Source organism: Alligator mississippiensis, chromosome 4, assembly GCF_030867095.1.
Source record: "Alligator mississippiensis isolate rAllMis1 chromosome 4, rAllMis1, whole genome shotgun sequence".
Lineage (NCBI taxonomy): Eukaryota > Metazoa > Chordata > Crocodylia > Alligatoridae > Alligator > Alligator mississippiensis.
This window is the reverse complement of record NC_081827.1, coordinates 36454894-36599072: the sequence shown is the minus strand read 5'-3', so window position 1 is coordinate 36599072 and position 144179 is coordinate 36454894.

Sequence of the window (144179 nt, the reverse complement as noted above, 5' to 3'; positions counted from 1 at the left end):
ACTTACAGTCTGTGCTCTGGAGAGTTGTTGCAAGCTGAGAAGAAGAAATGCTTTTCTTCAGGTTGTGGTCAACTAGCAGAGCCTATATAATAGCCTTAGGGCAGTGGTTGATGGCCCTCTACAACTCTGAAGGAAGAGGGCTAACCATTGGACCCATATAATCACAGATCCTCGGGCCCTTTGTTGTTCTTCATAAAAGGTTGCAAGAAGCTTGGGAGGAGCTGTCCTCTACAGCTCATGAGAGAGGCAGATTGTAGGATTCTTTACCCTTCTACTCTGATGTGCAGTAGAACCAATCCAGATATGCACAGGTCAAAGAAGTGCATGGGGAGGTGGAGCAAGGATTTTCCCTTTGATTAAATTGACCCTAGCCAGCTTGCATGTTTGTATTAGAAGAAAAATATTGTAACATGGAAGAGGAGGATTCATTTTTTTTCTCATGTTCAAAAGCAGGGGTGGAGCCAGACAGTATATGCTACTGCTGCCTCAGGGAGGCAAAATATTGTATTTGTTTTTCTTAAAGTACATTTACACGTATTTGTAAAAATGTCCTTATTATATGTTACCTCTTGATACACAGTGCCCCTACATTCCCAAGGATACCCTAACAATGGCCTGTCTACTGCAGTACATCAGAAATGAAACATGATCTTATTTCTATGTTCATACCTTGTGGATTGTGTTTGGCGTGTTTATTTTTGTATTTTGCTTTGATGTATTTAGCCAATGGAAGTGGGATAAATAAGGATTGTTAATGTTTTCCCCTCCCAGCAGAACTGCTGTTAGTAGATTTGGGATGTACTACATCTGAAAACACCTTAATTTCCCACTGATAAATTATCCTTGCACTTGAACACCAAGGTTTAATTTGCCAAATACAATGAAAGTGTTTCTAGGTATGGTCCTGATAATTAGAGCTTTCTATTTTCTTTTGCATAAAACAGTAGTATTTGTACCTTTCAGCAAGCCATTCTCAAGAAGCAATAGAACCATATGTCTCCACTAATAGAACTAATTGTTATCTTTTCTTTACTTTAAAGTAGTGTTGCTTGATGGTAGAATGGTTTAAAGTCAATTTCTCCATGTGTAGCTTTGGGCAGTAATAGAGTTGACATTGAGACTAATATGTTATCTTCAGAGAGTCCCCTGCTGTTATATTCTGGATATGGGTATTGTCCTGTGCACTGATTGGTAATGATAATGCAATTCCAAATTTTCAATCAAGTTTAAGCACTGTATTGTTTATTTTGGCATAAGTTAAACTTCTTTCTTTTAAAAAATATTTTATGATTTGTAACTTAAAGGTTTTCTAATGTCCAGACACCAGACCAAATCACCATAGGTTTAATTTCATTTGCTCCTGGTGAATTATGTTGGGCATGTCTATATGTGCTATTAATTCAAAGTAGGTTTACTGCATCGTAAAAATACTGTGCAGTAAGCCTACCAGGGAACAAATCTACATGTACTCCCTCTTGGGAGCAGATTTGGTTGATTGAAGCATGGGGCTGGGAAAGAGTTGCAGGGAAGGGACAGGTCCCAGCCCCCTCCCCCAATCCATCAGTGGGGCAGCTAGCACTGAACCTTCAGCTGAGCAGGGAATCCCCACCCAGCCAGGGGCTCACTGCTAATTACACCATTGGTAGCTCCCCAGTCCTGGTGCTGCACAGCTCCCCACTCATGTGGGGAATCAGGAGTCCCACAGTGCTGGGATGGGTGTCGTAGGGAGAAAGGGATCCAGTCCCCATGCTGATTGACTCCCAGCTCCCCCAGGAGCAGGGACTGATCAGCACCAGGACCAGGGTCCCTGCTAGCTAGGCTGACTGGGAGCAAATTTGTTCCCAGTCAGTGTTTACATGAGCCCTACTGCACAGTATCTATTGTGCAGTTAGTTCAGTACCTCTAGTTACAGGTAGTAGCTAATTGCACAGTAGACTAATTTACTGTGCAGTATTTTATTAGCATGGTTACTTGGTGCCACTTTGCTGTGCAGTAGATTAGTCTACTGCACAGTAAAATATCTTGTGTGGACACACCCATTGATGATTAAATTAGCTCCATAATAAAAATGGCATATGACTTGTGGAGGGCTAGACTATCTGAAGGATACATTTATAGGAATGTATTCTACACCATGGGCACAATATCATGATATAAAACAATGTGCTGCTGCTTAATGATATGCCATTTTGGTCCTAATAGAACAGATGATAGTAGAAAGGGAAGAAACATTGGAAGAACTTGCCTGTATCCTAACTTGGCATCCATTATGGGCACATTATCAATGCAGACATGCTGGATGCCCCACTCTTCCTGAATCACAAAGCTTGCCACATTGAAGAGGAAAGACTTATCTCATTTTCACTAGACCTTGTGAATATCCTCCTCCCATTGGGCAAAGAATGTAACCCATTAAATCATGAACTGCAGACTTGACTGTTGAAATATATTTTTATCAAGAAATGAAAGCAGCAGCTATGAAAAAGCTCCAGATGGTTCAATATAATTGCTGATTTAAATAGCAACTCAGGTCCTTAGTTTAAATCATTGGCCAGCTATTCAAGATAAACCTTATTCGCAGCCCTAATGTTAAAGAGTCATCTATGAATTGGTTCATATCAGAGCTACTTTTACTCTGTGACCGTGATCTCCCACTGTTGCTATGTGGTCCAGGAACCATATAACTCTCACAAATATGAGAAGAATGAGCATAAATTAGAAGTTAAAAGTCCTATTGCTTGCCCATGACTGAAACTTTATTGTATAAGACTGTAGCATGACCATGAACCTATCATCTTTAGTAGTCTCTTATTAATTTCTTTGCAGTAAAAAACAGATAAAAAAGTATAACACACTTTCAAAAAACAGATCTGCTTAAAATGTACAAATAATGTATGCAGTATGCATATTAAAGTTTAGATATTGCTTTTAATACAAGTTAAGAACTATAAAGTACTAAGAATATGCTGAATGTATTATTAGATGGATAGCTAAATAGATATCTCAATTCTAGGAAACTGACATTAATGAAATTACATTTTTACAGTTATACGTCTCAAATATATTTTCTCTCCCACCCCCATATTTCTTTTATGGTACAGCGTAAGAGGTTTGCAACTACTTTGTTATTAATGAGCACTAGGTATTTCAGTTTTAACAATGCATGGATAAAAATTTGGCTGGAGAATGACTGAGACTTAAAAATCCAGCAGTAGAATTTTTGCAAAGTACACACAGGAGATTGTGCCAAAAAGGAATGGAGAATATTTTGCCTGAAGAAAGGAATGATGTGCAGCTGACAGCTTTGAGCAAAGTGAAAGATATGAGAAAGGTATAATCAGAGAAAACTACTATAATTTTCCAGAACAAGATGAGAAGATTGAAAAAAGAATATTTAACAAGATAAAGAAGCACACAGTTCTTGAGGGTTTTCATATCAGCCCATCCTTACTATGGGGAGAAATCTAGTGCCCCAGTATGAAGCTGGAGAGAATCCTTTCTTTGTCCTGCCTGCAAAGTGGCCAAAGTGACTAGGAAAGTTAGTTTGGCTCAGTGACTGATTTTTTTCATAGGTCTTCTTTGGCCTTTGCAAGAAGAATAAACAAGAAGGTGAACCTACATGCAGGAGAAACTTCCAGATGCTCCTCTATTTCTTTTGCTTCCTTACCACATTTGCCTCACAGGTAGCCTGGGAGCTGGACTGTGCCATACAACTGGGGACAGCTTCCCTCTCTCACTGGATCCACCTATTTTGTTTCTAGTGGCATCTCTCTGCCTATGGAGATCTGTCCTAGATAACTGCATCATACAGAAATTAAAAGGCATTCTTTAGCCTTGATTAATTTTATGTAAGTATTATTCATGTTAATTTCCACCTCTGAGATTCATATATAGTGCCTCTTCTCAGTACTATTAAAAGTATAAAGTGCAAGCATCTGAAAATACTATTTCTGATCTTCGTTCTTTCTGGTGCTTTTACTTTTTTTTCCCCTTGGCAGGACTGACAATAGGACTGGGATCTCTTGTATATTTTATTAGTAGACCATAAAAGCAGTAGAATATGTATGTAATTAAAGACCTGTTAAAATAGGCTGGAACACAGATCAAATAAAGTTTCTGACACTAATATTGTCTATGATAATGACTGTGACAGTATGGGAGGATTGATGTTTCTGAAAAAAAATTGCAAAACCAGAACTCTTTAGCCATTAAAGCATGGCTCCTCGTTTAAAAAACAAAAAAGAAAGTGGGGGTGAAGGATGAGACAAAAAGTGCAACATCAAAGGTGTTAAGTCTAAGTGAAATGCTTTTAATTGAGTAAAATTCATACACGTTTCTCATTAAATAAATTAATGCCCAGTTAGCAAAACATGGCCTAATTTTCAAGCATAGTATCTGTTTCAGGGCACTGAAATTTCCCATCTTAAAGCTCAAGTCAGTACAAAGTCCTAGACACTGATAATTCATGAGGATTTTCTGAGTAACCAAATGGAGATTTGTCCATGTTCAAAATATGGATTCTTAAAGACAATTTCTGGATCAGCTATCTCTACCATCTATTCTGCATTAGCAGTATCTATCAGTGCCTATACACGAGCAGAGAGGCTGGAATTCCAGCACATTGGATGACAATTACCGTGCTCCAGCAGCCTCCTGCGTCTCATGTATCAGTGTCTCTGTGCTTCAAAATGCTGGTGGCGGCACTTTTAAAGCTTGTTTGACAGGCTTTAAAGTGCCCCTGCCACCATTTTGAAGCTTGGGGATGCTGATAAATGTGACGCTCTGGGGGCTTTAATTAGAGAGCCTCTCAGAGCCACTGTAATTAAAGTGCTCTCCCCCCCTCACCTTCCTGGATCACATATATAAATGCCTCCTATATCTTTGACTTACCACAGATCTGTTATTGCCATGTTGGCTGTCTCAAGTGCATTTTAACAAACTAATTCCTGTCCTTACAGTGGCAGAAATTGACAGTGCCCTTATTCCTCTCTTTTACCTGTAGCAAATTAGGGTGTTCTTGATGTTTTCAGGCAATGTGTAGGGTAGTTGTGGATGAGAGTTGCAGCTTTAAAAATAGGTTAAACAAACATTTCTATAGGGATGATCCTGCCTTGAGCAAGAGGTTGCACTGTGACCTCCCGAGCTCCCTTTCAACCCTACTTTTCTGTGACTATGGTTTTTTCTAATTGTTAGTTAAAGAGGTTTTCCAGTTACCAATGACCCCTTCATTCTTAGTCTGGTTTTGTGCTAGCAGCTCTAGGCTTTTCACTTCCTCTCTTTCCCTTTCCATATCTGGTAGAAAACAAAGAGACTTCCTATTGCTTTTAGTCCAAGGTCCTAAAGAATACACATTCTTGCATTTTCCCATTATAATCGTACCATTTTTTTTCATCTCACCCAGCATAGCAAGCAACATCTCACAAACAGTAGACAAACCTTAGTTCTCATGTATATGGATGTAAATCCAGAGTAACTGTTAAAATGTGCCCATACTTACAATGGTATAATAACAAACAGAACTTACCCACTAAGTGCTGGTTTCTGATCTCTGCTCCCAACACTTTTTTTTTTAATTACTTTTTTTAATGCAAAATTTATATGTAGTCCCTGGGACAGGAACCAGAAACCAGGTCACCTTCTTCCTCACTATTAGAGGAATGCTCCCATCACTGGATGGAGTACAGAGTCAGTATTGTCCATGCTCTCCCTTTTGGTTCCATAGATCTTCTCCTCTTTACTGTACAGAGGAACAGTTTCAGCTGGAGGAGTAGATCGGACCTGTTTCCCAACTGAGTCTATATCCTGCTGGTTTGAACACTCTCCTGGGAAGTGGAAGATGTGTCTTTGAAGAGTGAGTCTAAGGTTGAGGTCTTTCAATTCCAAGCCACTAAGCTACTCTATAAAAGGCTGCCACCACCACTTCCAGCTATATATTAAAAGAGGGAGCTTAACATTCATATCCAACAGAACTGACTTCAGTGCCTAAGTCTAGAAAATGGTTTGGGCTGTGTATCTCAGTGTCTCAGAGGCATCTAACAAAAGTCTGCAGGTCAGTGCCTAAATCTGGAAGAGAAGGCAGTTTCATCCTCCCTGAAGCAGTTTCTATTGGGTAATGTTGGTGTCCCCCCCAACACACACGCAGCCAACTGTTTTGAATTCCATTTTGAGTCACCTACATTTCCCCATTCATTGCATGTGGAACTAAGGTACCTCATTAAGGTCTGTGAATTCCACATCTAGAGCTGGCAGAAACATAATGAACTCATTGAGCACCAGTGGTTTGGGGAGCACAGGGCTTTACTAAATACTGTAGAGGGGAAGGGAAGGCTTACCTTCCAAGGCTACTGCTACGACTGCCCTGGTAACCCTTTTCCTCCCCTTCCCCCTTATCCCTGATGCATATGCAATAGGCTCAGGGTTGTGTCTGGTCTGGAAAAGGCTCCCATGTATGTAGGAGAGCACCATTCTGCTTATTCAACTTGCCCTTTGCTCCCCAGATGCTCTGGTTAGTGAAGCACTGCCTCTGCTGTGGCAAAGACTCCTAGCAGGTGATTCCGATGCCCTCTCCTAGCTCACACCTGGGGCTGGTGCCCTGCTCACTCCGCCCTAGTTATGATACTAGGAGCTGGGCATTTAAAAGCTAGTTGTGGCGATGCTCAGTACTACCACAGCTAAGTCCCTTGATGTATCTGGGCCCAACTGACTGCATTCCCTTTAAACTCAAACCTGATAACCTAACCTATTTTTCCCTTGACTTAAGGATTCACAAGCCCCCTCATTTCTCTCCAATTCAAGCTCCCATACTTATTGCAGAAAAAAATAAACCATTCCTCTTCCTATTACTCTTTACATAGATCAGAAAGCTCTAGCATCCTATGGCATGTGTAGATGAAATGAGGGGCATGTGTGCATGACACTTTAAAGTGGGTTAAATGTTTTTGCACCACTTTAAAGGTGTTGATGTTTGCATGCATTGGCAGTGTATTGTGCATTAATTCCAGCCATTGTAACACATCTGGTGGCATAATGAGCCTTAAATGACTTTGGGGCACAGCAAACTAAAACACCTCTGAGGAGTTTTAGTTTGCTTCCGTACAGCTGCAGAGCAAAGCATTGGGCTCTGTGCAGCTCAGGGGCTGTGCAGGCAGCCTGGCAGCAGCCCAGGAAAGCAGACTCCACTAAAGAAAAACAAAAAAAAGTGGCATTATCCCTGCCCCAGAGCCTGTCTGCCTGCATGAACTGTGCAGGGACCCAATTCTTCTCTCTGTGGCTGTGGTACTCCCTGGGACTGCCTGAGGGTGGGTGCTGCCTGGGGGGGGGAGGGGGGGCACTGCTGCCGTGGAGGGAAGCACCAGCCCCCTCCCCCTGCAGCCCAGGGACTGCTCCACCCACCAGCAGATTGCCCTCCCCTCCCTGCTGCCAGAGAGGCATTTAAGACACAGGTGTACACAACACAGGGGTTTACTTCACCCTAAACTGAAGCAGTGAAAAAATCCACGACTTCAATTTAGGGCCTGCCCCATTTTGTCTACATGTGCCCCTAAGCTTTATAACATCTTCAAACCCTCAGAAAGTGTCCATGTTCAGATTCAGAAACCTTCAACCTTCTACTGGAGCTCCCCAACAACTCTATTCTTCTATTTATAATCTCTAATGGGTTTAGCAATCCCTTACTTATTGCAGAAAGAGAAAAAGAACAAAGCAGGAGCATCATGGAAAGGTTGCAGTTGCAGGGAGTCCAATAATTTGCTTCTTTAATGAAAACAGCTACCCAAAAGCCTCTTTTTTTTTCTGTGGCATATAGTTTATGCCCTTCTAGGCCAGGGGATCCAAGTGATGGCTAGATGTGTTTCCATCTGTAAAGGCTGTCACACTGAGAATCACCTGGTGGCACCAAGTAGAATTATTCCATGTCTACAATGCAGCTGACATAAGTGTTGTTTTATTAGTAGGATATAACTTCATTTGCTTCTATTGACTTTATCACTAACTGCTTAGTCTGTATATTTCATTGCTGGTGTTTGTATCAATAACAATTAACCACTGGATATAATATGGGAAATGAGATCAATCAGTTGTTGAAGTTTTCCCACAAACTTCATTTGTATTTGCATGGTTTTTTGCATTTTACCATATGGTATTATGCTATAAACGGGTCTGCCTTAACCTCCACAAATAAATCAAAGATATAAGAATAAAAAAATGTAAACATAAACACATGGCTGAACAAATTATGATGCTAGTATTTTCTTCACCCCCTATAGAAAGTCACAGAAATGTTTTTTATTCAGCATTGCTGTAATGTGAATGTAATCAGTATAAAAGCACATGGAACCAGAGAGCAGTCGGAAGAGCTGTGACATCTGTTAATTTGAACTACAACTTCCAGAAACCCTTAGGGACTGGGGGCAAGGGGAATAGGAAGAGGAAGCTGGAGGCTGGAGTAAAAGGAAGGGCTAGCAGTGTGCCATGAGAATCTAGTCAGCCCAACACGGAGCAGTGCACAGTGGAGCTGCAGATCTCATTGGCTTGGTCAGCCAGGACTGTGGAGATGGACTGAGACCTGGGGGCAGCTGCAGGCTGCTGTTTGAGTGCTTTAGGGACTACAGTCTTGTTTGATCACCCCTCCAGATGTGTGGTGGGGAAGTCAAGGCGCTGAGTCTGCTACCACAGTTTTAATATTTTTTTACCTTTTACCTATTCCCTCCATTCAGCCTGTTGGCTTGTGATCCTAACTCCTATGATTTTATATAAAATTGGAAACTCCCCCTTGCTTCTTGTGCCAGTTTCTGAGGTACACTGTACTTTAAGGAACTTGTGTTGAAGTGACATGAACATATTATTACAGCATAAGAGTGAGAGAAGAAGGTCATGGAGAGGAAGTGTTTAGTCATATACTAACAATACTTCCAGGGAGATTAAATTTCTTTCAGATCCTAACATTCTCAGAGGGATTATCATGCTGGTAAACTACCACTCTTTTGCTTGCTACTCACATTTCTTTAGCATTTGCTTTGACATATCTCTATTGCACAGTACATTTTCCAGTGTCAAGTTAAGGATTTTCTATATGCAACCAGAAGTTCCTGACTTACACCCTAGTATCCTGCTTCCTTATCTTACTGCTTGTTATGAACACTAAATGCCAGATTATGGAATCCTCTTCCAATTGATGAACACTTACTCATGCAAGTTGTCCCATTGATAGCAGTGGAAGGGCAGCCTAATACAGCAAAAAAAGTATTATGTTGCATATATTTTGTGGCAAATTTTCAGAAGGAAGCCTCCATTTTAATAGCTACATTTTACACCTGATAACTTTGAATTTTGGCTAGTATATCTTATTTGCAAAGGCAGATGTTACTGTGCCTGTAAACCAAGTATTCAGTGATATGAGTATTTAAACTGGAGGCTGCTGTTCATATTTTGGTTGCAAAAGTATGTATGCAGATTTGTGCCTACAATTTGTGCCTACAAAAGTTAGAAATTTCCCTAGGTGAAATACGTTCATTACTGTGCATTTGGAGACAAAGTGAGATATGTTGTATGAGAATTTTTTTTTCTTTCATGTACTTATCAAACATACAACAGAAGTGATATTTATTGACTTATCCTTTTAATTCCCCAATATTTTAATCATAATATTAAATATAGCTGGTCAACATTTTAAAATGAAAGTGCTTTTCATCAGAAAAAAAATTGAAATGTTTCCCAGGAAAATGTCAATTTCAGAAAAAAATGGCAAAATATTAAAACAAATTGAGTTGACTTTCTAGCTTAATTTAATAATGTCAAAAATTACTTGCAACTTGTTTTACAGTATAACCTCATAAGTCTGAATAGGAAAAATCACTTTTTAAAAATACATTGGGGAGTAGCAGTGGCTGGTACTGGAGCAGCAGAGGGGGATGCTTGCAGTGGCTGCTACCGCCATCCACCACCCCGCGCTGCCGCTCTGCATACGGCCACTGCTCTGGTTTTAAAAATCCAACATTTTCAATGTTCTGGCAGTTGCTCAGTCCCAAGCATGCCAGATTTATGAGGTTATACTGTATTTTATTCCAGTGACTTTTAGATTATACTAATAATACACCTTCAAGAGCAAACTGGATGTTTATCTTGTTGGGATCCTATGACCCCAGCTGACTTCCTGCCCTTTGGGCAGGGGCTGGACTCGATGATCTTCCGAGGTGCCTTCCAGCCCTAATATCTATGAAATCTATGAAATCTATAATGTTCATTTTTATAAATATATGGCCTACATATCTGACATTTAATATTTAATATTTTCATAATACTTTGTCATTATTAATTTGGAATGGTTTGATAAAGAAATCAGTCTTCTATGGCATGTAAATTTTATTTTCTGTTCAGCTTTAATACATGTAACTGCACAAAGTTCAGGTAAGTGCCAAAGTTCAAAGCTTGGTCTAGATATAAATTGAAATGCTATTTATTCAATTTTATTATTAATTTTTCACAGCATTTCCTGTAGGGTCTGCACTAGAGCCTCCATTTGGGGCCAAATTTAGTTAGACCCTGTATACAAATATAACAACTACTTCAGCTTCTTGAGGATTGGTAGCTGACACTTTTCTCTCTCTGTCACTTTAGGAAATGGCCAGGGACCTTCATATTCTTCTCAATAAGCCGTTCAGAATTTGTCCATCAGATAACCCATATCTAGGCCACTTTGGGGTGCTAGAAATGAACAAACAGATTTGGCCATGCTATTTTATTATTTCTTGTTCAGAGCTCAACCAGGAATCAGAGATGGAATAAAACCTTTTGTTCCTGTACTTGTCATAAAATAGGTGAGATCTGAAAAACAGGGGTGTCTTAGTTTTTTTTCTAAATTAATCCATCCATTTTAGCTTATGAATGTCCCTCATCAACAGGAGCTTTGCTATGCTAGTCTTGATTTCACTTTCATTGAAGACACATGTTATCAGCTAAAATAAAGTTTACTAGTGTCTTGACTTTGAGATTAGTTCTAAAGCGCAATTCATTGAACACATTTAATCTTCTAAATTCCCTGCTATTGATTTGCAGAAGAGAAGCTTATGTCTACTGACAGAAATTTATTACTATAGTTCAAATTGATGATAACCCTTGTTCTAGCATATTGTGGACCAGAGCCTTTTCTATTTTACTTACATGCACTTTAAAAGTTTGCATCAGTGTAGAGTCAAAATAAGCCCTCCCGGGTGAAGTGTAGTAGAATGCATGAAGCTTTGAGTTCTAGAAGAAATATATAGTTTAAGTGTTGCTGTTTGCAGAGCCATGATTTAATGGTGTTTTCAAAAGATGCCAGCAGGTGTTTTGATAAATATTTGCCTCTACATGTGCCATAATGAGACTAGTAATATTTGCTTCTGCTCTCAAAACACAAGGGGGCACTTTAGGATAAGAAACATGCAGACGATCCTGTGTAGGGTTTCAAGGAGTTCAGCTGTAGAAATCAGCTTTTCTAAATCTTCAGATTTGGGTTCCATAGACATAGAGGTTATCATAAGCACCGGGAAACCTGTGGTCCAGGGTTATAGGCACAGAAACATAATAATATAATAATACAACAAGCATTTTAATACAGAGTACACGAACAGAAAAGAAACAAATGATACCAACTGAGAGCTCTGGGGTATTGTTCTCTAAAATGTTTTTGTTTAATTTAGAAACACATATGCATCAATTAACATTGATCAGACAATATTTCAGTTCACACTTTTAATGCTCTGTGAATTAGTGCAGCCTTCTGTACCATGGCAATAGAATAGATTTAACCTGTATCTTGTTTGATAATTTATTTCATTTCCAGCAGAGAATCTAAAAGGCAGCCTTAGCAATATGGAATAAACAACTATATTGAACAAGGAGCAAGCATCGTGGATATAGTCCATGCAGGAATGACTGTAGGTGGCAGTTAAAATTTTTATCTTACCATGAATACAGTGCAAGCAGCCTCTTCTTTTTTAAGGGAGGCTTTTAACATTTTTATTGTTATTCTACTACTTTACTACAATACAACATCAATTTCCGTAAGAGTGCTCAGGTATAGGCATCCTGTAATCATTCAAAAGTCAGCAAAAGCTGCTAGATTCCTTGCATTGTGCCTTTAGTTTGTGTTAATTTCAAGCATACAGGAAAGTTAAACCCAGAGGAAGACTGATCCACATCAATGGCTTTGTTCATGATAGGATGGCTCTTGGGAAAGTTATATAGGAAGTGGAAAATGTTAACCTATCAAAGCATTTCAGCATGTGTGCCTGATGCCCTCCAGTGTGTTGGAAGGAGTGCAGAAGGAAGACTTCCCAGGAGGAATCTTGACTGACTTAATCATTATTCGTCTTGGCGTGGCACTTAGTAAAGAGGCAGCTACAGCATCACAGGAGAGCATGCTGTGAGTTCCTACCTCCAGGCCTCAGCAGTTCTAGTATCATAGCCTTAACTTTGTAACATCACAACTCTTTTCAGGCAATAGGAGATGTATGGGCGGAGGAAGAAATCGGAGCCTGTGCTCCTGGTCCCGTTGCTGCTGGTCCCTGTACAGTGATGCACAAAGGAGCGGGAAGAGTTGCTCACAGATGTGTTTCAGTCTATGGCAGAATCACTGTTGTCATATCTGGAAACTAGTTAAAGATGTAAAACGCTGATTTTCCACTTCTGTCTACAAGTATCAGCAATGGCTGCCACGATATGATTCCAGAATAACAGGTCAGAGCTGCCTTTTGGAGGGCTGCATGGATACAGAAATGTTTTGTGTATGAAAATGAAACTAAATCTATGCAATGACAGCAGCAGGGAGAGAGAATCCCTGCCTACATGGACTGCAGTGTGGTGGTGTATCTGTTTATGCTGTTCGTATCGGCAGTTGTTTATGTCTAGAATAGTATAACCATGGGATTTTTATTGGCTGCATGTTGTCAACTGAGTCTTCCATGCTGCAGCGTGCTGCGAATTATGTCCCTGATCCAGCAAAACTTTCAAGGGCATGTTTAACAACAGGACAACTCACATGCTTCAGGTTAGCATGTTTGAGCGCTTTGCTGATCAGAGGCGGAGGGCACAGTGTCCTGCTGAATCAGGCTAGAAGTGCTTTGCAGACAGCTACAGTTCTTTCCTCCAGGTTTTACAGTCCAGATGATTGCCAGATAACTTAGGCAAGGAGCAATTCAATAGAAATCCACGGAGCCATCTCCCCTCTGCTAGACAAATGCTCTTGCAACTGAATGTCTGTTGAGAAGCAGCAATACATATTTTCCACATGGTTTATGAGGATTTAACTGTGGCAAAATTCCTATGAGCCATACTTAAATGACCTTCCTGTGGTCACAGATCTCTCACTCCCTGGTATTTATTTCCTTTGGATATCTGTGAGAAAGCAATCTAATCTGCTTTTCCTTTTGAAAGGTGGAATTGTCTATGCACAGTATCTCTCAGTACAGGATAAGTATCTGTCAAATGAGTAAGTAAAACAAAAATAAAAAGAACACAGCAGCCAAGAGCTACTGGTAATTGTTGTCAATGACAGGACACTTTCTCTGCACTCAGATTATTTTATTTCATCCCTAAGAATAGGAGGAATATTAAAAAGGTTCAATTTGGCAGTTTTCACATTTCTGCCAAAGCATAATGTCCTCTTCAGATTTTCTACCGCCTACTCATGGCTTATTCCCCATCTGACACTTGAGTAATTGTTATAAACCATTTCCATCTGTGATTTACTTTGTGTTTCCTATTGCAGGTGACAGTTAATGTATCTTGTCTGCTGCTATGAAATAAACAAAAATGGTTTGGAAAAGCTAAGAACAAATGTTTGCCATGACTGGGGAAGCATAGGTGGCTTTACTTCCTCAAATATTTGCTTTGAAAATATCTCATACTATGATGAAATCCATGATGGGATAATTTAAAGATCCTTTTTGATGAAAACTTGAGAGGTACTTCTAAATGCATATTTGTATATTGCAATCTTTCACTTACAGAAGTTATATACTACAAAAGACAAATAACAATTCAGTGTTATTCACAAGTCAATTTGAAGATCATTTTGCATTTTGGTCCAAATTCATTCCTGGAGAAGACCAACAAGAATTGCAAAAGGAATTAGTTTTTTGGCATAATGGGAGTGTGTGTGTGTGCACGCGCATGCACATGCATGTGCATGCATGCATGTACATGAGAGAGAGAGATGAAGGACTTGAAAGGCAGGCCACATAAGGAGAGGTGGAAGAAAATAAGCATGTTTAGCTTATGGAAAAGGCACTTAAGAGGGGACATGATGGCAGTTGTCATATAGCTGAAAGGATGTCATAAAGATGAGGGAAAATTCCTTTTCTCTTGATGCAGAGAGTAGAACGTGGACCAATAACTTGAAGCTGCAACAAAGTACACTTTGCTTGAATCTCAAGAAAAAACTTCTTCACTGTTAGAACACAGGCCATGGACTGCCTAGGGAAGCTGTGGGAGCTCTTTATTTGGAGGTGTTCAAGAAGAGGTAAGATAGGCATTAGTCAGGGATGATCTAGGAGTAACTTTGCCTGTGCTCTACTATGGGTATTTCTTATGCTTCTGGGCTTTGCTAGTTGCTGCATGGGGCTGGGAAGAAGTTTTTGTCCTCTCCTATTGATATTCATGTCAGGTATTGTTTCCACCGTCTTCAGAAGCATTGAGTGGTGGCTGAAGCCAAGGCTGGGGATTTTTACTGGGGTGTTCCAGTGCTTGTCCTGGCATTTAAACCCAGAGATTCCTGGGTAGAGGGTCTTGCTTCTCCACTCAGGGTCAGACTTATTGCCATATTTGTGTTCATGAAGGAATTTTACCCCATGGTCAGATTGGTAAGCACTGTGGAGTTTTTGCTTTTCTCTGTAGCAGGGGACATGGCCCTCTTCTTGGGATCTCAAGAGCATATTTTAATGACCTTTGCAGCACCAGGACATTGACCATGATTGTCCCGCTATTTTACCTGTGGCAGGTTAGGGTGCTGTGTTTTGTGGCTGTGTGGTAGGGTCGCCTGTATGGTTTGCTAATAGACCGTGGATATGTATAGGAAGGTTTGGATATGGATGACCATGCATTAGGCAGGGGGGTTGGACTAAATGGCCGCTAAAAGTCCCTTATGCCCAAATTTTCTATGATTCTATGTATGGTAAATAGATAACGATACAGATATAGATGTGTGTATGTGAAATAAGAGAATTTGAAACTAATAATTTCTACTGTGAGGAGGAGAAGATATATAAGCTGGTTTCATTGCACATTGCATCAATATGGGCATCTTTTTTGCTATGATTTTGGGACTTAAGAGGTAGTAGAGCATTGCCAGGTGACCTTCTTCTAACTGAGAGAACAGTGGCCATTCCTCATTGTGCTCTAACATTTTGAAGAGCTTTCTGTATTGTATGAATGATGGGTTTGGTTCTATCATTTGCTGTCTCTTCGGCCCCTAAACCCCAGCCTTTCAGTGTTCCTCTAACTGAAGCCTGAATCATATTCTAATAGTCCCTCCATTTGATGAATATCTCAATTTCTGCCAACTGGGGCATAGAGCAACAGATAAATCTGCCCAAATTCCTTGACAATAATTCATTTCTGGAATTCAGTGCACTCTGCTGATGTTGGTCAGATGTCCTCTAAACTAGATAAAATTGCCCAGGGCATATCAGCCCACTGTGCCCTTGAATAAACTATTCCTTCCTGAGGCACAGGATTTCTCCATGGTTCTTAATACCTGTTGCCTACATCCAGGCACAAGATTGCTGAAGATGAAAAAGAATAACCAGCATCTGAATTTAAAGGCTGTGGTAAATAAAACACTTTTCAGAACCAGTATATCTAAAAGTAGTTTTAATTTCAGCCTTAATTTTTGATTGATTAACTTCAGAATGACTCCAGCATTAACATAAATTAGGAAAATGCACAGTTATCCTTTTCCCCTTTAGTTTCTTTGCCCCTCTATATATTCAGTATACTTAATTTTTGCTGTAATTCTTGGAAGTATTTTAATAAGTATTTTAATTAAAACCTGTCTTAGAAGTTTTCAATGGATTTAGTGAAAAACTGTTGGCATCTTCAGGCTTTTTTTTCCTCTTGCTTTCCCTGAATATGTTTCAAGCCATTATTTAAAATGGATAGTAGAGAATAATGCACCTCTGAGATATCCTCAGCAAGTAGCTGCTCAATCAACAGAATGACAAAATGATGGTGCTCTACTTGAGAGGCTCTCCAGCCTGCAGTAAAAGAGCCATAAAACACTGTAAAAAACGTTTTAAGCACTACAATTGTATGCAGTACTACCAAAAAGAAGAGAGCAGATTGGGCTAGTTGAAAGACAACTGAAACATAGCCCAGTCCTTGTCCATTGCTGCATCTTTCCCCCATTAAAAATCAGCACTTCTTTCATTTATTCCACATTATGCAAAAAATAGCTAATTTAATTCCACAGTGCACACAGAGGTGTTATTCTTACCATTTCTACAAAAAAGGAAACAGAGGAATCAGTGCCCTAAGGATCAAAATTTGTTAGTCTCTGTCATTAAGTAGTTGTGCTCAGGCCACTAGAAAATGATTCATTCTTTGTCAAAGCCTTAAACTGGCATACACTGGGGCCACACAAAGGAAGAACTTTTTTTGTCCCTGGCAGGATAAAGAATGGGTAACACACAACTCCTTTTCCCTGTTCCCCACACTTAATTGAAAAGTTCAGGAAACCAGTGCTAGCTATGATGGTTAATAGGTGAGTGAGTGCTACTATAATTACTAGTGAATTCTTAGGATCTCAGAGCAGAGAGAAAACAGAGGAAGAATAATGACTTAGAGAGCAGAATTCTGTTGCCCTTTGTGAGCCCAAATGGCACTTACCCAGCTGTGTAAGTGATGGCTTTTGAACTTCTACACAATCTGCAATTCTATTACCCTTGATGATGATCATGATGAGCATGAGTTCTTTGGTATATGCATGGTAGATGACACACTGGCTTAGCAGGTATGTGGCTGTGAACTTGCATGGCTGGGAATAAATTATAGAAAAAAAAAAAAAAAAGGAGGAGGGCTTTCTTGTATTTTAGCTTAAAGAGATCAGTGGTTAGGGTAGTTACACGGGAAGTAGGAGACCTGGGTTTTAGGTCCCTTTCTCCAAGAGAGATTGAACCTGCATCTTCCTGACACCCAGGAAAGTGTTCTAAATACCATGCCACAGGCATTTCCCCATGTTTTTAAGGGTGAGCCACTGCACCTTGCATTTAATAGTCACTGAATAAACTGGTTAGAGTACAGTGGGGAAGCTTCTGCCCCCTAGGTGTGGAGAGAGCAGTGGATTCAGTCTAGGACCTAGGGTTTGCTCTCTACCAGAGTAGCTGCACCCATCTTAGTAAGCCTAGTTTACTCTTTACCTACTAAGCCTACATACCTCCCTCTCTTGGATGCCCACAGGGCCATCTTCAAAAAGAGTATGGGGTAAATGTTTGTATAATGTCAAGCCTATGTCTTGGTGGGTAGAACACTATTCTAAGAAATCAAAGAGATGCAGATTCAAATTCTGTCTGGGTGAGAGGGTCTTAGAACCTGGGTCTCCTGGGGGAGTACTTTAATCACAGAACTGTTGGGTGTGTCTACATGAGATGTTTACTACAGTTGCCTAATTAGCTCCATAGTAAATGTCCCAGTGTCTACATGGGCAGTACTATTAGTATGGACTAAACTAGTTAACTCTTCCACAGATTAGTACTTGTAAATATAAGTATTATCCTGTGGCAGAGTTTTTTGCTCCACAGCAATGCATGTTTAGATGCTGACGGGGCTGGCCAGGCACAAGAATACTTCAGTGAGGGGGCTACCTGCCAGCTAGCCCCACACTGAAGCACCCTTGTGCCCCAGGAAGCCTCTCCACAGCATGTTGAGCTAGGTCAGAGCATCCCTGGGCTGGTAGGTTGACCCCAGGGCCCCTACCAGCTAGGGATGCCCTGACCTGGCTCAACGTGCTGTGGTCCCAGGTGCACATTCAAATGCAGCACCAGGAGCTATAAACTCTGGTGTGATATATGTCAGAGCTTATTGCTGTGCATTAATAGCATGTGTAGTTGCACCCAGTTGGTATACAACACAGACAGGTACTTTCTCAGCTATCTAACACCTGCTGATCACGTTTATTCATCTGATTGTGTTTTTGTGACTTGAACATCAACATTGGGTCTGCGTATGTTTCCAAGCCAGTGAGGAGCCTACTGAGCATGCTCAGTATACATGCATACACATACATATACACATTACCAAGGCAATAAAGAATAATAGTCAGGAACTGTAAGTGTTTAAAAGGCCATTTATATATAAAGGAAAATAGGTTATATATATCACACAGCTGCTCCTATAGTGACAAGAGATATGCTGTAGTCATCATTCAGGAGTGTGGGCAAATGAACTATTCTATAGGTGAAGTATGTATAGTGAAATCCTAACCTTATTGAAGTCATTACAAAAAACCCATTTATTTCAATAGGTTCAGGACTTCAGCCCCAGAATATAGAATGCAAACTAGGATTCAAAGCAGCTGTTCCATATGCTTGCATGTAACTATTTCAGTGTGACTTTTTTTTTAAGGGCTGATGGGGGGGATTAGCCTAAAATCCAATAAGTAATCAGAATGGCTTAGGGTATTATTTGTGTCACTTCATTGCTATCAAAAAATTGCACCTTTATTTATTTATTTATTTTTACACTTAAGACTATCTCTTTTGAGATATACTCCTTTGAGTGTTGTCCCCATCCTTTGCAGTCCTTCATGACAGCAATAATTTTAAAAAAGATGCAGGAAAGCAAATAGGTGGTCTCTATTTCTTTTTAAGAACTCCTGTGGATAATCTACAAATACTTTTGATTCTCTGAGTAAAGTTACTTTCATCACAGGCAAAACCTTCACACCTGGCGGGACTCCATCAAATGCAGAAAACATTCTGCTCCATTATTTCTAGTTATATATTATTAACACTTGTCTTTTAAAATATGCTGTTGTTACAATAATGATGGTCTGATGATTACTAAATATTTTAATTGTGTTGTTTATATTGTAATACCACCATTACTATGTAGCACTTCACTTGCCTGTACATTTCCATCTACTAGCTGCTTTGTAATTATGTCTTTTCTTTGGCTTTACTATTGTAGCACAATGTCGGTGATGATGTAAAACATTGGAAACCTTAATGAACTCCTTTTTTCTGTGCTCTGTGCTCCTAATATTTGTACTTACTTAGATATTATATATATATATATTGTTGTGGTGCGAGTGCCCTGCACAATCCCTGCCCCCTTAATGCCCCTTAGATCTGGTCTCTAAAGAGGCTGCCCTAAACTTACCAAGAAGAGAGCCTGGGCTGGAACTGTGCGCTGCACAGCTGCACCGATTTATAAACTCTCTCGTAGTTTGGGTACACGGCACATGACTGATGATATCAGCCAGGCACGCTGCTGTGAGAGATTTAAAAGGCACCAAGGGTGCCAGGGAAGAGGAGCAGGAGAGAACCTGCTCCGGTCGGCTATAGCCTGGTGGCAGGGTGTAACAGATTGCCCTCCCCGGCGCCATCTTTCTGGTTATCCGTGCCTTATGTGGGGCACCCTTGGGGCCTGCTTTGTAATTCTTCAGTCTTACCTGCCACATCTTGATGGAGTATTATTTTTTCTGAGCGGGAGACTGTCTATTATTTTGGGTATGTTGGGGTCTCTCCTATTATGGCTTGACCCCTGTTTTCTCTGGCTAGGCCTCCCCGTCCGAAACCACTAAACAGGGCTTAACTCCAAGGCTTTAGCTTTTTTTTCCTTCCAGTGCCTGGAGGCTCGTGGCCCCCTTTCCTTCTTCCTTATGGAGTCTAGCACTCCCTGGCCCAGAGGTATAGGAGCTGGACCCACAACCAGAAAGCTGTGGGTTCAAAACTCAAGTGCAACCCTGAATCTGCCTCTGTCAGCCTAAACAGGGAAAAAAAAAACAAAACAAAAAACCCCGAAAGACAAAGTATAACTGCACTCTGGTGCACCAGATCTCCCTGACCTTTTCAAGATAGTCCTTCAAGTACTGGGGTTTGTGTCCCCCAAAAGCTATGCCCTCACTGGTGCTGGGGTAGAGCTCCACTCTGTAGAGCGTCCCCCAAATGAGGCCTCCTCTGTCCCCTAATAGCCTCTCCCAAACCTCTGGTTCTCAATACCCAAAAGAAATATGGACAGTCCTGTCTGGGTGCAATAACTGCCCTCAATGAAATAATAATAAAAAAAAATGTGATCATGTCATCTTATGTTTATGCTGGGTTCGTGTTTTGGATCCCATCCATTGGCTTCCAGGGTGTCTGCTGTCTCTAAGGGTTTCTATGGTCCCCTCTTCCAACTTTTGGACTGCTTGCCAAGTCTCTCCCTGGAGCTTTGGAATGCACTCCCTCCCCTTCAGCTGCCTGCTTCCCTACTGCTGTTCTGCCCTGGGTTCTTATAGTCCTGCCCCTTCCAGTCAGCTGACTAGTTGGCCAGGCCTAGCTATTAACCTCTTCCGCACCAGTTCTCTGGGCCCAGAAGGTTTGGGCCTTAAAGGGACGGGCCTGCTTTCTAGTAACAGGGCTAGGGTTCCCTGTTACACAGGGACAGTGCACCAATAAGGAAAGCCAGAGAAAGGAGGACTCCATCTGGGGTTGAGATTAAATTAGAAAGAGAGAGCCGTGGAGTTTGGCTCTCTGGGGAGTGTGAGATCTGGCACTAAAAGAGAGGAGGTCACCCCTGCAAAGTTTTTTACCCATTTTTTTTTTTAATAAAAAAAATGGGAAGAGTGAAAGAGGCCAAGAGAGCCACTTAGCTCTGCTTTGGGGAAAAAAAAGTAGACCAAGGCACAGAGATCGCTTCCAAGAGCATTGATGGGACTTGGATAGAGAGCTATAGTTTGCATCAGCAGCCAAGAGTCCTAATCCAACATCTTCAGTGGTTGGAAAGATGATAGGGTGTAGGGGAGGCAGAGCTCTATGTCAGCCTCAGCAGTACTGTGACTAGAACCCAGACGGGAGCCTATATGAGATCTCACTGAACTCCTCCTTTAAATTAACATCAAGGCAAGGCAGAAGAGTTGGAGAAAGGGCGTCACCTGGTAGGTTTTTCCCTTCTCAACAATTCATGGAGCTAGCTGGGAATGCAACAGCGGTGCATTGGCCAGGAATAGTAGAATGGATTAGAGATCCAGAACCGGATGGAAATTCTCATGCAGCCAACTGTAATGGTGCATGCTGACAAAATAGGTCTGGCCCTTTAGGCGATAGGCTAAGTCCTTGAATTGTAACAGTAGCAAAGAGCCCAACAACAAGAATGGCTCCAATAGAATTTAACATTTTTTAAAATGCCATGCATGACAAAGGATGATGATTCAGTGGCCTACACAGAGGCCTTAGAGTAAACAGCTAATCAAATGGGACTAGACTGCTCACAATGGGCTCACCTGTTGGGGGCCCTTGTAACTGATAAAGCACAGACAGCCTATCAAGTTCTCCGTAGGGATGATGCCTGTAACTATGAAGTCATAAAGGTAGCAATCCTATATCGCCTAGAAATTACCCTTGAGAATTATAGGTTAGCATTCAGAGCCTGTAAGTCATGCAATGAATGGCTTTCTCATGTGCTTTTACAGTGTCTGAGAGATCTATTAAATAAATGGTTACTCCCTACAAGGTATGATCAAGTGAGAGTGATAGATAAGATTCTTCTATTCCTCTGGGATCTAGAGGATGACACGCAGAGATGGGTACGACATCATCAGTCACACAACTGTCAGGAAGCCTTATGTTTATCAGAAGCCTTCACGGTTTCCAAAGGGGAAGAAGGTTATGGCCAAGGACCTAAGAGGAAAAAAAAAGGCCCCACAAAAAACAGTCCCGCAGGGTGTGGTTTGTTACTGATGTGGAAAGCCAGGACATATTTCAAAAGAGTGTCGTTACAGCCAAGGGTACATAGGTTGGATATTGTGGCCTACACAGTCTGCCAGGGATCAAAATAGAGAGGCTGACTGGGTGGAACCAATGGATTGCAGTTTTGGTACAGCAAATAAGGAAGGTGGCTGGGAATGTCCTATAGTTACAGCCTGGGTAGGGGAGTGAGCAGTGAGAGCAACCGTTGACACTGGATGTTCTCAGTCACTTATTCTAGCTGACCTTGCACCTAAGAGTGGGATTCGCTGGGCTGAGCCACTTGTAATAAATTGTATTTTTGGTGAAGAAAGACATTTTAATAATTGCTATGTATCTATAAAAGTAATGGGATATATTGGAGAATTAAGGGTAGGGCTAGCCCAGAAGCTAGTGTGTGAGATGGTGATTGGTAGGGAGTGGGAGCCCATATACCATGTATTGGATAGAGTACAGGCAGCCAAAGAAGCACAAAGATGTGTAAAGAGGGGCAAAATTTGGGTGGGGGAGCTGGTCACTCCAGATACCACCAGTAATGATGAGGGCATCAATCTGGAACAACAGATTGTTGGGGAACAAGTGACAAGATTGTAGGGAACAAGTGACAAGTGCTTTCCAGTTTTGGCAGGCCCAGAGAGACAATCCTCAACTCCAGAGACTGGCAGAGGAAGATCCTCGGGAAGGCTCTTCCTCTAGAGATATCCAATATGAGGAAAGAGGCGGCCTTCTATATTGGGTTAGGAGGGAATGTGGAGCTGGAAAAGAGCTACTTCAATTGATAGTCCCGAGTATCTTCCATAGAGTAGTGTGGCAGTTAGCTCATGGCACCCTGGTAGCAGGACATCTTGGGTGGAATAAGACTAAGGCTACGATTATACAGAGCTTCTTTTGACTGGATCTTCAAGAGGATGTAGAACGATGGGGAGCAGCTTGTCCAGAGTACCAGAGAAGAGTACCAGAGAGCTCAGGATCAAAGCCCCTTGAAGGCCCTGTAACAACTCATGCCCATGGTAGAAACACCATTTGCCCAGGTGGCTCTGGACATTATAGGCCCTCTCCCAAAGAGTAGTACAGGGAACCAATACATGTTGGTGATCGTAGACTATGCTACCCATTTTTTCTGAAGTGGTGTCAGTGAGATCTATTACAGCACTGGGTGATGGAAGAATTACTGAAGTGGGTTGCCAGGGTAGGCATCCCCTGGGAGATCCTGTCTGACTAAGGCACTAATTTTATGTCAGGGGTAATGAGAGCCTTGTGTAACACATTGGGCATTACACATCCTCATATGTCTGTATACCACCTGCAGACCAGTGGATTGGTTGAGTGTCTGAATGGTACAATCAAATGCATGATCTGTCAGTGCACCCAATGTGACCTACACAAATGGGATATGTTACTAACACCACTGTTGTTCCTGATATGGGATCCCCCAGAGGAATTGGCCCAGTTTTCACTGATCCAAATGGCCATGTGCCTAGAGGCTTAATGCAGGTGCTCCGGGAGGAGTAGGAGAGAGCCAAAGAACCCTGGGTCAGGGCAGAGAACTATTGCCATGATCTCTGTGACAGGCTACAGAAGACACAGCATCTCACAAATCAAAATTTGAGGGAAGCCCAACAATGACAGAAGGTACGTTAAGATCATACAGCAGAAGTCTTTCCAGGTGTGAGAGACAGTACTAGTTAGGATTCTGACATCCCTCAGTAAACAACTGGCCCCTTGGAAGTACTTTGACAAGTAGGTCCAGTAGATTACGAAGTCCTTAAACCCAGATATTGGCATGAAAACTAGATATATCATGTAAAAGTGCTACAGTAGGGGTAAGAACTACAACTTTGGATGATTGAACAGGCTGAAGAGGTAGACAAGTTGGGACCTCCATATTTGGAAACAATTACTAACGAGACCCCTGAAACAGAGGTCCACTTTGGGAAAGAGCTTTCTCTCTCCCAACAACCAGAAGTAATGGGATTGGTTCAATCCTTCCAAGATGTGTTCCAAGAAGAACCAGGGTGGACCCCAGGAATTATACATAAGATCAAGACCCCTGTTGAGGCCTTGGTCAGGGAACAATGGCATCCCATTCCAAAACAACTACAGTCAGCCGTGCATGCAGAATTAGTGAAAATGTTGGCACAAGGCATTATATGGCCCTCTTGAAGCCCATGGACCAGTCCAGTGGTACCTGTAGCAAAACCTGACACCTCACTAAGGATTTGTATTGATTATCTCAAATTAAATACACTGCCGACCTTTGACGCCTTCCCCATGCCTCAGATCCCACACCTAGTGGAGAGGATTGGGGAAGCAAAATTCATAACTATAACTGATCTGTCTAAGGGATACTGACAGATCCCCATGGCACCTAGAGATTGTGCTAAAAAGGTATTTGGTATACTGTGGGGACTTTATGAGTTCCTCCGGATGCCGTTTGGGTTGAACGGGGCAGCAGCCACATTTCAAAGACTTATGGACACCCTATTGTCTCCACACATCTCTCACGTGGCTGCTTACATAGAGGACATGATTGTTTTTACTAAGACTTGGAACCAACGCGTATAAGCTGTAAAGGCTGTCCTAGAGGAGCTCAAGGCAACAGACAAGACAGCTAATCCAAAGAAATATATGCTGGTTGACAAAAGAATTAAATACTTGGGATTTTTAGTCAGTCAAGGGATTATCAGACCACTCAAAGATACAGTGATTTCAGGCCCTGAACACCCAATGCCAGATGCATTCTTTTCTGGGTCTGATAAATTATTATAGGCAGTTTATTCCCCGCTTTGCAGAACTAGCGGCACTGTTAAAAGATGTCTAATGGGGAAGAGTAATAGGAACAATCAGATGGTCACCGACAATGATTGAGAGTTTTGAAAAGTTAAAGAACACATTGTGTCAGAAAGTGTTGGTGCATACTCCTGGTTTTACAGCCCCATTTGTTTTACAAACAGATACATCAGACCAGGCATTAGGAGCCATTTTGATTCAACAACAAAAGACTGAGGAATGCCCGATCGCCTTCGCTAGCCGAAGACTCAATGCAGCTGAAGGCAGGTATGCCATGATAGAAAAAGAATGCCTTGTGATTTGCTGGGCAATGGACTACTTTGGATATTATTTATTAAGAAAGGAGTTTTTGGTGATTACAAACCTTGCTCCCTTATGATGGCTAGCATGAGTGGATAGCACTGGATAGCACTCGTATTATGAGGTGGGCACTTGGTTTACAACCTTTTAAATTCTCCATAGTACACCGGGCTGGAGAAGACAACATTGTTACCAAGTTTCTCTTCAGGTGTGTCAGGGAGAGATCCATGGGTAAACAACAACCTCACCACATGATATCGAGAGCAAAGGGAGAAGGAGAGCTTCAATCAAAGTCACCACCAGGCAGCTTAAGGGGGGAGGTGTGTGGTGGTGTGAGTACTCCACACAATCCCTGCCCCCTTAATGCCCTTTTGACTCAGTTCAGAAGGGACCAGGGTCCAAAAAGGCTGCCCTAAAATGACCAAGAAGAGAGCTTGGGCTGGAACTGTGCATGGCACAGCCACTGTAACAGCCAGAACCAGAGGGATTAATAAGCAATAGTATGTGCTTCTTGGAAGCATTTGGTATTTTGCCTAAACAGGTAATATTAGTTAATATAAGCTTGTAAGTTTGTAAATTGCAACTGTAACTTGTGTGTCATAAGTTTAACCAAAATGATAAATTAGCTGTTCATAGAACTGACTGGGCCCCATAGGCAAAGCTGTAGCTGTGAGATTAGCTGGCCTAACGTTTTTTTGCTCAGGGTTCAGCCTTAGCGATAAAAACTGGATCTAACTACTTGGCACACCCAACACATTCCAGGAAAGCATGTCCCAAGAAAGCATATTCAAATGAAGCCTAAAAGGGGTTGGGATTTAGGCGGAGTGATGTAAATTTCAAACCTAAAGGTGCTGCATCATAATTTGCTTATTGGATAAACCCGAGTCTGGGTAGTCACCTTTTATAATAATTTTAACACCTTTCAATCCCATAAGGTAAGAGCTATAGGGCAATGTTGTGAGTGGTCCTGAGGCCAACAGACTAACATAAGACTAGGTATAAAAAACACATGCATCAGGTAACCAGCAGGAAGGAGGGAACAGAATAGTCATTTCTGTTCCACGCCTGGACCCCAGACTCCCAGTGTGACTGAGGATCGGATCCTGATCAAGGGACCTTCCCCGGCAATCCCTCTGACAGTGTCAATCATCGGGGATGCCTGACTTTGCTGGAGTCACTTGGCGTGCACGTGGCATTGAGGGACTATCGATAAGTTGCCAACCCATGCCTGTCTATCTGTTGTTTTGAACAGCCCAGTGGCTAATATCTTCGCAGTGCCCAGTTGGCCTGTGACAGATTGATCTATCTATCTATCTGTTATTATTATCTGTTGTTATTATTTACTATTAGCTCTTTATACTGCATTATCTGCTTATCGCATTTATCTTTCTGTTAACTGTTGTGTGTGTGTAAGCTATAATAAATTTGCCTTCATTTCACTCCCAACTTTGCCTCCTCGATCCGAAACTGAATCAAACAGCCCAGTGGGCCTGTGATAAAATTGATACACTCACAGTGCCCAGCTGGCCTGTGGCAAGCCGCACCAATTTTTAAGCTCTCTCGTAGTCCAGGTAAGCAGCATACGGCTGATGATGTCAGCCCAGTGTGCCACTAAGGGAGTTTTAAAAGGCAGAGAAGAGGAGGAGGGACAGCACACCAGGAAGGAACGCTGGAGAAAGGAGGTCCCTGGCTAGGGTCAAGATTAAATTAGACAGAGAGAGCCATGGAGCTTTGCTCTCTGGGGAGTGTGAGATTAGGCAAGGCAATGGTGCCTTCGAAGATATATCAGCATTCCCGTGGTGCTTATGTGTTTTGTTCCCTTGCCCTGGCTGGTTTTGGGTCAGCAGTGCAGGCAGATAGCATATGTGGGATCATCTGCCAGCACAAAATGATCCCAGATCATACTACCTGCTCGCTTCTGGGGTGTGGGTGCATGTGCAGATGCTGCCTTTTCCCCCTCCTCAGCAGGCAGAGGCACAGCAACAGGAGGAGTGGACTCAAGTGAGCCACTTGCCTCCACAACCTCTACCTCAGCCTCCTCTGAAGTACCTTCTGGGGAAGGAGACCTGGCTCTAGGGGAAACTTGAGGGGTGTGGAGCACAAACTCAGATGATTCCCCCTCCTTCCCCAGAATTTCCCTAGCTATGGCACTCAGCTCCTTCTCCATCTCCAGCTCTTCTTCTGGCACTGGAAGGCTCAGCATGGGAAGTGAAATGGGGGTGGAAGAGACTGTAATGCTGGTGCTTCTTGTTATCATGGTGGTGGTGGTGGCGGCATTATGGAGGGGATGCAGACTCAGGCACAGGTAGTGGCACTGCTCCCTTGCGGCCTATAGAACTGTAAGCCTCATGCCTGCTATTTGTAGGAAAGAGGCAGTTTGGAGGGTGGGGAACTTACAGCTCTCCGTCTACCCCCTCTTCTGCCCCTCCCTGAAGGCTTGCCAGCTGCCTTTCCAGCATGGTTCATGGTGTACTTCATAGTGTGTTTGCCTTGGTGTGCTGGAAAATCTGCGTGTTCTTCTGTAAAGTAATCTGATTTATGTAATATATGTATATGTATATAATTGTATATGTATTTGTATTTATGTAATTTATGTATGTATTTATGTAATAAATAAAATATATAAATGTATGTAGTATGTGTTCCTCAATAAATTCTATATTATAATATGCAATATATACTGTGCTTCCCTGAACAGTGAATGAGATGCACACTGTGAGAAAAAGCACAGCTTTCTTTTCTGGGAGAAAAGGATCGAAATAGACTAACAAAAACAAAAAGAGGATTTGAGAGAGGAATAAATTGAAAGGAATGAATGAATATAATAATAAAATAAAAGGGTATAGAAAGCAAAAGGTACTGATGAATCCCACTTGCTAGGAACAAGTTAGCAATTAGGAAATTATAGCTTTTCTCTGACGCTGCTGAGATGAGATGCTGGAAGACACAGCTTAGTAACTGACCCCAAGGCAGTAAGCTCATTTCAAACAATGCTGCTTTTTATGCTGTTTTTCTGTCCCTCCCCCAGAGCACTGGGATTGGAAGGGACCTCAGGGAAGGATCACAGTCACTGGCCAGCTATACATGTCAATATCAGAGCAGTCCTTCCCCCCTCTTCCCCTCCCTTTCCTTACTTTGTTTTCCTGCAAGCAAGCCTAGCTTTGAAACTCATAACGTTTTGAAATTTTCAAAATGTTTCAATTGCCCTTGTTTCATTTTGAGGTTGTTTCAAAGCCTTTCATTTCATTTAGATTTCGCAGTTTTGAGCTTGAAACAAGTCAAAACAAAACACCCAGTGAAATTTTGCACAGCCCTAACAATCACCTCCCTAAAGCTGGAATTTTGTAAAAAAATGGGGATATAAAACCAGGCAGAATATTCTAAACAATTTTTCTAGGTTATTTTTAGGTGTAAATGGACACTGTATTGCAATTAGCATTATGTTCAATTCATTCAAATATTATATCAACCAGTATGCTAAATCCTACATTTCTAAAATCTAGGGCTAAAATTAAAGTTTGATATCTGAAGAACAGTTTTCCAAGACAGATGACATGTGAGGATCATGTAAATGTGAGGTTCATAACATCATGGTTCTATTGCATATATTTTTAAACCAGGAGGATATATCCATGCATTCATGCTCTATATTCCTGTCTGTTTTGGTTTCAGATCAATGTGGAATGGAAAGAAATTTATTTCAATAGCTTCTAAATACCTTTATAAACTGGGCCAAACTTTTTTTTATGTAGGAATCAATCTGTGGTAGAAGTAGAAAAAGTTGATCATTCCACATTCACTATATTAGTCAGGATTGAAAAACTACCATTGTAAACCTTTATGCTAAAGTACATAAAGCAGCTTCAGATTTCTTCAACTTCCATATTATTTCTTCATTGTCTCATATGGAACACCCTACTTATTCTAAAACTTCAGGCAACTCACATTCACATTCACATGCCCCTTTTCCAGGTAACATTTTGAAAAATAAGTCTGAAAACATTTAAAACTGCCACTTCATTTGACAATATGCAAATTTATGCCAGTAGATCAACTGCATATACAGTTCTTCAATGTCAGTTTAGATGACTGAAGTTAGGTGCACAAATACCATTTGTCCTTGCCAAGCAGGAAGAATACATGTGGAATGTGGTTTAGTTAGGCCACCCTTTTGTTGATGTATCTGGGAACATCTAGTGATCAATAGCTCAAGTTCTAGTAGCAGCTAGTATCAAGTGGAGTGCCCCAGGGGTTGGTCCTGGGGCTGGTTTTGTTCAATAGTTTCATTAGTTATCTGGAAGATGGGATGGATTGAACCCTAAGCAGGTTTGTGGATGACACATAGCTGTGGGGTGCAGTAGGATAGTTGGAAGGTAGGGCTCAGATTTAGAGTGACCTAGACATATTGGAGGGTTGAGTCAAAAGAAATCTCATGAGGTTCAAGAAGGACAAATGCAAAGTCCTGCACTTAGGGCAGAAGAATCCCATGCACTGGTATAGGCTTGGGACCAACTGGCTAATCAGCAGCTCTGCAGAAAAGGACCTGGGGTTAACAGGGCATGCCTATGTGTTCATTACAGTGCATTAAGTTCTGTGCCTGTAATAACAGGTACTAACTTAATGTACCATAATGCGCGCTACTGTGCATTAGCTCAGATGAACGCTTTGTGTGTGATACCTAATGCACACTGGACTAAATCTACCACACACTGGCACATTAGAATGGGTTTTGTCAACCACGCTAATGTGCAGTAGAATTAGTCTACCAGGCATTAAGCATCTTGTGTAGATATGCTCACAGTGGACAATAAGCTGGATATGAGTGAACAGTGTGCCCTTGTTGCCAAGAACACTAACAGCTTATAGATTCATAGATGTTAGGGTCGGAAGGGACCTCAATAGATCATCGAGTCCGACCCCCTGCATAAGCAGGAAAGAGTGCTGGGTCTAGATGACCCCAGCTAGATGCTCATCTAAACTCCTCTTGAAGACCCCCAGGGTAGGGGAGAGCACCACCTCCCTTGGGAGCCTGTTCCAGACCCTGGCCACTCGAACTGTGAAGAAGTTCTTCCTAATGTCCAATCTAAATCTGCTCTCTGCTAGCTTGTGGCCATTATTTCTTGTAACCCCTGGGGGCACCTTGGTGAATAAATACTCACCAATAACCTTCTCTCATCGTAGGGCTTGGTCTGCAGGCCCTTAACCATATGAGTGGCCGTTCTCTGGACCCTCTCCAGGTTATCCGTGTCCCTCTTGAATTGCGGCGCCCAGAATTGCACGCAGTACTCCAACTGCGGTCTGACCAGCGCCCGATAGAGGGGAAGTATCACCTCCTTGGACCTATTCGTCATGCATCTGCTGATGCACTTAAAGTGCCATTGGCTGTTTTGATGGCTTTGTCACACTGCCGACTCATGTTCATCTTGGAATCCACTAGGACTCCAAGATCCCTTTCTACCTCTGTGCCACCCAGCAGGTCATTCCCTAGGCTGTAGGTGTGCTGGACATTTTTCCTCCCTAGGTGCAGCACTTTGCATTTCTCCTTGTTGAACTGCATTCTGTTGTTTTCTGCCCACTTGTCCAACCTGTCCAGATCTGCTTGCAGCTGTTTCCTGCCCTCCGGCATGTCCACATCTCCCCATAGCTTTGTGTCATCTGCAAACTTGGACAGAGTACATTTGACTCCCTCGTCCAAATCACTGATGAAGACATTAAAGAGTATCGGTCCAAGGACCGAACCCTGCGGGACCCCACTGCCCACACCCTTCCAGGTCGAAACCAACCCATCCACCACGACTCTCTGGGTGCGACCCTCCAGCCAATTCACCACCCACCGGACTGTGTAGTCATCCAAGTCACAGCCTCTTAACTTGTTCACCATTATGCGGTGGGATACCGTATCAAAGGCCTTCCTGAAGTCTAAGTATACGACATCCACCCCTCCTCCTGTGTCCAGGCGTTTTGTAACCTGGTCATAAAAAGAAACTAGATTGGTCAGGCACGATCTGCCTGCCACGAACCTGTGCTGATTTCCCCTCAGCATAATTTGTCCTGCCGGGCTGTCACAAATGTGAGCCTTGATAATTTTTTCAAAGACTTTGCCAAGGATGGAGGTGAGACTGACTGGCCTATAGTTGCCCGGCTCCTCCTTCCTCCCCTTTTTGAAAATGGGGACCACTTATGGGGCTGTATTAGTAGGAATGTTGCCAGCAGATCAAGGGAAGTAATTCTTCCCCTCTATTCTGCACTGGTGAGGCCAGATCTGAAGTACTGTGTCCAGTTTTTTGGCCTCCACTCAAGAAAGGATGTGAACAAGTTGGAGAGAGTCTAGTGGAGGGCAATGAAAGGGGGCTGTGGCACATGATGTATAAGGAGAGGCTGAGGAAACTGGGCTTATTTAGTCCAGAGGAGAGAAGACTGAGGGGAGATTTGATAGCAGTCTTTAGCTACCTGAGGGGTGGTTCCAAAGAGGATGGAGCTAGACTGTTCTCCGTGGTGAAAGATTCCAGAACAAAGAACAGTGACCTCAAGTTGCAGCAAGGGAGATTTAGGTTGGATATTAGGAAAAAATTCTCACTAGGAGGGTGGTGAAGCACTGGAACAGGTTACCTAGAGAGGTGGTAGAATCTCCATCCTTGGAAGTTTTTAAGGTCCGGCTAGACAGAACCCTGACTGGAATGATCTAGTTGGGGATGGTCCTGCTTTGAGCAGCGGGTTGGACTAGATGACCTCCTCAAGTCCCTTCCAAGCCTAATTTTCTATGATTATAACATTACAAGCCGAAAAATAATATGGGGTGGGTAATCATTACTTTTTTGAAGTTTCTAATATATTTTTGGGAATGGCTAATGTTAGCTTTCTCCCTTTCCAGCCTAGTTCAAGTTTATTAAGATGACCCCAGCGGCCTCCCATTTCTACAGAGGTTATGGAGCTATTGGTCAAAAGGAATTTTCTTTCTGAGATACCAACCATTGGACACCTGAAGAACTTGGGGTTTCTAAAATCAATTAACCCTCCAATGCTTACTGGCTTCTCTTTTCTCCACAGGTTCCACTGGGCTTTTAGAGCCTTTATAGGGTGCCAGTAGGGATACCTGTTCTCCCTCACGAACTTTTCCTTTAGCTGTTGATACTCTGTTGATTCAGGTCCCAAAAGAACCTTAAGATACCTCTTATCCTCACAGGACAATCGAGCCTTCCTCAGGATCTCATTCACTAACTGGTCCCATGCCTCACTAATGTCCTGGCCTCTGAACAGGCACCAGTCCAAATCAATAATTTGCACCCCCATCACGTAGCTGAATGAACAACAACAATGAACAACCACCCCTCCTAGGCAGCAAAACACAATATCGTCAGCCCCTCTTTGGGCCCTGCCAATGGCACAATACAGTATGTGTCAATGTCTCCTTGGGTCGTTGTCCCTTGGACAACCACATAATCAAAAACAAAACAAATGGCCAGGTGCCAACTGTTGAACACTAATTTGTCAGTTAATTATGTTAACAAACAACACTAAACACGATTATAATTTGGTGTGAATACTACTGTTGGATGTGGTCCATAACACGAAATCCCTCCTGAGCATGTGCACACTGATTAGAGGTGGGGAGGTTCTAGAATAGCTGAACTTTCTACCTCGATGATGTCTGTGACCCACTTACATGTGGGAAGCTTGCATAGTCAGTTGTGTGGTCCAGTAGAGTGCCGTGTGCTACACTGGAGTGCTGAGAGCACAGTAGTAGGGTGTCGTGTGCACAGGAATATGATTGGTGAGAAGAATGACTGACACATGATGTGATTTTGGTGAGTATTTAGGGAATCCTGAGGCATGATTTGGCATGCAAACGGAATACGCATACTTGAGGGTACTTGAGGTTTGAATGGTGTGCCAGCTTACTTGGTTGGTGATCATACCTGCGTGTCTGAGGCATATTAGCAGTGACTGTAGTAGTGAGAGAGAGAGGGGTGACCTATCGGATTGGATTATAATTGGATACTTACCTGTAAAAGCGCTATTGGATCGGGACCGTGATCATCCATTGGTTTGGTAATTATCACCCTTCCCTCACTCTTGGTCTAAGACCCTCTGAGGGAAAAGGCTGAGGGCCTGTCACTGCAGCTCGGTCAGCCTGTGAAGGCCCCGACACTGCCCTTCGCTGCTCCCTGGCAGGTCAGGTTATGGGACATTGCAGTTAACCAGTGCATATAGTTAATGCTTGATGTTATGTTCATTTCCTACTGTGAATCTTGTTTTTGTTGTGATCGTGGGTTTATAATATACTTTTGAACTTTATTGGAGCCTCTGTGTATTTATAAGGTATATGAAGGCAAGCTATAACTCTGTGTATATCCCTGACCCCAAAATCCCCAAAATCCACCCCTAACAGAGATAACACGCAAAAGGCCCTGGCAGCCTGAGGAGACCTAACAACCCTCCTCCCCTTACGTTCCCCATAGGTGGTCAGTGTCCAGGACACCTGGCAGTGTCCACCTTTCACTACAACAACAAAAACAGTGCGTGCTGATACCTTGGTGCAAGCTGAGGTTCCGACTGTGTTAGTCAATGAATTTTGTTAGTCAGTCAATAACAACAATCTTACGTTAGTCTGTTAGTTTAATTAAGCATGGTGACTAACCAGTTAAAACTAAGCTCAAACTTGTAGCAAACTCTCTTTGGGTCTGTGTCCCTTGGACAACCACAAGCAGATGAAGCAAAATCACACCATGACCCCTTCTTGGGTCTGGGCAACTAAACAAAGTAATTACCAGTAATCAAATTAACTCTTTAGGGGCCCACCCAGGGAAGCCAAATGAAGAACTGGGGTTTCTAAAATCAATTAGGGTGCAGGGTTGTTAGCCTTCTTAAAGAAATCCAGGGTCCTGAAAGGAAATGATGGGTTTAGAGGGTTAAATATGGTGGGTTTAGAGGGCATTGGCATATGGCCTGGCTTTACCTAAGGTCTGATAATTAGATAGTAATAAAACATACTAGACACAAAGAAAGGGATAAACAATAATATATTGGATAAACAACACAATAAGCAGTAAATGCCAACCAAAATCCAATAACAGCAAAGCAACAACCCCAATACAATACAATACAATACAAACCAACAGCAATATTAAGCCCCAGTCAGGTGGCATTAGAGGGCAATCAGGCTCTCTCATCCATACCACACACTGACAGGCAACTCACTTACAACATATCATACTCACAGAGTGGATTGACTGCCCCAGTCCGCACCCACTCTGGCACACAACACTCAAGACACTACGGGATATTGTCCTCCCAGGACCTCCCCCACACACAACACAACACAACACAAGAGAGAGATACTCAAGCTACACAGGCCACACTGAACCTCCTTGGTCACTCAGCCTGAATGTACTGTAACACACTGACCATCCTCGGTCACTTGACTTCCAGCCTGTATGGCTGCTGCAGTACACACTCCACGGTCCACACACCAAGACTTCATACTCCTCCTCTTCACCTCTCAACATCAATCTCACATCTTACACACACAAACTCATTTCTGGCATGCACTCCCCTTTTGTATCTCAAGATCACTGCACTCCTATCAGTCATATAAACATCCAATCACAAATCAACTAAGCCATCAATCATATGGGAGTCATGAACTGATCATACAGGAGCCTCAGGTAAGCTACGATTCCTGCCAAGGATGTGTTATATAACACAGGGCAACTGCCTATCATCTTCTTATGAAAGTGAGTCATGACATCGCTGAGGTCATTTGGTCAAGGATTCTATAACCCTTACACCTCTAGTCATGATGTGCATGTGCACCAGCTACATCATAACATCACTATGGGAGGCAAGGCCAAGGAATCAGGTGACAACACACCCATTCCCCTCACTACCAGTTAATTTTCTGATGTTCATTGTAGTTGTAGTGTGTTTTGAACTGCTGTTTTCTTAGGCAACCTCACTCCTCCCCCTTCCCCCCCATCCCCGAGTTTTGTTTCATTGTAGGTGCTTATCATCTGCTCTCCAGATAAAAGGTAAGGTCTGGACTGGCAGGGCATAGGTGTAAATACCTTTTCCCCTGCCAAGTCTTCCACTGGCAAGTTTCTCCCTTCTCCCTGCAATGGCTCAGCTCTATGTTGCACTCTATATTGGTCAGCTTCATTCTTGAGACATACTTTCTCCCCTGACCACCTGATTCTAAAGGTGAGCCAACTTCTTCCTCTTCCTGGTCATGAGACAAAATCCCCATGCATAGAGCCTGTTCTAAGGTCTTTATATTCGCTTTGGAGCTTGAAAATGAGTTTTGCATCCATTACTGCTGTAGTTTGCAGTGATTCAGAAACGTTCAGTTTGCACAAAATGGTAGGTGGATTATCACTATGTACACATAAACGGAAGTCAAAGTTCAAATTTTTAAATAATTTTCAAATTAGTTTCCTTCACCTAAAATACCTATGTGCATTTATTTTTCCCTATAAATTTTAAAATCTAAATGACTCATTTTAAATATATTATTTATTAATTACCTTACAAAGTTGCATAATCATATATCAGACAATATGACTTAGATCAAGTATAAAATCATAACTTTACTATGTCTTGATGCCAGGATTAGAACAATTTTATGAAATTAATTTAATTTTATGAAAACTAATCATGAATTGAATTAAATACTAATGGACAGAGTGAAGAGTAGGATGATAACACTCTGTTTTACAGAGTAATTTTCTACCACAATGCCATCCTTTTCACTAAACATGTAGTATGCTTGTAATATGGTAACTACCCTATTCTACAGACACATTACAGTTTTGGGGGTTGGTTAGGAAGTATACACTTCGAAAGTGGCTATAGGTTAAGGCACCACTCACAGGCTCTCTGTCTAGGTCCTGCCTCTTGTTGTGTGCTCGGTGCCATTTTGAGGTAGCTACACTTATTTCTAGGAGTTAACATGCTGAATGGGAATGAGAGAGGCATCATTCTGGGTGGCAGTTCCACAGGTGGAAAAGAAATGGTGTAGACATGCCCTAAGAGTGGAATATTCACTGTTGACTTATTTCTAGTCCCACTGAAATCAGTGATTAAATCCCTCGCATCTCAACAGAAACAGAATTAGGTCAATGCTAAACAGTTCTGTAAAACATGATCTAAGCTTTTATGTGACTTTTCTGCATCCAAGTGCATGTCTTTATGATTGTGGAAGGGTGGGTGCTCAGTCTGCTGAGGGAATAAACTCTGCCAGGCTGCTCCTACTTTGCATATTTTCAGCACCAGAAATTAGGTGGCAAGGATGTTTATGCTAAGAAGCAAACTGAAATGGTCACATAGATAGTCACAAAGTCACATAGCCACATCTGCTCTGTTGTGATGCAGTTTCCTCTGGAAGGTGCATAATGTCTTCTCTTCCTTCAGCGGAGGAAAACAGCTAATGAGTGTTTGAAGCATATGAAAATCCATCTACCTTTTTCCCAATAGCCTAGTGGCTAGGGTATTTGCCCAGGAAATGAGAGACTGGATTCTTCAGCCTGATAGGGCTTGAGCTCACATCTCCTACCACCTGCACAAATGCCCTACACACTAGGCTATTAGGCAAAACATGAATGCATCTTTTACTTTTTCTTTATACTGTACTTTACAATGACGCCAATGTTGCTGTCTCTTGTATAGGTTCAGATAGACACTTCCCTGCTGGATGCTGACATGACTGAAGATTCAGGTAGATGTCCCCACTGTACTCAGGTGAGCTGTATCCCAGCATGATGGAAATGCCATTTTGCAGATTCAGGAGTTCAGATGTATCTCTACATGTAGCATTTCCAGTAGGTTATTCTCTTCTCAATGCTTATGTGCTCTGGAGGTGCACAAGGCTCCCTATCCCCAAAATGGGAGAAGCTATGGACCTCTACAAAGCAGGGTGGGGTTGGAATATGGTGATGTACTAGGCTGTTGAGAGACTGGAAAAGGCAGATGTCTCCACAGAAAAGGTCAAGCCCAGAGGATCATCAGAATGGACTTTAATGAAATGGTACAATAGAATGATTCTCCTGAGATGTGATGTTTGGATGAGTGGCCATAGTAACTACAGAATCCCCTAAAGGGTCATCTCGTTCAACCCTTCGTATGAATGCAGAAATGCTGCTCCTAAATCATCCCTGGCCAACGCTTATTCAACCTCTCTTTGAAAACCTCCAGTGAAGGAGATTCCACAACTTCCCAGGACCATCTATTCCACTGGCTTTTTGTTTTAACAGTAGGAATGTTTTTCCTGATATACAATCTAAACCTACTTTGCTGCAATTTCAAGCCATTGCTTTTTGTCCTACCTTCTCAGTCTTCATTATGGCAAGCTTTCAGATATTTGAAGATTACTATCAGGTCCTCCCCTTAATCACTTCTTTGTAAGTTGAAATGGAATCTGGGCAACTTAGCACATGAAATAAGAAATAGTTTATGAAACTATTTATGGTCCTATAATTAGAGACTACTGAGAAACTGTTTCCTATGAACATTGTTGACAAAAATATATTTTATTTTTCATCAACATTTTTTTCAGAGTTTTTTTGGGGGGTTTTATTAATAAATGCAATTAGAATTTTTTAGTTATTTGGTAACCAAAATCTCCTTTTCTTTCCTTTCCTTTCCTTTCTTTTCCTTGATGAAGTACCCAAATATTAATGACAGGACTTTGTATGACAAGTCATTTTTCATTGAATAATAGACTTTTTGGGTAACAATGAGGCCAACACACACACACACACACACACACACACACACACACACACACACACACACACTTAAAATGCCAGCAAATGAAACAAAATACAGTTCAACCAGAAATTAGATGCACTTTATATTTTTAATTAGTTATCTGCCACAATTAAAGTGATTTACCTTGTCCAAATCAGGTTGTAAAGAAAATTTTAAATTCTTCAGAACAAGAAAAAAATCCCAGCTGCGTTTCAGAACAGGGGCAATTTTTGGCTTTTATTCATGTAATTCAAATTCAGAGTTTTAATTTGTGTGGTCACTTGGCATAAGACCTGTGGTGAGCTCCACTGGTATTTTCTCAGCCAGCATATTGGTGGAAGCAACTAAAATTCAAAACAAGGCTCGTATCAACTTTGCCTCAAATAATTTGCTCACCTTTAGCGTAACATATTAGTTTCCCAGAGGCCATAGCGTTTAGTATACCATGCTACAAACATATGGTCTAATCTTATACAAGTGGTACTTTTATTCTCTATAGTGGTGACAAGAGTTAATTACTGTTTACTTTGAAGTTCCTGGGACAGGTCATAGTATCACAAGACATTATTTTAATCCATAATAATGCCTTGTGTTGACACACATATTGTATTATCTTTTGACAGTATGGTGTCAACATTTTATGTCCAGGAGTGCTTGAAAGATTCTATATAAAATAAGTTTTAAGACTATTGTCTCATTTCACGGACTAGGATATTACACTCATAAATCTCTACACATTATGAAAACCAGAAATTTAGCCCCTAGTATTTTAGTATAGACAATGATTTGAAGCCTACTTGAATTTACAGGTGAGATGATAATGGTCTCATCTCAACTTCTCATGACCTACATTTAACACTCCCTAATCACTTGTATATTGTATTGTTATTGAATATCACTGAGATGGCTATTTTAAAAGTCACAATCTTGTGATTGGCTTCCCTATATCCCCTTGTTAGAAACTATTAGTGAACCACATTTCTGCTTTTTCAGGTCATAGTTTATTTATGGGAACAATTGATTTAGCAATACATAGCGGCATCAAACTTTAAACAGATTACACAGTCCATGCTCCATAAACCTTGTTGGTCACACATTCTTAACTTTTCCAGAAAGGCTAAATGTTATTTTTTTTTTTCCCACTAGCCACAATAGATGCCCTTCTAGTAGTTACATTTAAAATGACTTAATTTTTAGATGATCTGTAGTTGTTTTAATGTAAATTAAAATTTAAAAGAACTTTCCCCAAATATGAATTGAATGCATTCAATACATATGCATTGAAGGAGGTATGGCAGTTACATTACATACTGTGCAATAATACTATTTAGGAAAAATACAGCTTTAACAACAATACTATATTCTCCAAACCAAAGTCTTTGTATCATCTCTACATGCTGCCTGCTGAAGAGAATCTACTGAAGGTAATACATTATATATTTTTTATACTTAATTTTAGGTGCCGAGAACTGTATATATCTTTTCTCCTAGTTCTTCACCAGTAACCTTAAAGCTGACCTGAATGAATATAATTTCTCGTATTCATAAGAAATGACTCAGACTCCATGAGAAACATGTGCTAAGAAAACAACATCAACTTTGTGTTGCATGATAAAGGTCTGCATTGCTTAGTGGAAGCTGATGGTGCAAGGAAGAATTCACACATCTTCAGATGTCTGTTCATTTGCAAATTTATGCCCACTGTAAATTCTTAAAGACCATGGAAGCCATGTGGTTTTAAAGATAGTTTCTGCCTAGGGTTACGTTATGACCTATAGGTTTCTGTCTAGGGTTTCTGTCTAGGGTTATGTTAACACCTATGTGTTTACTGTAGGTGGAAGCCTGTGGCTATTGTTAGCAAGGAAAGTTTAGGTTGGATATTAGGAAAAACTTTCTCACTAGGAGGGTGGTGAAGTACTCAAACAGATTACCTAGAGGGGTGGTGGAGTCTCCATCCTTCAAGGTTTTTAAGGCTGGACTCGACCAAGCCTTGGCTGAAATGGTCTAGTTGGGGATGGTCCTGCTTTGAGCAGGGAGTTGGATTAGATGTGACCTCCTGAGGTCCTTTCCAACTCCAATTTTCTATGATTCTATGATTCTTTATATGTGATTTTGAACAGGTACTGTTTCATAACAGCATATTTGGAAGTATAACAGATCTGAAGAGTACTAATACTATATGTATAATTCAGGTTTACAGCTGGTCATTGCATAGGATTTCCATGCTATGTGAAATCCTACAATTTTAAAGAAGTTTCCAGTCCCAATTGAATCAAGACAAGGCAAAGTGGCACCTTAGAAACTAGCTTATTCAGAAAGGCATAAGTTTTTGTAGGTGACAGTCTATTTTGTCAGATTCTATGAATGAAGGTGGCTGTTGCTTATAAAAGCTTATGCCTCTCTGAACAAATTGGTCTCTAAGGCCACATCCACATGAGCGTGAGCATTTGTTTCCCCGGGGACTGGCTGTGCCATGTGCTCTCTGACACATCTGTGGCACCACATACTGTCTGGCTGCACTCATCTGGACATGGCCTAAGGTGCCATTCTTCCCTGCTTTCTGCCTGACTTCAGAATAACATGCCTTATTAGAATGAAAATGAGAAAATCCACAATTTCTCTGAGAAAGCAAATTCTGAAATTTTCCATTTGGCAAAAATTGAACCATTTTGGCTTGATGTTTCCAAAACTAAATGGTGTCCTGAGGACTTCCTCTTGGTACCATGATTTCCAAAAATGGCCCAGGTTTCTCTAGGAGCCTGATTGGAATTTTCCTGGAGAAGTGAGGGAAGTTTGAGATGTTTCCTGGACCTGCTATGGAGCAGGAAGTTGAAAACCCTGGCTCTAGCTGGAGTTAGCAGAAAAACAGGGAGCTGGCAAGCCCTGGGAGCCCCACTCACTTTTCTTCCCTGTTACTTTAAAAAAAAATCTTCAGTTTTGGAAATGTCATCTCAGCTTGATCCAGGGAACATTGAACTAGATGTCAGCAGACATTTCCATTATCCTTGGGCCTGCCATTAAATAATTTCATAGATTTCATAGATTTCATAGACATTAGGACTGGAAGGGACCTCGGAAGATCATCAAGTCCAGCCCCCTGCCCAAAGGACAGGAAGTCAGCTGGGGTCATAGGATCCCAGCAAGATAAGCATCCAGTTTCGTCTTGAAGGTGTTCAATGAAGGCGCTTAAACCACCTCCGGTGGCAGGCTGTTCCAGACTTTGGGGGCTCGGACAGTAAAGAAAATCTTCCTTATGTCCAGCCTGAAACGATCTTGTAGTAGTTTGTGACCATTCGACCTAGTCGTCATCCCTTGGGGCGCTCTAGTGAACAAACGTTCCCCCAGATACTGGTGGTCACCCCTGATAAACTTGTAGGTGGCCATCAGATCACCCCTGAGCCTGCGCTTTTCCAGGCTAAAGAGCCCCAGGGCTCTCAGCCTGTCATCGTAGGGTCTGCTTCCCTGACCTCTGATCATGCGCGTGGCTCTTCTCTGGACTCTCTCAAGCTTCTCCACATCCTTTTTGAATTGTGGAGCCCAAAACTGGACGCAGTACTCCAGCTGCAGCCTCACTAAGGCCGAATACAAGGGGAGAATGACGTCCCGGGATTTGCTTGAGAAGCATCTATGGATGCAAGCCAGCGTTTTGGTTGCTTTATTAGCTGCAGCATTGCATTGCAGGCTCATGTTCATCTTGTGGTCAATGATGACCCCCAAGTCTCTTTCTTGCATAGTGCTAGCCAACACAGCACTGCCGAGCCTATAAGGATGCTGCAGGTTTTTCTTCCCAAGGTGGAGAACCTTGCATTTATTGGCATTGAACACCATCAGATTCTCATCCACCCACTTGCTGAGCCTGTCCAGGTCAGCCTGGATCACCCGCCTGTCTTCTGGTGTGGATGCTTTGCCCCAAAGTTTGGTGTCATCGGAGAACTTGGCCAGTCCGCTTCTGACTCCAGTGTCCACATTATTAATGAAGATGTTGAACAGTATGGGTCCAAGGACAGAGCCTTGAGGGACCCCACTGGTCACAGGACACCACGATGAGTGACTTCCATCAATTACTACCCTCTGGGTCCGACCCCGGAGCCAATTTTCCAGCCAGTGGATCGTGGAGGACCCAAGGCGACAATTGGCCAGTTTCTCCAAGAGGCGATCATGGGAAACCAGATCGAAGGCTTTTTTGAAGTCAAGGTATATGACATCAATCTCTTCTCCCTTGTCCAGGAGATAGGTCACCTGGTCGTAGAAGGAAATGAGATTGGTCAAGCAAGACCTACCCGCGACAAACCCATGCTGGCTATCCCTTAAGATGTTGGTGTCGGCCAGTCCATTAAGGATGGCCTCTTTAATAAACTTTTCTAAGATCTTCCCCGGGATAGAAGTCAGGCTGATGGGCCTATAGTTAGCCGGATCCACTTTCCTCCCTTTCTTGAAGATAGGCACCACATTGGCCTTCTTCCAGTCTTCGGGCACTACACCAGAGCACCAAGTGTTTTCAAAGATCCATGCTAGAGGCTGGGCTATGATGCTCGCCAGTTCCTTGAGTACCCTGGGGTGAAGATTGTCAGGGCTGGCTGACTTGAAGGTATCCAGCTTCTCAAGATGTTCCTTCACAAAGTCAGCATTAATGAAGGGCAGGGGATCACCCTCACCCGGACTTCCCGGCCCTGTAGCGGGCATGGGCGTCCCATGGGGCTGATGAAAGACTGACGCAAAGTACCTATTTAATAGGTTGGCTTTTTCCTGGGCGTCAGTTGCCAGTTGCCCCATCTGGTTCAGCAGGGGTCCAACGTTGCCCCTGCTTTTCCTCCGGCTCCCCACATATCTGAAAAAGGACTTTTTATTGTCCTTGATGAAAGCTAGCTGGAGTTCAGTTGCAGCCTTGGCTTTCCTGGTCTGCTCCCTACAGGACCGGACCAGTGCAGACCAGTGCAGACCAGTAATGACTATGGGCAAGTAATTTAATCTCTCTATGCCTTAGTTTCCCCATTTATACAATACTAACTACATTTCACAAAGCTTAATTTAGTAACAATTGTCAAGTGCCTAGATAGTATGGTGGTCAGCACCACACAGATGTCAAGTAATTAATTGAAATCAGGAGGTAGTACTAAACACGGAGGCTTTGAAATGCTACGAAAGAAAAAAAATATATAAAAAAAAATGCATAAAAATAGCAAAGTACAAAATGAGATTCAAGTTGTGGACCAATGAAGCTTAATATACCTGCAGAAAATAATGTAACATCAAAATACTGACTTAGGTAATAACTAAAAGAAAATCAAGCATGAGTTTGCTCCATAATGCATATGTCATCCTACCATACTTACTCCCATTGCAAAGAGTTGATACCAGAAGTAATCCACCCTGCTATTAGTAGTTCTGTGCCCATAGCAGATGTGGTGTGGTGGCAGATTGGTTAAGGCATCTTGTTATGGTTCCAGAGGTGTTCTTTCAGTTCCTAATTCAAACTTGTATCAAAGGGTAACACCAGTCAACCCAGCTGCAAAAAAGGTACCTGGTTAGCTGGGGTGAGTGTACAGCCTGTTTTTTGTCAGGACATTTACAAGTGTCCCATTGGCTTGGTCAAATGATTGCATTAGCTCTCTTTTCAGAAGTGGGCCCAAAGCAGCATTTTCAAGCCAGAAGAGACCTGGGTAAACATGATTGGGAAGGGGTTGCCAATGTATGGCTGATGAAGCTGCAAGGCGTTGCCTGTGCCTGTGCTGGTGATGAGCAGTGAAGAGCTGTGCCAGGGCCAGGGAGCTGGAAGCTGTGTCCACGGTGAAGCTGTTTCTCTCTGCCTTCCCTGTCCTTCTTTCCCAAGGTAGCAGGGTGAGTGGAGATGCACGGGGGCCAGAGATCTGGAAGCTGTGCCCGTGCTGCTTCATCTCACCTCCCTCTCTCCTTTCCCTTCTCCTGTGGTAGAGTGTAGCTTCCACCCAGAAAGGATCTGTGCCAGGGCTGGGGAGCTGGAAGCTGCTGTCATGCTGCAGCTCCCCACCCCTACTCAGCCCAACCTCAGTGCAGCTTCCTCCTAGCTGAAAACTGCAATCACTACAGCCATGGTGTGGGGGGCTAGAAGAAGCATTGGGGGTGTGGGTGCAGCTCCCAGCTGTGTGGCTCTGATGGGGGCACATAGAAAGAGCCTCTCCACCTCACTGCTGATGCGCTGCCATGTCAGACCAGAGCTGGGTTGTTCCAGGCCATGGATTGTAAAAGGTTGCTGGCTCTGCACTAGAGTTTGCTGTTCCTCCAGCATTCCTTGGCACTCCCTGCCTCCTCCCCTCACCTGAGACTAGAGCTCAGAGAGAACAGGGTATGTTAGAGACAGAGGGAGAATGACAGGGAAGGGAGAGTGGCGGTGGGGGCAGGAGAGGACAAAGGGAGGAGTGTGTCCCATTTTGAGACATGGAAAGTATAGTCAGTCTGTGGTTATTTTGGTGAAGACCTAAAGAGCAGATGGATGTAATACTAGTTACCCACCTCCTTGTGAGCTTTGGCAACAGAAGGTAACATGCTTTAATCATGTGAGCTCTGATAGACTTGGTTGAACTGTTGCCCTGAACTTGGATGACCCAGTGTGGGGTGGATTCAGTCAGTGGAGAGACTCTGTTCTCCAGGTGTGATAAATAAAGATGGCAAAATTGGGCACTTTAACAGCAAAAAAACCAAAACAATCATGGGCAGTACAACATGCCAGTGTGGCTCTAGTTTACTTGCCCCTAGGGAAATGTGTTAATTTCTAGGCATATTATTTCCAGAGATACTGGCAAATGCAAAAGAGTTTAGTGGTATCAACTGAAATATTCAGGCAACAGAAGGGTTCTGATTCATGAGGAAGGAAATAAATGTGTCAAACAATGGAAATGGAGAATGAAAATATAAGACAGGGAGAGGCATCAAGGATTGGTTTATGGCTGCTTGGTGTTATTTGACATTACAGCTACCTGATATCCAGAATCTGCCAGTTCCTTCACAAGGAATACAAAAATCAAGAGAAACATCCACATAAAAGTAACTGATATAATCTCTAAATTTTCAGGAGACATTGCCTAACCAACTCTTGTTAGATTAAAATGGAGTCAACCTATTATCTTCCACAGAGCCACCTCTAGGGGTGTGAGGGGCCCGGGGCATATCAGCCTGTGTGGGGCCTGTGTGGAGGGGAGGGCAGCAAGGGGAGGGCAGGCAGCCAGAGTGTGAGGCTGGTGGTGCACACCGGCTGCGTGGTGTGGTGACACCCTTGGTATGTGCCAATGGCACTGTCCACGAGGCCTGTATGGCACTGTCCGTGGGGCCCCCCAAAGTGCAGGGCCCAGGGCTGTCACCCCGATCTGCACCCCCTCCCCCCCAAAGGAAGGCTTTGCTCTTCCAAGCCCTGAAAATTGTAAGACATTGGCAAATAATAAATTGTCCAGCAGTGAATCTGTCTCTAGCATTCAACCTGTCAATGCCTAAGGATTCATTCATTAGCATTTATATAAGTACATAGCCATATTTACTTTGTACAATAAATATCTGTCTTCCAGGTGCACTATTGTACCTGTTTTGAATATTATTACCTACATTTGTTTGTCTACAATCTATATAAACCCCCCCCACAGTCAGCTGTAGTAATTGTAATTGATTTGGTACAGGGCTGATTGTATTCATACCAGTTCTAAGTGCGTACAGTTCAATTTCATACATCATTGTTTTCTTAAATATTACCACATTTTCTCACATATAACATGTACTTTCCTCCCAAATAACAGCCACTATAAATTTTAGTGTGCCATATATGCAAGAAATATGGCAAGTACAGTTTCTGCCAGTTACAGGCAAAGGTGACAGTACACCAGGATTCAAAGGGACCAGAACAATAAGTATGCTCTGCTCCCCAGCAGCTTGTTGCTGTTATTCACTAAAAGGAAAGGTCTTTTTTCTTCATTCTGTCTTTCAAAAACAAGGTGTGTATTATATTCTGGGGCATATATAAGAAATATAATATGGGTGACACCTGGCTGGATGGCGGCTCTCTGGAAAAGGACTTGGGAGTCTTAGTAGACCACAGACTTAATATGAATCTGCAGTGTGGTGCAGCTGCACAAAAGGTGAATGCAGTTTTGGGCTGCATCAATAGAAGCTTTAGGTGCAAGATGCAGGATGTGATAGTGCCTCTCTAGTTGGCACTGGGTAGGCCACATCTAGAGTACTGTGTTCTGTTCTGGGCTTTGCATTTTAAAAAGGATGTGGAGAAGTTTGAGAGGGTCCAGAGGTGGGCAACAAAGATGCTTAAGGGCTTGGAAGGCAATCCATATGAGGAGAGGCTGAAGGAGCTAGGCATGTTCAGGTTGCAGAAAAGGTGCTTAAGAGGCGACATGATAGCAGTCTTCAAATACTTGAAGGGCTGCCATAAAGAAGAGGGAAAGCACCTTTTCTCTTTTGCTGCCAAGAGAATGATGTGGACCAATGGCTTGAAGCTATAACAAAGAAAGTTTAAATTGGATATCTGGAAAAACTTCTGCACTGCTAGAATAGTGAGTCAGTAGAATAGGCTTCTCCATCACTGGAGGTGTTCAGTGTTCAAGAAAAGGCTGTCCATAGCCATTGGGAAGTGTTGATCTAGGTGCAGCTATGCCTATTTTCTACTATTGATATTTCCCATGCTTCTGGGCTTTGCTGGTTGCTCCCCACCTTTTTTTTCTGCTATGTGTGTCAGGCTGTTTTTAAACCTCCCTAGAGGCACTGGGTGTTGGCTACAGCTAAGGCTGGGGAATTCAACTGGCATAAGCTGATTCTCCTGCTAAGAGCAAAGCTGGAGGTTTCTGGCTATAGGATCTTGTCTGCTCAGGATCAGGCCAATTGACATATTTGGAGTCAGAAAGGAATTTTACCCCGTGGTTAGATTGGTGTGGACTGTGGGGATTTTTGACTTTGTCTGTAACAGGGGGCATGGTCCTGTACCTGATACCTCTTGAGTGTATATTGACAACATTTTATAGATGCAGGACATTGGTTATCATGGTTTCCTTGCTTTATGTGTGGCAAGTTAAGGTGTTAGGTTTAGGCTGTGTCAAAGTTGAGGGTAGTCATATGCAGAGTTTAGAATATGGTTGTATTGATTGGTTTGCGTAGGGATAATCCTGCCTCAGGCAGGGGGTTGGACTAGATGACTTCTGGAAGTCCCTTCCAGCCCTACTTCTCTATGACTGTGACTCTAAAATATGGTAGGTAGATAACTAGCAGCAATATAAACACAAGCACCAACACTGAATTTTGAGTCTAATATGAGAAAAATAGAACTTTTGCTTTGATGACAAGTTTGATGTTTCAGTATATTTGAAAGCTATCCATTCTGTTTCTCTAAGGTCCTAATGTATAGTGCATTCAACTCAATGAGATTCTTGACATCAATGGACTTCAGACTATAAGGGTTCAGTGTTCCAAATGTATCCTTTTAAGATGTTGCATGCCCTTAATTCTAGCTGAACTCAGTGGGAATTAACGCTGCTAGCAGGACCTGCAGGACCTGGCTCCTCATGAGGAACTCTTTCCATGCATGAACGATAATATTTTTTACCATTACAATTTGGGGAAATGTTAAGGCCTTTGTAAACCACCCCTCTCCCCAAAAGAAAGTTGAAGGTGTTCAATAGAAAGTTGAATCCTATCATTCTAATTTTGTGATTTAAGGGCTTTGTCCATGGCTAACTCTGTGTATTCTCTCTTGTATTCCTTTAGGCAAAGCTTACATATTTAAATAAATATTTATGAAGGGAAAACCCCACAAAATCAGGGACATGAGAAACTAAGGAAACATGATGGGATTGATTTCGTTCACTATTTTTAGGAGAAGGAAGAATCCCTAAAATTCAGACAATTTTTCACCTTGATTACATTTGTTGTCCTGATTAATTCGATTATGCACCTGAGATTGAATTTTACAAGTTCTGTACAAACAGACTTCTCTTCTACCCAGTGGGAGTTCTTCATGTGAAGTGCTGACTGGATCTAGCTTTTGAATACTGTTGTTTTCAGTTTATGCATCAGAGCGCTTGTCAGGCTAATAATACAAACTATGTACAATGGTTTTAAGCAAATGGAAAATTGCTGTTAGCTTTGGCTTTAATCATCTTGGCTATGTTTAGTTTCTGAAACACCTTGATTTGGACTTAGTTGCTTAAGGATGCTGAGACACCAGGCAGATGGCTTTTCATCTATTGTTCAACTTAAAGGGCTTACTCCTACTAATTATTATGAAATTGAATGCTACAATATTATGCCCTATTTCAATGAATAATGTAGGACTGACAATTTCTTGGCAGATATTACACCAGAATGCCATGGATCTAGAAATAACATAAAAGCAGGGCTTATACACTTTTTTAAAGTATAAATTGAAAAACATATTAGTGAAAGACTGAGATTCAATTAGTTCTTGTATTGAGAACTGAGGCATCTAAATCTCAAAAATCTATTCGGATTGCCCATGCATTGGTAGCTGAAAAATACAAGGTCCCTAGACTTGAGCTAGTGTGCAAGTTTATATGTGACCTATACTGTCCACAGGGTACTTTTAGCAACTATTTCACTCCAGCAGCATGCGTGCAGTTAATTGAACAATACAGCTGGTGTTGTGGTCCCTGCTCCTAGGATTATATTAAGTTTTTAACAAATGATTATAAAAGGTAAAATATATAAACTATCCAGTAAGGTGGGCCCAAAACTCAGATCCCCACTGCTCCTCACCTCCTTGCTTCCTTATTCACTGGACTTCTTCATGAGTGATTTCTTCAAGAGATTAGAGGATCATGTTCCTTCTTTCTTGCTTTCAATAGATTTTATATTAGATGGTAATTAGTGAACAAACAGAATTAATATTGGTAACATTCCCCAGGGGAGTGTGCTCAACACTGGACTACAGGTCCATTTCCTTTTCCCTGCTTTCCCTCTAGCCCATGAACCTTGTCAGTTAGGTGTTGTGGTTCAGGTAAATGATTCTCCTCTAGGTTCTCTAAGCATGCACTGTAGCTAAAGCCTAGGAAACTCAGGGTTTTTCTCATAGTGAGAATGTTATTCTTGATATCAAGAGCTGCAGACCAAGATGCTGTTTGATCTACAAACACCTACATGTGATTCACAAGATAAACCCAGAGATTTCAAATAGGAATCCGTATTGACAAACATGCCCTGCCTTTTGCTACTGGAAGTCCTGCCTGTTTCCCTTGGAAGTACTCCTTTAGAGGGGTTGCCATCTTGGAATAAGAAAAAACCCAAATCATATACTAAAAGTCAAACATCTTCTATAAAATATTTTAATTTTATTTCAAAAAATATTTTGTCCTGATTCATGTGTTTGCATAGTATATATAAAGGTGATTGCATAATAGCTGAAAATAAAGTCTTACTCTTGTATGTTGTGTGTGGGGGAGTGTGTGTGTTTGTGTGTATGGTGGGGTGTGGAGGGTGCGTGTGTGTGGGTTGTTGCGAGAGGCTATGGCTGTGTGTGTGGGATGGTATAGGGTATAGTGGGGGTCGGGGGTGTATATGTGGCAGGGTTGTGAGGGAAAGGGTGTGGGTATGTGGGGTTTGTGTGGTGTGAGTGAGGGTAGGGGGTATGGGGGACTCCCCACATGCCTCCTCATGGCTCACATCCTCTGCTGGTGGTGGTAGCAGCAGCAGGACATGGTGGGCCCTTGGGGTGCTTATGGCCTGCAGAGGTGCAGCTGCCCGATGGTGAGTGGCTCCAGCCAATTCTTGGAGCTGCACATGGCAGCAAGGAGTGGAGCCAGCCCAGCCCACCTCTATCACGTGGGGCTCACGTGCAGCTCCCAGGACTCACATGGAACTGAAGGGAAGCCCTGTGAAATGAAACCAGATGCCTTCACGTTGGGCTTTCCCTCAGTGGTGTGTGAGTCCCGAGAGCTGCACTGGTGCCCTGTGTGATAGTAGCAGGCTGGCCTGGCTACACTCCTTGCTGCTATGTGCAGCTTCTGGACCTGGCTGGAACTATGCACCGCCGGGTGGCTGTGCTTGCATGGGCTGTGAGCACTCCAAGACCTGCCACCTGCTGTTGCTGCTGACACTCATTGGGACTATGCACTATGGGTAGGAGCCATGTGGAGGGATCCCAACACCCCCTCACCTTCCCTCACACCCCCCACACACCCACAGCCTGCCCACCCAAGTGCTGCACTCCCTTTGTCCCACTGGGTGTTGGCCCTGGGCTCCACGCTCCCACCAGCCCCAGCCCCATGCTCCATTACCTACCCCTAAGGCTGGCCCTACTTTCTAATTATTCTGTCTGTCTTGAAGTGTGAGGCTAAAAAAGGGACATAGTGCTCACTGCTCTTGAATAGATGTCCAGTGATAACCTGTTTGTGTGCCATAGCAAAGGACAACAGATGGATATGAACACATAGATAGGGGGAGCAGAAAGATACAATGAGACAATAATCATCAGCAGTGATTTCTAAACATGAACAGCCTAAATATTTTAGTGGCCTCATGGCAAAGGAGGGTTTTAATAGAGACATGAAGGAAGATAATGAGGTAGCTATGCAGGTATTTACAGGGAGCAGGTCCTAAGCACAAGGAGCAACTTGAAAATTTAACAAGTGGGCAATAAAGAAATCATTTCTTAATTATTAAAAGAGAGATTAAAATATAATAAGCATCTTTCCTAAACTATTTTCTTAAGAAAAAGCAAAATGAGAAAAGGTTATGTAACACTGGAGTGATGTTATAGTTTGATGGTTTAAGAATTATGTGAGCAGCAAGGATTTTTGTGGGTGATATCTTTTACTGGACCAACTGCATGACTGGGATGGTGCCTAACTTTATCTCAGCCATGCAGTTGGTCTAATAAAAAATATTGCCCAAAAATATCTTAGCCATTCAGACAACTGTAATAAAAATAAACGTATGCAATGGCTTTAATAGAAGTACCATACTGTTCTGCTTCTATGTCAACCTTGGATAGAAGTTATCCCCACATTTTTACGTCCAGTTTCAGGGAAAACAGTTTTCTCCTGAATATAAGTTGATACTTACAAATAAATAATTCTAACAACTATTGCCCTTTCAAAAATCCCACAGGAGAATTAAATAATCAAGGAAAATATCCAAGTTTAAATGTACTAAATATTCTAAAGTAAAATCTGCATTTGCTATTCTAACTTGATATTTGTATAAGAGGCACAAAAATACTGCAAGAACAAAAGTCAAGATGGTAGAGGGCCTTATTATAGTGTGACCCTGCCTATAAAGCCAAGGACAACTTTTATGGGAAAAGATAGATTTATAATCCTATGAAAAAAACCCACATTTATGTCATAGAAACATTTTTTTGCATAAATTTTCTTGATTCAGTCACGTTGATCATGGCTCTCTTACATTTACAACACATATCTTTCTGTGTTAAATATGATTACCTTGAAAAATAAACTCACACAGACATTTTGGGGTTTTTTTTAATATCAGAATTAAAGCAATACAATAATTATTACTTTTCTGTTTTAGCATCTTTTTCAGGATAAATGTCTCTGGAATAGGTTTAGTTGTTAGTTGTCATAGTGATATTTTTTAGGAGCAGCATCCATAGAAATATTAACATGATCCTCTGGAAAAAAGAAAAGAAGACTAGAAAAGAACAACTATTCACAGAGTATACCTAAATACTGAATGTTGGCAATATTTGCTTGAACTTTATGAGAGAAAAAAAATGTTTTACATAAATATGAGGTTCAAACTTGTTCAATACAATGTCTTTTGCTAAAATACTTTAACTTGAAGATTGTTTTAAAATTGCTTGTAGCAAAGTTAATTTTGAGTATGCAGCATTCCTAGTTTCAAATGAGACCTGTTTCATGTGATAACTTGATATATTTCTGCTAATGGATGAACAAAATCATGTTTCCATTAAAAGCAAGTGTGATAATGAATTTGTAATTATCTTTCTGAAAAACATTCCTCAAACTCTGCTGTTTCAGAGAATTCTTGCCAATAAATCTGCTCAAAGTATCAGTGTAAATGTTTTAGGAAATTCTATAAAGCTACATATAGTCATGGGAGGAAAAGATCTGTTCTCAATGTAAAGATGTTAAAGAATGTGTAAAAATATGTGGGCAAGATCAGTTGGCAGATGATACTTTCTCCAGATGGATGTAAGATATGGGCATGTGGAAGGCAAAGGCATCTTAGCAGTTTTGTTGTGGATGTAGGTCAGACTCAGGAATAGGTTAGGTAGAAGATTCAGAGATGTCTTTGAACAAAAACCCAAACATCTTACAGTGCACTCAAATGATTCAAACACTGCTTTATTTGGTGGTTCACTGATTTCAGCTTTTCATGCTCAATTAGTTGAGCACTGTTTTCATGAGAAATGTTCAGCACTTGGATTTACCAGGTCTATTTGGATACTACATAAACATGATGAACGGTAGCAGCTCAGTTGGCTCGACAGCCTATACAGCAAAGCACCTGCAGGTCGTACCTGATGTTAAGTACTGCAACAATTCCTTTGGGACCACTGCTGGCTGTCCAGTAAATAATGCACATTTTTAAAATAGTGCAATTAAGCATTTAAAAGCCAGTCCTGAACTACAAGTTGCTGTTAAGGTGTCATAGGCTCTTTTATATGATAGGAAATTACACATGAAAGCCTACAAACTTCTTTTAAAATTCTCAGCAAAAGTGAGCTAAGGTAAGTCCAGCTGAAAGCCAATCCCTTCCCTTAGTTACACTTGTGCAGTCTCACTGAGATAATACATTTTAGAAAATAAAATAATAACAAATGAACCCAGAATCCCTTTTCCAAAGGGATGAGAAGATAATGTTAAAAAGGGGAATGTTTTTAATAACTATTTCATATTTTAAACATATCTGAGACAAAAGGCCCTGCTTCTTATTGAAACAAAGGCATATTTACATCCCTGTGGCAGTGTGGAGAGTCTTTAGAGTAAATAAGAATTAGACTTAAAAAGTCTTAAATGTTGTACCTTCCTTACTGCTGGCTTCATATGGCCTTTCTCTTTTCTTCCTACATTACCACAGTAATGATGTCTGGAGACCCCAACCAAGACTGCAAGGCCTCATCAGCAAGGCAGTCAATATAATTACAATAAAACAATGCTTATACTAATGAGTTTACAGTAAAATTGGACAAGGCTGACAAAGTGACACAAGCGACACAGCTCTAAGAGAGCTGCCTTAATTAAAGCACCCACAGTGCCTTGTGTATTCAGCTTCCCTCACTTCAAAATGGCAGGAATCCTTTCACTAAAGCTTGTTTGACAAGCTTTACTTAAAGCTCCTCTGCCACCATTTTGAAGTGCAGGGACACTGAATGTATGAGACACCGAGGCTGCTGGATAGTGCTAATTAATCAAGTCTGCTGCGATGTGCTGTAATTACAGCGCATTGGAGCAGGTGTCCTGCTCATCTACAGACAAGGTTCTTTGGGTGAATCTGATATTTTTTATTAGACCAACTTAAATAGTTGGAAAACAATTTATAAACAAGCTTTCAAGTTCAAAAACCCTTCTTCAGGCTAAGGAAGTTTCAGCAACCTACACCCCTGCTCATCTACAGGCACCTACTGTATCAAATATACTTAAAAGGGTCCCTCCAGCCTAAGTCATTTTCTGCCCTTACTAAGGAAAATGAACATACAACAAATAAGCTTATAAAACTGAAATACTTAACTGGACCGAACTATCCCTGGAGTAACTTAGTTGACAAATACCAGGGTGGATTTGGTCCACCTGTATTGAAAGAATACAATATGAATGATAGGACAGAGGTCCATAGCCTTCATTTGAGGTAATTGTTACCATAGAAAGAGTAAAAGCTCCATCCAGAAAGTTGGTCAGCCTTTTCTGCTATCTGCTTATTCCATTTTAAATAAGTGGAATATATTTTGAATACCAGTTGCTGGTATGTACACATGCCTTTGCTTACTGCAGTAGTTTTCCTCTCTAAAATTCCTTGAACAACAAGACAAAACTCTCAGAAGTGTATCCAGCTAACATTAGTCCACTGCTAAATACCATTTGAAGAAAGATATGGAAAATTTTCCACATAATAGCACAAGCCCTCTGACCTCTTTATGAAATGAAACATTAATTAACTTGGCAGAGCTTTATCAAAGTGAGGTAGCAGCAGTGAAAATAAGGAATTATAAAAGTATTTTAGTTCTACTAAGTATTAAGCCACCCATGCATGACTGATGTCAATTTACATAACTAAGATAACTGAATGTTTAGTTAATATGATCTTAATTATCTGAACTACATAGTCATCATACCAGCAAATGGCAGATGGCCAGAAAAATACTGGAGAAAGTTGCTTTTGTCTATCCATAATTCAATTCAGTTCTCTGTATTTGCCTGTAAATAATTCCATTCAGCGTCAAAGGACCTGTACCTGCAGACTGGCTTATTTGTCTGGGGCATTTATATTCAGGACAATTACTTGGTCCTGATTTATTTGAACTCTGCTTTGGTAAGATAGGTATATTATTGGAAAACACTAATGTGATCAATGGGAGCTGAGTTTTCCTGGAGTCTAGCAAGCCTGAGCTGTTTTGGGTAATTGCTGAAAATATTTCAAAGTCAGTTTGGAGACTGACAGGCATGAAAGTTCATGAATGATTAGATTCTGGAGACTCCTTTTCTTCTAGCTGATGAAGAAAAAGTGCTTTGCAGGGTTGCTACATTCGTTTCAGGTGAGGAATGAGCAGTAATTTGCCCTACAGCACCCCCGTTCTTAGAAAAAGAAGTGGTACAAATGACTGAGTATTTACTGGGGACCTGATCAGAAGCCTGCACAGAGCCGGTAGCCTCTGTCTTAATGCCAATCCCTATTCCAGAACACTAGATACACTCTATTGCCTGTATAGTAAAAATAGCAGATAATTGCAAAACATAGATTTCAGAAGAACTTTATAATTGTTGCAGGGAGTGAGGTCCGTGTACACTCTGTTTTGGTGCACATAGATATCTAGGCTTAGGGCTTCACACCTTGAAAATTAGTAGAGTTTACAGCAAAGGATGCTTGACTGTGTTATTCAGGACTGGTCTTTAGCCAGGCTTCACCTGGTCTTCCCAGAAATGAACATTTCCTCAGGTAGTCTGGTCTGATCCAGCTTCAGGTGAGTTACTCCTAGTAGACTGTCTGCTAGTTCAGCTTCTTTGTTGGAGCACCATTCTAGCATAGTAGCTAATGCCATTTGAGACCCGTTCTTCCCTTTCTCTTAAATTCTTTCAAATTTTTACTTGGTTTAGGGGGGTGTATGATGTACTCAGTAAATTCCATTGTTGAATAAAAAATGATATAACGATCTGTTTTCGTTTCTTTTTTACATCCATAAAAGTGCATTTTGTAAATGGACATACATAGGCTTAGACCAGTCACCTACATATTTCATTTATATTAGCTCAAGGGGCTTCACATGGGGCAAGTATAAATAAAGCTTGAGACAGAGGCTTATTTGCAGTTTAATCACTATGGCTGCCAAGAGGCTATTCATGTTTTATTTCTAGCTTCTTTTCTTGGAACACATTTGTATTTTTATTGAATTTTCCTTTTCTCTATTTTTCTTTAAAGCTATCAAAGATATTGTTACTTGAGACCCAACATTTAAGTTTTGTCCCCACAAATTTCACACAAATGAGTATCACTAGAAAGGTCATCAGGAGCTTCATTATAAGAAACTCATTATAGAAAAAAGGTAATGATAAAAACGAAGCTACTGTTATACCAAAATATCTTTGAAACGATGCTGATAACAATATTCTTAAAGGGAATAAATTATTTATTTTCATTTGCGATTGATCAACTCATTGTCATCCCTTAAATCTTTCTTGGGGAGGCAGAACTAATCTTAAACATGCAAATGTAACTCTTCCTCTTTAAGCATGATGAGTTCCATTACTCTGTGTGTCTAAATGGCAGTTTTCCAACTGTTTAAGTGGTGGTTTTACTACTTCTACACAGTTTGTGATCCCATTGTCCTTGAAGTGTGCATGGGTAAGTGTGCACATGTAGACTGAGCATGTGCAGTAGGTTATACACTGTACTGGCAGTTACATGGCTACTTGCTCATTGTGGGCTCACGAGTCATGCGCTGGGAACCCATGGAGGAGCTTCCCTCCTCCATCCCACATTTTAGACCCAATAGCTAAGTAGTTTGGGCAGCTTCCCAGGAAGTGCAGTCTAAGTTCACATATGCACAAACATGGTTTAAACCTACATTTCTCTGACTGTCCTGCACAGTGCTCTAACTAATGGGCCACAAATTAGACATTTTGCAGTCCCTTTCCCAGTGTTCCTTTTGAAACTGGTTCCCTAGGCAACAAAAAGAGGGAAATATATGGAGCCAGAGTGACAGTAGGTGTCTCGGTGAGATGAATACTTCTTTAGAAGGGAGCAGGCACTGGGTTCTAGTGTGAGCCTTTGCTCTTAATTAAGCAGAAATTTCTCTGCTGCTCTTTATCCATTTTATTCACTGAATAGTGAATTCAAGGCTCAGATTCAAGAGGGGTCCTAAATATCTATATGGCTTGTGTTAGAGTATGGGTCTGTGAAGCAGACGGTTTTAATGCACTTTGGGTGTGGGGGTGGTCTACTTCTAGGATGAGTGCCCTAATCACTAGCCTAAAACATTGGGGTGGCAGGGAGGGTTGTCATCACGGTCTTCCTCCTCCAGCATTTAATATATCCTAGTCATGGGGTATTTACCCTGCTATATTTCAGGACTTACTAGAGCTCATGTGCATACCTAGGCATGCACAGCATTGTGTATCTGCCCAGCCAGAATTCATCCCTACTGACCATCCTCAGTGGGTGGCAGATGCTTCCACATCCATATTGCACCCAGAATACTTTTTAAAACTGTGCATGAGTGCCAAAAATAGCACTTAGGCAGCTGGGTAATTGCTATTTAGGCATTTAAAGTGGAATAGGTTTCTGCCTTAAGTGTTTGATCCACTACTCATAAAAGATAGTAGGGACATCTCCCTTGACTTCAGTGAAAGCTGGATCAGCTCCTAGTATTCCAAGAGGTGAGAAAATGAATATCTTAATTTGAGTACTTACAGTTAGGCCCCTGAGTCCGCGTTATGGACTCTAAGGGAAATATTTTCCAAACGCAGCCAATGTTTTTATTCCTGGACCTGGAGGACAGTAATAATTGCAAGTGCAAAATTATTCAGTTAAAATTAATACTGCCTGTATCTCTGAGTTCCTGATAATCTAACTATCTGAAGATGCATATGGCCACTAGAACCATATAGTTTATTTCCACTATAAGCTAAGTAATGCATCTAATATTATTGACTGAATAAAAAAAGACATTTGAATGGTGAGCTGGCAAATAAGGCAAAGGTCTGCCAGTAATACAACAATCTTTAATTATGGTGTTCACCCTTCACCTTGGCTTGAACTGAACTTACAATAATGCCATCACTCTAATTTTTATATGATGATTCAAGACTGCATATGTATTAGTGTATCTGGATTCTGTTTTTCTACTGTAGTTGATAGTAATATTCCCATTGCCTCAGTGCTGCAGCATTAGGCCCTAGATGAAGATGGGTTTGGTAGGTACGGATGTAATGCACATTGAAATAAATAGTTCTGCATTAATACTTTGCTTAGTTTTTTTTTCCCCCCTGAAAATACTCCTGTAGTCTTTTTAATTTGCTACTTGACTGTTTCAAAGAACAGAGGGAGAATAAATGCCATTCAGCATATCTGGATGTTACATTCTGTTTATGAAGACTATGATACATGATTTTCAATGTGGTGCTTGGAAGACAAAAAAACTAAAAGGTGGAAGTATGCTCTTGTACTGGGGCTGAATTTGTTGATTTCCCAGGAGCTACACAATGTGCCAGTATTCCTACTGGAGACAACTACGCTGGATTCAAAAAACGTTAATGCTAAACTTTACGCTTGAGAATGTTCAGATGCAGAGCTCTCATCTCTGCCCCACTTGTTTTTACCGTTACTGTACTTCCTTCAGGAAAACCAAATCCTATATATAATTTATTAATTGGTCTACTGAAATTCATACTATGAAATATAAAGAATGAAATACTGTTCTATCAATAATGGTGCAAACTCCCAACATCAGTTGGGAGTCATTAGTGTAACAGAGTAGAATTTAGCCTATATTCAATGATTTTACACATGTGGAAGCTTTATAGTATGCTTAAACTTTAACCTTAATAGGCTGCATTAAAGAATAAAAAATTATAAACTCGACTAAAGACTCAGACGTGAAACTACAGTATAAATGATGCAATACTTTTTAATCCCAACCTATTTTCATTGTAATTTATTAACCAAGCGTTTTTCCCCAATAAAAGACATCAGATTATTATTTATCTTATATTTTTTGTATACAAACATCAATATGCACATATACTATCCACTTGTGCACTGCTTTAGACTGCACATAGAATGAACTGCCCATAAGATGCTAATTCCAGTGAGTATTTGTGGAAGGTGAAAACTCACCACTTTGCTGGAATGGGACAGAAGTCCATTGTAAATGGATATAGTCAGATTGTGCAAGCTACTGACTTTTTTTTAATTATTGTGCACTACACAGTGTAGCAATTCAATAAGAGGACTCTTTACATAGACCTCTTAAAAGTGTTACATGGGTGGAAGAGGTAGAAGAGTGTGACTAATCACTTATGCAAATGAAATCAACAACAACATCATGACATAGAACATGAAGAATTCCTTTAGCGCAAAGATTTTTCCCTTGGGTGAGTACAATCAAAATTGTTTTGTAAAACAGATTTTATGTCATTTTGTTCATCACCTTTATTTTAGCTTCATATGAATTGCACTGAGCTAGCCTTTCCTAAAATTGTAGCTTTTTTAGATGTATGACACCTTTGTGTTGACTTTTGCTCAGAATAATAGAGGCGAGTCAGCCAATTAGCTAGAAGATTCTCAGGAAAATCTGCATGCCTTTGTTCTGTGTGTAAAAACAAGGGCTGAAGTTAGAGGGAAGGTGAAGAAGGTATAAATGAGTGTCACAACTTTTTCCAATCTCAGCATGAATTTAATTTTTCCTTTGATTCACACATATTTAACAGTCCTCAAACCTTACCTCTGTATGATGTCCATAAAAGACACTGGGTGCATGGGGAGTGTCAAGGACTTTATCTTATGTTTTTTGATGTCAGGAGGCCAGAAGAGGAGACCCAACAGGACAAGAGGAGTGTAGAGTGACTAATAAAGTTGTATAAGATTCCAGTTAAAATAGATCACCCCTTGCTCTAGTGATAACCTCCTACTTCTTCCATCTCTTTGACATCATACCAACTTCACTCTTTTGCCTGTATATTCAGGTCCTCTTCCATCTATCAAGACAGAAAAATATTGATAAATAACTTAAAGGGTCTTACATAATCTTCAAATTTCACAGCATTTGGGCCTATTATTGATGGCATTTCTGTAAGATAAAGTTTATGGAACTGTTATAATGCTGTATTTTTATCTCCTGGGATATAAAAACTCTACTGTCATGTGTATGAAACGTGAAATTATCCTTCCACTGTACTCGGCAGTGGTAATGCCTCAGCTGGATACTATGTCTAAGTTTGGGGAGCACACTTCAAGAAAAATGTTGACCAACTGAAGAGAATCCAGAGGAGATCAACAAAAATCATCTTTGGTCTAGAAAACATGAACTATAAATAGAAATGAAAGAGCTGGGTTTTTTTAATTTAGAGAAAGATGACCGAGGGGAGACGTAATTATTTAAAAAGATGAAAGCAAAGAAGTGAGGGTGATATACTGTTCTCCATGTCCTCTGGGGATAAGGCAGAAGTAATAGCCTTAAATTGGAACAAGGGACATTTAGGTTTGATAGTACAAACAACTTTCTAACTCTGAATATACTGCCAGGAGGTTTGTGGCTTGAAGAAGTTAGACAAAAATCCATCAAAAAAGTATATATATATTTGATCCTGCCTTGGCAGAAAAATAGATTAAATGACCTTTAAAGTCTATTTTCTATTAATCTATTGACTGTTCCGACTCTGGCTTTTGGGCAAGCAATGGGATGATGGCAAATTGGTAAGAAGTGTCATTTGAATATGCCCAGCTCTCATAGTGGTTGGTGCATAAAATTGATCAATAAAAACTTATTTTAAAGGTAAGTAAGGGTCTTACTACACATTAATTTTAGGCAGATCATGGAGCTCTTCAACTCTGGATTGTGCACACATTAACGCCTATTTTAAAGCATGCTTTAGGCAACTTAAAGTAATGCCACTCCAGGGTAGGTTTAACTCTGATCCGTGTTAGCCAGTTCATGTTCCATTAATTTATGGCCATAGATGAGTCTTCCAAATTGCAGGTTTCCAGCATCCCAGGATACAGCATCCCATCCCTCACCCTCCTGTTCTGTGTGGACAAACGTTCGATGCCCTGAACTCTACTGCCCAGAAGGGGGTTCTGACACCAAGCCGACTCCCCTTCCCGCCCAATGGGGTGTGACCTCTCCACTCCAAGGGGTGCAACCCCATGCAAACAGCCTACAGAGCAAATGCCAGCAAGCTAGGTTGGAGGGTACAGATGGGTCTGGGAGTGGAATCTAGGGGAGTTGGTGGATAGGAAACAAGGTAGGAGCCCAGGTCAGGTCCCTATGAGCTGGGGCTTCTTTACTGGAGCACAGACATGATCTCTTCTGAAAGCACATTTCCCAGCTACTTCAGGAAGCATGACCAGCACCCATCATACCTCAATCCCAATCCCAATTTATTTAAACATAAGACCTTCCTTAATTTACTTCCTCTTTATTTCTTTTTAATTTTTTACTTCTTTTTATTTTATCCTTCAGTAGCTGACTTGGTTCATTTTATCACTATCCCTCATCCACATTTCCTTTCCACCCATCCCTATCCCATTAATCATCTACCTGCCAGGTTCATGTTGCTGCCCCACAATCCATCCCCCTCTCTCCCCCGCCTCCCACCCCCCAAGCAGGGATAGAAGCCTATCTTGGTTCACTAGCTCTCTGGTGGCAACTCATAGCTGTGCAGCCGGAGTCAGAGAACATTTTTAGCCTTAAAGTGTTCCTGCTCCAGACTTGAGCTAGTACTAACACTGCATCTCAAAGTGCATTATGTAACAAGGCCTGAACATATACTGCTCCAGTGCTAACAGTTGTGCCAAAGGATACGAATTATTTGGTGGGAGGCTTTATATTTGTTTAGGTTCACACACACTTCCATTTTAAGGTCATCAATAAACACAAGTTAGGGGATAAAAGTGAAAAGTGAATATGTTCAGAAACTGAAGGATCAGCAAGGAAAGGTTTTCATTTTTTGCAGCCATAGGTCATGTTTTCTTGTCTTCTTGTACTTGGATGTATATTGTCAGACCACAGTGAATAAATTCAGCGCTGGATGTCCCTGTGTCAGCATATGAAAAGTTCCTTGAACATGGGGAAAGACAAGTAAAAAATAATGAAGCCTTTCCCGACTCCCAGCACACTGTTCTGTTAAGTGTGTTTTAGTGTTATCCAGATGCTGTTTTCACTGCACTTCTTGATTTGACACACAAGCAGATGTTATTGGCAGAAAGTAAATATTTCCTGCTGTCTGCAAAGTCAGTGTGTCTGCTCATCAATTATGGCCTTTTCTCCTCTGTAACCATAGACATTTGTATGCCAGTAACGTGCTTGAAAATGATGCCATTGCCAAAGGTCTTAGAAATAAAAGCATAATAAGATTTTTTTCCAGTTTGAATTAACTTTGTGTGTTTTCAAGATTTATAGCAAATTAATATATTTTATTTTATATAGTTTATAGATGGTTTATACCTGATTAGTATATAATCATACTTTAATAATAATTAACCATAGCTTGTGTATAGTCACAGTCTATTACCATTTATACAATTTATATGCTTCTTCCTATTAATATCTATTACACTAGGCCTCCCCGATATTACTACTAATGTTGGAAAGTTCCTTCTGCATTAAAAAAATAATAATTCAACACCACTTATAAATAGTCTCAATATAAATATGACCACATATTCTGCATTTTATCCATGAGCTTGAGGAATAATGCTCAGATGAGGCAGTAGATCATCTGAGTCACCGAATCTTCAAAGCTTTTCAGCACTCTGCCGCACTGAGTCTAGTTGTATACAGAAGAGTAAGTCAAAACTGAATTGGTCCAATAACATTATTTATTAGACTTCCTTCACCAGACTCAGAAAATTATCTTCTGACTGCTATTTTTCACTTCCTGTTACCTTTTCTCGCATAACCTTTATATACACTGTGGTGTTTCCACAACTCCTGAAAGATCAGTTGGCCTAAAGGCCACTGTTATAACCACTGCAGGCAAAACAGTTTGCACTAGGAAATTCCAGTGACAAGAAGTGATGTATTCCAGGTCTTGTTATGTCATCACAAGACATTTAGGGCGTTCAGAATTTTGTTTCACAACCCAAGCTTGTTGACGGAGCTCTGGTGTTCACTGTTCTAGCTGCAAATTATAGCTTAAAATGTCAGATAACTAGTTCTTTGAAAAATAGTACTGTATTTTTAACAACCTGAAATAAAATATGTCTTTTCCAAGAACCTCATAATCTAGTTCAGAGACAAAGCTATTCAGACATATAATTCACCAGATGATGGGACAGCCTGGAGGTATTAAAAAAGTTCTGGCATCCTGAACAGGGCACTATTGATCAATAACAAAGAGGAACCATGCAGCCTCCCATTACACTGTAAATGGCAAAAAATGACACTCAGGTACAGGAAAGCAAACTGCAAACATGGCATTGTAGCTCTCTTATGAGTGACATACATATGGTACTTACAACAGATCTGATTATAGATCTTTTTCTTGCACTTTGGTAACATTTGTATAGCTTGTCATGTCAGTAGAATTATTTGATTGAAACAAATGGAAGCAAGTTTATGGTGGAAATCAGAGGTCTTCTGGCCCTAGAGAAAAGGGGAACAGTTCCTAGTTTAAGGGAAAAGAAGAAAAAGGGCAAATAGATAGGAATAGGAGTGGCTTGCATTGGTAGAAAAGCATTATGGTCAACATGAAACTTAAAAAAAAAAAATTAGACATCTTCCTCTATCCCCCCACCCTCTCCAAATTGTGGGAGTGGCTTATATGGTTATCTTTATGGGTTTTGAGCCTTTCAACATCATTTGATCACATGTTTACACCTCTATCTACAAAGACAAGAGCTACAAACTAACCTAAATCCTATTAAGTCCCTAAGATGCCTAAATCCTCCTTACACATTTTTTAGGCATGTAGTTCAGAAGACAATGTTCTAAACTTCTTTCAGTGCTCGTAGTGGCATTCAGATGCCTACATTTCCTAGGTTTCATTTAGGCATCTTTGCCTGAAAAGCAGTCTGCAGAACTCCTGTTCCTAAAGTTGTACTTCTGAGAATGCTCAGAAGAGATTCAAGGCCTCTCATGCTGCTTTCACTCTTTTCTGATCCTATTGGTCCTAGGAAAGTTATTACATTTTGCACAGGTCTTAGAGCATGTGAAGAGAAAGGACCATGTGAAGCAACTGTTTAAACCAAATATGTTTATACACATGCTCCAGAAGTGTGTGGGGGAGGGGTGCCCAGTGTCTCATGTATGAGCGTCCCCACACTTCCAAATGGTGACGGGGCGCTTTAACTAAAGCTCATCAAATGAGCCCCCATTGCCATTTGAATGCAGGAGCGCTGATACACGAGACATTGGAGGCTGCCGGAGCGCGTTAATTACAGTGAGTTGGAGCAGCCTCGCTACTTGTGTCTAGGCACCCCAAGATGAGACTACATGGCATAAGTGTCACTTACTTTTTGCCCAGTAGCCTGTGTCGTAGCCAGCAAGATCTCTTGTCCATAAGTTTGAACACACAAAAGGCAAGTTACGAGCTCCTTACCAGAATATCTTTTAATGGTTGTCAGACTTCTAGTGGCAGTACCAGTGGGGATTAATGCAGAGATATATTAAAGCTTTAAGTACTTTATGAATATCAAATAGTTATTCATTTTATTTTCTTATTATTCATAACATGATTCAATCACCTAAAGTCATACGTAGGTGCATTCTTAGGATTAACTAATCAAATATTGATTATGTATATGGTACATTCCTTGTAAGAGCTTTGCTGGGTAACTCCCACTCCCAGGTAATTGATCAACTTGTTTATTAACTCTCTGTGATTAAATCAAATGAAACATACCATGTCTTTTGAAGGGGTATTAGACAGTGTCAGGTTGAACAACTTTAGCTGTTTTTAAGTTTCTAGGAAGTTTCAGCAGTTAATACTTACTCTTACAATTATCCTAAAAATACCTGAGCCTCTGGCTCATGCAACAGCCTGGCCTGCTCTCTGGGCTGTATGTTGTACTTCTGCCTTTCTCTGCATGGTAGGCCAGCTTCAATGGATAAGTAGAAAGGTACTCTTGGCTTTACCTGGCCCTCAGAAGTTGGAATCACATGTTAAAACCCACTCAGAGAAATGGGGTCTAGAACTTTCCATAACCTCTTTTGGATCCTCCTCTCTTGGATCCTCCTCTCTTGGATCCTCTGGGATGCGCCAGGCTATGTTCAATTGGCAGGTGCAAAGATTACCAATAGAACAACTTCCTGTATATTGAGTTTGAGCACATAGACTCTGTTAAAGGTCCCTATGCACATGAGACTCTCAGCTCCCAGTGTACACAACCGGGTATATCTTCTGCAGGCAGTGTAGGATTGCCTTCTGGAGCCACCTTTAAAATGGTTGCCTTGGGCCAGGGGTGAACAAAATACAGCCCACAGGTCAGATCTGGACTGCAGAGAGATTTTTCCTACCCCACAGTAGATCTCTCAGCCTTGCCAGGCACTGCTGGGCACCCCTGTTCCATGTCAGCAGCAGCTCACCCCAGGATGCCTGCCAGTGGCAGCAGCCCCCAGCCTTGCCAGCTCAGTGTGTGGTGGAGCAGTGGGGGGCAGTGGCAGCAGTGGGAGCCCCAGTGAGGGCACTGCATCCAGGGCCAGTCTTCATGGAGACCACACACGGCCAGCCAGGGAGCTGCATCTGGGGCCTGGCCCCAGATTCAGTGTCCTCACTAGGGGTCCCACTGCTGCCACTGCCCCTGTGCCTGTCCACTCCACGCTGCTCTGAGCTGATGGGGCTGGAGGCTGCCACTGCCATGCGGGTGTCCCAGAGTGAGCTGTGAGCTGGCACAGACAGGGGTGCCCCAGTGCTGGCTGCTTCCCTTGGCTCCAGCCCTGTTCTGGCCACTGTTAGTACATGGTGGAGTGTGGAGTCACTGCTGACCCACCCCCTCCCTCTCCACCTGTGGGCTGCATGCCCCAAGTCGTGGGAGGGGATGGGTAAGAGTGGGGGAGAAGAAAGCTAAGTCCCTCCTGAGCCTCCTCCACAGGGCTCACAGCCCCCCTTCTCCTCCTTCTGAATGCTGCAGCCCCCCAGCAAGTCCCAGCTGCAGCTTCCAGCTCTTCCCTGGCCCTGTGCTGTCACTGCCCCAAGATCCCAGCACTGGACGCAGGTCTGGGGAGCTGTGCAGGCAGGGTGCTTTGGTATGTGGGGAGCTCCATCTGGAGCTGGGATCATGGTGCAGTAACAGCATGGGGGCAGGGTGGGGCAGAACTGAAATCTGTTGCTGGCACGCCCCTGCCCGTGGAACCTGCACTCATCACAGGAGCATGTAGGCAGTGGATCATGGCTCTGATTTAGCACTGGCCCCATGCTGTCACTACCCCATAACCCCACTCTGTGGTCCTGGCCTCGGCAACCTGTCCTGCCCCTGAACACCAAAGCCAGAGGCCCCATTCTACATAGGGAGTTTTACCTAGAGAAATGTTGATCTGAAATACCTGTATTAGAAACAGTAAGAGAATAATGAAATATCAAAAAATGAAGTACTATTAGCAGTCAGATATCATATATTCTCACATACCCCACCCCTCCCAGATAAAACAGACACCTAGTTTTGGGAAGGCAGAATGAAATAAAAAAAAAAGATTTTTTCCAGAGTCATCTGTGTGGAATGGGAATGGAGCCTACTCTTCAGTTCAGCCACTCTTACTTTCCTTCTCAGCGAAAGCTACAGTTTTAACCTTCTCACAGGCACTGCTGAATTGGCAGAGGCTTTTGACTGCTCAGCCAAAGGCCATTGCCAATTCAACAATTCTGGTGAAAGGGCTAAAACTGTAGCTATTGAAGACTGGATTCCCTTCTTCCCTCTCTGTGGCCAGCTGGAGGGACAGAAGAGAGAAAATCAGCATTTTACAGTGTCCCCATGTTTCTATTTCATGCAGAAATATCAGCTTACTCATTAAAACATGCATCTTAATTTTGGAGGGCTGTTTTGGGAGAAAGGCAGTTTAGAGTGCAAGTAAATATGGTATCATGAGAAATGTACTCAGCAAACAAATATAACTCAAGTCAGCAAGTGTCCAAAGAAATATAGATTAATCTGATATTGGGGTCAGGGAATTCCATCCATCCTGACTGGTTTGTGCTTGGAAGTTGGACAGCCCTGATTTAAAAAATGTTATTTCAACAAGAGTTGTAATGAATAATATTTGAATAAGAATTCTTCACAAGCAGGTGGAGCATGAGGGGGGAGCATGAGGTGGGGGGGAGGGCACATGCTCCCCCAGATTTCTGCACTGATAGCAGGGTATGGGGCTGCAGCCTGGCTGAAGCCAGGGTCCAGCAGCAGCAGGGGCAGCAACAGTGGTTTCTGCCTGGCAACAGCAGGGGCTGGTGTGGAATTGCACCCTCCTACTGTCAACACTTATCAGTTCTTGAAACTGATATAAAATCACTTCTTCATATATTATACTCTTTTATAGTTATAATGTCTCCAGCCCTGTATGGAGTTGTGAGATGACAATAAATGGAAACATCACTCCAAGAACTTGAAAATTCTAGGATGAAGGTAAGCACAGCCAAAGAGGTATCTTCCTTACCTACTGATATTTCTAGATATACAGTGACTCCATTTTTATAAAGGTTTAAGATCATCTTTATGTTAGTCAAAAGTTTTACTTCCACTTATGGACATACTTTAAAGTAAAGACTATTGCCTCCCCTGCCCGGTCCCACCCCTGATGGCCCCCACACCTGACCCCAGCAGTTCGAGAATAAGAAATAACTGCACTCACCAGCAGTAGCAGGGCCTGTGGGGGCTCTGGGGCCATGTGGTCGAGTCCCTAGCCCAGGCCCACACCCGATGAATGCCCTGCCTGGCCCCAGCAACCTGTAAATTAAAAAAAAAAACAACAAAGAACCCTCCCCCCCCACTCACCTGCTCTGGCAGCAGTGATTGGAGCCTCTGGGTGCTTGTGGCAGAGCCCCCACTGTGCAGCACAGGGCAGTGGGGAGCAGCAGGGATTTCTCCCCATGCCTGGCACTTGTGCTGCAGCTGTCACATCTCGTGGGTGCAGTGTGGCTTGGGAGGGCACCACGCACTGTCTGGGAGTTGGAGGCACTGGGGCTGAGTGTTGTCAGGCTCTGGGTAACATGTGGAGTTGCCCTAGCTCCCAGGCAGTGTGCAGCACTCTACTGAGCTGCACTGCACCTGTGCCATGGGGCAGCTGCCATGTGCATGACAGGTGGGGGGGCTATACCTGCTGCCCTGCGCTGCATGGGGGGGATCTGCCATGAGCCGTCATGGCTCCTAATTGCTGCTGCCAGATTCGGTAAGTATGGGGCTTTTTTTTTTTTCAGTGCTGGAGGCTGGGGCCAGGTGGGGGATGGGCGGGGCAGGGCAGCCATGTGGACTTCTCCTGTGGCACATCCAGCTGTGCCTGCCTCTGCCCCAGTGGGGGTAGCTGTGCGGGCTATGCCCTGCTCCACTTGACTAGCTGGTGCAGTGGGTGGGGCAAGATGCAGGCATGTCTTGCTCTGAGTAGCAGTAAGGCATAGCCCCTACTCCCAGCACTACCACACCTGTGACAGCACTGGGAGTGTGGGCTCTGTGCTGCTGCCACTTGTCAGCCAATGTGGAGGGGGCATGATGTGGGCACAGCAGCGCTGGGAGGGGGGGCTATGTCCTGCTGTCACTTGCCCCCTTCCACTTGGAGTGAACTGTGCCCACATCCTGTCCCCCCTGTCCCTCAGTTGGGCAAGTGGCAGCAGGACAGAACCCCTGCTCTCAGTGCTGCTGCACCCACAAACTGAGCCCCCTGCCTCCCTCCCCGAGTAACCTGGCCCCCCACTCCGGCTGGGCTGCTTGTCCCAGCCCCAGCCCCAATCCTTCCCTCCCCCACGCCCCTTCCCTCCTCCTTCCCCAAACCCAACAGACTTACCAGCTGGAGGCATCGGTCAGCTGCCTGTTTAGTCTATGGCTGAATGTGCAAATCGGCCAAATCTTTTTTGAAACTTTTCTGAATCTATTCAGATGCTTTGAATTGACTTGGGGCTTTACTTGGTCTCCTGATTTGATTTGGAATTGGAGATTCAGACCTCAAATTGGGCCAAATCTTCTGTGAATTGAATCAGCTACCAAAGCTTCACATAGCCCTATAGGCCAGCATGCTGGATTGCACTCACGGACTGATCCCATGTGCCGGGTCTGGCCTGTGAATTTGCTCTGTGCTATTCATCCAACTTACAGGGCCTCAGGGCCAGAGGGTTGAGCACCACTGCTTTAGGTCAATGGAAGTAGATCTGATTTCCACCAGACAGCATGACTTCAGCTTTCTCATTCAGCTTGTTTAGTGCACTCTCTATTTTAAAACTGTATAATGTATGTATAAAGTGTATGGTATTTCCATAAGAGATGCATACCTATAAGATTTCAAAGGCTCTTTGAGATGAAATGTAGAGATATTTATCTATGGCGCAGCATGTGCTCTCTCAATCTACTCAGGATAAGAAAGTGAATTTTGTGCCATTTTGTGTTGTGATACTCTCATAATTCATTAAAGGAGTAGAATCTAGAATTGGGCTGCATCTGTTCCTACATGGCAGTTGTGGTGTTTCATGTATCAGTAGTTGCCATTCTTTCCTCTGAGTCAGTAGGTAACTATCACAGAATCATAAGGCTGGAAGGAACCCCAAAAGATCATTGAGTCCAGCCCTCTGTACGATCAGGAAAGACATCTAGGGTCAGACGACCCCAGCCAGGTGACCATCCAGTCTTCTCTTGAAGACCTCTAGGGTAGATGATTGCACCACCTCTGGGGGGAGCTTGTTCCATAGTCTGGATACCCTAGTTGTAAACAAGTTTTTCCTAAAATTCAGCCTGAAACTATCTTCCAGGAGTTTGTGGTCCTTGTTTCTAGTTTTGCTCCAGGGCGTCTTGGTGAAGTTGTTTACCGAGTCCCTGATGTACGCCTCTGATACGGTGTTAGGCACAATCAGGTCCCCTGTCAGCCTTCTTTTCTTTGGGCTGAAGAGTCCAAGATCCCTCAGCCTCTCCTCATATGGCTTGCCATGCAAGCCCTTGATCATGTGGGTGGCCCTTCTCTGGACCCTCTCAAGCTTTATCACGTCCTTGTTGATGTGCGGCACCCAGAACTGGACATAGTACTCCAGCTGCGGCAGCACCAATGTTGAGTAAAGTGGGAGAAACACTTATTTGGATTTATTGGAAATGGATCAATTGATGCCTGCCAGAGTTTTATTGGCCCTAGTGGCTTCTGCATTGCATTGCCAGTTCATATTCATGGTGGGGTCTATTGTTACGTCCAGTTCTCTGTCATTGTAGTGCTGGTTAGGTTAGTGATGCCCAGCCTGTAGGTGTGCTGGGGGTTCTTATATGCATCTATAGTGTTATATAGTGGCAGAGTTACTGCCTTTTAAATAGGAGGCAAGATCGCTTGATAGACTGTCAGACACTGGCCTGAATCACAAGGTCTCCGCTGCTGATGACATTTGGCACAATGTTTACTGTAATGGTTCAGTTTTCTATTTGTAAAATGGGGTGGTGCTCTGCAAGTCCTATATAAAGCACATTGAGCTCTCTTGGTGAAAACCACCATATAAAAGTAGCTACTTTTATAAGAAATTTAAAACTAAGGTGCTCATCACATGGAGCCGCTTATATCCCTATGGCACTTTTTATGAGGTGCTAACCGAAAGCTCTTGGAAAAATTCTGCGATTACATTCTGCCTTCCTGCCTCCCTTCTGTAGTTTCTTTTTGATCATTTAGTATTTTACTCTGTTGATTAGTGCTCCTTGCTATAAGCAGCTGTTATATTCAACCCTAAAGGTGGCTGCTTAAGTGAGTCAATATACATGTCTTGCCTAACCCACAGGTGAATCATGAGACTAATTAGCACCTTGGTGTCCTGGCTAAGAACATAAAGGGATGAAAATGATCTTCTCAAGACAATACATTCTCTTCTTCCTTCCTTTTCTGTCATGTTGAATTAGTCCTTTAAATTCAGCTGATCTCCTATACAAGAAAGAGATTTTAACTGGTATTTAACAAATCCACAAAAATAACAACACAGAAAAAAATAATCATTCCCGCTCACTCCCTCCCTGCCTTCCCCTCCCCCACCCTCCAGCCCCTCCCCAGTAGAGCTAACACTATTAGGAATGGATAGGTCACACATTTCTACATAATCTCCCCTCAGATCTTTCCTCTAATATCTTTGTGAATTTAATCTCATTTGCTGATTAGATTAATTAGCTTTAGCTTTCTTTTACAATTACAAAGCTTTCTTACATGTTTTCGAGAAAGAATTTAAGTTCCTCTGCAAAGTAAATGCTCAACTCTACTTGAATCTTATTCCTCAAGGGCAGCTTTCTGTTTCTTTGTAGAATATATCAGTAAGCCAGCATTCACTCAGACAGCTGCTCTTACTGTACACAGACTATGACAGCTATTCCCAAATAAGAATTTAAAGTTTCAATGACACAAGCACTAAGAGTCAAAGATATTTTGATATGAAGGCCCTTACTTATGAAAGTCACAACGAAGTCCAAACCTATGCATAAAATATTGAGTACTGCTCCTAGTTTGATAGCTAAGGTCATCAACTAAAGTTCTATCCTTGGTTTTTATATATATATAACAGACTACAATCTACATGATGATGATAATAACAATAACAGTAATAATAATAATAATTAGTATATGCAAACATTCTGTATATAATTATTATTGTTCAGCTTGAAATATTATTCAAAATGTGCTAGGTACTTACCTAACAAAGAAAAGGACACATTTTTTAGGCCGAGAGAGTGTAGAGCCTCATGGGAGCTTTAAGTGAGGATCAGAGATGAAATGGCGTCCTTATCAAGAGTCCTGAGAGCACTAGTGCCAGTTTTTGTCTTTCATTTCAACTTACTGGTGTGTTTGAAGTCCACTAAAACTTCAACCCTGTACTTTCAAATGGGTGTTTCCCTGAGTGATAATTAAATGTTGCTGGGATCAATACTTATTATTACAGTTTGTTATTTATTTATATTGTAATTCTACCTAGGAACCCCAGTCATGCATGGGCCTGCATTTTGCTGGTTTCTGCACAAACACAGAATATTGCATAATACCCTCTAGCAGTTTAGTACTGCTGGGTTTTGTGAGCAAATGAGAAGCCTTCTTGTGCAGCCTTTACTCACTAGAGTAGTCCTTAGTCAGTCAAGTAAGGGGTTGTATGTCTGTGGTGTTATCTCTGAGAGAACAGATTGAATTTCAATTTTCTCTAAAGAAGAGAAAGAAATCTCAGTGGTTTCCCCTGGGGTAATACTGTATGCAGGTAAATTGCATATTTTACTCAAGCAGTCTTACATCTGTCAGCCTGTAAGCTGGGAGCCTAAGCAAGGGATACTGATTCATATTTCTACAGAAGGGCAAATGCTCTAAAGTTTCCAAGCTTGTGAAAATTTGTATAGCTTGATTCCATCTATTAATACACAGAGCGAGAGTACGAACTCCTAACATAATTTTCTCTGGGAGCTACAGCACAACTGGAAGCTTTTAGTTTCTTTCCAGTAATACATGCTTTGTTTCTTCTTTCCTAGGCAGAGACAATACAGTTGCCTCACAAGTGCTATCGAACTAGAAATGCATATTTATGACTATTTTCTAAGCTGCTTTAAGTCCATACACGCATCATTTATTCAGTTACCAGTATAGAAGTGGCAGTTGATTACCTGAGAACAACTCACCTGCCGTATCATTAGCAGAGAAAGGACCAAATTGTAAAGTTTGTATCTGAAAAATTACCTTACCTTCCTTGTATTTCAAGTCTATTTGAATCAGATTTGGTTTAACCCATTAAAGAAAAAGGAGTCACTTAAAAAATTCAGATGCTAATTCAATTTAAGAAAACATCCATTTCATATGTATCAGTTAAATATGTGTTTAGGTGCTACTGAAGCCACTAGGATTAATGCACATGCATGTTGTCAGGTGTTGTCCTGACTTGGGATTGATTGGAAAATATAATTTAGAAATGTCATGATTCAGAGCCTTACTAAATAGCAGAATATTTGGGTCCACTACTAACTGAACTTCAGTTCTACTTAATAGATGCTGCTGGGATAACATATCTTGTTATGCTAGGTGAAACAAATCAAACTAAGTGTTAACTGATTATGTAGATGGATACTCAGTTTTTGTTCTTAACTTTATGATACATGGACTAGGCAAAATTAAAAGAAAAAAAGTCATTATTCTGCTTTTGCATATTAAAGAGTGGATAAAATATTTGGTGCATAACTTGAGATGATTAAAATGATAATTGTAAACTAACCTTGTTATTTAGAAATGATATATATTTTCCATTAATTCAAAACACTGATTGTGGTAAACAGATAAGATAAATGGGGTAAAAGCTGCACTTAATAAAACCAAGATGAGGAGGTTGAGGCAGCCTTTCGGCTTAATATCTTCACAAACAGAAAGTGCATATTCATTTTTGGCATGAACTGTGTTTCTCATAAAAAGAAAGGAGATGAATCACATGAGAGTATTAATGTTATGTTAATGTAAATTCCAGCAGGCTACCTACTCCTGCAGTGATCAAACGAGGGACTGTGCTTTTTGCAAAAGTTAATTAGTTCACCGATTACCTACTTAAGCTGGACTAAGAACTGCGCTAATATCTTGCAAAATGAAAAAAAAAAATCAAGAAAATAATTAGATGAATTTTGTCAAGATAATCTATGTTTTCTTTATTAAAGGTGTATTTAGAAGCTCTGGATATGAATATTACCTCTAATGAACCAAGGTTAACATCAGCTGAGACACCCACAAATAATCAATCCAGTGTGAAAGATTCAAGCAAACAAAATCATTATTACAAGTACATTTTTTGAAGAAATATTGCACAAAGTTTACTTTAGTCCTCTGGAAAACTTCCACAGATCTGATTTGATCCGAACTGAAATCTTTCCATTGACACAAGTGTTTGTGTCTTACTCTACCTACAGGTTGCATACAGAGTTGGCTGAGAACACCCACCTTACTAGCTGGGACCTGAAGTGCTGCGGGCAATGAAGACACCTAAGGCCAGTGTCAGAACAAAAAAAGATCTAACCTGGAAGCAGCTGAAGCGGTGCATTGCCTCTGTTCTTCGCTTTCCCTCCTCTACTCTGGTTTTAGTGTAAGGAGACCCTTTATTTCCATCCTCATTAACCTTCAGATATGTTGACATTTGCTTTTCTTATGAAATCTGGGCAGAGTCCAACTTCATGTGGAATGAAAACTTATGGAAAATGTTAATTTTTTAGTGCCAGGTCAACATTAATCTTTCTGGCTCCTTAAACTACAGAGTTACTTTCTGGGAGTTGCTGCTCCTTCCAGTCTCCTTTGCAGGTTCTATTCTCTTGCCAAAATCCATCTCCCATGATGTAGAGCGGTCGCTCACTGTGGATGAGCTACTCTGGTGCCTCTTGGACTAGGAATGTGCAACTTCCATGAATCATGGAAATTTCCACTGGAAACGATTCCCCCTCTTCCCACCCCACCATAAAAAATTTTGATTTCTATAAAATACTACTTGCAAATGAAAAATGTTCTTTTCAAAGTATGTGGACATACCATAATTGAGAACTTGCAAAATTCTGCAGAAAATTTTGTTAGAACAAGGTCTATCAAAAAATGCTTCCTTCTTCCAGGGCTAGGGACAGACATGACACATAAACCAGTTTAAGTGATGCAAAACTGGTTTAAACCTGTAACAGAACAGATGCTCAGTGCACATAAAGCAATTTGAAAATGACTGAAACCAGTTTGAGATAAAGCTGGTTGAATATAGTATCAGACTTAACTGATTTGGGTCAAACCGGTTTATGCAATATCTGTCCCAGACCCCTTGCTGGCTTAAATTAAATCAGAGTCCCCCAGCATCCCAGCATGCTCTTTCGACTGGGGGAGGGGCTCTCTGCTCCACAGCAGGGCTGGCCCCTTCTGTCTCCTCCCTGGCTGCAGTTCCAGCACAGACTGCAGGCTGCTTTCTGCCTTCCCTTCACCACTCCCTTCTGAGCAGGAATTCCCCCTTCCCCTCTTTCTTGATGAGGAGGTGTCTGTGTATTAGCTAGCAGACCACATGCTGGCTACAGTCCATGCTGAATCAATGGGTAGAATCAACAGGGAGAATCAACAGGTAGCTGGTAATGTCCCTCTGTTGTTTTCTTAATGGGGTGATAAACACTGAGTTAGAGGTGATAAACTCTATTATCAATCCCTTGCTGGGCTAATCAAAGCGTCCTGCTGGGGACTGGCCACCCCCCCCCCCCTGCAGCTTAGTGCTGTGGAAGGGATGGGAGGGCTGTTCTAGCACCCCCCAGCTTCTGGCTTGAGCCACTGCAGGCATGTGCCTGCATGTCTGGGATGGCTGTGCAGTTACAAGCCAGTTCAGCCTAGCCAGGTTAGACTAACCTGCAAAGATTGAATCAATTCAGGTTCAGGCTTTTTGAATGTCTGTCCCTAGCCCAGAAGGACAAGTACTTAAAGCCCCTCTGATGATATTGAAGCTCTTTCCTTTCCTTTTTTTATGTCCTTGTGAAAGGGTATTTAGCAGAATTTGCAGATTTGTTGGAATCTTAAAAGTATGGAAATGAAAAGTAACTGGGGAAGGGCAAATATTTTTACTCTCTATAGGTGTCTATACGCACACAATTTGAATTCAAGATTAACATCTGGGGTTTTCTTTTACATGCACCAGTTGATTGAGTCTTGGGAATATAGAGATATTTGTCACTGAATTTTGTTTATATTTGGGATATTGAAGCACTTTCAGAAGTAAATGCTGCTTTTAGATACACACACACACAACTCCTTCAGAAGTCAAGGGGAGTTATATGCATATATCTGAGGGTATATCTCAGTCCCCAAAGTCTTACTACCAGATGGCCGAACCAGTTATTTGATATCATCAAGATGAATGCCTGAGGTATGCTACATGTTTAAAATGCTTATGAACCCATCTGATGTCTTTTAATGTTTATTATTAACTCTTGAGCAATATCAATGTGCTTTGCAGTAACATGACACTAAGGAATGAATGCTTTTTGACTGCAGGACATTGTTAACCAAGGCTCCAGTCCTGAATTCACTGTCTTTTATCTCAGTGAAATGCCAGGAGGAAGGGCCTCAGTCACTAAGTGCATATTGAGGGCAGCAGTATAACTAGAGCAGGCAAGTCAGGCACCACCCTCAGGCACCAACTGAGGAGTGGCGAAAGCAGCAGTCAGTTGCATGGACACTGCTGCTGTAAAAGCAACAGCCATTGCAGACAGACAACACTGCAGCGGTGGCAGTGACAGTAGCATCTGGGGACTATTTTTGCATCCCCAGCATAGGAAAGATTCCTGGACTCTCCCTTCCTCCCCCATTCTCAGAAGCTGAACCTCTTCAGGGCTCAAGGGCACTTCCCTGACCATCCCACTGCTCTCTCAGGGAAGTGTGTGTGAACCCTCCTCACTATGCCTCCAACTGAGGGCTGTGAGTTGGCTTGCAGTCTGAATGGAAACCTGTACCATCCCAGCTTCACTGATATGGCACTCAAGCTAACACAATAAAGCTAGCTTTACTGTGCCTCCAACTGTTGCAGTCATACTTCTCATTGTTGTGTAAATATAGCCTCAATCCTATTCACTTTCAATGAGTTTAGGTTCATAATTGCCTATAATGGGACAAAGTCTCCTCAGTCATTTAGGGGCTTTTGAAAACTATATCTCCAATACAGTTAATCTCTTCCTATGATATTTCTTAAGACACCTATCAACCTGATGTTTAAGTGCTGGACAATATATATGTCCTGCTGCCCCTCTCAGCTCTCAGGACCAAGGGGGTGGAGATAATCTCTGGGATAAAACAAGAGATTTGATCATGTCCATTCAGTCTTTAGCCCAGCAGTGAAGCTTGACAGAAAAGATGACATCCACCTGTCCACTGCATCCCATAATGAAGACTATCCTTTCCTTTTATGTAAGAAGCTGACCACCTTTTAAATAGCATGAAAATCAGTTTTCAACCCATGGCTGAATCCCTGATGTGAAGGTGAATTGTTCTATAGTCTGTCACTGACCTCTTGAACTACTCATTCTCCGTAGCTCTTCAAAGACCAATAAGCCTCTAGGAAATCTTTTAACGTATCTTAAAAATAACTTTCCTCACACTTCACAATAAAATTAACATATTTATATATATGTCTCCAGATGGATCACCTCTTATGGAGCCGCCAGTAAATGCTGGACTACTAATTCTTTTAAAGCTTTGCTATGCTACATCAGTCACATGAGCTCTGCTGGTGAAATTTGTCAGGTTGTGTATTTTGCATATGGCTTTCTATCTTTCTGCACTGTTTAGCTGTTTAATTTTAGAAAAGAGAGAAATACTTCTCTTCCTCTAATATTCCCACAGTTTATAGCTAATCCTTTGACTGACATTTCAAGAGTACAGTGTCAATCAAAGAGGAAGTCTGTATTCAGCATCCTGCATTTCAAAATGGCTGTGGGGGTGCTTTAACTTAAGCTTGTTTGATGCGTTTTAGTTAAAGCACCACGTCACCATTTTGAAATGTGGGACACTGAATACATGTGACAGTGAGGCACACTGGGGCATTCTCATTAGAATGCTGCAGATTACCTGAGGCTGGTTTCACGTATTCTAATGAGAATGCATCGGAACATGTGTACAGGAACCCTAAGTTTCCAGTTCTGATCCAGGAAGGATCATTCAGCATACTGAAGGAAAATGGTAGGAACTTAGCACAGGAAGGTACTTCCTGGGTCATCAAGGCCAGAATCTATTTAAGACGTTGAACCAGTATAATAGTTCCTATCCGAACATCATTTGTCCTAGAACTAATGAAGGGCATGTGGTCCCAGCTTCCTGGTCTTGCTATATTGAATAGTACTTTGGAATTTTTTATAACTGAGAGGAGAACTTTTGGTTATTGTAGCTCATACCTGGAAAGAGTCCCGGTAGACAGGGGATCAGAGGAGGACACAGGTAATGTAAATCTTACTAGGTTGAATGTGACTTCTTCAACTTCAGGGAAGGATCTAGGCCTATATGCTGAAATACATCATTTTAAATTTGAAGACAAAAAGCTTTACCCTTTCTGAATGCCTTTAAAATAAGACCCTATTTGCAAATTAGCTTTTGCTTTCTTTTTGCTCTCATATTCTTCCAGATAAAGTATAACCATGCTCCTTTGTACAGACATTCAATCTTATTTAATCTCGGTAGCTATCCAAGATTTGTATTTCTAAGGAGCCTATCACCTTGCTATCTAAGTGCTGAACGATATTACGATAAACTTTATCTCTCTAGCAGAAATAGTTACTTTTTTCTTTTCCCCCATGTACAAAGTATACAAATGCCAGTGTTTTGTTCTGGTAGATTACATTTCTGAATGTGTAGTTTCAATCCAGTGCAAACTTGGTTAATATTATGGACTGAATTTTTCAAATGTAGCATGAGATTTAGTCATGCAAATCCTGTTAATGTTTACCCTAATGTGTCCTTTTGAAGCTGATGTTAGATTTCAGAGAGATCAGGTATTTTTTCTGCTTTGTCCATATAGGAAAATACTTTAAACTTTTTTTCTTAAAAATGGTGTTTACTGTTGATGTATGGCGTTCATTACTTCTTCCTCCCTGGGCCAAACTCTGTGTTCAAGTACATTAGTGTACACCAGGAGTAACTTCACTTAATCAGTAAAATTTGTCTTGATTTATACCAATGTCATTCAGATCAAGATTTCTCTTTCACTCTCTTCCTTTTCCCCATTTCTTTCTCTTTTTAGATATGTAATCATAGATGTACACTTTATAAAAACTATTTCCCTTTGTATTTTCTAGTATGATCATAGTAAAGAGAACCAAAATGTCAGTGGATAAAGAAATTTTATAGCTTGTAGAGTGATTTTCAAATATATTATTTGTTGTAGAAGCAAGGCTAGATAAAAAGAATATTTATATATTCTGCCATTTTAACTCTCACACACTATACATGTTTTCAGCATTCAAAGAACTAGCTTTGCTTTTTCAAGTATACTATCATGACATTATCAGTTATTAAATTATCCAGTGCAAAGACCAGGGGACAAAACATAACATCCTTACTTAGGACTTGATCTCATCTCCCACACACAAAGGGTGTGGACACACTTACATGCAGTGTTACAGCTGGAATCATCTTGTGACATTTGTTAAGTCTCAGCTCATTCATACAAAACAAATTGAATCTAAGAGTTGTTGTCCTTTTGAAATGCTCCTCTTTTGAAATGCTCTAAATATACATGTGTCCACATCCTCAGTAGCATATTATTCTCTGAATGAATTCCTTGGTTTGAACAGGGTGCTCACAGTAGTAAGCACTCTACTAGATAGTACATATTGCAGAGTTGACACCTCAAGATTTGGCTGTCATGAGTTCTAATTAAAAACAAATATTTTTAATTTACTAAAATTAACATATATAGTTAAGAAATAACCCTATAGGTTTCCATGTATAATTTCCAGTCAAGTCCTAGTCAGGTCCTGGTGAAGAGAGCTGGTAAACATAACAGCATAATGAAAAAAACACCGGGGAAAAGTGGCAGCCATCAGAAGAGGCATGTGATCTCTGGAACCTGAGGAGTTGTCTTGTAGATAGGTAGTAGTTGCATTTATACCTTTGAAAGCAAAGTACTTCAGACACTTTCCAGTGACAGATAAAATAGGATGGCAAGTAGTAGGAATTTTACATTTGGACAAGTCCAGTCCAGTTCTATGCAGCCAAAAGCGGAATGGCAGATGCATACATAAATCCAGATTCATTTGCCTCTATTAATTTGTTAAATTGTGGCATAATTACTGCCATTTTGCTAGTTCATTATGCTTTACTAGCAAATTGCCTGTCAAGAATGATGGGGGAGGGGGGGCAGGCTGGGATAGGGCTGGGGCCGCAGCTGCTCCCCGCCCCCCCCCTTGCCACTTCGGGCTGAAACCAGGGCCAGGGCTGGGGCCAGGGCCACTCCCCACCTCACCCTCATTGCTTTGGGCCAGGGCTGCAGCTGTTTCCTCCCTCTCCCATGCTGTTTCAGGCCAAGACCAGGGCTGGGACCAGCAGCTGCTCCCTGCCTTTCCCCCGCTGCTTCTGGTTGGGGCCTCAGCTGCTGCCATTTCCCACCACCATCACACTGCTTTGGGCCAGGGCCGAAGCTGAGGCCAGAGCTGTGGCTGCTCCCCGCCTCTCCCGCTGCTGCTCTGGGCCAAGGCCAGGGCCGCCTCTGTACCTTTTCCTCCCTCCCCCCTGCCACTTCAAGCTGGGGCTGGGGCATGGCCGCTTCTCACCTCCCCCCGACTGCTTCAGGCTGGGGCTAAGGCCATGGCTGTTCCCCACTTACCACTGCTTCTGGCTGGGGACAGAGCCCGCAACCACAGTGGCAGCAGTGGTCATGACAAAGTGCAGCTACCAGTAACCCTCCCCTCCCCTCCCCTACCCAATTCCCTTTCCCTGCTGCCTCTCCTTTCCTGCTGGCTGTTGTAGGGGAGGTGGCACTTTGGCCCCTGGCTCCAAGGAGCACTGCTGGCCTTGACCCCCCCGCTCCACCCCTTATAGTTTCATAGTTTCATAGTTGGTATGTTCAGAAGGGAACTGAGCAGCCCATCAAGTCCAAACCCCTGCAATGGCAGGAAAGAGTACTGGGGTCAAATGACCCCGACAAGGTTTTCATCCAGCCTCCTCTTAAAGACCCCCAGTGTAGGAGCCAGCACCACTTCTTTTGGAAGCTGGTTCCAGATCCTAGCTTCCCCGACAGTGAAGTAGTACCTCCTGATGTCTAGCCTGAATCTACCCTCTGCCAGCTTGTGACCATTATTTCTAGTCACTCCTGGTAGTGCTTGGGGGAACAGGGACTCCCCCAGTGCCTGCTGGTCCCCTCTGACTAGTTTGTAAATGGCCACTAGATCTCCCTCAGCCTTCTCTTGTGGAAGCTGAACAGGTTCAGGTCCCTTAGCCTCTTCTTGTAGGGCCTGCCCTACTGACTCCTGATCATGTGGGTGGCCCTCCTCTGGACCCTCTCCATGTTGTCCACATCCTTCCTGAAGTGCAGCGCCCAGAACTGGACACAGTACTCCAACTGCGGCCTGACCAGTGTCGCATAGAGGGGGAGGATCACCTCCTTGGAACTGCTTGAGATGCATCTGTGGATGTATGACAAGGTACGATTTGCCTTCCTGACCGTGTCCCCACACTGTCGACCCATGTTCATTTTGGCATCAGTAATAACTCCAAGATCCTTTTCTGCCTCTGCACTGATGAGAAGGGAGTTCCCCAGCCTGTAGGTATGCTGCTGGTTCTTCCTCCCCAGGTGCAGTACCCTGCACTTGTCAGTGTTGAAACCCATCCTGTTCTCATCCACCCACCCGTGTAATCTGTTTAGGTCTGATTGCAGCCTATTCCTCCCTTCTAGTGTGCTCACTTCTCCCCACATCTTAGTGTCATCTGTGAATTTGAACAGGGTGCTTTTTACACTCCTGTCCAAGTCACTGATGAAGATGTTGAACAGTGCGGACCTGAGGACCAAGCCCTGGGGAACCCCACTGCCCATATTCCTCCAGGTCAACTAAGACCCATCCACCACCACTCTCTGGGTGTGGCCCTCCAGCCAACTAGCGAGCCATTTGACTGTGTAGGTGTCGATGCCACAGTCTCCTAATTTTTTAATGAGAATGGAGTAAGAAACAGTGTCGAAGGCCTTCCTAAAGTCCAGAAAGACTACGTCCACTGCTACACCTTCATCTAAGGATTTTGTGACCTGGTCATAGAAGGCCACCAGGTTGGTCTTACAGGACCTACCTCTAATGAACACATGTTGTTTGCCCCTAAGCATTATCTCCCCTGCTGGCCCCTTGTGGACATACTCCAGAATAATTCTCTCAAAAAGTTTACCCAGGATCAAGCTGACCTGGCCTATAGTTTCCTGGGTCCTCCTTCCTCCCCTTTTTGAAAATGGGAACCACATTGGCCCTTCTGTCATGGTGGTGCTCCAGTCTCTGTTGTCCCCCTCTGCCTCCAAGGACCAAGGTGTGGCGGGGGGCAGGCCACCCCAGTCCCTCAGTCCCCACTGTCATGGTGGTGCTCTGCCATGTGCCCCTGTGTGTCCAGACCACTCTAATTGGCTGCTGAGGCAGCCAATCAGAGTGTGAATTAAGCGTCATGGACAGACAGACAGAATAAGGTTTTTATAATATTAGAATAGACCAGCTATCAATTGGCAACATTGCCCTCCTGGCTGCATGCTTCTTGAAAAACTAGACAGTGCTTGAAAGTATAATATAACTTAGCACAGGGTGATAAATGACACCTCCTAAGTAGGAGTATTGTAGATTATAGAGAATGAAGTGTAGATTAAGCCAAATGTTTGTAGAGCCTTATATAGGCTACATTCCAAATTTTTTAACATTAATAAAGTGCATAATTCATATTTCACCATGGTAATTTTGTTACTCTTATTTTAGACCTGTAATGATTAGATATTAGATATGAAAAATAGTCATTTATATAGAAATTATAATACATTATCTATTTACTACTTGTTATTACCATTGCTTGTCCTTTAAAGCAACATAAAATTTGTTTTAATTTGTGTACAGCAGATACTTCAATTTCTTGATGTGAAAACTAAATCATTGCTATACTATTTTGAGATGTTAAATTAATATTAATCAGCATCATTTTCATCCACAAAAAATGTGTTCAATGGAGAAAAAAAAACCCCAAACAAAAACCTTTTTGAAAGTAGGAGGCCTTGTATTTACTCTTAAATAATAAATCATCAAGGTTCTGTGTTTCCCTACTTGGAAAGAACCCAAGGCAGGGGTTGAAAAATATGAAGTACATGGAATTCATTGAATTTTCCTTTAATTCTTTTTGTGGATAGTAGCAAGTAACTGTTTCCTTGTAAGGGAAAATTTTATCCTTTTATTCTTAGTTTAGAAAACTCACCTAGTTTGTAGGTAACCTAGTTTAAACTTTTTATGCCTGAAAGTCTTTGAAACCAAAAGTATTAGGAGAGTCTCTGCCAGAATTAAGGATGATTATGTGAAAGTAACTGGTGAACCGTACTTGCAAAATCTTAGGTGACTGGATTCCAGAGTTAGGCTGCAGCTTAGAAGGGGTTTTGAGAAACTACACAATAGAACCAAATAGATCTATTATGCACTAAATGGAATCAACAAAACTTCAATGGCAACACAACCACATAAGCACCTAGAACCATTAAGTACCTCCATTTTGGCCTGGCAAAATGTCTCAATACGGGCAGTCCTTGGACTTATGACACAATTGGTTCCTGAAAACCGCATCTTAAGTTGAAATGTTGTAACTCGGAACCGATTTTCTCATAAGAAACAATGTTATAAATGGGGAATTGGTTCCTGAACCAAGGCCTGATACCCTATTTTCACCAAAAACACCCCAGAATTTTGTACTTGATCAATTATAGATGAGTAATATAACTACATTAATGTATTTATATTGTAAATAGCAATCATATTGATTTGGAAGGACTTCTTTGAGGTGACTTTGATGGACTTTTTGAAAGGCTCTTGGTTGGACTTTTTGAAGGGTTCTTGGCTGAAGTCTTCTTAGGAGTCTTGGCTGTAGGTTTTTCTGGAGTCTTGTATGCTTTCTTAAAGAAAGTGTCCAAGGAACTTTGGATAGATGTTCTCCAGGGAGATGAGCGATGCAGCAAACGTGTTCATTGGCGTGGCATTGCGTCGGATCAAGCATTGTAAAATCGAAACTGATGTCATAAAGTTGAAACAGGGTGTCAATTTATAAATGTTGTAAGTGCGAAATGTAACTCAAAACATTGTAAGTCGAGGACTGCCTGTATAGGCTTGGGCACACGGCCAGAAGCAATTCAGATGAAGTATATAAGGGGCACATTCTATTATATTTACTCAAAACTAAGGTGATGCTGAATTTAAGATGATCCCCCAACAATTAGACTCTATACATAGATATTTTATAAATTTGTTCTAATTTTTTCCACATATAGAATCTAATTATTGGAGTGTTGCTTTTAATTCATCTCCCCCACTGCTGCAGGGAAGCAGGTTGTATGGGGAGGTCAAGCAGCTTGCCCCCTGCTTGTGCCTTCCACTGCCTGCCCCACAGAAACCTTGTGCTGCTCTTCCCCTTCCCCATCAACCTTCCCCTTCTCCCTCTGCCTCTGCTTTCCACTCCTCCCAACTTACCTTTGCTCCATGCCAGCAGACTACAGCCTATTCCTGTAGTAGTGGTGTGCAGCCTGGACAGCCTGGCAGCATGGAGCAGCAGTGGGGAGATGCAGAGGCAGTGGGAGAGGGTAGAGACAGCAGCTGTAGATACAGTACCAACCCTGGGTAAGGGCTGAGCGCCATGTCATAGCTGCTGTCTGCCCTTCCATTTCCCTCATATTTGATTCTAAGATGAGGGGCTTTTTTCCCCATATTAAATGGGGAAAATGATGTGGTCTTTATTTCTAGCCACTTTCATGCAGGTTACATTTCTATTATCCTTTCACTGTGAAAACATGAGCCTGCACATGCAGACCGAACATGCACAGTAGACTTAGGCTATGGGCTGGACAAGCATGTGTTTGCTCATTTTGATTACATAAGTAATCTCAGTACATGAAAATGTAGCAGGCCAGCAACCCATGATTAATGGGTATTAGATGCAGAAGAAGGAAAGCCTTCTTACGTGTAAGCTTTGAGACGAGGGTAGCTTATCCAGGAAGTAAAAAACTTGGATTCTAGGCCTGACGGTAGTCTGAGAGAATTTGAAAGCGTATCTCTGATTTCTCATAACAGTATCCTAAATGCCATGCCACAGGTTTGGCATTAGGCAGGCAGGCCTCTTTCTAGTGCTATTTTTGAACCTGGTTACACTGAGCTTAGCACAAAGGACAGCACCCCACATTCAGTCCTGAATACTGCTTGTACTAGTGATGCCTGTCTTTTGCACAGTAGTCTACTGGTTTTAATCCTTGTCCAGGAAATGGAGACCTGGGAGTGCTAATACTTCTCTTCATGAGGGGATTCAAACCTACATTTCATTCTCAGGAGTGTGCCTTAGCTCTGCCAGGGCTATTTCTGTTTTGTTTAGTTTTGTAACTAATTGCTGTCTATTGTAAAATGTATGAACAACCCTGGGGACAGGGCCAGAATCCAACTTTTGCCCACCCCACAGGTGTGCTACAGAGTTAGGTTCTCTCTCCCTTGCTCTCCTCGACCTTGTCCCTACAAGTGGGAATGTGCAGTTCGTGGTAGATACATTCGGTGCGTGTTAATATGTTCATATGCTGCATATTTGCAGCGCAGTGGCAAAATTAGATATTGTTAAATTTCGGCATCTAAAAAAAGGTGTCAAAAAAAAGCAGCATGATGCACGTGGCACTAATGTTAGTGCCATGTGCACCATGCTGCTTTTTTTTGGCACCTGAAACCAGAGCCTGGGCAGCCAGAGGCATGCTCCAGCTGCCAGCCAGGCTCCATGTGCCCGGATAGCCACTGCTGCAGCTCTGGGAGACCCCCAGGACCACAGGTAAGGCTGCTGGGGCCAGCCCTGGTGCTGGCCACAGCCTCCCCTACCCCACCTGGGACAGTTTGCCATGCACCACAGTATACATTCAGGGGCATGCTTAGGGACAAGTAGCAGTGGCCCAGATATGTACCACTGCTATTTGTCCCTGAGGAAGCACATGTTCCTGCTTGTGGGGATGCACCTCTTCTATCCTCCCTGAATCTTACAGTATTAGTTGACTAGTACTGCAGCTTCAACAGATGGATGAAGAAGGCCCTATGCAGCTGGCCTACGTAGGGCTTCCACATGATGTGATGACTCCACTGGCCAGGCATTGTCAAAGTACCATGGATCATGCTCACAACAGCAAGGTATCTTCCAGGTTTCCAGCTTCCCAACTATTAAGCTTAATTTAAGATGCTTCAGTAACTATTTATGTGTCCTACATTTTTTTTTCTTTCCACACAATTGACAAGCCTTCATTTATGGTGATGTCACAAGCTCTCACCAATCACCCCTTCACAGCAACTATCACCCTGTTACTTTGTTCCCCAAATTCTGTCTTTTGTATTTCTCACTGCTAAATAGGTCAGCTAGTTAGGTTTCGCCTGCCAAGCTGCTACGTGCTTGCCCCATGTTCAGCTAATGGCACCAGTTATGTCAAGGGCTCAAATGGTTAGCTTATGTCAAAGCCTTAAAATGGATGTTGTAGTCTACAATATGAAAAGCAAAGTTACTCATTACATATTTTTTGCTGAGCTCTTCTCTCAATAATATGGATTCTGAAGAATTGATTTCAATAGATTATAAGCAATGAAGACTAGAATTTATATATCTGACAAAACATCCCATTAAAGTATATCAGTTTCCCCTTTTGTAGATGAACATGGCTAAGAATGATGCATTATTTTATTGCTATAGATTTGTATTTCTAGATGATGATTATGGCTAGAACATAATTAAGGAACTTAATGAAAAAGAAGTACCAACTTTGCCATTTTGATAGGATGCAATTCATGCAGTCATAGTATTCAGTATAAATAAGTAGATAAATTATGTCACAATTTCCACCTTAAACAAGTCTCAGTTTTCAACTTGGAAATACCGGAGTGAAAAGCTTGTGTACAAAAATAAAAGACAATCCTCAAGGTAGACAGCAGTATTTCTCTCCATCCTGGATACCACTACCTTTAAGGTTATATCCTACAAGATACTAGTAAGTTCTTGGGTATAATAAGTGTTTTAAACTTCCAGCAGTGCTCAAACTCTAGATCCATTCTTATGAACACACCCCTGCTTTGCATCTACATTTTGCAGGATTTATAACTAAGAGATTATACTGTTTCTACATCTCTGTTCAATTCATCAGATATCCTTGCTGCATCTTACAGATCTCTCTGCCACCCTAAAACTACAGACTCCCAAATTCTTTGCTTCTGAACTGAAAATTCACAAAACTGGGCTAGTCAACGTTCACTTGAGCCTTGGAGCTTCTTTAGGTTTAAGTACAGACATTAAAAAAGTTCAAGGAGCAATCAATCAAAAGGCCCAGGCGGTGAGGTTTCTGTAACCAGCCTAGGCTAAATTGGTAGCAAACAGAACACCTGGTTGCCATTTGTTGGGATGTGGGGGGCATACAAGCTGTCTACACTGGCCAAGGCAAGCAGGTTGGGGCACTCCTGCATGTGTATAGCAGGATGCAGGGGAATGCGGTGTAAAGAAGAGACATGCCTCAGTTCAAAATGTTGTAGCTACCAAACTTTTTTGTTGTTATAAAATAAATAAATATATAAAACATGTTGTTGAACATTGACTGAATTTCAGCTTGGCCCCTCTTCCCATTGATACAAGCCAGCAAACCTCTGGAGGGGGCAGGTGAGGTTTCTGAAAGGAGTGAAATAACTTGGAAGGTGTAGTTAGGATGGGGAAGTGGGAGGGGCTTGGGGTCAAGAGGAATGCTGCAGAGACTGAACTTAAGTAACACAAAACTTTGGAGAGGAGGTATGAGGTACGTGAGCTTTAGACCTGGCACACTTGGGAGTGAAGATCAGGCACTTCCCTGCATAGGAGCTGGACAAGTGGGTGATCCTGGGTACCTGTCAGCAGTGGCCGAGCCATGGAGGTCACAGGGCTGTCTCTATGCAGGCCAAGTCATGTTTTTCGCCCTACCATCCCAACTCCCAAAGGTGAGCCATCCACACCAGCTCCTGTTGGGGGAGGAGAGGGTTGATGCTGGAGTCTGAGTGGCAGGGTACCTGGCTCTGGCTTCTGAGATATGGTGTGCAGGAGCCAGGGTCAGTGTGCCTGAGCATGGAGGTTCCTCTGGGCTCAGTGTCAGGTCTGTGTGTGCAACATAGGGGGCTTCATGATGGGGTCAGGGGGCATGGCCCAAGTCCTGGGCCAGGTCCTGCGACTCAAGTAGGGGACACAGATATTTCCTTCCCCCCTGCTGCTTGCCTTCAGCTAACAGATGGCTGGAGGCAGAAGGCAGGGCTGAGGAGAGGCACTGTGCTGATTTGGCTCTGGGAGAGCTCAGAGGTGGAGCCCATGGGGCGCTTGGTCAGAGTAGTCAAGCACAGGCTGAGTGCTAGTGCACCTCCATGTGGGGGAGTGGCAGGTTGCAAGAGTTGCAAAGGGCTAAGATGCTGGAGGATAGTGACCGAACTTGAATGCATAGGGGATCTGTTAAAGAAGTTCAATGCACCAGTCTAACCTAAATCAATTAGATTGGAGTGCACATCAGACCAGGTTGTGGCAGTGCGCAGATTGTGCCTGCCACTTTAAGAAGATCAGGCAGGCTGTGGAGCAGCCGGCAAGTGGGTTCAGGCTCAATCAGGCAGTCACTTGACTTCTGGGGGATGAGATTGGAGGAGAGTTGGGCAGGAAGATCATAAGCCCAGACCCTGGGAGCTGAGCCAGCAGTTACATCTGGGGAGCCATAAGAGTAACATTGTACAGCCTAAGACTGCAGGCGAGATAACACCTGGAGGTTAGGGTAGAAACTATGAGGATGGAGGAGGGTCCTGTAGGTTCTGGGTAAGACCTGAAACTGCACCCTGCTGGGAATGGATGGTGTGGTGGGACTGTCTGTGGTGAGGCAACCCCCAAGAAATGCCACACCTGTGCCTCCCCAGTGAAAGGCGAGGATGGAACACTGAAAAGCCTCAGGCCCCATTGCCTTGTGGGTCACTCCATAGAAAGGAAAGTCTTGGGGCTAAGGTCCACCACATGGACCTGAGCCCTGAGGGGCAAAAGGCCCAGGGAGTGAGTGTGTGGCCTAGTAAGAGGACAGAGTGAGCGTGTGGTCCAGACACTAGTCATAATGTGGCCCAGTGAGGGGCTGGGGGTGTGCTCCAGTAAGTGGGAAAGGAGCCAAGGTCTACCAAAAGGCACCTGAGGCCTGTGTTGGTCAGAGGCCAAGTATGGCCCAGTAAGGTGCCAGAGGAGCAGTAAGGAGAATTGGATGCCATCTGCAAGGCATGGGACATGGTATTGGGATGGTTTGGAGCTGTGTGATTGACCCAATACACCAGGGCTGCACATTTTTACATCAATCCAATTATATCAAGGCATGGCAGGTGAGTGCAGGGGCAGACTGCCTTAAAATGGGGGGGTGGAGGGGATGTCTATCACTTCGGGTGCCCGGGGACCCCTCCTGTTATCTATCTTAGATCTTCTTCTGTTTTTAGATTTGTCTCTGTACACTTAATAACTGTACAGTTATGGGTTTAGATCCATTTCTGATCACTTAGATCAGTTTATGTGTAATGTCTGTACCAGCTCTAGGATAGCACGGTTAAAGCCAGTATCCATAGCTAACACAAAAGAACAATGTGACTATCAATACTTCCAACTACCACAACATACACATCCAAATGCCTACTGAAATGACAAAGTACAGTTCATACCTCTGGATCTGTAGGAACATGTGTGAATTCATTTGCCATTACACTGCTAAACCAGGCTTATTATTCCCCCAGTGTGAATCTTGAGATATTTCTGTAAAATGTGAGTGAATCTTTGCTTCGTGGCTGATACATAGACATAAAAAGGGGACAGAAATCTGGGTTGTAAGCTTGGCTCTCCTTGGCTATTCTTCTGCTCTGCCCACCCTATACCAAACCCCTTTTGCGTATATGAAGACACTTGATTAGTACGTGTAGAAGAATAGTAGTTTGGAAGGCTACCAGAGGTGGACTTAACCACATAATTAACCACATCGTTCTTTTTGATTGGGCCTTGACATCAAGGAGAAAATTTGCAAAATTGAGCCCAAACCTATTTATTTAGCATCTTTTTAATTGATTATGTGACTTTTTGGTTTCAGGTTTTGTTGTTGTTTTTACTTTGACTATGATGCTCTGACAAAAAAGGCATATTTTGAGCCGTATGTAATGTAATTGTGTAATGGCTACTAACACAAGGAAATAACAATTTTCATTGACATGATGGCATGCTCTATTGTTACATTTTTTTAATGAAATATTGCCAACATAATATCCATGTTAAGATTTAAAAATTAGCTTCCTTTCTTTTTCAGGTTTGTTGTTCATATCCTTCACTCAAGAGTTTATCTGTATTAACTTTTTCATAACTCCATATTGCTTGTGTCTACACAAGATGCTTTACTGCACAGTAGACTAAGTTATTGTGCAGTAAAGTCTCACTGTCTACATATGCACAGCATTAACTGCATAGTAGATTAGTCTACTGTTTGGCTGGCTACTACCGGTAGATACAGATAGTAATTAACTGCACAGTAGCTACTGCACAGTAGCACACACATAGACAGCAAATTGCTTCCGGTCAGCCCTGATAGCAGGGGCAGGGGAGCTGACCCCTACCCTGAGCATCTGTTTCCTAGCCCTGCGCTCTGATTGGCAGATCATGGCACAGGGCTGGGAAACTGTCTTCTCCCCCAGAACTATTTCCCAGACCTGCATCCTCTAGCCCCATGCCCAGATTTGCCAATTGAAGTGCGGGCCTGGGAAACAGCTGCCCTGGATGCAGGATAGCTCCCCGCACTCTGTGAGCCCCACTTGACCCCAGTGCCCTGCCAGCTTCGGGCTGGCACCCAGGGTAGCCTGGAGCTCCCACTGACTGCTGTAGGGTGGCAAAAGAGAGCAGGAGTAGTCCACCACTGAACTGCTCCTGTCAGGAGCAAATTTGCTCCTGATAGGCATATGCGTAGTTACGCTCCCAGGGAAAGCTTACTGCATATTATTTTATTGCACAGTAAGCTTACAGCACATTAATAGCACGTGTGTGTGCACCCATTATGGATTGGGTTAAGATGTATAGGTAATAGCTCTTCCAGGCCAATTATCATGCATTATATCAAATATCTGTCTGCTGATGTCTCCATGCAGTGGTTCCAAAAGAATTACAATTTATTATGTCAACATTTTGCCTTATTACTGTTTTATGAGGCACTAGTTTTATCTGTGCCACAATGTTTCAAGTGGCCTCTCACAACACTTTTTAAACAGAGGTCCCTAGAAACCAGATTACTTTTAAAGTGCTGAAAGAAATGGCATTTACTTTATTTGGGAGGATTGCAGGCTGAGAAGTCCTAAACTCCTAAAGACTCCTATGTCCTTTTTCATATTTTTCTATTATCCAATATTTAAATATTTTGAAGCCTAGTATTGTTTAATAGCTTGAATAGCTCCATTATAGTCAGTGGAAAGATTCCCTTTAAATTTAGTAGGAGCTAGAAAATGCTCCAAACACCTAAGATTAGACAGATGAATAAAATAAAAAAGTAAAATATTAAAAGTGTATATTAAAATTAGGTTGATTAAGCAATACAGGAAGAGGTAGAAATAAAGAAATTGAGAAATAACTTAATTCTGAAAATCAACAACCTGCCTGGCAGTTGCAGTTACATATGACATATAGTACTGATCATGCAATGTTGAGATACTGTGATTCTCAGCCACAAAGTAGTTGAGTTAAGGACAGAAGGAACCTTAACTTTGAGAATTCTTAGATTTTATTGAATTGTATCAAAATCTCATTCTCAGAACACAGTTTTCTTAAATTTGTATTTAAAAATTTTCCCAGGTTATTTTATGAAAATAGTTTTTTTTAAATATTGTAATTATAGTCAATTTTACTTTATAGTCTAAGGTACAAGCATTGAAAACACTGCAAGTAGATATTTATTTACCTTTTTATTTATATTTAAGATGTAAATATAGACACTGTATTAATTAATTTTCCAGAAGTTCTGTTTTAAAATAATCAAAATAGGAGATTAGATTTATCACAAGGATAAATCTCTTAAATAAAATTGGGGTACTAGGTACTTTACTATCGTATTTGAAAAACTATATTCTATTTCTTTTTTTCTCTGCAGCATATTTCACATATATTCATCTTCATTGGATCATAGAATTCACTCCACTGGGTCATTTCTCTGATCCTTTCAGCCAGGTATCCTGCCTCTAGCAATGGCCTCTGATTGGTTCTATAGCAATTAGGCAAGGCAAGACATGGCTACCTCATGTACAAAAGTATCCATCTTCCTAATCCTCCCATTTTCAAGGCCAAGCTGCAGAAGTGTAGCTAAGCAGAAGACCCCAAAGCTTGTTTCTGGGTGACCATAGCGTCAACCTTTGCAGATGTGACAACTAGCTTGGTCAGCAAAGTAAAGGAAGCCATCAACATGTCTAACCCAGTAATTAAATAAAACACACGGCCTGCAAGGAGACATTATAAGGGAAGGCCATATGGTAAATACTTCAAATATATTATATTATAGTTAAATTTTAGAATAGTAGTAGTGATTGATATAACTAAATGTATTAGATACTATGTTGCTATAATAGATATATATATTTAAGATACTTAGATAATTTGTAAAAACAAAACAACCTTGTTAGGGAAGACCATAAACGAAGGTAATGAAAAAACAGGATGGTGTTGAACAGCATTCCACAATGGGAAAGGAAAAAAAGATAAGAAAGCCTCTCTTTTACTTTCCCAAGGATATAAATCCCAACTAATGGACACCTTCCAGGTCCACAAGAGATCTGATTCAGTCCAGTTCCAAAAGTTTCAGTTAAACAAAGAAATGTAATTAAAACCAATCAGATTATTTTATTAGAATATTAGAACCAGCCATCTACAAACATGGGGTATAGGCTGAGGGGAAATTTGGAGAACTCAGCAAATTCAAAAAGAGCTGCTGCCAATCTGCATGCCACCATCTTCCCACCTCTTGAGTCTCCCCAGGTGGCATAGCTGAGAACATATGTTGTTCTGTCACAGGTAGCCAAATAGACTTTGGGATGAATGTTTGTTTTTATATTTTGAAGTGCAAGAAAATAAGATGTCAAGCTGTAGACCTGTTTCTGACTCTTTGATCAGTAGCCTACCCACAAGATTACCTGTAACCTGGATAACAACCCTCTTTTTCTTCTAGAAGGTATGATTTTTAAACAAACATCTCTTGAACTTTGGTGTATTGCAGATATCCCAATAGCTTCTACTTAATGATATCATTAATTAAACCTGTAGCAACACAATGCTCAGTGGGGAGTCAACAGAACTACTCCCATGTTTAATGTTAAGCATATGTTTAAATATATCACTGAAATAGGCAGGATGAGAGTCCTCAGAATTTGCATGAGCAAGTTTCCCAAGCCATGGACCTCTTACTGTTAGTTATTCTTCACTAAGGCTTGGTTTTAATCTCCCATATAATATTGCACACATGTAATTCTTCCCTCAGTAAGAAGCTGAAGTGAGCTGCTTTATAAAATAGCCTTTAATATCTAATATATTTAATGACTGGCATAGATCTATTCAGATGTCCATGTTCAGACATTTTGGGTTTCATATAATCATGAAGTACGTGTCATTATTACACTGATGTTACTGTCCTGGTCTGCTTTCATTTATGGAAGGGACCTGGCCAAGTTAAACAGGAGTTCTATCACCTTCCTGACCTGTTCATTTCTTCTCCTTTCTATCACATGTGCCTTCATAAAGACTCAAGGAAGTCTGTGGTGAATAAATGAGGAATAGTCAAAGAAGCCACCAGTTACTCTTTTCCAGAGTGCACATATGAGACAAATTGTCTTAGATTAGTTTAGATTTAGAGTACCTTATGCAGCTCCCCTGTCCTTGCTGTGAAAACACAATAAATTTACCTAATTTACAATGACAGGAAATTTACAATGCCAGGAATCAGGAAATTACTTAGAAAGTGAAAAAAGTAGAAGTGCAGCTACAAAACAACAGCAGCGAGATAAGTAGCCAGTCGAGATATACCACATCTGCTGCTCTCCTCACATCCACAGCATTTGCCAAATGGTCACTGAAGGAAATAAGGTGATTAACCATGACTTGTTCGTGACAATACCTTATTGTCCTCTAAATGCCAAACATATTATTTGATCATACACTCCAGTATTTCTCTGGGTACCGAGGTGAGATACCAAATTCCTTGGTCCCTCCAGACATCATTTGTGTAATGCTACAAAATGTGTAGCACTACAAATATAAAATACTATGAGCGGTCACATGTTCAAAGCTCCCTGCCCAGAGGGCAATAGTTGCCATGAAGGCATGGTCTTCATCTTGACTGCTGGCTTGTTATTTAAAGTTCCAGCTGTGCCAGCAGTGCAGCAACAAAAAGTACTTCCTGGTGCCAGGCTGTTCACACGTCCAGAGGAAAGCTAGTTTACCTAACTGGGCAGTCTCAGTTTGAGCAGCCTTGTCTCCATTGCTGGGGGCAGGGCAGTTTGAAGGCCTTCCTAACAGCTTTTGCTGGCTCAGCCATCCTACCCCCTTGAAGTGGGGAAGGGAGAGTATAGCGCTATCATATTGTGGAAGGTAGAGACCTGGCCAGAGTTTAAATCTGTCCAAGTCCAACACAAAGGTGTCATTTGAATCAGCAACTTCTTTGTCATAGATCTGCCATTTTTGCTGCTTTAACGCTTGGCCTGTTAACAGGTTTTTTTGTTTAATTTGTATATATCCTGCGACAGATGTAATACCTGGAGGAGGCCCTCAACTCTTCCTTTTATATCTGTTAAAGCTGGATCCTATATTTGTTTTCCCTTTTCCGGTCTTCCTGGCCCTCACCTAACCTATTATCTCAAAGACAATAGCTGCTGACTCTACAATTACATTAGAGCTTTATGATGAAAGTTATCAGGATCTGCATATTTGAAACAGGCAGTTTATTTATGTAATGTCTAGCCCATTTTCTTTGCTATTGTAGGCTGATTCTGCTCCCTTATCCTTTGTTGCTAAATGTGCTTGTCACCTGATAGTTGACCTTCTTGTGAATGCTGAAGTATAAGAAGTGTTTAAAGTGTTTTAAACACTTTAGCCTTCTTTATATCATCCATTAGCTTCCTCTCTCCATTCAGTAATAGACCCACACTTTCCTTAGTTCTTGTGATACCTCTAATGTATTTATAGAACATTTGTTATTGTTTTCTGTGTCTCTTGCTAGCTGAATCTGTGCTAGCTATGATTACTGTACCTATAATAATCACAGAAAAAAATAATTCATAGTCTATCTCACTTGAAACCAATGGCATTAGACTAGAGAGGGATGAATTTCATTGTTTATTTTTTTGTACTACTACATTCCACAAGATAAAAAAAATCCTTACTGACTTTAATGAGAGAATGATCTGTGTGGGGACAGCAAAACAGAGACTTAGGTCTTCAGTACATTACTATATTAATATTTATGAATATGTATGATAGACTCTGATCTTTCTGGGAAGTGTTTATTGCTAAAAGGAACTCTTTCACAGAACCTTTTAGGATTTTACCGTGCAATCTTGGATCACTTAGTGTGATTACTTGCCATTTTCAAATCAATTTTAGGTAGTAAAAGAAAACAGTGTTATTTCACCTAATTTCAGCAATAGGAGGAATAGTTCTTAGGTGGCTCATATAAGTTTAATGGCTTAAAAGGTTCATTTTGATTGTTAGAATGTGTGTTTGTCAGAACATTATATAAGCTTATTTAAACAACAGATACACTTAGGAGCAGGGTCAAAGAAAAGTGCCAAATCTTCTGCCTAAAATCATAGGGTGTATTATATCAAATTTTATGTGAAAAACATGTTTGCAGACATTTTTGCAGAGCCTTTCTTCAACAGCTAAAGAATTCTGAAAAAAAGAACTTCAGTGTTTTCTGTGCTCTTTTTTACATCAATGTATAGCAAACAAAACTTAGAGAAAGCTGTAAGTGAAGGGACTTTATTAACCGTAAAACTATAGGCCAGGTCCACTAGTTCTGTATAGCAATTCAAAGCAGACATAATTATTACCAGTGACACTAGGTTTATGGCAGTTTTGTGTTGCTGGGGGGAGAAGAATTTATCTCATCACATACTTTGGTTGTAATTATTTTACCCATTTTTGTTACCCACAGATCACTTGCTTAAATTTAGCCTTTTCTTTAACTTGTTATCCTTGAAGCTGTGAAAATGAAAGCCAGTTTCGATGTTCTCATTTTATTACATGTTCAAGTACATGAGCATAATGATAACAGCTTCCTCATGCATTACTTCAAAAGTACACATGCACTCTTCCTTCATTCTGGTCCTAAGAGGATCAGTTTGAATGTTGCTGTGTCTACTTGAATGCTGCTATGTCTTCACTGATAGCATTGCCACCAAACAAACAACCGCCCCCTGCCCAACAACTCCACTCCCCAGGCCCCAAACCCAAACCCAAACCAAAACGTCAGTATTTGCAAACTTCCCTGCAAAAGACCTAGGAGGTGAATCTGGATCTCACCTCCCTACTATAAAGAGGAATCTGAGGTCTCACAAAAAATTCCCTCATACTCAGGTACAGATCTTGGGTGAGGAGAGGGGTAAGGGTGTGGTGCAGTGGTGTGGACACACTCCACATTCAGTTGACCATGCTGGGAGAGCAGCCGTCAAGGACTTTTTTTTAAGTCTCCAAAGCAAGTAAGAATTCCCCACTCCCTTCTCCTCCATGGTTAGTGGAACCTCCCCTCCTCTCTCTTCCCCTTCCCTCCTCTCCTCCCACCGCTGGTGCTGTCTCTGGCTACCTGAGGGCTGGGGATAGAGGGGGAGCTCCAGAGCCATTCTTGCCCAATCCAGCTGTGCTCGCCGCAGAGCTGGCCTCAGCCAGGGACAGAGGCAGGTAGGTGGGTGCCTCCTGCCTGCCTGGTCTCCCCCAGTGTTCTCTGACACCCTGGAAGGAGGCAGCGGGGGTGGGGGGAAGGGATTGCTTCCACTGCCACCATCTCTAGGTGAGCTTGCGCCACATGCAGCCTGGTTGCAGCAGGGTAGGAGAGGTTCTAGAGTTCCCTCCCCACCCCCAGCCATCGAGGGACAGTGACAGTGGCAGTGGCAGGTAGGGGAGGCAGAGATGGAAGGGAAGGGGAGGGAAAATGCTGCTGAGCTGGGGAAGGCAGCAGGAGGAAAGAATCTTACCTGATTGAGGGACTCAAAAGAAGTCCCCCATTACTGCTTCTATGGTGCAGTCTGCCCACCTTGGCATTGGGGAGGAGGCTGGGTACAGTCATCCCCACAGTGCATGTTGCTATTTCCACACCCAGCTTCTGAAATCCTGGGCCTGTCCATGTTCACTCTTGGAATAGACAGCATTTGGAACAAGCGTATAATTATTGGCAAACAGGAGGCAAGACAAACCCAGTTGAAAAACTGCAGCTGTGGTGACTCAGTGCAACGATGGTATAAATCCCTGAACAAAACCCAACATGATGTCTGAGGCTATATTTCACACTAGATCACAGAGCTTCAGCTATACTTTAGCAAATTTCAAAATAAGCAGTGTAGCTGTGTCATGGTATGTCTTGTGACATTAGTATAAAGTACAAATTCCTCTTTCTGTTTAAAATGATGATTTAGGATAGCACTGGACATTTTGTAACTTGGATCCAAACCCAACGTGTTTACTTAGGCTTTATATTTCTATTGATTTTAAGAAGCATTGACTAAGGGTTCAGTACCAAATTAGAACAGAACAAAATTAGGCTCTTGAATTAGGGTCAGTTTCAGGTTGAATAATATTTAACATTTTCATTTCTTATTTTGGAGGATACTCTTCTCAAATCAAATTTACAAATGCTATAAAATGGGGCATTGATGTAAACTATTTCATAGATTTCATAGGCATTAGGGCTGGAAGGGACCTTGGAAGATTATCTAGTCCAGCCCCCTGATCCAGGGGCAGGAAGTCAGCTGGGGTCAAAGGATCCCAGCATGATAAGTGTCCAAACATTTCTTAAAAGAGTCCAGTGTAGGTGTTTGCACCACCTCTCAAGGGAGTCTATTCCAGGCCTTGGGGGCTCAGACAGTAAAGAAGTTTTTCCTTATGTCTAGCCTAAAACGGTCTTGGAGGAGTTTGTGACTGTTGGATCTTGTCATCTGTTGGGGCACTCTGGCGAACAGCCCCTCCCCCAGATCCTGATGCACACCCCTGATGTACTTATAGGCTGTCACCAGGTCAACCCTGAGCCTGGGCTTTTCCAGGCTGCAGAGTCCCATAGCTCTCAGCCTCTCTTCATAAGGCCTTCTCTCTTGCCCTCTAATCATGCAAGTGGCTCTCCTCTGGACTCTTTCAAGCTTCCCCACATCTTTTTTGAATTGTGAGCCCAGAATTGGTTGCAGTACTCCAGCTGCAGCCTCACCAAGGTTGAGCACAGCGGGAGGATGACATCCTGAGATTTGCTTGAGAAGCATCTATGGATGCAAGCTAGAGTTTTGTTTGCTTTACTAGCTGCAACATTACACTGTTGGCTCATGTTCATCTTGAGGTCAATCATAGTTTCATAGTTTCATAGTAGCTAGGATCAGGAGGGACCTGAACAGATCATGTAGCCTGACCCCCTGCCACAGGCAGGAATGAATGCTGGGTTCACAAGACCCCAGACAGGTGATCATCCAACCTCCTCTTGAATTTGCCCAAGGTAACCAAGTGGTCCTCGCCCAAGGAAGGGTGAGGACCACTTCCCTGGGAAGTTGGTTCCAGATTTTGGCCACCCTAACTGTAAAATATTGCCTTCTGATCTCTAACCTAAACCTAAACCAAATCATAACCCCCAAGTCCCTTTCGGCCATGATGCTAACGAGCATAGCACTACCGAGCCTACAAGCATGATGCAAGTTTTTTTCCTGAGGTGGAGTACCTTGCATTTTTCTGTACCGAATGTCATCAGGTTTTTATCCGCCCACTTTCTAAGCCTATCAAGGTCAGCCTGGATCACTAGCCTATCCTCGGGCGTGGACGCTCTACCCCAAAGTTTGGTGTCATCGATGAACTTGGCCAGTCTGCTTCTGACACCAGTGCCCACATCATTAATAAAGATGTTAAAGAGTACAGGTCCAAGGATGGAGCCTTGGGGAACACCACTGGTCATGGAGTGCCATGATTTACTTCTGTCAATTACCACTACCTGGGTCCGACCTTGGAGCCAGTTCCCCAGCCATCAGACTGTGATGTAGCCGAGGCCGCAGTTGGTCAATTTTTCCATGAGGAAATCCTGGGACACCAGATCAAAGGCTTTTTAAAGTCCAGATATATGATGTTAATCTCTTTTCCTTTGTCCAGGTGATATGTTACCTGGTCACAGAAGGAAATTAGATTGGTCAGGCAAGACCTACCCGCAACAAACCCATGCTGGCTGTGCCTTGGGATGCTGCCATCAGCCATCTTGTCAAGAATGGTCTCTTTGATAATTTTTTCCAAAATCTTCCCAGGGATTGTGGTCAAGCTGATTGGCCTGTAGTTCTCCGGATCTACTTTCCTCCCTTTCTTGAAGATAGGAACCACATTGGCCTTTTTCAATCTTTGGGTACTTCACCTGAGTGCCATGAGTTCTTGAATATCCTTGCCAGTGGTTAGGCTGTGATGCCTGTCAGCTCCTTAAGTACCCTGGGGTGCAATCTGTCAGGACCAGCTGACTTGGTGTCCAGCCTCTCAAGGTGTTCCTTTACAAGGTCTACACTGATGTTTGGTATAAATTCACCCTCACCCTGGCTGTCCTGCATCATGTTAGGCAGGGCGGTCCCTTTGGGCTAGTGAAAAACTGATGCAAAGTACCCGTTAAGCAGGTTGGCTTTTTCCTGGCTGTCAGCTGTCAGTTGTCCCATTTGGTTTAGCAGGGGTCCAATGTTGCCCTTGCTTTTCTTCCAACTTCCAACATACCTGAAAAAGGACTTTTTATTGTCTATACATAGCCAGGTGGAGTTCGGTTGCAGCCTTGGCTTTCCTGGTTCGCTCCCTACAAGTATGGACCAGTGCAGAATACTTCTCCTTAGTGGTGATTCCTGTTTTCCATCCTTTACAAGTCTCTCTTTTTAGATGTAGGAGGTCCATGAATTCCCTGCTGAGCCAAGGGGGTTGCTGTACCCTTTTGCTACCTTTCCTCTGAGATGGGATGGACATCCCTTGTGCTTTCAGGATCACTCCCTTAAGGAGCAACCACTCATCTTGGACTTCTCTCCCTGTCAAGTCATGGCCCCTTAGGCCCTAGACAACAAGCCTCCTGAGGTTATCAAAGTCAATTTTCCTAAAGTCAAGGACTTCTGCATTACTGATTGACTTACCAGGTTTGCGATGGATAGTAAAAGCTCATAGTCACTGTGTCCCAGCTTTCCTTCGATTCTTAGGTAGCTGACTAGATCATCCCCTTTGGCCAGTACCAGGTCCAATATCAGGTATTTGGAGAAATGGATTAAGATACCATAGTCCTGAGACATTGGGTGAAATCAGTAAAAGGATATTCAATAGTAAAAGTGGTTCACATAAAGAATACTTATTTATGAGGTGGAGGATAATTGGGCTGAAAATTGTGATGCAAGAAAGAATCTTCGAGTTGTAGTGAACAGCAAATTATATGTGAACCAATAGTACAAGAAATAAATGGTCTATTATTCTATGTTAAAAGAGGAAGATAACATGTAAAATAATTAAAAGGCCAATTCCTAAAGTATTACTTCAGGCAAAGGGAAGTTATTTGAAGAAAGATTTCAACTAGCCTTGTAATACTGTTTCTTTCGGCTGCCTATACATGTGCATGGTAGTGTTCTAATTAGAACATGTCAAAGCAGACTTGATTAATTGAGTGTACTCTGCTTTTTAACTAGAACATTGCAGTATTGCTGCAGAGTCATGTGTATTGAGCCTCTGTGCATGGCTGCAGGGTGCTTTAACTAAACCTCATTGAAGGAGGTTTAGATAAAGCATACCATGGCCATTTTGAAATGCACTGCGACTTAATATATGCACTTGGGGCTTAATATATGAGCAGCTGCCTGTGAACTGCTTTAAATAAACCCTCTCCCCCACTCCAAGTATGTGTATAGGCTGCCTTTGGCATTAGTTAAGTCTAAGAAGACAGTGCACAGTTTCCAACACTGACAGCATTTTTAATAAAGAGAGATATAAATAGAAAATTGCTCAGAAAAGAACAGCAAAATATGTCAAAGATTTGCAAAATGGGATTGGGGGAGGGTAGAAAACTAAGTTTATGCAGATTGGAGGAAAGAGGAAAAATGAGAAGTGTCTATGTATATATATAAGATGTTAGAGGAGATCAATGATCAACTGGAAGAAAATGAGAAGTAAGTGCATTTAAGATGCAGCAGAAGTGGTCAAAATTGAAATATATGTTCTACATAAAAGCAAATACCAAAGAAGATTATTCAAACACTTGTCAAAATACTACAATTCAAGAGTCCCAAGTGTTGGATCAAACATGAGAAAGCACAAAGAAAATCACTGCACAGCACTCAAGATACTCGCAAAGGAAAACAAAGACGCACTAATGACAAGTATTAAGAAAAACAGGGAAGTGAGAGAATCCTGCTTTATCAGGAGTAATGTTTGGCTACTAAAAGTCTTTGTTATACATTGACTCATGGAACTTCCTGGCCAGCTGAAAAGAACTGAGGCTGGGTTCTATCCAGTGAAGTACAGCGCAGGACCCTTAGCATAGCTGGAAGGGGCAGAAGGGAGGTTGTGATCTCCTTATGATCTGAAACTGGATAATACTTCCCCAGGGGCTTTTCAGGATTTCTATGAACTGCACTGCACAACAAAATCTCCTGTTCCACCAGATACTTCAAATAATTACAATGAATAATTTTTCTGAGTATTTTTTCTCACCCTTGTGTTCAAGTATGAGAAATATGTATGCTGTTGGAGGATCCAAAATCATTGTCAAATTTTCATCTCATCTATATGCTGTGCCAATTCAGAATACATCCATTTGCTACAATATGGAGTCTCTATCTTTCCTTTAGAATAGCTAGGGAAAGCTATGCACCCATGGCTCAAAACTTCTATTTTCATTTATTTCAATCTGTTTTATAACCACTTCCATAAAACTCAGCCTAACACCTGGGATTCTAATAAGGTTTAGTCAAGATGTGCCATTGTGCAATTAACCCCCCCGCCCCCCCCCAAAAAAACAACACAAACCCATGTTGGCCCTGATCAAAGACATTTTGGCACCTCACTTCCTATGACCTTGAGTACAGTTAGGTGTCTATGTGTTTTTATGTTTTGAATGCCATGATTTTTGTGAAGTGATGTTAAAAATGAATAGTACCTTAAACACCACCTAAACTAGACATGGTCAAACATTTTCATTCAAAATATTTTCTTAATCCCCCCTCTCTTTAAAATTGGTGTTTACCTAGGAATGACTTTTGTCAACTAATTTTTCTTAGGGCTTTCACTGAAAACTAGAAAACTGAAATACAGCTGGGACACAACCCGGGAATTTTGGGCTGTCCCAGACAATTCAGGACAGTTGTCTCCTTTAGGAATATATTTTAACATATGTGCCATATTCTCTACCAGCTTTACAAATCCTAAATTTATCATTTTGGAATTTATCATGCTCCCTCTTGCCATGAGGTAGTTTGGTTTAGGAAATGGGGCTGGTTTAAGTGATGTGTTTACAAGATGTCCCTTCCAAAATTGAGATTGGTTTAATATTTAAAAACCATTGAAATTCATAACCTTAACACCACCTAAATATAAATCTCCTCACATTCTTCACTGTTGTATGGACTAACAGCTTTGCAAGTATTCAGTTAGTAGGGCCTTGTTCACAGGTTCACTTGCAACAGTTGCAAATGATTGGAATGTTGTTATATATGTCTTCAATGTCTTCATCAGAGACTTGGACAAAGGAGTGAAGTGCACTCTGTCCAAGTTTGCGGATGACACAAAACTGTGAGGAGAAGTGGGCATGCCAGAGGGCAGGGAACAACTGCAAGCAGACCTGGACAGAAATGGACAGATATGGGCGGAAAACAACAGAATGCAATTCAACAAGGAGAAATGCAAAGTGTTGCACCTAGGGAGGAGAAATGTCCAGCATACCTACTGCCTTGGAAATGACCTGCTTGGAGGCACAGAAGCGGAAAGGGATCTTGGAGTCCTAGTGGACTCCAAGATGAACATGAGTCGTCAGTGTGATGAAGTCATCAGAAAAGCTAATGGCACTTTATCGTGTATCAGCAGATGCATGACGAACAGAACCAAGGAGGTGATACTTCCCCTCTATCGGGTGCTGGTCAGACCACAGTTGGAGTACTGCGTGCAATTTTGGGCACTGCACTTCAAGAGGGATGTGGATAACCTGGAGAGGGTCCAGAGAAGGGCCACTCGTATGATTAAGGGCTTGCTGGCCAAGCCCTATGAGGAGAGACTAGAGAAACTGGACCTTTTCAGCCTCCGCAAGAGAAGGTTGAGAGGCGACCTCGTGGCTGCCTATAAGTTCACCATGGGGCACAGAAGGGAATTGGTGAGGCTCTACTCACCAAGGCACCCCTGGGGGTTTTAAGAAATAATGGCCACAAGCTAGCAGAGAGCAGATTTAGACTGGACATTAGGAAGAACTTCTTCACAGTTAGAGTGGCTAAGGTCTGGAATGGGCTCCCAAGGGAGGTGGTGCTCTCCCCTACCCTGGGGGTCTTCAAGAGGAGGTTAGATAGGCATCTAGCTGGGGTCATCTAAACCCAGCACTCTTTCCTGCCTATGCAGGGGGTCGGACTCGATGATCTATTGAGGTCCCTTCCGACCCTAACATCTATGAATCTATGAATCTATATTAAAGTTAATATATGCTACGGTGGTGTCACACATTCACTTCCAATAGTTGCCAATCACTGGAATGCAGTGACCTGTTAAAGTTAATGGCTGCTTGCAGATGTTAAAAAAAGAAAACAAAACAAGACAAAAATGGAGCTTTACTTTAAACTTTGCATACTCTTGTGCCAAGCCCAGGGCATGCTCAGAAGGGACAGTATGCTTGTCGGACCCAGCTTGCCTGGTATCTGTCTAGATCAGACACTTTAGTGGGGCTTTTTTGTGCTTTTATCTAATAGCTGATTGAATCAGCTTTGGATAAAAGCACCAAAAAGCCCTACTGAAGCACCCGATCTGTACAGATGCTGTAGAGCCAAGTCGAACTAACGTTCTGCTTCTTCCGGTAAAGTGCAGGTTTTTTGGTTTTTTCTTAAATGTCTACAAGCCGCCATTAGGAGATGACCCTTGCTTGAAAGGGAGCATCTTTGCAAGACTATGAGGGCACTTAACACGTGATAAATTGCTTGACCATGAGTTGGCTTCTATTTTAACTGTACTTAGTACACGTTAAGTTGCATGTGTGATACCTCCCTTAATACTTAATTGAAAGAGGGAAAAAAGTAAGCAAGCCAGTTTAGTGGTTTGAAGAAAGTTGGAACAATAGGCTGCTCAGTGAGCCAAATAAGGAGAAATTCTGACTTTAGGCATAGGGCTCTGCCACGAGTGATGCATGAGTTGCACCAGTGTAGGAGTAGATGGAAAAAGGATTGTCCTTTAAATACACGGTTTCATACAAAGTGGCCAGGGTGCCTTCTCAGATCCCCCCTTCCTTGTTTACCAGCGATAAATTACTTTAACCTTTCCTCTTCCATGCTCACCTTCTGAGTTGGCTCATCTACACTAGCTAATAAGTATGTGGTTTGTGCAAAATTTCCAATCATTCTCACACTTAGTCCCCTGTGCTTCTACTTAAGGTCTCATAAACCTGCATGAAGGAGATTTCCTGCTCTCCTGAGTAGGCAAGATGCACACTAGCCTGTAGCAGGGTTTAAAAACAGCATTTACATTTTTAAATGTGATTTTTTGTGTTCATTACTTTGACTTTAAGTCACAGTAGATCTGTCTTTAGTTGGGATTGTTCCAGCTTATAACAACATTGTGGCAAATGCCAAATTTGTCAGGTGAAGCAAAGTCTATAGCTTGTGTCTGATATGCCCACGGCCAGCTATAAAATCTTCCTTTTACAGGATGTTCCAAAGGCTCTCATGGTGATAATATTTCATATTGTACATTTAACATATGGGGCTATAAAGATAACTTAAATATATTTACTGTAAATTAGCTCAAATATTTTAAAGGTTAATGGTTTATTAGATAATGAGCTCTACAAAAGGTCAAATCACATAAACTTATGAAAGCAAACATCTTGAAATAAAGGGGAATGTTATCAGTTCCCTGGTTGTAGAAGGTCATATTCATCCTATTATAGCAGGGGTTGAATTACTATATTTCCATTATGAAGTCTGTTTTAAGAGGTTTCACTGTTTTAAATTAACTGTGGCATATAAATTAGACCATGAAAATATTTTGTTTAGAAATGACTGCAGTCGCCACATTTTTTTTTTAATAGGTAAAAAAAATGATTTGTGGTTTCAGGGCATTTGATGAGAACATTTATATAGCATTTATGGAGTTTTAACAGCTGAATTTGCTTTCATGTACTCTTCATGCTATTGTGGCAAGCATGCTGGACTTACCCCATGAAAAATAGGCTCCAGGAAAATGAAGGCAACAATGAGAAAGGAAGGGACCTGAAGGAATAACAAGGAGACTATCAAGACATAATATGGGGGATTTAGTGAGGGGAGATCTGAGCAGAGATGAAGAGGTACAGATGGGGAAGGGAAACCGAAAGCACAAGGGTCAGAAATTTAGTGGAAAAATTGAGGGCACAAATGCGGGGAGTGGCAGTTTACTCTGCAAGTGATATAGAAAGGTAGTGGTCACAAATCTCACCAAATCTTGGTGGGGAATTGTGAGGTATTGTGCAGATTTTCTTATGTTTGTTGCACTGGTGTGTCATATAGGGTATACTTGAAAAGTCAGTATTAGGCTGTATCCATTTAAGTTGCTATTATCACTGTAAAAATTATGTTATGCTGTTTGTATATATCTTTATGATTTTGGTCATGGTTTAGTCAAAGGAACTGAGGGATGAATACTTAAGGAAAAAGAGAGTATGTGTAACTGCTAAATATCTTTTCCCATTGTGTTCTGGGGCAAGAGAAATTCCCATTCCCAGTCTCTGACAGAATGGGCCACTGGTAGGGTAGGCACCAAAGTTACTGTCTGTTTGTAATAGAAAAAAATTCACAATAGAAAAGGCCTATGAGTGAAATGGGTCATAAACTCAAAGAAGGCCAGATGTTCCAGGGAGAGAATTTTCTAGAAGACTCTGAGATTTAAGAGCAATCAGGACAATGCTGAAGTCTGAAACAAGGGGATGATTTGGAGGGTGACATAGGGAAACTTCCAGGAAACTTCCATGTGCTTGTATAATTGTACAATGCTTCTGAGCACACAGAGTACCACAAGGCTGCAAGCAGTAGCACATGATATAATGCACTTGAAATAAAGATTCAAGCTGACACAAACTAAATGAAGTTCCTCTATTATTGCATAGACCACCATGCATGAAACACAACAGCAGCTGCTGAGAACCACAGCAGAGTGAGTGATTTAAAGCTTCACTTACACAGAAAAGAGAGCAGGGAGTGTGGAGGGACTCAGACCCCCTAAACATTTTGATTTCCAGTCAAAGAACCTGGTAACATCATGAAAACAGTGGGAGAAGAGCTGAGCTTGTACATGTGCTGACTATATGGCTAATATGACTAATATGAAGGTAAATGTTTTCCATTATCTCAATGGAATAAAGGGCAGAGAAATGGGTGCAACGCTTTCACCTGATGGTCCCAATACATTAAAGCAGCTGATGAAGGCTTTTGATGAATGCTGTGTGACCTCAGAAAAAATGAGACTTTGGAAAGGTATTGCTTTTTTACCTGGAATGAATATCCAGAAGAAAGTGGCAGCGGCAATCCCTCACAGTCAAGGATGATCACTCCCACAGGTCAAGTAAAGGGTTGTAAATGAGTCTGATGATGGCTAAGAAGGCTGTCCTAGAGCCACAGACTCTTGCAAAGGGAGGTCAGACCACAGATTTCTCAGTCTTGTTTCCTTTCCTTCTGTGTCTGTTATTTTTCTGTCTCCAGTGCAAGACAGTTTTCTTAAGAGTAAGATGTACCTTCTAATAGACATTAGGGCTGGAAGGGACCTTGCAAGATCATCAGGTTCAGTCCCTTCCCAAGAGGCAGGAAATCAGTTGGGGTCAAATCACCCCAGCAAGATAAGCATCCAAGCATTTCTTAAAGGTATCCAGAGTAGGTGTGTGCACCACTTCTTGGGGGAGTCTATTCCAGACTCTGGAGACTCGGATGGTAAAGAAGTTTTTCCTTATGTCCAGTCTAAAACTGTTTTCCCGGAGTTAGTGACCGTTAGACCTTGTCTTCCTTTGGGGTACCCTGGTGAACAGACATTCCCCCAGTTCCTGATCCACACTCCTTATATACTTATAGGCTACCACCAAGTCACCCCTGAGCCTTTGCTTCTCCAGGCTAAAGAGTTCCAGGCCTCTCAGCTTCTCCTTATAAGCCCTGGTCTCTTGACCTCTCATCATGCATGTGGCTTTCCTCTTGACTTTCTCAAAATTTTCCACATCCTTTCTAAAGTGTGGAGTCCAGAATTGGATGCAGCACTCCAGCAGCAGCCTCACGAAGGCCGAGTAAAGTGGGAGGATGACTGGGTCTTGCTTGAGATTCATCAGTAGATACAAACGAGATTTTTATTTGCTTTGTGGGCTGCGGCATCGCATTGGTGGCTAATGTTTATCTTGTGCTCAGTCATGATCAGGGATCCAGGTTTTCTGTTTCCCATGAAAACATGGAGAAAACCATGGATTTCTCAGTTTAATTGGAGAATGGAACCCAATGCTCTGACTTACTGGAGGCTGCCTCATGATCACTCTTTGTTCCTGGAGGTAAGAGGGGCTTGGGGGGTGTGGGGCAGGGCTGGGGGGGAAGCTGGCTAGGAGAAGATATTTGTTGGGGGAATTCCTGTTGGGAATTTCCCCAACACCTTCCCCAGCCTCAGCCCGGGAGGGTGGGTGGGTAGGTGGGGGGTGTGTGGGAACAGAACATGACCTGGGCCATGGTGATGAAAGGTCACTGCCAGCCCCCCACCTCAGCTCACTCTGTGCCCACTCCCAGGAGCAGGGCTGGGGGGGTGAGGGCAGTGGTGCCCCTCTAGGCTGCACATACCTGCCTAGCTGGAGGGGAAGAGTGGCTCACATGCAGCGGCTGCCACCACCACTGCACCGCTACACCTTGCGCTTCTTGCCTGTGGCCGGCAGTGGGAAAGCCGCATGGTACATAGTGCGTTGGCAGCTGCTGCATGTGATCCTCCTCTTCCCTGCTGTGTGTGGCCTACAGAGGGGCACTGTTGCCCTTAGCCCCCATCTCTGCTCTGGGCAAGTGGTGCAGGGTGTGGCAGGGGCAGTGGTGCAGTGGTGCTGCCAGCCACTGCATGCAAGCAGAGGTTCAGTGTGGGGGAAAGCTGACAGCAGCGGCGGTGGTGGGGCAGTGGCCATTGCACCCCCATGCCACTTGCCCAGAACAGAACTGGGAGGGTGAGGGCAGTGGTGCAGTGGCAACCGCTGTGTGCAAGCCCTGCTCTCCTCTGGCTGGGTGGCACATGTGTGGCCCACAGAGGGGCACCACTGCCCTTGTGCCTCCCTTCCCCCCCCCAGAAGCAGGAACAGAGATGCACTCCCCCATTCTTGATCTGTCCCCCCAAGCCCTTCCTTCCCACCATCCCCCAACATCCAGCTACCTGCTGAGGGTGTGTGAATGTCTGTGTATGTTTGTGTGTGTATCTGTGCCTGCATATGTGGATCTGGGGGGCTGTTGTGTGGGGTGTAAGGGGCATAAGCAGGACTGGAGAGGCTGTGGGGAGGGGAGTGAGGGGCATTAGCAGTGCCGGGGGAGGCGGGGGGTATGGGGGGCATTTAATTTTTATCATGGATTTTAGGTTTTTATCAGAGAATTTGTGATTTTTTACCAGGGAAAACTGGGATCCCTGGTCATAACCCCCAGATCTCTCTCGGTCATGGTGCTAGATAGTGTAGAACTGCTGAGCTTTTGGCTGGATGTAGGATGGTTTTGCCAGCATGTCTCTTCTGACCAAGAAGGGCTTTGATCTGTGCATTGTTTTTGTCAGTCCTGATGGCATTGGGCACTGGGTGATAAGGCCAATTGATTCTGTGCAAGTGTTATCATTTTCAATCCTAAGAGTGGTGAGTTTCTTGCTGAGATGTATTTGGAGGGCTTTGCAATGTATAGGAGTCTGAAGGCATTTGATGTTGTACTGTCTTTGGACTGATTTGGGTTGCTTTCAATGTTTCAATACAAACCTAATTAACATGATTAATTTCACTAAGTGATGAATGGTCCAGCAGTCATCAGCTCCTCTCACAACATGTGTGATGTGAACAACTTTTAGATCATGTGCTTTTATGATGATGTAGTCAAGGAGGTGCCATTGTTTTGAGCAGGCATTTTGCAATTTTGATTTGTACCTGTCACATTATATGAAGATAGTGTTAGTAATGACAAGGTCATGCTCTGCACATTTACTGAGGAAAAGGGTGCCATTGGAATTGGCCTTGCCCACTTCTTTCTTCCCAATGGTGCCCTCCACATTTTGAAGTTGTGGCCAACTCTTGCACTGAAATCTCCAAAGTGGATGATCTTATCCTCTTTTGGGATGATAGTTAGGATTTCATCAAGGTCAGGATAAAAGGTCCTTTCTATTCTTCCTCAGCATTGAGTATTGGGGCGTATGTGCTGATGATGGTAGCAAATGAATCTCTGCCAGTTGAAGGCATGAGGCACTTATTAATGCCAACAGGGAATTCTGTCATTTGGTTGACAATCTGGTTCTTAATGGTGAAACCAATGTTGTGTATTTGCCTTGTCATTTGCAGGTTTCCCTTTCCAAAAGAACGTATAGCCACCCACCTCCTCCCTCAGATGGCCTTCATCTGCACATGTGGTCTCACTATGAGCAGTGATATTAACATTGTACTGTGAAAGTTCTCAGGGACAATAGCTATTCTACATTCAGGTCTGTCGCTGTTTGGGTCACCTAGTAGAGTTCATACATTTCAGGATGCAAAGGACATTTCTGTGTTTTGACCACAATTTGAGCGATCCTTCTGGAAGCAGCTATCCAGTTGGGTAAGATAAAATGGGACAGCCTATGTTTGGGGTACCTTTTCTAGCCCCCTTCCCATGTGGGGTGAACACAGGGGATCCTAAAAAGGATTGCTCAGTCACGATCACAGCTGCTGAATCATCCTCCTGTCCCATTTCATGGATGAAGCAACCAAAATGCAACCACAGCCTGCATGTGGATCCGTGACTAGGGACTCCTGGTAATCACTTGTCCATTGCCACAGGAGTTGGTATAGATTATGGGTATTGGTGATTGGTTATTGTGGTAAATGATGGACCCAGTGGGAGAAGCTTGTACATGACTTGTTTTATGTGCAGAGGCTGTTGCACATCGATAACTGCACAGATTTTGGCAGGGGAGAAACCTGTGTCCAGTGGCAAGGAGATCCAAGATCCTAAAAAAGGTTCACGGGATAAGAAGTACTTAACAGTTTATCCTGGGACATCATAAAGTCCATCTGAATAGTTATCCCAGGACTGCACCATTGAATCAATGGCAGAAAACTGGCAGTGCATTCAGCCATTCATTAAACCTGAGTAGAAGGTTGATGTGTGTATATACCAATTCCAGGATATTTATGTTCTGGGACAAACACAGGCACAACTTGTCCAAGGACAAATGCAATGTCTGTCTCTAGCCCCAGATTTTATTTCTGGAAGCAGGTGTGATCAGGGATGCTCATTTCTGCAAAGTTTTCATACAACAAATTGATGCTAAAGTCTAAAAGCAAGACATTGTGTATGCTCAATGCCTGGTACAAATGGCTACTAATAATTATAAGTAGGCAAAGGAAACCTATTCATCAGGGTATCTCTAGACATTATTTATAATTTTATAATTTGGGCATCATTTATGATCTCTAAGCATAGATTTTTATGAGATTAATAAGAATTCTTTCACATGGCATAAAAACCAAGTTAATAGGAATTATTTTGATCAGAAGAGCTGCTATTGCATACGTGAAATGGTTTTCCAGAAAAAAAGGAATTGTTTTAGTGTATAGAGTTAGTGTATCTCTGTGGCAGCATCAGTGACATGATAGATGCCAATGACTTAGTGGTTACCCAGTTTAAAATTAGACTTTAAAACATAGTTGTCACAGTTCATTGAGTGCTTAAAATCTCAACATTCATTGACTTTCACAAAAGACATTTCTTTTTAATTCAACATCAAGGGGGGTGGTAATCCAAATGCACTTCATAGGAGCATAATATTAAGAAACTGCATTAAATTGATAAATCCATTTTTTATACTTCCCTTGTCAGAAGATACCTGAGCTCTTAATTGCAATTATATAAATTAATCAGGAGGTGTAGCCTTTGGTTGTATTTTAATGTTTTCAGTATTATTGGAAGGCATTTTCTCTTGCATTTTGTCCAGAAGGAAGCACACTTAATTAAAACCGTTGTCAGTTCCTGTGGCTCCACAGCTGTGGACCAGCTGCTGAGGAGGCTTTAGCCTACTTTCTCCAAACTGGCTTCTGTTTTGAAGATTCTTAAATCCTGAGGTACTTATGCACCTATTGGAACTTTTTTTTTGCCTGAACTGCCATATATTTGTAGTTCCTATTGACCTCCACTTGAGTATGATGTGGTTGGAATAACAGAGCCTTGGTGGGGTAGCTTGCATGACTGGAACACTGTCATGGATAGGTATAAACTGTTCAGGAAGGATAGGCAGAGGAGAGGAGAAGGAGGATTTGCAATTTATGTAAAAGCTGTATGATTGCTTAGAGCTCCAGTATGAAACGGGAGATAAGCCTGTTGAAAGTCTTTGGGTTAAGGTTAGAGGGGAGAGCAAGGGTGGTGTCATGGTGGGTGTCTGCTATAGACAACCAGACCAGGAGGATGAGGTAAATGAGGCAACTAGTGGATGTTTTCAGATCACACTCCATCCACTCATGGGGGACTTCAATCATCCTGACATCCGCTGGGAGGGCAATACAGCAGCACATAGGAAAGCCAGAACATTTTTAGAGAACATTGGAGACAACTACCTGGTGCAGGTGTTGGAAAAAACAACTAGGGGCCAGGTGTGACTGGTGCCTCCTGAGTAGGAGGGGGGGGCACAATTTGCGAGTGGGCCTGGGGGTGGGTCAAAAGCCCCATATCCACTCTTATACTTCTATGCTGTGGCTTAGTGCTCCCCCTCTCACATATTGCCAGCCCATGCAGCAAAAAAACTGCCCCGTCCTGAGAAGTGCTGAGGTGGGGGCCAATCTTGGGGGGGGGGGCACGTGCCCCCCCCCCCCCGTGTCTCCCTTACTAGTCGCCCGTACTAGGTCCATGCTTTTCTTGACCTGCTGCTCATAAACTGGGAAGAATTGGTGGGGGAATATAGAAGTCGATGGCAACTTAGGCAGCAGTGACCATGAGGTGATTGAGTTCAGGATCCTGACAAAAGGAAGAAAGGAGAGTACCAGAGTATGGACCTTGGACTTCAGAAAAACAGACTTTGGCTCCCTCGGGGAACTGGGAGGATCTCCTGGGAGGCCAGCCTGAAGGGGAAAGGAGAACTGCTTGTATTTTAAAGAGACCTTACTGAAAGTGCAGGAACAAGCCACACTGATGTGCAGGAAGAATAATAAATGTGGCAAGCAACAAGCTTCACTTAGCAGGAAACTCTTCAGTGAACTGAAACACACGAAGGAAGCTTACAAGAAATGGAAGCTTCGACAAAAACCTTGGGAGGAGGATAAGAATATTGCTAGGGCGTGGAGGGATGAAATCAGGAAAGCCAAAGTGCAATTGGAGTTGCAGCTAGCAAGACACATGACGGGTAACAAGAAGGGTTTCTATAAGTATATTAGCAACAAGAGGAAGGTCAGGGAAAGTGTGGGTCTCTTACTGAATGGGGGAGGCAACCTAGAGACAGATGATGAGGAAAAGGCTGAAGGACTCAATGCCTTTTTTGCCTCAGTCTTTGCAGGCAAGGTCAGCTCCCAGACTACTGCACCAGGCAGCACAGTTTGGGGAGAAGGTGAGCAGTCACCCGTAGTGAAATAACAGGTTAGGGACTATTTAGAAAAGTTGGATGTGTAAAAGTCCATAAGGCTGAATGCAATGCATCTGAGGGTTCTGAGTGATTTTGCTGATGTGATTGCAGAGCTTCTGGCCATTCTCTGAATACTCATGGAGACTGGGGCAATTGGATGTCCCAGGCAATTGGAAAGGGCAAATATAGTGCCAATCTTTAAGAAAAGGGAAGAAAGAATATCCAGGAAATGACAGATCAGTCACCCTCACCTCAGTCCCCAGAAATGTCATGGAGCAGGTCATCAAATAATCCATTTCTAAGCACCTTGGAGGAGAAGAAAATGATCAGGAACAGTCAGCAAAGATTCACCTAGGACAAGTCATACTTGACCAACCTGATTGCCTTCTATGATGATATAACTGACTCTCTGGATGTGGGGAAAACAATGGATGACATATACATTGACTTTAGCAAGGTTTTTGATATGGTCTTCCACAGAATTCTTGCAAGCAAACTGAGGAGGTATGGGTTGGATGAATGAACTGTAAGGTAGATAGAAAGCTGATTGGATTGTCAGGCTCAACAGATAGTGATCAATGGCTCAATGTCTAGTTGACATCTTGTATCAAGAGAAGTGCCCCAGGGCTTGGTCCTGGGGCTGGTTTGTTCAATATCTTCATTAACTATCTGGAAGATGAGATGGATTTCACCCAAAGCAAGTTTGTGGATGACACCAAGCTGGAGGTGGGGGGTGGGGGGCAGAGAGGGGTGGAAGATATGCTGGAGGGTAGGGCTACAATTCAGAGTAACCTAGACAAATAGGAGAATTGGGCAAAAAGAAACCATATGAGGTTCAACAAGCACAAGTACAAAGTCCTACACTTAGGACAGAAGAATCTCATGCACTGCTGCAGGCTTGGGACCAACTGGCTAAGTTTCAGCTCTGCAGAAAAGGATCTGGGGGTTAGAGTGGACAAGAAGATGGATATGAGTCAGCAGCGTGCCCTTGTTGCCAAGAAAGCTAGCAGCATACTGAGCTGCATTAGTAGGAGTGTTGCCAGCAGATCAAGGGAAGTAATTCTTCCCTTCTATTTTGCACTAGTAAGGTCACATCTGGAGTACTGTGTCCAGTTTTGGGCCCCCCACTATAGAAAGGGGGCCCCCCACTATAGAAAGGATGTGGGTAAGTTAGAGGGAGTCCAGTGAAGAGCAACAAAAATGGTTAGGGGGCTGGGGCACATGATTTATGAGGAGAGGCTGAGGGAACTGGGCTTATTAGTCTGCAGAAGAAAAGACTGAGAAGGGATTAGATAGCAGCCTTTAACTACCTGAAGGGTGGTTCCAAATAGGATGGAGCTGTTCTCAGTGGTGACAGATGACAGAACAAGGAGAAATAATCTCAAGCTGCAGCAAGGGAAGTTTAGGTTGGATATTACCCCAGGGAAGTGGAGGGTAGATCACGGTCACCCTCCAGGACAAGGGAAGACACCGGGACCTCCCAGGGCCTGCCGCACCTAGGTCCCTGCCCCACTGGAGCTTTGCAACAGGTACAAACCTCTTGCAGCCCCAGAAGAGCCCGCTAAGCTGCCAGCTCCCACAGGCAACACAGGCTCAACTGTAGCTACCACTCCTGCTCTCCCTAAGAAAAAACACAAAATGTTTGTTGTGAGAGACTCCATCCTAAGGGGGACTGAGGGGCCAATCTGCCGCCCCAAGCCCTTGGCCTGGGAAGTCTGCTGCTTCCTGGGATCCTGTATCTGAGACATTGAAGAGAAGATCCCTAAACTTCTCCAGTCCACTGACCACTACCCTATGCTCTTTATCCATGTGGGCACCAATGACATGGCTTGGAACCCTCACAGCTGGGTCATGAAACACTACAGGGATTTGGGAGCGGGGCATAAGGGGTTGGGGGCTCAGGCAGTGTTTTCCTTGATCCCCCTGGTTTCGGGCTAAAGGCTGAGGAGGCAGAGGAGGATCAAGGTAGTGAACCAAAGACTGCTGAAAAGCTAGCAAGTCAGTCGGGAGTACAGACATCCTTGACTTCAGGAGGGATGACTTTGGCAAGCTCAGGAGACTTGTCAGTGAGGCCCTAAGGGACCATGACCCCAAGGGGAGGGGAGTCCAGGAAGAGTGGCTGCTTCCCATGGGAGTGATCATAGATGCATAAGATCAGGCTATTCCATCTCGGAGTAAAGGCAGCAAAAGGGTACAGCAGCCCCCTTGGCTCAGCAAGGAGCTAGGGGACCTCCTGCATCTAAAAAGAAAGACCTACAAAGGATGGAGTACGGAACCACCTCCAAGGAGGGATATACTGCACTGGTTCAGACCTGCAGGGAGTGAACCAGGAAAGCCAAGGCTACAATGGAACTCCAACTGGCTACAAGTATCAAGGACAATAAAAAGTCCTTTTTTAGATATGTGAGGAGCCAGAGGAAAAGCAAGGGCGTCATTGGACCCCTGCTATACCAGAAGGAACAACTGATGGCCGATGCACAGGACAAAGCCAACTTACTAAATGGGTACTTTGCATCGTTCTTTCACAAGTCCCATGGGACACCCTGGCCCATTACGGGACAGGGACGCCCAGGTGAGGGCGATTCCTTGCCTTCCTTCAATGCTGACCTCATGAAGGAACACCTTGAGAGGCTGGACACCTTCAAGTCAGCTAGCCCTGACAGTTTACGCCCCAGAGTACTCAAGGAGCTGGCAGGCATCACAGCTCAGCCCCTGGCACAGATCTTCAAGAGCTCCTGGTGCTCTGGTGAAGTGCCCAACAATTGGAAGAAGACCAATGTGGTGCCTATCTTCAACAAAAGGGAGGAAAGTGGATCCAGCAAACTACAGGTTCATCAGCCTGACCTCTATCATGGGGAAGGTCTTAGAAAAGATTATTATTATTTCTTAACAGACTGGCTGATGGCAACATGCTGAGGGATAGCCAGCATGAGTTTGTTGTGGGTAGATCATGCTTGACCAATCTCATTTCCTTTTACAACCAAGTGACCTATCACCTGGACAAGGGGGAAGAGATTGATGTCATATATCTTGACTTTAAAAAAGCCTTTGATCTGGTATCCCATGATCAACTCTTGGCAAAACTAGCCAACTGCGGCCTCAGGTCCACCATGATCTGCTGGCTGGGGAATTGGCTCCATGGTTGGACCCAGAGTGTGGTGGTTGATGGAAGTCAATTGTCATGGTACCCTGTGACCAGTGGGGTCCCTTAAGGCTCTGTTCTTGAACGTATATTGTTCAACATCTTCATTAATGATGTGGACATTGGAGTCAGAAGTGAACTGGCCAAGTTTGCTGATGATACCAAACTTTGGGATAAAGCAGCCACACCTGAGGACGGGGGGGCAATCCAGGCTGACCTTGACAGGCTCAGGAAATGGGTGGACGAGAACCTGATGGTGTTTAACACCGAAAAATGCAAGGTTCTCCACCTTGGGAGGAAAAACCTGCAGCATGCTTATAGGCTCGGCAGTGCTATGCTGGCTAGCACTACAGACGAGAGGAACTTGGGGTCAGGATTGACCACAAGATGAATATGAGCCTTCAGTGTGATGCTGCGGCTAGTAAAGTGAGCAAGATGCTGGCTTGCATCCATAGATGATTCTCAAGCAAATCCCAGGACATCATCCTCCCATTGTACTTGGCCTTGGTGAGGCTCCAGCTAGAGTACTGCATCCAGTTTTGGGCTCCACAGTACAAAAAGGATGTGGAAAAACTTGAGAGAGTCCAGAGAAGAGCCACGCACATGATCAGAGGTCAGAAAACAAACCTTATGATGAGAGGCTGAGAGCTATGGGACTCTTCAGCCTGGAAAAGCGCAGGCTCAGGGGTGATCTGATGGCCACCTATAAGTTTATAAGGGGTGTTCACCAGGATCTGGGGGAATGTTTGTTCACCAGACCTCCCCAAGGAATGACAAGGTCGAATGGTTATAAACCCCTGCAAGACCGTTTCAGGCTGGACATATGGAAGAACTTCTTTACTGTCCGAGCCCCCAAGGTGTGGAATAGTCTGCCGCTGTAGGTGGTTCAAGCACCTACTTTGAATGCCTTCAAGAGAAATTTGGATTTTTTTCTTGCTGGGATCCTATGACCCCAGCTGACTTCCTGCTCCTGGGGTAGGGCTGGACTCGACGATCTTCCAAGGTCCCTTGCAGCCCTAATGTCTATGAAATCTATGAAATCTGTTTGGAAAAACTTTCTCATTAGGAGGGTGGTGAAGCAGTGGAATAGGTTACCTGGAGAGGTGGTGGAATCTCCATCCATGGAAGATTTTAAGGCCTGGCTCAACAAAGCCCTGGCTGGAATGACCTAGCTGGGGATGGTCCTATTTTGAGTAGGGGGTTGGACTAGATGACCACCTGAGTTGCCTTCCAACTCTAATTTTCTATTATTCTATGATTCTAACTGGCCATGTCTATATGAGATGCTGACTCAGTATAAACAAGTACTAAATGACTGTGCAGTAACGTCAGTTACTGTGCAGTAGCACCGACACACATCTTTTTTGTGACGCTACTGAGCAGTAGCCTAATACTACCACGCAATAGCATCACATCATGGTTCTTGCCATGCAGTGCTACTGCGCAGTATCAGGCTACTGTGTAATCAGCGTGTTGTGTAGACACGGCCATTGGGTGTGTCTACATGAGATGCTATGATACTGTAGTGATGTGCTATGGCACCATAGCTTGTTGCTATGGCGAGGTAGAATCAGTGGGCACAAACCGTGATGCCAACGCTACTGCATGTTAGCGACAAGCTACGTTGTCGTAGCTTGTTGCTGCAGTGACATAGCATTTAAATATTACCATGTACAGTTGTGACTGTGCAGTACCAGTGGGTACTGTGTAGTTATTTAGTACTTGCTAAAACAAGTACCAAATGCCAGCTCAGTATTGTACAGTCAGGGTCATGGAGAGATAAGTCCACTGTGTAGGAAACAGTTTTCATGGAAAAATTTTGATATTTCAGAAATTTCCTAACCAAGAGCTTTGAAAAAATCCTAAAAAAAACCAGACAGAAATTCTATATTGGTAATTAGAATATAAACTTCAATGTATGTGACTTGCTCTGATTCAAGTCAAATGAGGGAACTAATTACAGTGTGCTAGGTCACTCTAAGTCTCTGCTCTTAGAACTCTTTTTTATGTATATATATTTCCTTATATATATGCTGTATATATATATTCTTTGGGTCAGCGAAAACAACATACTGCAGTGACAGGATATTGATAGTGCTATCAGTCCCCTGCTTTACTTGTAGCAAGTTAGGGTGTTTTTGATGTTTTGGATATTGTACCTGGTAGTTGTATAACAGGGTTGTTCATTAAGTTTTTAAGAATGCATTAAACAAGTACTTGCCTAGGATGGTTTGGATAGGGATGATCCTGTCTTGATCAGGGGGTTTAACTAGATGACCTCCTACCATCCCTTCAACCCCTATTTTTTATGGTTTTATAGCTGAACAGTTACTTTACTCTTGAAAATAGTCCTATTCTTGATAGGACAAAGACTGCTTATGTTATTAATTGCCAACAATATACACAAGGGGGTTATCATTTGATCCAGCTTGGCTGCTCAGGAGGCTCTGGGGAGAGACATATTTTTGCTAGGCCCCTTGCAGGTGTGTAGACATTCCATACTCCAGGCATCCAGGCACCATATAAAAAGCCCTTAGACATTAATTTTAAATTAATTATATTATTCTCTTCTGGTGAAAAAACTTACACTAGGTTGAAATATATGGAGAAAGGAAAGTATTAACTTTCCTTGAAAAGTAGAAAATAATAGTTCTAGAACTTCTTTAAAATTTGGAGTACTTCTCAGATCTCTTGGGCCTAGAATACTTTGGCCTACTGCAACCTTTCTCCCTCTGGTTCTTCTTCTTCTCTTCATATGAAATAACATGCAGATGTTTTGCTGTAGATGAGGTGCTGTAGAAATCCATCATAACAACTGGGTGAGGTTTTATTTTAAAAAAATACTACTTAAAAGGCGTGTCTACACATGATGCTATGTTGCCGTACAATGCACTACGGCGACGTAGCATTGGTGGGTGTTGCCATGGTGATGAGCTACCTCATTATAGCAGATCACTACAATGATGCAGTATCTAAAAATAACCTGCACTGCCCAGATGGTGCAGTAATGGCTGTTACTGTACCATCATTTAGTATTTCCTTTTGGAAATAATAATGGCACCAGGGGAGGCACATGTAGACACACCCAGTGTGTTCTTCCATTTTTATATTTCAGCAGTCAGGAAGCACTACTCAGTAAAGAACTTAATTTGTGATCTATAAGTAAAATCAAGAGATTGAGTATAGTGAAAACAAGTATTTACTGGTTTGAATTGACCTCTTGAAGAAGAATGCCAATAAAGTTCCTTCTTGCATTATAATATCAAAAGGATATAGGATTTATTCTGAACAGGATAAGTTGTACATTGATTTCATAGTGTTAATGTATGACAAAATGTTCAGAGGTAATTTCAATACACTTGTTCATTAAAAGTTGTTTATAGCTGAAGCCAACCACATTTCCACAAAGCTAATTCAAGCAATAGAATCAGTCTCTACTTTTATGGTAAATCAATGCTTGTAATAGTAAATAAAAACAAATCACCTTCCATAGGAATGGTAGTCTTCCTAAAAATCCATTTTATCTCTCCATAATGAATCTCTAGAATTAAGTCCTCTTTTATTCATTAAGTACTAACATTCACAATTAATTTGCTTCACTTTTACAGCTTTTATTTTAATTGCAGTATTATGAACAAATTTATGAACAAGCTGGACATATCCACCAACAAGTAAAACTTTGAACTTGAAGTCAACTGTTAATGCAAAACTATCAAAGCAAATTTATTTTTTAGAGTCGAGAAATATTTATTATTGGTATGCTCACAGGTGCTACTGTACATCAGGCTATGTGATCGTTTTCATTACAAACATTGTTTTTCAAGGATTTATGGATCAACTGTAAAACTTTGCTCTGGGCTACAATTTAGTATACAAAATCTCAGGCTGGTAACAAATTTAATTATATGACTTTGGATATTTTTTATGTTCAAATGATATAGCAAGAAAAGCTTCTAATATGAGACAGGTTTGTTTTGTTTGAACGTCAAAACAACTGCAACTGAAAAAATAACAAGAAATGGATTTATAAATATTAATGCAATACTAGAATGGTTTGTCATCGTCTGTTGTCATAACTTTACCCCTTCTAATCCTTGCTGCTTGTTGCCTGTTCCTGTTCCCCACTAAGATTACAAAATTCTAGCTAGTAAACTAATATTCTGATGCTACTGGAGTTTCTATTGCTTTTCCAGGAATTGTCTCATTATAAACAAGTACCGTGAAGAAAGATATCTCTTCAGAAATGGACCAGTTATGCTGGCCTATAACATTCACCCTTGAGATAAATATCTGGATCACTTATTTCCCATACAATTGATACTAAGGCCAAAACAGAAGTGTGCATTTCTTCTTAGGTGGGTTTTCTGTCTGTCCCTACTGGAAGATGTGTGGAGCAAGTACATATACCCATTCCAGGAGTGTACTTGGTAGCCGTGTTGGTCTGAGACAAAAAGACATACACAAACCTAGAACTCTTGGTTCCAAAATGATACCTTTTATTAGACCAACTGGAAAATGGCAAGAAAACTGTCCTTTTCTGCAAGCTTTTGGGATCAAAGTCCCTTTGTCAGGCTCTGGGAAAAGTGTAGATGGTACAAGATGGTAAAAAGTCCCCATAGGTAGGAAATGAACTTCATTTTTTTCACAGAGGAAGCTGAAGATGGAAGGTTGTCCCTCTAGGTCCATGGGAATGTCTTTGTGATTCTTTTTTTGTATACCCATTCCAGGCACTTTACACTCAAATGGATGCAACGTGAACCATTGGCTTCATGCCAATAAGTGCACCTGAGACAGTGCTGCTTTAAGGCAGCTACATTATATTTGTTTCCAGTAGTTTGAAGAAAGAAGTAGTACTGTACTTGGGAATGCAACTGGAAAGCATCATGGACATGCCTATAGATTTCTCCCTGTGCCTGTTGCTTTTCAGTGCCTATATTTTGTTTATCACAGCTAACTTATTTCCTTTCCTTTCTCTCTGTACTTATTCTGAATTAAATATCTATGTATGAGCCTAGTAAACCTGAGCCTTTAAATACTTCTATTCAACTGCTGAGATCATTTGTTTTACTTATGTTTTCTACATGCTACATTTCCTCACTCTCTCCAGTAATCCTTGTTTTAGAAGACATGTATCAAACCCTCATATTTGCCTTTCTTATCTTGTCTTTCCTTAAGGCACAATTTTAAATCCTTCCTACAGTTCTTATACTTTTTTATTTTTTACTTGTTCCTATTCTGCTGCCACTGTGATATGCCAATATCAAATGTTCTCCTTTATGTGAATGGAAAGGAGTCAGAAACCATGGATCTGGGCTCAGCAGTCAAGAAAGATGTGCCAGATCTGTGTCATGCTCCCCCTGTTTCTCTCATTATAAAAGCTCCTTTTTGCAGGAACCTCTCATAATTTGGCTTCAGTAATGGCCTTAGAATGGGGGAAGAGATAGGGCACTATGTTGTGTTCAGTTTAAGGCATGGAAACTTGCATTTAATACAGTAATATTTTCATTACTTAATTCTGACACAATCTGCAACTGTGACTCTCTTCAATTTAGAACTCTGAATTCCAAACTTAGCCCCAAAGACAGTAATGGCCATATTTTCCTCCTTATTCGTGACATTATTCCATATTTTGTTGGCTTTTAGTTTCTTGCTTTGCAATATTTTGAAGCTTATCAAAATGGAGAAAGAAAGGAAATGCCCCTGGTTCTTCATTATCCAGTTTTCATGCTCTCAAATTAATAGATTCATAGATTCATAGATGTTAGGGTCAGAAGGGACCTCAATAGATCATCGAGTCCGACCCCCTGCATAGGCAGGAAAGAGTGCTGGGTCTAGATGACCCCAGCTAGATGCCTATCTAACCTCCTCTTGAAGACCCCCAGGGTAGGGGAGAGCACCACCTCCCTTGGGAGCCGTTCCAGACCTTGGCTACTCTAACTGTGAAGAAGTTCTTCTTAATGTCCAGTCTAAATCTTCTCTCTGCTAGCTTATGGTCATTATAATAATGGCCATAATATAATTATTATAATTATAATGTTTCAGTTTATACCTCTTTGCTATGTTAGGCTTCACATTCTGCATGCATCTACAGTAGTTTCTATGGCAAAAATGCAACAGACTAGAAAAGGTCACTGGCTGAGTTGCTAAGCTATACAGATTTGTGTCATGACTATGTTGGAACTTGCTGCCAGTTTGGTCTTATTTATCTTTGCAATATGGTCCACTTGGTCCAACACTCACCAACTCTTTTTAGTTCAACTCTTAAGTGATGGAGAACTGCCTTATTTTTCCCATTTACTGACACAGTTCCTCTTACCTTCTGATAGTGAGATGATGTCTCTTGGTCAGGACCAGTGTAGTTAGAAGTCAACAACATGTGCTGGACAGTCAGGAAGCCTCCAGGCAATTAATATGGTGGAGCTGTTGATCTCATCTATACCTTTGAACCTGCCTTGGTTCAAAGGAAATACAAAAGTCTCAGAATGAGAGAGACAAATATTCATACTAGGCACATCTACCTGAGATGCTTTACATGAGATTTGAGCAAATTATTGCACAGTAAGCATCACTGTCTACATGTCCAGACACTTACTGAACAGTAATTTGCTCTAATCTCGAGTAAATTGCTACCTGTAAATACATGGTGCACTATGGCACATGTCAACAGCCGACCGGGAGCAAATCTGCTTCTGGTCAGCTGGGCAGCAGGGGGTGAAAGACTGCTCCCTGCCTGCTGCCAAGGTGGGCTCTGCCACTGGAGCCTGGGCGGGGACCATGTCCCCATGTCCTAGCAGCAGGGAGCTCCCAGCCCCTGCCCCTCCACTGCAGAGCAGAGGCTGGGAGATAGCAATGTGGGGTGAGAACAGGGCCGCACAGATGCTGCGCTGCTGCCACTCTGTCACTCACCACACCCCCACTCTATATCTGGCTGCTCGTCAACCCCCCCCACTCGGCATCCAGCTGCTTACCCCCCCCCCCGAGGTACACTTACTAAAAAGGGGGTCACCAGGTGTACACTTATTTAAAAATGTTGAAAACCCTTGAGTTACAGCATATAAAGAGCTTGATCCAAAGTACTGTAGCATTTCCATCAATTTTAATGAATTTTGGATCAGGCCCATAACCAGAAATAGTTGTGGTGCTTCCCTTCTGCCCTAGAATGATCTTGTAGCTTACTGGGGATTGGATTTTCCTGAGATGTGGTACAAAACTGAGGGCTAAAGCAGAACAATTTAAAAGTGAAGGGCCTTCACAGAGAAGACTTTTGATTCCAAGGTATTCCAGAAGAACAGGAAGAACAGGATTTAAAGAGTGGACATTTCATCTTCATCTGTGAAGTACAGATGCCAGCTTTGGTGGTGGCTATTTTTCTGTGCCCACTCAGTTATGCTACTGGATTCTATGAATCATTTGATGAATTTGAAATTCACTTTGTTGTTTCTCATGATAACTTTCATCAACCTGAGTTTGCAAAACATTTAAGGGCCAAATATGTTTTCAAGGCAAAATAGCAGTTCTCTGAAGTCTTAGAGCCAAATCCTGTTTCACTTAACGTGCCGAAGCAATACACATGCAGTCACACAACTGAAGTTTTTGCACTTGCAAACAGTTTGTGATGCAACTGTGGATACACAAGTGAACACATACCCTGTGAACATGAACTCTTTTTCCTCCAACTGCTATAAATGATTTTTCCTCAGAGCAAGACAGAATCCTAAATTGCATATAAGTGACAAAAAGTACAGCTACACCGATGCATACGTGTGATTTGGGTGTGTGAAATGAAATATAATTTAGCTTTTAATGTCACAGATGTGTCTCATCAGCTGATATACTTGATCAGACTTATTACTTATAGACAGTACCAGAAGGAGTGGTATGGACCTTTCCTTCATCTCTCAATGGCCCTTTACCTCCTATTAGCTGGTTGGAGGGAATGGGAGCTGACTGGTCCATAGATCTATTTACCATTAATTTAGACCTTTGTGCACGTACTGTTCATCTTTAGAGGAAAATAAATATAGGTAAAATGAATGTATTTACCTAGTGAAGGTATTTCAAGCGATTGCAAAAATGTCTGGATGCCCATCACAAATGTTTTCAAACGTGTGAACCGAACTGTATACAATTCAGGGTGTCTCAAAAGTTCCCCAGAGAACAGTTAGTTCTTACTGCCTTTGTCAGTTCCCTTATAATATCTGTCAGCAAAGTCTTACCAAAACCACTAGATGGTAAACATAGCTCTATAGTAGCAATCAACTCTGATGCTAAGGAGTCTTACCATTTCATCAGGGTGGTCACAGATACAAGAATAATTTAAAGGTCTTAGAAATATTTGTTCAACAGGATAATTGTTTATCAGTCTGATGATCTGGCTTGACTCTGGGAACAGAGCTCCATGTAAAGTTCAGTGCCTTTGACAGAAAAGGTTTTGGGGTGTTTTATGCAGCTAACAGGGGTGCCCAGACCTGGGTAGTAAATAGGTAATAGATCGTGTAACAAGACACTCTATTTATCTTAAGTTTCTCCTGTGACTTATAGAAATTACAATTCAGGGTGAAGAATACATAAAAAAAAAATGTGGGTTTTTTGTGATAACCAGTGTGATAATAAGGCTAGTAAGGGCATTTAAATGGCTTGGTGTAGGTCCTTCTTTCATAAAAAAAACCAAAAAACATGTTCCTGGCTCAGAAAATGACATTTCTGATACTATTGCAATGTCAGGATGATATATTTCTGGAATTTGTACCATTTGTACCCTTATCATCTGTGGGACCAAGGCTCACTAAAAGTGCTGTGCTGAGGGTGTTTAGATCTTATAAAGCTGTATGTTGTCTTTGGTGTGCACTGTGCTACAATGAGTAACATAGCTGTTCTGCTTTCTTTGCAGGATGGCAAGTCTCTCTGACCCATGCAGACAGGTCTGAATAAGGAAGCTTTTGGAGGAGTTATTCAGAATGGATGGAGGCAGGGCAGAAAACAGAAACCCCACAACCATACCTGTATCTAGGGTATGCAGTTATGGAATGGAGGTTGTTCTGTTTAAATTAGAATCTATCATGGACTTTTTTGGTGTTTTCAGGGTTACTGAACTGATGGCACAGATGGCTGGGGACAAGGTTGGAACAGTGCCTTTGCAACTGAGGTATTCAGAAGCAGACTGAATATGGAAAGAGGCCTTAGACAAATGTCTTTATCCTAGGAGAGTCAAAGCTTTTGTAGTCATAGTGAATACCAAGCTAGGTCTACTTGACCAGTTGCTAGTTTGCTGCTGTAATAAGAAGGCATTGTTTATTTAGGTATCAACATGACTAGCTTGGTGACATATGTAGCATTAACAGCATCTGTGGGTTTTGATTCGAAGATATTGGGTATTGCAGAACAAACTATTTAAAAAAATGTGTTCACTGCTATGATGGTTTGCTGACGTGGGCCAGGCAAACAATTAATTCTGTCTATTTATGAAAAGAGGAGACATCTCAAAGCCAAAGTCTTGGAAGTATTGAGTAAATAAGGAGCTTGACACTTAAATCTAAATCCTGCATTTGTCTTCATTTATCTGCATATCAGGTGAACGCTGTGAAAAATGGTGACAGGTTAAAAATCTAGCTGGAAGGGTAAAGCATCGAGGAGAACCTTAATAATACCACAATTAATGATAACTGTAACTATAAGGGTCCAGAATTCTTAAGTCATGTACAGAGCTCATTGTGCTCAGAGTAAAGTGGAATAACTAAGACCATAGAAGGGGAATACATCCAGATAGTTTGTATTTAAGATTTCAAAATATGTTTAGAAAGACAATTTTCTCTTGACTGCTTATAATTAAAGGTGGGGATTATGTGGGAAACTACCTTGAATAATAAGGTGTGTGGAATCGAATGGTATTGCTTACATTTTTTTCTAATTTCACTTCCTGCTGATAATTCTTCCCTAAGTCTTCTCCTTATCCCTAACCTTGCACACCAATGGAATACTATGGTCAGGCAAGAAGGTCAGAATGGGTGCTACATTTTTACAAGACATCAGGGAAAAAGGTTGAACAGTTGACTCTCTGACTTTGTCAGATACTGACTTAAATGTCTGTCTGACAGGTTATCCATCAAATTAGAAAGAAGATTCAATGAAAGCGTCTTCACCATGTCACAATGGATTTTTTTTCCCAGTCATACAGTGGAACAAAATGAGAAACTAATTTAAATTTCTGAGTAAATAGCATCATTTTTATTTAGATTCAGTTGTTATGTTATAAAATTAGACAATTTAGTATTAATATGAAAATTAACAAAATCTTTGGCATTTATAATACATCAAAGGCATCATGAAAAGCCATTAGATGCAACAATGAACCAATTCTAAAACCTCTGAAAAATCAAGTGCAGAACTTTCAACCAAAAGAGATATGTGCAATAGTCAGGCAACACTTTTTCTTGAGGACTGAGACAAGTTGATGATCACTGAAATAGAGAGACAGGGTTAAAAATCAATTATAGGAAATATATTTCTATATAACTTGATCTTGAAAAATAGCATTACACAGCGGGCTTAGAAAATAATCAAAGTAGGAATGACAGGAATTATTTTATTACATTAATTACTGTAAAATTAGGATTTTAAAACATGCTTCAGGGCATTAGCTAACCTGTAATCTACAGAGATTAGGAAACATTTCCCATTTGATCAGTTTATTGTACATTATGGTGTTTCTTTTCACCTTCTTCTGAAGTGTCTGGTACTGGTCAGTGTCAGAGACTTGCTTTCTAGATAACTTGATATTTGAAGGTTTCTCTAGTATGCTAATTCATCTGCCCTCACCAGTTTTGTATAAAAAGAAGTTATTCTGAGCTGAAAAATGAACACAGTCAGAATATAGGCACGTCAAGTACAGTAGAGATGCACTGATACATCGGTCCAGTATCGGATCGGCACCGATATAAAGAAAGTTGACTATATCCAAAATCAGCCTGATGTGGCTGATAATTTGGCTGATAAATGCCTGTGCATGTGTGCAGCCACAGCGCAGCACACAGGCAGTGAGGAGCACAGCCCAGCAGTGTGGAGACCTGTGTGCAGCTGGTAAGTCTGTTGAGGGAAAGGGTGTGGTGGGGCAGATCATCATCCTCCGTGGTGAGGGAGGGAGTGGGGCAGGAGCTGGGGCAGTTGCTGCTGTGTCACTTGTCCAGAAAGGCTTGGGTGGGGGGCAATGTGCCCCTGGGTCTGAGCAGGGCAGGCCGGGCAGGCTGCAGTTGCGGGCTGGGTCTGGAGGCCACGCTGCACTATGCTCAGGGCAGGCAGCGGCGGTGCTTGGAGGGCTATGGGGGGCTACAGATAAATTTGAGGTAGCTGCAGCCCCCTCCTGGACCCCCCTCCCAGTGTTGTTACCGCCTGTCCCGAGTGCAGCACTGCAGCCTGCTCTACCCGGCTCAGCACATATCCAGGTGGACATGCCCCCCCCCCCCCCCCCCCCGTGCCCTCCCAGACAAGTGGCAGAACCAGCAGTGGAAGCCTCCCCCCTCTTCCCTGCACCCCCTGTATAAGCTGCTCCACCCTGGCTGGGCAGCGCTTACCCAGTCCCTGTCTCAACCCCAGCCCCACTCCCTCCCTAACCATGAGGGGCCACCGCCACACTCCTTCCCTTCCCCCTCCCCTTCCACCACAACAGACATATCAGCTCTACACAGCTGCAGCTGTATCAGAATCAGGTTGGTACTGGTCAATATGCTGCCTTAAAAATCAGCTATTGGTATTAGCCCCCCAAATCTCTGTCGGTGCACCCCTACATTCCAGCAGTCATACTAGGAGCTATTCATCTAAGAGTGGTTTTCAACCTTTCACATTTGTGGACTCTGAAAAGATTTCAAATGGAGGTGTGGACCTCTTTGAAAATTTCAAATGCAGTTGTGGATCCCTTTAAATTTTAGATATGGATATTCACATGCTTTTGATTGATCATAGTCATCTTTCACAGACCCCTTAGACATGGTCTGCAGACCACAAGTTGAAAACCACTGGTATAAGACATTAGTAAATAGAGAAACTGTCATTGTATTGTTATGAAAGAAAAAATAGAGATATTAAATAAGCCTTCAGAGCAGGTGGATTTTTTTTCAACTCCAGATTTCACTTTGAAGAAAGCACTTCCCAAGAGGTGACCTTAATCACATGACAGTGATGTACTATATCATGTTCAGTTGTTTACTTATCTATTTCAGAAACTGATGGATCAGATACAGGAGCTTGTTTATCATGTTCTACTTCTTGTCTGTTTGATTCAGTAAAAATTTTATCAGATTTAGCATGTTATGTATTTATCAGGTGATATGTATGTTTAATGTGCAATGCAATAGATAATGATAATGCTGCTAGGGTAGAAAACTGTCAGTATTTCCATTATAAACACCATTTGACGGGGATTATCACTCAGCCACAGCTTACAGGTTGTCACCCCAAATGCATGCTTTCAAATGGAACTATGTTTATATTGGTTTGACCGTTCTCGATTGAAAGAGTTAGATTTACAAATTCCCATTTTTTTAGATGCCTTTATATCTCCTGCTGAAAAATGGCTACCATTTGGAAAGTGAAACTTTCTAAGCATCTAATGCTGTCATCGTCTATGGATTTATGCACAGAAGTCACCTTATCATTTATGGGAGTTGCTTCTATTTTTTGTTTAGTAGATCTTCATCTTTATGGGTTGTGTACCAGCAGGAAAACAGATCATTTAGCTCGAGCCATAAACTAGACAAACTGCTTTTGGGACTTCCCATGCTTTCAGACATTCCAATACTGAAAATATCTTACCATTTTTAAAAATTTCTTACTATATTTAAATTAGGTTCCGAGTTTCATTTCAGTAAATGCTCTATATTCCACACTACTGTAATTACTGGAAACCAAGAAGATCCTTGCAGTAGTAAATTGAGCATGTATTTCATGTCAGCCTGCATTCCTGAATAAGTTGTATTACTGCATATGGCAGTTTTTCTCAAGCTATTTTGAAACAAATACCATTCACTTTGATAGTACATTTGAATCCTACACTAGTATGAACACAGATGCTATTCTCTAAAGAAATCTTTGATACCACGTTTCAAGGAATCCAATATCTTGCTATGCGTGCAAGTCAGATGAGTAGATAAGCCAGTAATCTTACAGAAGCAGGCACTATCCCAGCCTCTGTCCTAGCCAGGATTCAGTGTACTAGGAGGATAAACTATCAGCCATGAGTCAATGATGGTCTTAATATAAGGAAAGCTAATGAAACAAAAGGTGTTACTGAGCGAATTCAAAGCAGTCGAGTCACAGAAAAGTTGTATCTCGCAGCAGGACAGAACAAGAATAAATATTAATGTAATGGTTTCAGAATGACTAGGTTAGCTGGGTTCCCATTGTATTTCTCATGATATGTCTTCTAGTTATAGAATATAGTCTTTGCACCCAACACGCAAACTCTTTGTGAACAAAAAAATAGCAAGAGTATATAATAAAAATGAATAATAATTATATAAAATATGGCAATTGTAATGTTTAATATTACTATGACTCAGTGGACTATGTGACAGGCCACTCTCTCTGTCAATCTAGATGCCTAGGGAAGTGGTCAGCAACCTTTTCTGGCTGCAGAGGTAGGAAGGAACTAAAATCTGCCACAGTCAGTGCTTCTTCCTGCAGCAGGAGGGAGAGAAATGTGGGTCCAAACTGGACACGGTACTCCAGGTGAGACCTCACCAGTGCTGAACAGAGCAGAAGAATCACTGCCCTTGATTTGCAAGAGAAGTGATTCCTAGTACAGTCCAATATGCCTTTGACCTTTTATTTTCAACAGGAGCATACTGTTGGCTCATAGGGCTCTGACAGGTGTGCAGATCCCCGCTGTAAGTCATGGTGTTTTATATAAAGCGCCATGAGTTAGAGCACCCCTTCCCCCAACATTTGCCTGTTGGGTGGGGGCAAAGGGGGATTGAACTTGGCTTGGGATGGGGGAGGGAGAGCAAGTTGCAGGCTGGGGTTTGCCTGAACGGGAGGGGAGCAGGTAATGGCAGGGGGATCGCCATGCTGGGGGCTCTGATCCACCCGCCCACTCCAGCTCAGGCCAAGCAAACCCCAGCTTGCAACTCACTCCCCCTCCCCCCTCCCTTCCTGATGACAGCCCTGGGGGTGGCCCAGCTCTGATCACATCATATATTAAGCTTAGAGAACACAAGTTCCCTAAGGTGCTCTAAAGTGGAATGCCTTAGAATCATATACTAGATTCTAGAATCATAGACTCGTAGAACCAGAATGGACCTGTAAGATGAAGTCCGGTCCCCTGCCATGGGCAGGAAGTTACTAGGCTCAGACAAGCTCAACAAGATGCCTGTTCAGCCTTCTCTTGAACACCTCCAAGGATGGTGACTGCACCACCTCAGCTGGGAGTGTGTTCCAGATTCTGGTGACCCTTACAGAGAAGTGTCTCAGACGGCCAGAGCCGACTCAAGCTGATTTAGTAATTATTCGTTCATTGGGCGGGCTGGTGAATAGAGAGGCGGACAAAGCTTGATGGCTGTAAAACTTTACTTACGCCACTTGTAGCTGCGACGCAGACGGTCCGGTCGTTTGAACAACTATGTTAGTTGTTCAAGCTGGCAGGACTCAGGCCAGCTCATCCGTCCACAAATCAAGCCGGCGGGGAAAGGGTACGTCGGGGATTGCGCTCGGCGATGGGTAGAAGAATCGATAGGTGATCAGTCTATCGATCAGCTCAGCCGCAAGTCAGATCTCTTTTAGAAGCACTCTGCAGCGTGCTCAAAGTTCTCCGACTTGGGTGGAAGTCGCACAAAATTTTAAATGGCTAGCAAGCCAATTACTAGCTGCCACATAGGAATAATTTAGAACTGGCCAATAGTGGGACTCAAATTTGCATTCGAATGGCGGGAACTCTCTTGCACCGGGGTTTTTCTGTTGCAACAGAAAACCTTTGCTGTGCAAGAGGCTCTCGTGGCGGGAAAATTCCATTGTGCTGAGGCACCAAAATCACTGGGTTGTGACAAGAAGAAGTTTTTTCTTATATCTAGCTTGAATTTACCCTCTATAAGCTTATGTTCATTGGTCCTTGTCCTCCCTTCAGGTGCCTTCTTGAAGAGTTGCTGGCCTACGCAAAGTACCCATTTAATAGGTTGGCTTTTCCCGGGTGTCAGTTGTCAGTTGTCCCATCTGGTCTAGCAGGGGTCCAATGTTGCCCTTGCTTTTCCTCCAGCTCCCCACATATCTGAAAAAGGACTTATTCCCCAAGTTCCTGGCATTTGTATACAGGCAGGCAAGTGTCTCCTTGGGGGCTCTTGCCTTGCCCACAGATTGTACCAGGGCTGGGGCAGGGGTTGGCTCCCTTAAGTGCCTTGGCCAGCTGGCTTTGCAAGGGTTGCTCAGTGGGCCAGCAGTGGCGGTAGTCTCCCTGTCCCCCAGTGGGCTTAGTTTAAAGCCTGGTGGATCATGTCAGCCAGTCTGGCTGAAAAGACCCTACTCCCCAGCGGAGAGAGGAGGAGGCCATCTCTTCTCAGCAGCTCGCCGCCTCTCTTGCCAAAGAGCGGGCTGTGCTCATGGAAGCCAAAGCCTTCCCAATGACACCAGTGCCATAGTCTTTGGTTAACTACCTGGATCCTCCTCTCCCTCCTCCCTGAGACTGGGATGATCGAAGAGAACACCACCTGTGCCACCAGACTCTTTAGCCCCACTCCCAAATCCCTGTAGTGCCTCATGACCTGGCTGGGAGTGCTCCGAGCTGTGTCATTGGTGCCCACATGAATAAGGAGCATGGGATAGTGGTCTGTGGGCTGGAGGAGCTTAGGGATCATCTGGAAATTTTGAAATCATGTACTCAATCCCATCATCCAAATCATTAATGAAGATGTTCAACAAGATAGGGCCCAGAAAAGACTCCTGAGGAACCCCACTTGATAGCTCCTCCCAACTAGACATTGAGCCATTGATGAGTATTCATTGAGCACAAAGATTGAAAAAGGTATGTATCCACCTTATAGTATTTTTACCTATTCTGCATTTTCTTAGATTATTTATGTGAGTGTCACAGGCGACTGTCAGAAGCCTTGGCATTTGAAAGCTAAGTTTTCTAACGCCTAAATCTTTTTTGTGAACATAACACTAGAAACTATTAACATTAATAGGACCAGGATTTCACCATAATGAGTCTGTCCAAGTTTACATAGGAAATAAATAGGAGAGCCAAGAGTCAAATATAGCTCTTAATGCTATGGGAATGCATTAGCCACAAGATTGTCCTTCCTGATTAATTTTTGGTTTTGACTCTCCACTACTTTCTGCCTAGTACAAATTACATCATTTTGATATGGTAATACTGTACGTGTGGTTTACATGGGTATACATGACTATAAAAAATCCATGGCAGTGGAGAAATCAGGCTCTTTGTAAATAAAACTTTTTTTGTATTTTAATATGCTCCCATTAAAGTAGTGTCTTTGTCAGAGCTTCAGTTTTTTGACAAACATTCTTTTTACAGTTAATGTCCATTGGCATTTCATGCAATGTTATAAATATTTACTGTGTGAGACACACATATTCTCAGAATTCTCAGCAAGTATTCACAAACAGCATCCATATGGTATTTTCAATATTTCATGTTAATATTTGAGCTAGTGTTATAATGTCAGCAGGAGCTCTGAGGCTGGTATGATGGAAATCAAAAACTGCTATCAACATTAACACTGCATTCCTGCTGCCTCTTCAATAGCTCATGACAAATGTCAATGCTAATCTTATCCTGCTGATATGAAAAATGCCCCCAAAACAAACTGTAATACAGAAGCTATTTGAAAACAAAAATAAAATAGTAGAAGTCATAAGTATTTAAATAGGAAGCAGAAGCTCACATTCATGAATAATGCCATGTCAGTCAAAGGTAGGGTAACTTACATCTGCATAGTCATGGAATGTAAGGAAAGAAAGCAATAAGAAAAATCTGATTCTGCTGCTTCTTCAATCAGTTATTAGTTTGGGATATTATGGAAATATTCTTTGAGATATGGAGAATGTGATGGGAATAGAAATTAGTTTCCTTACTGAGAAAAAAATGTTTATCCATTTTGAAATATTAGGTTGATGTTAAAACACGGCATTCCTTCTGATATGAAACACTTTCTTTAGGAAACTCATGGAAAAGGCCTTTTTAGGATATCTTCTCAAGAATCTGGGTCACCAGACAGGAGGGTGAAATAACACAATGCTTTGATAACTGCTATCCACCTTACTAGAAAATCTAAACTGATATTTTCTTGAAAATACTTACATCTTTTCCGATCTGATGAGACATATTCATTATTGCTCCACTCCTGCCCCTGACAGGACAAGAGTGTGGCATGGAGTGTGACAAAGGGCCAGCTGCTGTTCCACTTATTAGGTGTTGCAAAAAGGTATAAAGAACGGGGAGGGCCCATTCATCATTAGCGTTAACTATTTTTTTAGGGACTCAGACAGGATGGTACAGAATTGGATTTAGGTGCTTAAATCCACTTATACACTCAGCACACCTAGAATCCAGCTTAAATGGAATACTGGGAATATAAGAATAGCTTAAGGATGCCTGTATGCCCTTTTCCAATTACATAATTTTTGGGATGCTGGCTCTGCTGTAAGTTAAATCATATCCAAAAAACAATAATTCAGTCCCTCTAAGACAAGATCCCAAATTCTAGCACATAGAACTGGATATCTGACAGAGGCATTGCAAGAGAGCTAGAGTACATTCAGGCAGTGGCATGGGTCTGGGGCAGAAAGCAGTGTGGGGCTGCATTTGGGCAACAGCATGTGTCCATGACTGAGCATCAGTGTGCGGCTGCGTTTGGGAAGTAGCGCAGAGCTCAGACTAGGAAACAGTGTGGAGCCACGTTCGAGCGGCATTGTGGAGCTTGGCTGGGCAGCAGTGCAGCACCAGGGGCGTGCAGAGGACTGCGTCCAGGTGGCAGTGCAGATCTGGAGAGCTGCCGATGACAGCCATATCCATTAGGGGCCAAGGTCCCTGAACTCTGTGGCAAGCTACATCTGCCAACTTCTTGGTAGCCATAGAATAGTTCCACATATGTTCAATGCCCTTAGATTATATGAACTAAAATGTCTTCTGGCTTTAAAATCTATGAATCTGTGAATTTACAGAGATATTAAAGATGATTTTTTTTTAAGAATGAGGGATATAAATTCTCAGGTTTGTTAAATTAAACCAGGTGAAAAGGGATAGGAGTGAGGAAGGAAATATCCTTTGCATGCAACTTATTCCACGCTTGTCCATTTGGGACTTTCTTGAAGCTTCCTCTGAAGCATGAAACTGGGCATTGTCAGAGACATTGGGCTAAGTTAGCATGGCACCTCCTATATAAGGGTTCCTTGGGCTTTTAATTAAATTTTGTGATTTAAATAATTGTGTTTGCTGGTCTTTAAAAAGGTTATTTAGTCTTTCCTTGCACAGTATGTTGGGAGTAAGACGTCTTCTCTTATAACTTTGTGGGGTCTACTGCAATCCTTTATTCCCATTCAGAGCAGGTTATAAGAGGAATGTGCAGGAAAGGTTGGGATGTGTGTGGAGCATTTGATCCTCCTTTTAATGAACTGACCATTGTAGCCATGCTGGCCCAGAAGGTAGAGGAGGTGAATCAGTTCTGGTATGAACCAGAAGGAAATTACTTCCTTTGTTTCTAGTGGGAAATGCAGATGAATTGTAAATCCATGATTCCTTTCTAATGCATAGTATTGAGTCTATATGTCTCTGATCAGCTAATGGGGCTCCCAGCTGTGGGAACACATGGTATGCCCCTAGGGCTGGGGGCCCCATCAGCTTATAGGACTCCCAATACCTGGAGTGCATGGTGCTCCCCTACAGCTGAGAGCCATATCAACTGACAGGACTCCCAAACACAGGGTCATATCTGGCCACATGTTCAATTACTGGCAGGATAGGAATCAGCCACAGAGTTATTTCACAGTTTCTGTGGAATAACTTTGCAGCTTATTCCTTTTTTTATGACACCATTAATTAATTGAACATGTGGCCAGGTCACAATTTAAGATGTGATTAACTGGTTAATCATGTCTTAAGTGTAACGTGTGGCAGGGGTCTAGGAAATATGTTTTCAACAGTAAGGATAAGAACCTTTATTTTTACTTCCTAGGAAAAAATCTGATTCAGTGACTTTTAGAAAGTCATTACACCCCTGAGACAACTAGTCCTTTACTGCATTTCAGTCAGTCATGTCCAGTCTAGAATTTTAAAATAACGTGTTTACATTTACCTCCAGCCTATGTCATAGAGCAGGGGTGGGCAAAATATGGCCCACTGGCCACATCTGGCCTGCAGAGGGATTTTGTCTGATCTGCAATGGGTCCCTCAGCCCCACCCAGCCTGGGCAAAAGGGCACAGTGCCATATCAACGTCACCCTACAGTGATGTGTAGATGCATCCAATCTTCATTACAGAAAAATGTCATGCAGTAAAGGCCTCTTGGTAGACATTATCTAGAATCCCTAACAGGAAGGAGTATGTTTCTGTGTTTTGAAAGAGGAAAAGAAATTCTGGTGGAAATATACCTCAAGATCTCTATATTTCCTATAAGGAAGTCCACAACTGTATAAAACCCAGCCTTCCCAGCCGTTTGTTACTAGTCTACCCTGCTTTGTCAGATACCCACTAACTCTCTTCACTGTCAAAGTTTTCATGAAATCACACTTATCTGTGATACCTTTTCACCACATGTCCCATTTAAACAGAGGAGTAAATTGTGCAGATAAGGATTGGTTATCCATTTGTTTTCAGATTACCCAGGACACTGCAAGCCAGCTTCCTCTTCAATTGGCTTTGATGTACCACCATAGAGCCAAATCCTACCCCTTGTTGCTAAAACACAATCTAGAATAATTTCATGACATAAATGGTCTGGTTCCAGTTATAAATCAGTTAGCATTCAAGAGTTATTGGATAAAATGCATAAGCAGGCTAACAAGCAGAGACCAGAAGTCATCTGGACCAGGGTCAAGGACAGTATTGGACCCAGACCTCACATGTCTTAAGAAAGTGCTTTAAATGCTAGGTTATTCATGGCAAAAGATCCTTCAGCTGCCTCTACAGGTGTAAAGCTACAAGTACAAATAAAACTCCCCTGCTAAGTTGCATTTAAATGAATGGAGAGCTCCATTCCCCTGCAAGATAGAGTTTAATCCACCAGTCTAAGAGTGCATGACCTGCATACTTTTGCTTGTTGAAAGAACAGGCAGACTGTGCATCTACACAGGTAAGTAGAATGTCTCCCTCCTTCTGGCTCTCTTCATCAGGACCTCGTCATCAGCTACATGCAGTGGGTAAAATAGGATTTAGTTCTTCATTTCTGTTCACTGACCCAAATAAAAATATTTCACTTCAGACCATGTTGACATTAATATCTACATCTGATGAATTGTTGCAATATCCCATGGGAGTTTGAAGTCAGGGTCTTTCATGCCCTGCTCTTTATTATGAGCTCTGATCACTAGATAGACTCTCAATTTTCAGTCAGTTTTAGTAACTGTTAGTCTTATTTCCTCAAGTTTTTCTAATACAGAAAGTGTAAGCCTCCTGTAATGTTAATTAAATATTAGAATTGTTTTCCGTACATTAAATGCATGTTTATCATTTAGAAATAAAAAAATCATTTCTGCACAAAGCAAAAACCACCAATTTAGGCTGTTTTGCTGCTGCATCTGACTCAGAGCCCACTGGTTAAAATACAAATCTGGGAGTTAAGAAGTCTGGATTCTGCCACTAACTCAAATGCAGCCTTGGGCAAATCACTTAACCTCCCTATGCCTCTAAATCTCCATCTGTAACTAGGGCTAATAGTGGTGCCCTACCTCAGAGGATATTGTGAGGTTCAATTCATTAATGCTTGAAAAGGACTTGATGAGTACCTCGTTCCAAAGATACACATCATCACCAATGGATTAACTCTTATTTGATATACTATATGAGTTCATGCCCCCTATATTTTCATTTAGCTGGAGCTAAACAAGTTGTGACTCTCAACTGCAAAATGTCAGGAAAGACATTTCTTTTAATTTTCAGCCTGCAGGAGAAATGTGAACTTTGAATGGGTAGTCCTCAAGCAAATGTTGTTCCTTACAAATAATTCATGAATATTTCTACACGCTGATTCTCACAAACAAATAGCTCTTACATCCACACTTTTATGAAGTTCAACATTATTCATAGCATGAGCCATATCAAATGGGGCAAATGAAATATGTAATGTTATGTCAACAGGTACAGATTGCTTGCTTGACGAGAAGAGAGAAAGATAAAAAACAATTTTTATGGAGGTGCAACTGTAACTCACAAATTTCATCTTCTGTCTCCTGAAATACAAAAATATAATGTCAGTTCTCTGCAACTAGCACAGCCACTATCCTGCACTATCTAAGCATATTTAGATTTTTTTATTGTAATCCCATTATATGGCACAGGAGCAATGGGCAGATTGTGACTAATCTGCCAGACAAAGAAATAAAGGATGAAAGACTTCCCCTTAACTGCAGACTCTAGACAGTAGGCCTGGATATATACCCACAAATTCTTTCACAGAAGGATGAATGGAAGAAGATTTGAAGGGGACTTCTCTGTCCTAGTGCATCAGCTAGTGCAGTGAACCAAAACAGGGCTGTGGTAATTTCCTCTTGACATAAACCATCATCTCTAGTAATAAACCCGACCCCCAGATCAAGGAAAAAGCAGGAAAGTGATTGTATCTCAGAAGGGTGTCTCTGAGGAATGCTTGCTCTGTTTTTACAACAGAGCTAGCCTACATGGCCATCGCATAGATTTGATCACCCAGGTTAGCTCAGACTGGGTGTGAGTAGCAACACTCAGAGCTGTAGCCAGGTAGCTGGGCACCCAGCGCAGCAAAAAGCATGAGGATAGAGCAACTTCCAGCTGCCACCATGTTGCCATGATGCCACTGGCATGATCACCTGATGGTAGCACATGTTAGTGTTGCACATCCCCTAATTTGGCTTCTGGGGTTACGACCCCAGTCATCACCCCACCAAGTTACTCTACTGACCACACTGCAAAGTCTTACCTGAGTTAATGTCCTCACTGCTATTCATTCACCAAAGTGTGTTGCTAGGACTTACAGGGAGATGCCTTGAGTCTTTTATGTTACAATACAGTGTACTTGTAGCAGAAAGCCCCTTTTCCTCTTGCCTGCACTTGCTCTCCCCTCCTTGGATATGTTTTTCCTCTTCTACTTTTTCTTCCTTCCTCTTTCGTTGGACATTTGTAGCCAACATACTAGTCTGATTCTTTCACAGTGAATTGTGTAAAACTTGCATATCCTTCTAGGTATGTTAGGGTAAATGTGGGAAAAGCTTGAAGTGAAACCTTGCTCATCAAACCTTGAGTGGTTTAGCCTATGTCTGTACTACAAAATAAGTGGGGTTCCGCCTTATACAAAGGTAAAACCCACAGGTATGCCAAGGTTGAAAGCACCTCAGGCCAAAAGATTGAAGCTATGAACAGGAAGCAGCTAGAGGCAACACTCAGGTAGAACCTGCATTAGCTCTGGAAGTAAAGACAGACTTTCTATGACAGGGGTGGGCAATTTTATTCTTTAGTGGCTTCAGTGACTGACTTCCTTCATTTCATCACCCAGCCACCAGCCACCACTCCCACCCAGTACCTCTCCACCTCCCATTTCAGTGCCCAATCCCCATTATTAAAACTCTGCCCTTTCCAGCCTCATGCCCCCACTCCCACCAACCCATCTCTCCAACCCATTTCCACCTAAACCTGGGACATAAGCCTGCCTGGGTTTGCCAGCCCTCTAGTGGCAACTCACAACTGTAGCTTCTAGTCAGACCCCTGCTTGCCAGCCCCTGTAGTGGCAAATCACAACTGTGCAGATTGGGGATAGTCAGAGAAGGTTTTTAGTGCAAATGTGCAACTACTCTAAACTTCAGCTAACACTAACACTGATCACCTTTTGAGGAGTTTAAAGTGTATACAAAGCCCAGGAGTTGATCAGCTGGGACATTCTGAGTAAGTCCTGCTGACTCATATTTGCAGGTAGCTCACTGATATTAAGGAAATAGAAGTGTCCCTGAGAAAACAGGACGTAAGTCTGGGCTGAATGATGCTGACAGAAGGACCTAAGATACAATCAAACTTGAACAGAAAACTTGGGTTGGGATTTATGCTGCATTGATTGTAAATTTGGTCTAATTCTACAATTAGGTCCATGCATATGGACCTTTGTGTCTACATAAAGGTTCTTTTAATTCATTACATTTTGACTTGCAACAAAATATGTTAAACCAAGGCAAGGATGAAAATGTAAGGGTTTTGTGTCTTATTCCTTGGAAAGAAATAATTATTCTTGCTGTGGTGAAACGTAGTTTTGAGTAGAACCTCTGAGAAGAAATAGATGTGTAAATTAAATACACATAGAGGTTAATCTCCTCTGATATATATTATATAGCGGTATGACCAACCTTGCACTGACATTATTATGTTGTATTTAATCAGTGTGTAACCCTTGGTGCATGGTACTAACTGCGGCAGTGTCCGATTGTTTGGGACCTGGGGTGCCACATAGCTCTACCGCTCCTCAGCTCCCCTAGGAGAGGTTCCCTTTACAATGGAAAGACCTTGCAGACTCATAATGAACTATTTACAGAATTTAATTATGTACAAGAGATACTTGCTACATACATACAAACAATAAATAATATCAAAAGTTTGAAACTCTTTACAATGCACAAGGATGAGTCTACACAAGAATAACAGTTGAGCCTAAAGGATGCTCAAATCAATGAGTACAAAGCTAATAACATTAGACACTATTTTAAATACTCAGTGTATTAAAGCTCTAATTAATTATTTACAACTAATAGCCAGTCACCCCGACTTCTACCCAATGAATGGAGCAAGGGGCAGTCCCTCAGTCCTTCCATCACATGCTTGTGGGCTCCAGCTGCCTTGGGATATTCACGCAGGCCCATGCGTCTCATGGTCTGCAGAGGCTATTTCCACTCAGACCCCTCCAAAATGCAAATTCTTCTCCTTGTACCTCTGTGCACCCTTCTCTGCCTGGGCAGAACATCTCCAAGCTCACAGAGCTGTTTACACAGTAAAGCACACAGAGGGAGAGCAAGTTGCCGCCCGCCAGCCAAGCAGCACCCATGGATTCACTTTCCCTTTAGGAACTCAAGCATGCTGAGGCTTCCCCTCAGGTCTTAACCCACACAGGCATCCTGGGGACTTTGCCTAGCTGGTGTCTCTTTCCCCTCAGCTGACCCAGTCCTTCCACAGTACTTTTCTCAACCACTCACATAGGGGGTTTACCAACCCCCACCGCAGTCTCCAAGCCCAGAGGGGAATCACTTTCCTGCTCTCTAGGGGCTTCTTGGGGCTCTGTCCCAACCCTCAGGAACTTGTTCAGCACACTCACAAATGCCTCGTGCTCATCCAAGGGGTCTGCTCTCTCCTGCTTGACACTTCAGGAACTGAAGAGCTGGCTTCTGGCCCACCCACAAAGGGTCCAGCAGGCAACCGCAGGGTGGGACCATGGATGCACATTTAGCTTAATTCTAAATTCTAATTCCAGAACCAGAGTCACTTCCGAACTGTGGTCACTGCACAGCTCTCCTTTACAATAAATTAAAGGTCCTTACTACAACATACTGAATTGTTAATGCATACAAGCATTTTTCCAGTAATACAGAAAAACATTGACTCTGCCAAGATGAAGTTTTATTCTGTGTGCCAGGGCTATATGTCAGTTTGTAACCAACTAAAAAATGCAGACTACCTCAGTCACCCTTAATTATCTGAATTGATCTCCTTTTAAGTCTATCACAAATATAAATGTTCGTGCCTTTAGAATGACTCAAGACCTACCAGTTTTCTCATTTTCCATACTTAGTGGTTTACATTAAAAACATGACCCTCACATTGTTAGTTAGTATGGCATAGTATTTCAAAAGGAAGTATCATGGCAGTGTAGATACTCCTCTGTGTTATCTGTGAGTATACCATTTTAAAGGAAGCCATTATACACATATTTGCTGTCTTGCTAAATGCTGTATGTAATAGGATCCCCATAAGGAAGAAGGGGAAGAGCACTTTAAAAGGCACAAAATAGACTGGGAAGCCTTCCAGGGATGTAAGAATGGGCCTCAACAGTAGAGGAGATGGAGGTGAACAGAGCCTCTGGAGGAGATGGCGTGACCAAAGAGGCTGATGGTTTGAGTAGGCCTGGAGAAAGGACAGAACAAAGATCCCTCATTAGTGCTGAGAAGGCCATAAGAAAGGCTGGGACTAGTCAGGAATTATTCAAAGGATTAAAGGAAGGCTTAAGAAAAGGCTGGTTCTTGGAAGGACCTGGCAGAGACTGAGGAACTATGACTGATGGGAATGAGGTCTGCAAAGATGGGTAGCAAATCAAAAGGGCCTTGTAATATCAAGAACCTGTAAAATAACATACGCCAGTAGAGATCCTGAGGAGTTGTGGTTATGCCCTGTCAGTAAGGTCCTCTTTAGGGCTGTGCAAAAGAGCACTGTTTTATTTTGACTTCCATTTCACCATTTTGAAGGGACAGTGTTTCATTTCACTGCTTTGAAGCACTGTTCTGTTTCGTTTTGTTGAAACTGTTTTGCTTTTTTGACACATTTCGACATTTTGCCCATAGGCTATAATGGGGAATCACAAAAATGCCTATAACTTTGTCATTTCTTTCCTTATTTGAGTGAAAGCAGCAGGGATGGTAGCCTCTGCTGAGGCCACAGAGCCTGTCTAGTTTCAAGGAGATAGGTGCAGGTGTTTCTGGGAAACTGCACTTCAAACTGTTCAAAGCAAAACTCATATCGCTTATAAGTATGAAGGCACAGGGGGGTGAAAACAGCAGGAATGTAGCCCCTGCTGAGGCCACAAAGCTTGCTAGGTTTCAAGGAGATAGATGCAGGGGTTTCTGGGAAACTGAACCTCAAGGTGCTGACAAGCAAAACTCATGTCACGTGTGTGCATTAAGGCAGAGTGGGGTAAAAACAGCAGGCATAGTAGCCCCTGCTGAGGCCATGAAGCCTGTTAGGTTTCAAGGAGATAGGTGCATAGGTGCTGATGCTGCTGAGCTGCTGGAAGACACAGCTCAGTAAGCTGATCCCAAGGCACAGAGAAAGCTCAGTTCAAACAATGCTTTTTATGTTGTTTTTCCATCCCTTCCACAGACCATTGGGATTGGAAGGGACCTTAGGGAAGAATCACAGTCACTGGCCAGCTACACATGTCAATATGAGAACAGTCCTTCCCCCCTCTTCCCCTCCCTCTCCTTGAGACAGTCATATATGTACTGTATTTGAATATATATGCATTTGCATACTATGTACTGTTAAAAGAGTAATGGTAGTAATTTGTGAAGGTTCCTGGTTATTTAATTATGATTTTTTGAACAATCACAATATGTTCTTGTTTCAAAGGCATGAGTGAACTATATGGATCTTCACTTCTGAAGACTGATCAAATTACAGAACATTGTATTGGGATTTGGGGGGTGGAGGATACTCCTCAGTCCTGGGAAAAAAAGGAAATATTGCTAGGATGTATTCTTTTCAGAAAAATGACAGCTGCTTGGGACAGCTTAGAGGTTTGTTTCAGGAGAGCTCATGGGCAAGTGAGGTGTTTACTGGTAAGTTTTTACATAGTCATGTCCACATTTTTAACTAACAAAAATTCAGTTGCGTAATTGTTTATGCTCTAAATATGTAAAACTATCAGCATCATATCCTCCTTCTACTCCTTGGAACATGAGACTCTTGTTATGTTGCTAACAAATACTGTTTTCCAGGTCCATGTGTAATCATATGGATATGTTTAAAGCCACGGTTCTCAACCTGGTTAGGCCCAAGCCACCCTCAGAAAATGCCAGGGGAGCTCTAATTCACCCACACCATCCTCCAGCACTGGCTGGGGAAAGAGCTCCTTCTGCTCCCTTTCCCCTCCCATTCTGAAAACAGTACAGGCTAGGGGCCATTGCTTGGGGAAATAGGCTACAGGTCCAGGGGATTGTTGTAACCCAGAACACTTCCTGCAAAGCGCTGTGAGTTACAGCAGGGAGCTGCACTTCTGTCTGCATCCTAAATCTTGGTCTAATAAATGGTATCATTCACAAAAATCTTTGTCTCTCTTATAATATACTAAAAACTTTTATCACGTATCTAGATGATCTACCTCTTGTGAATATTCAGTATTTGGTTTGAACCATGTGGCATTTGCTTCAACAATCACCAGAGTATAAGGTAGGATTCAGCCATGGTTTCTGTTTTCCAGGGCATGCTTCCCAAGGGGAGACTTTCTGTTTGGTGCCATTTCTGGAAGGTGGAACTCCTGAGTCCAAGTGCTGTAGGAATTCAGAACCAGGAATGATACTACAATGGTCAAGATATCCCAGCACTCTGTTCTACGATTTGAACCTTAGGGACACATAGCAGTGGAAGCAAATAGATGGATTTTGCAGAGGAATTGCTAAATGAGTTGTTTTCACTTCTAATGAGTGAATAAGAGATATGAAGATCTAGGCACAATAATACACACTTCTATATAAATGTCTCCTTCAGCATTCTCACTGCTCTAGGGAGCTCTCTAGAGTCCTCTTCTGAACATGAGAACCCTGTCTCTGTCTCTTCCAACTTGTTTAGGCCTGCTAGTCAAAAGTCTTAGTGAACAAGGTCCTAGTATTTTTTCTTTTTTGTTTCCTACTGGGATTTCCACCAGCTCCAAGCCCTTCCCCTACTGAAAATATTGGTAGTTTGACCTATCTCTTTTGTTCTAAATTATTCCCATTTGAATATAAGGCTAGTCAGATTTATGTTTCTCAATTGTTTACGGACTGGGAAACATGTGACAACAGCCTTGGTAGCAAATACCTGACTCAGTATGCCCTGAAGCAGTCAATGATACAACAATTCCATAAAATCAACTAAAATGCAGTTTCACATAGGAAAAAACATTCAAACTGTCATGTTTTCATGTCTCTATACAGGATATGAAGGGTTAAAGTAGATAACCTTGTAGAAGCAGGGAATTTGAGGGGGAAAGTTCTCTCTCCATTCTTCTGCAACCCTGATTCCTGCCAAATCCCAATACTTGGATTTGGTATGAGAGAAAGATTTAGCTCTTAAATATACACTGTATACATATTATATTACATGTATATGGAACAGATCATGTTTTGGTTGAACTTTGGCATAGAAAGCTTTAGATAAGAAGACAATGAATATTCCTAGTAGTGAATTCTTTATAAACAGTACAATTATGTGTATTTCTGAAAATATTCACATTTGCATATATACAAATGTAATGAAAATAACTAAGTGCTAGCAACCCCTGCTGGTTTTTTTTTCCCCTTTGAATTAGTATGTTGTGTTTAAAGTCAGTAAGGAAATGCCATCTGCTTTGGTTGTGTACCTGCAAGTTCTGTATAAATCTACAGGTACCTGAATTCGTGTCAAAATATTCTGTTCCCTTTTCTTGATTTTTACCCCATGCCTTCAAGCCAATTCAACAGACTCAGGTAAAATATTATAGAGAGATGTAGGGAAGGTTTTCAATATCTCTCCTCCTCATTTTTCTAGCATTCTAAAATTACTCCTTAAGCATTGTTGCTCTCCATCTTGGCAGGCTATTGACTCTGACAATACAAGATTATAGACAGTTCTTACCTATCTGGTAAGCTAGGATGAACGGTCCAGAATCCAAACCACAGATCCAAATCCTTAATCAATCTTTGAGGATCTGGATCTAGATCTCATAATAAGAGTTAATTTATAATATGGCTCGGTATTGTATCATCAAACTGAGGA